General features: G+C 53.1%; 5 protein-coding genes, 2 long non-coding RNA genes and 1 pseudogene across 11 annotated transcripts; 4 read left to right on the forward strand and 4 right to left on the reverse strand.

The window, feature by feature from the left end:
- Positions 1–1,169: 1,169 nt before the first annotated feature.
- Positions 1,170–12,904, forward strand: TRIM40 (tripartite motif containing 40). 3 transcript variants are annotated; one of them, XM_004781863.3, is made up of 6 exons: positions 1,170–1,501; positions 3,182–3,403; positions 4,422–5,593; positions 11,188–11,340; positions 11,606–11,628; positions 11,796–12,904. In XM_004781863.3, exons 3-6 carry the CDS (start codon positions 4,862–4,864, stop codon positions 11,944–11,946), a joined length of 1,059 nt encoding a protein of 352 aa, XP_004781920.2. In that variant the 5' UTR covers positions 1,170–1,501; positions 3,182–3,403; positions 4,422–4,861; the 3' UTR covers positions 11,947–12,904. The 3 variants fall into 3 exon arrangements, with proteins under 3 accessions (XP_004781920.2, XP_044929871.1, XP_044929872.1); XM_045073936.1 differs by having other exon boundaries at positions 11,609–11,628; XM_045073937.1 differs by having other exon boundaries at positions 11,609–11,928.
- Positions 12,905–13,563: 659 nt separating this feature from the next.
- On the reverse strand, positions 13,564–21,347 carry LOC101689322 (tripartite motif-containing protein 10). 2 transcript variants are annotated; one of them, XR_001177641.2, is made up of 9 exons: positions 21,063–21,347; positions 20,352–20,857; positions 19,144–19,239; positions 18,429–18,659; positions 17,819–17,841; positions 17,446–17,561; positions 16,373–16,405; positions 14,791–15,422; positions 13,564–14,617 (listed from the first exon to the last, which is right to left on the reverse strand). XR_001177641.2 is itself a non-coding variant. In XM_013050664.2 (8 exons), exons 2-8 carry the CDS (start codon positions 20,793–20,795, stop codon positions 14,905–14,907), a joined length of 1,461 nt encoding a protein of 486 aa, XP_012906118.1. In that variant the 5' UTR covers positions 20,796–20,857; positions 21,063–21,347; the 3' UTR covers positions 13,564–14,904. The 2 variants fall into 2 exon arrangements, 1 of the variants encoding a protein (XP_012906118.1); XM_013050664.2 differs by having other exon boundaries at positions 13,564–15,422.
- LOC123390245 lies at positions 16,947–19,543 on the forward strand. Its single transcript, XR_006604893.1, has 4 exons — positions 16,947–17,335; positions 18,184–18,258; positions 18,471–18,611; positions 19,246–19,543. It is a non-coding gene; the product is annotated as an uncharacterized LOC123390245 (long non-coding RNA).
- A 1,270-nt stretch (positions 21,348–22,617) lies between the features above and the next one.
- Positions 22,618–33,035, forward strand: TRIM15 (tripartite motif containing 15). The gene is given in 9 exon segments (XM_045073929.1): positions 22,618–22,981; positions 22,983–23,255; positions 24,207–24,302; positions 25,422–25,646; positions 26,376–26,398; positions 27,975–28,090; positions 28,451–28,483; positions 29,519–29,691; positions 32,519–33,035. Coding segments are annotated over 9 exon segments (1,050 nt in total). The 5' UTR covers positions 22,618–22,885; the 3' UTR covers positions 32,534–33,035.
- LOC101690108 lies at positions 32,891–36,941 on the reverse strand. The gene is made up of 3 exons (XR_201431.3): positions 35,363–36,941; positions 33,794–34,000; positions 32,891–32,986 (listed from the first exon to the last, which is right to left on the reverse strand). It is a non-coding gene; the product is annotated as an uncharacterized LOC101690108 (long non-coding RNA).
- Positions 36,942–40,972: 4,031 nt separating this feature from the next.
- Positions 40,973–58,642, reverse strand: LOC101690278 (tripartite motif-containing protein 26). Of its 2 annotated transcripts, none has more exons than XM_004781867.3 (8): positions 58,424–58,642; positions 46,836–47,322; positions 46,625–46,720; positions 45,775–46,005; positions 44,471–44,493; positions 43,977–44,092; positions 43,139–43,171; positions 40,973–42,761 (listed from the first exon to the last, which is right to left on the reverse strand). In XM_004781867.3, the coding sequence occupies exons 2-8, from the start codon at positions 47,271–47,273 to the stop codon at positions 42,079–42,081; spliced, it is 1,620 nt and encodes a 539-aa protein (XP_004781924.1). In that variant the 5' UTR covers positions 47,274–47,322; positions 58,424–58,642; the 3' UTR covers positions 40,973–42,078. The 2 variants fall into 2 exon arrangements, with proteins under 2 accessions (XP_004781924.1, XP_004781925.1); XM_004781868.3 differs by lacking the exon at positions 58,424–58,642 and adding an exon at positions 57,573–57,859.
- Positions 58,643–92,350: 33,708 nt separating this feature from the next.
- UBD (ubiquitin D) lies at positions 92,351–120,949 on the forward strand. The gene is made up of 3 exons (XM_045073930.1): positions 92,351–92,454; positions 106,303–106,454; positions 119,988–120,949. The coding sequence occupies exon 3, from the start codon at positions 120,018–120,020 to the stop codon at positions 120,456–120,458; it is 441 nt and encodes a 146-aa protein (XP_044929865.1). The 5' UTR covers positions 92,351–92,454; positions 106,303–106,454; positions 119,988–120,017; the 3' UTR covers positions 120,459–120,949.
- On the reverse strand, positions 120,943–135,155 carry LOC123390252 (annotated as a pseudogene).
- Positions 135,156–138,806: the final 3,651 nt, after the last annotated feature.

Raw genomic sequence — 138,806 nt, forward strand, 5'->3', positions numbered from 1 at the left:
ATCGTCCCGTGTGCTCCCCCGCTGTGCACCCTGGCCGCCACACTGCCCGCCCTCACCCGCCTCACCTCCCAACACTGCATGCCTCCCTCCATGAAGTCTGGAACTGGAGGTTCACAAGGTCCCCAGTTCCAGAGAAGGGGCTAATTGCGTAGTTCTATCCTTTGTTTGAAACAGGTGTTTCCAACCCAAGGCTGACAGTCAGCACCCCTACCCCCTGCACACAGGTGCCCCTGGGGCGTTCAGCTCTTCCTACAACCGTGACTGTCAAAGTATCCACGAAGGCTGGTCTGTCTGGGATTCTCGGGAGCAGCTACTCCGCATGTTCTTTTATTCCACCAGCTTCAGCTAATTTTATTTATTTTTAACTTAAATTCAGTTAAATTAACACGCAGTGTATTATGGGTCTCACAGGTAGAGGTCAGTCTTTCATCAGTTGCGTGTATCTTCAAGGGCCTGTCACCACTCATGCTCTGCTTCGTGCCCATCCCCCGGTCACCCCACCCCGCCCCTCTGTGACCCTCGGTTTGGTTCCCAGAGTCCAGCGTCTCTCATGGTCCGTCTCCCTCTCTGAGTTCCCCCTTCAGTTTTCCCTCCTCCCCCTGTGGTCCTCCCGCTGTGCATGTGCTCCACACGAGTGGGTCCTCCCGCTGTGCATGTGCTCCACACGAGTGGGATCACACGGAGTTTAGGACTCCAGGACCCTTTAACCACCTGGAGGAGGACCCTCGCCTTCCCTTCAGGCCGTGGCCTCCGTGCCGTCGGGTAGAATCCCGGGGCCTCCAGGAGACCAGCTTTCGCCACGGTCCTGAGGTATCCCCTGAGTCGCGCGGCTGCAGTTCCTGCGCCCCTGACCTTCCGTTTCCTAATTCCAGAGCAGAACACTTGAGGCTCCGTTCTCACTTCTTTGACATTTTACCCGCGAGCCTCCTGCCTTGGCCCCCGGCTCTGGCCGCCCTGCCGGCTGTCTCTCCCGGGCCGGACCCTTCTTCTGCTTGGCTTGCACGGCTGTGTGCCCCTCCTCCTCCCCAAACCTACACACTGAGTTAACGTGCCTCAGCCGGGAATCTCTTGCCCTGAGGAATTACAATGCCAGCTTTAAAGCTATCCTTTTTATTTTCTTTATTTTTTAGTTAAGTTTTTAATTTTATTTATTTTTAAAGTAGGCTGCGCACCCAGCATGGAGCCCACGTGGGGCTCGAACTCAGGATCCTGAGATCATGACCTGAGCCGAGATCAAGAGTTGGATGCTCCAAGGACTGAGCCGCCCAGGCGCCCCATCACCTATTTTCAACCATCCCCACCTCTGGAAACCATCCTTCTTGAAAGGAACGTCACAGCGCCCCTGGGTCTGGGCAGCGTGGAGCGTGGTCCCCTCCAGAGAGGTGCGCAGATCTGCGTCCTGTGTTGGGACAGCACCAATTGCCTCTCACAGAGAGACGGGGCCCCGCACGGCTGAAGGACCCCTCCTTCATCTGTGCCAGACTAGGGGGCAGGGAACCAGGTAAGAATAATTCAGAAGCTACCTTGAATTTGGGGTGCTGATGATGTCTCCAAGGGGCAGGAGGAAGGATCTGGCTGGCTCTGGGGCTCAGGGAGGCCACGGCCCCGTGTCAGCGCCACTGCCAAGGGACAGAGGGGACGGCTGGCTGTGGCCTTTACCCCAACGTCCCGGCAAGGGGAGCTGTCCTTCCAGGGGCGGCCACAGCGGGGGAAAGGGAACCTAGGGGCCAGCAGAGAAGGCAGTTTCCAGTGTGGGACTCCCAATGAGGGAACGTTTCTGAGTGGTCAGTTTGGAGGCAGGCTGAGGACACGTCCCGAGGATTCCCGGTTAGGATTTAATTGGAGACTTTCAGAAGGAGCATTTGAGATGCCCACCCCTGTGTTAGCTAGAGGAGAGCGTGCAAAGAAGGGGAGACTTAATCCCATCGCTCAGGGAGCGAGGCAGGAGCTGAAGTCGTGGGTTGGCGGTGGCAAAGGTCCCAGGGTGGTAAGTGAGGTGGTGGGGCAGCAAGGGGGGGCGCCCCCCCCGCACCCCTGAGTGCAGATCAGAGGGGATCTGGGCTCGGAGCTGCTCCTGGACGGGCCTGGGGCCGGGTCTCCGCCGGCCGTCCTCCGGGGAGGCAGCGGTCACGCGGTGGACAGCCTGCCCTGCTGTCGGCGGGGCCCCCGAGGGTGAGCAGGAAACCGGCCAGCGGGGCTCACACTAACGTGAGGAGTTCAGAGCGGCCGCAAGGCGGACGCGGGCCTTCCCTCCCAGCGAGGCGGCAACCGGGGGTCCAAGCAGGCGGAAACGGGGCAAATCACCCAAGGCGACTCCTGACTGCAATATGTTACAGCAGCTCAACTCGCTCAAGACCTCCCGGAGCACGCGCTCTGTGCGAGGCTACGCTGCGGCCGTGGGGCGGGGGATAATCGCACCCTCCACTTCCAGCTGTGACGCGTGGTCGCCTGTCAGGGGACATGGGCCCGGAACAGGAGCTCTCCAGCTCTGGAGTGAGGATCTGAGTCACACTCTTCCTTTTTTTTTAAGATTTTGTTTATTTGAGAAAAAAGAAAGATTTTGTTTATTTGAGAGAGAGGGAGAGAGAGAGCGCACCCAAGCAGGGCAAGGGACAGAGGGAGAAGCAGACTCCAGACGGAGGAGGGAGCCGGACGCAGGACTTGGTCCCAGGACCCTGGGGTCATGACCTGAGCCGGATGCTTCACCTACTGGGCCACCAGGAGTCCTGACACCCAGACGTTTTGCTGAGTCTAGAATCTGATCATTCTAGCCCCTGATGGTCCCTCTTCTAAAATACTAAAATACTTAAGTAATGGTTTAAACTTTGTCCCAGGTTAAAATGTGCAGATGGGGGTCCCCGGGAAAAGTCCCCACCCTGTCTTCTCATCGTCCGGACGTTTGATTTCAGTGTCACTTTAATGGGGTTTTCTTCGTGTGAGCGAGATTGAGCATCGTTTATGAGGTAGAGATATTCTGTGGTTCTTCTATGAAGCGTCCACGTACACTGCCCAGTTTTCCCACCGACAGCTAATACTGCTTGTGTATTCGGAGGCTCCCTGTGTCTCCCTGTGTTGGCAAAGCAGCCGTCTGAATTTGACGAGCGTTGTAAACATGTTTGTTTTTACAGCTTGATTTGATCATTTGTCTCTTGATGTTGTGATGGTGGCTTTTTTTCCACAGAGAGATTGAAGATGTTTCTTACTGACACAGACTGGACAAGAATGTTATTTAGTCTCTGGTGTGTGACATGCGCCGTCTGGAGGACAGTCACCGTCTGCCACCATGCAGTGCCATCGAGGTGTCACTGGCCGAGCTCCCTCCATGCACGTCTTTCTGAATGGGGTCGACTCTGTCTTTCCCTGCATGATGTCCATGCCGACATGTTCTTGAGCTGGTGTGAAGGTGGGTAGGGCGGACGCCTGCCTTGTAGTCTTTCAGTTAGCCAGTGGGAAACCCAAGAATAGGACCGAGTGACTCTACACACGGCCGGACGGTGTCAGGTGCTGTTCTGCCCCCGTCTGTCCAGAATCCAGCTACTGATGTCCGGTCCACTTACCAAGCGTCTGCTGAGCTCTGAGATGGGACGTCCTGGGCGAGGAAGCATGTGGTCAGCGCGACACATGTTGGGATCTGGGTCCCGGCTCTCCGTGTTCCCTGTGTGGCCGTGGGCAGGCTCCCCACCTGGCATCATGAAACAGGACAGGAACGTGGCAGGGTCAAGGGCTAGAGACAGGAACAGATGCGGGCAGAGGAGCTCGGGTCCGGGCCGGGGTTGCTGATTTCAGGAGGCAAAATCCCAGGTCTACCACGGTTCAGAGGGAGGTGCTGGACCGAGCAAGTCACGGAGCTGAAGGGGCTCCGTACTGGGTGTTCCGGGGGGATGGGGAGAAGCGGGGTGCACACAGCCCCCAAGCGGATGAGTTTGGGGAGGCAGCTCTGCGGGGACTGGCATGGAGGTGGAGAGGGGGAAGCCGCACGACGAGGTGGTGCGGACACTGAGAAGGACGCCAACTCACTCATGCGACGAGGGGAAGTCAGGGACCTGGGCTTGGGGACAGTGACTGGCTGCGGCCGGGGAGGGGGGGACAGGGAGGGGCCGTGGAGTGAGGCCCTCCCAAGTACCTCACGTTTCCAGCCTCTTCCTGTTATTGAAAGATTTTATTATTTAGTCACTTCTCCACTCCATGTGGGGTTTGGACTCAGGGCCCAGAGTCACAGCCAGCAACAGAGCCATCACGGCGGGTGTCAGGGACGCCTGGGGTCAGGGCGGGGGTCAGCCCCAGGACAGTGGGCGGGGCCGTCCCGGGTCGCATGGAGAGGCAGCTTCCGTGTGACACCCGACAGGGGCTGCGCAGGTGGGGCTTTGGGGACTTGGCTCTCGCTTGCGTCCTGTTTACACCGAGACCTTCTCCCTCCCCAGGTGCAAACCAGCCACACCTTCCCCAGCCAACGTTCACCTCACTCAGTGCCCTAGACCCCACCCCGGTGGCGGTTGGGGCTTCACCTTTCCCCGGCAGTCCCGAGTTTCCAGGAAGGAGGGGCCCCTCCCCTCTGCCCCAGGGCGCCGGACTCGCGCCGGGGAGAGCCTTCACGGAAGGCCTTCTGCCTGGACAGCCCAGAGGACGGCCTGGAGGGGCAGCACGAGGGGAGGCGAGTGGTCTGGAGAAGTGGCAGTGAGAATGTTTAAGGCAAGGGCGGCCGTCTTGGGCTCCTCTTTGGAGACGCTCTGAAAGGAAGGAAGAGGCGCTCGGACTTTGCCCGGCCGGGGTTGGCTCTACACGCCCTGTCCTCTTTCTCTTTCGTGCTTTGATCGTGGAATCCGTGTTGCCCAGGAAAGGACACTGACCGAGAGGGAGAGACATGGATGCCGATGGCCGCAGCCACACGCTGCCACCGTGGCCCCCAGGCTCCTGCAGTCCCGGGTGGGCGAGGATGCCTGAAAATATCCCCTACTCTCCGCTGCCCACCCGTCGGAGACAGTCAGCTTTGAGGCTGAGGATGTCTTGCCTTCCGGGCACTCTGAGCTCTGCAAATACAGAAGGCTCTGGAGAGGACAACAGAAGTGGCTGCGAACCGTCTGCTGGCGCCCCACGCGGGACAGATCAAGAGAGGTTTTCAGAGGCTGGAGGGTGTGCGTCGGGGCCCAGCAGAGACCTCCGCCAGGTGCAGACCCATGGGGTGCATGACTGGGCCGCGGCCCTGGTCGCAGACAATGGGCAGTTGTCGGACCCCGGGGGGCCGAGCCATGCCTCCTCTGCTGCCCATGGACTGTCCCCCTCCATCAGGGCCTTCTTGTCCCGGTGGTCTGTGCACAGGCCCCTCCAGAACCACACAGGAGAAGGGGGGGCTGTGGACAGGACCGCCTGGGCCATGGTGCCTCCGTGGAAGGACCTCGAGGGAGAGCGCGTCTGCCCCACCTGCCAGCAGCCCCTGCGGGGGGCCCTGAGCTCGGAGGGCACACCCCTCTTCTATCCCGACCCCCTGCTTCTGCCCACTGCCGAGGCCTCGGCCTCCGGAGTCCTCTGCCGCCCCCTGCACCGGCAGCCCTGTTCCGAGGAGGTTCTGGGAGACGGCGTGGTCGGCCTCTGCGAGGTAAGGCCCCCTCCTGCCCCACGGGGTAATGCCCCCTCCTGCCCCGCCCCCGCACACGCTTGGAAACTCAGCGCTTCTCCGACCTTCCGCTTCCCCTGCTTCGAACCCTCATCAGACTCTGCCCCACAGCGGGTGCCCCAGTGTCCGTCTGCTGACGGGATCTAGGAGTGGCAGTGCGTGAGGCGCTGCGTCCCAGGCTGCGTGAGAGGCCCTCAGTTTGCTCATCAGGGGGATGGGCGTGGGCCTGAGGACAGGCAGCTCTTCCAGGACCAGACCCTAGGGTCCCCTGCTTGATACAACTAGACGTTCGGTGAGAAGTGGGATCAGCTTTTGCATATGCTGGTGAGGACCCGGCTGTCTACGTGTATTTCATGAGACTTTGGAACTATGGTCTTTAAGTTGAATTCCGGCGTAGTGAGCTCGCAGTGCAACATAGCTCAGGTATACATCACCTCCCTGCGGGACCCCTGTCCCCCAGCAGCCGCCTGCCCTCCCCCTCCCCGCCCCTCTGGTGGCCGTCAGGGTGTGCTCTGGAGTTAGAGGCTGTTCTGTGGTTCTCTCTCTCTCTCTCTCTCCTTTGCTGGTTCGTTTTGTTTCTTCAATATCACACATGAGTGAAACCAGATGGTATTTGTCGATCCCGCCAATGTACTGAAGCCTGGAAATGGGTACACGATTCTCTCTTTCCCTCTTCCTTTGCCTGCCTGCCTGCCTTCCTGCTTACAGTGGTTATTTTTATCTTAATTTTTATCATAAAAGTTACACGCTCTTGGTAATACATTCAGTCAACACTGTAAGGAACGAGCTCGAAATGAGAATCTTGCTGCTTCCCGGAGGTAAGCATGGGTAGGTTTCTGCATCTCCCTCTTTCAGAACACTGTGAACGCCCTCTGGAAACGCCCCACACCCACCTAGCCCAAGGATTCTCCATTTGTTGGGTAGCTCCTTCTTGTCATCTAAAAGTACACCGTGGACATTTACCCATTTTCCCATCAGTGTGTCTAGATGGATTCTTACGAATTCTTCAGCCACCGCATGGCCCTCTGTGAGGGCGCCACGAGCAGCAGACGTGGGGTTATTTCAAGGTTATTGTTTTGTTTTGAGATCGCATAGACTGTCTGGGTGACGATCCTTCAACACATGTTCTAGAGGACTTGGGGTCTCCCAGAGAATACTTTGGGGGCAGTGTGAGGTACCTTCCAAGTTCAGATTGGTTTTTCCCGACCTTTTTATTGAATAATCCAGAGTGGCCCCGCGGATTTGGATCCCAGCCTTGTAATCTGCTGTGTCGGCACATACGCTTGTCTACTTTCTTGACTCCTGTTCTTCTGTTTCTTTCTTTCTTTCTTTCTTTTAAGATTTTATTTATTTATTTCACAGACAGAGATCCCAAGTAGGCCCAGAGAGAGGGGGAAGCAGGCTCCCTGCTAAGCTGAGAGCCCTATTCGGGGCTCGATCCCAGGACCCTGAGATCATGACCTGAGCCGAAGGCAGAGGCTTTAACCCACTGAGCCACCCAGGTGGCCCATCCTTCTGTTTATTTCTGCCTGTGTGCCTGGCCAGTCGGAACGCACACCTTTGCACCGTGTGTTAATGTTGGCTGAGTCTCAGGACCCTCCCAGTCCTCTTACGTGTTAGATTTTTTGTGGATATCCACTATGTTTATTTTGCCCCTTGGCTTTAAGATTGTCGTTACAGACCTGCCCACCCTTCAGCCCCAATCCAGTTAGTATTCGATTGGGTGGAAAATGGACATATTTTCACCAGGGTTTCATTCTGTTCAGTATGAAAGGTGAGTATTCAAAATCTTCATTTAGATATTGACTCTTTGAGGATGTGTTATGGTATAGGATGAGGAGGGGGAGTCCGGATCGGAGGGGACGATGGGCAGGTGGAGATATGATCTAGAAAGCCAGGGAGGCCGGCTCTCTCCGTGCAGGGCCCGGGGACAGGTGTCCCACAGCCGAAGAGGCCGGCACAATCACGGCGAGGCTTCTCCAGCTCTGCTCTGTGTGGGACGCTGCGCAGTCTCGAAGGAAGCCCAGAGGTGATTCAGAATCCTCGTCCTCAGGTCCGCTTTAAATAGGACAGGAAGACTAAAATAAGTAACAATGTTCGTTCCCTTGCAAAAGACCCCAGTAAGCTCCTGGAGTGTGTTAGGAAAGACCGTGTTTGCTGGCAAAGGACGGACAGGCAGGCGCTGTCCCTGCTGCCGGGCTTCTGCCGCAGAGGGAGGGAGACCAGCCAGGCTCTGAGATGGGAGTCACAGTGGCCCGTGGGGGGGTGGCGGGGGGGCCTCGGGGAGCCAGTGGCGCCCGGCGGGGACCTAGCAGAGAAGCTGGCCAGTTGGGGACCGAGGAAGAGCGAGGGTGCACACAGACCCAGTCCCGAGAAGCCTGTCACATCCGAGGAGTTTGTGATGACAGCCGTCGGCAGGATACACCGCCTGGGAATGGAGGGACCCGAGGGGCCTCCCGAGTTTCCGGGGCAAGAACCTGGGTGGAAATGGAAGGCAGAGCAGGTCTGAAGGGGGCGTCACTTCATTTAGGACACGTTGAGTCCACGTTGGGGCACATTTAGGGTCCTAGACATGCGGCAGGATGAGACGTGTGGATCTCCACAGAGAGCCTGGGGTAGGATCCCTAGAATCCAGCCACGGGATCCCCTGCATAAAGGTGTCTCCATCCAAGGAGATAGATGTAATGTCCTCCGGACTGAGTCTAGAGAGGACCAGGACAAGGAAGGGTGGGCGGGGGTGGGGATGGGGAGGGACATGGGGACAGTCCCCTCAGAGAAGAGGAGGCCCGAAAAGAGGCCGTCCAGATGGATTTCATTCCCAGAGCTCTCCGGACCTGGAGGGAGCAGCTTCCGAAGAGAAGCCAGCCCGTGGCTGGGCTGTGCCGGGGCCCTGAGGACGCGGGGCCTGGAAGGTGGCCGGGAGGGCGGACAAAGAGCCGGCCGGGGACCCAGGTGAGGCCTCTGGCTGCTGGGCGTCTCTGCCGGCCTCCGGCCTCTGACCTCCGGTCCTCCGCAGACCCCTGCGGTGAGGAAGAGCTTCCCAAGTGGTGTCCTCCGAGCGCCACGTCTCCCTGTGCACTTCTCCCTGAGCGAAGCAGTAAGTTCTGAGAGTCTGCCAGGGAAAATGAGGCCAAAAGATGACAAAAATTAGAAAACACTCCTAATAAACAGCCAGCAGCTGCGACAAAATCTCCGGAAAATATTTTCCTGACCCTGCGGGAGGGACCTAATGCATGAAACCGCCGCTCTCCAGCGAGCCTCCCGTGCTTCTCTTCGGCCCACACCTGCCCTCCTGGGCTTGCTGGGTTTTCCACGTAATCACCGTCCGTCTCCCCCCAGGGCAACCTTTGCGCGTCTGTGTTGGGTTCTTATTTGTAGAGGGTTTGGTAGAACATATGCTGCCTCGCGTGCTTACGGGCTGAGTGAACACGACACGACCGTAGGCCTCTCCTGTTTCCTGCTCTTCCTGCCTGCCGCGCTGCGCTTGCACGTTCCCAGGAGCAGATGGACGGGACCCCCGCTCTCTGTGGCACGGCGGTGCTGCCGCGAGCCTCTTAGCCCCAACTGAGGAAGGGCCCCCCCGGGGCACCGACCCAGAGACAGGATCCGAGGCTCCCTGAGGCGGGCACACCCTGGGGGCCCAGCCCGGGCGCCCGTGGCCAGCCTGCGGGTCAGACGGACCTTCCCGTCACCCAGCGTTACGGGGTGTGAGATCTGTGTTAGTCTGACGGGCATCAAACAAGGTTTCGATGCCGTGTAACCGTCCGTTTCCGAGGTCCCTGGTGAGCTGGGCGTCTGTTCACGCGCACGAGAGCCCTTCGCGCGCCCTCTTCTGTGAATCAACGACTGATGTTCTTCGCAAACCTTCTCTCGGGTTCCTGTCCTCGTCCTGATGCGCCAGCTTCCCTTTCTACATCCCACAGCTGAGTCTCCTGTTGGTTTCGGACCCTGGGCGGTCCTCTCTCAACCTGGCATTTCGCTATTAATTTTGTGCACGGTGTCGTCACCAAGCCGCAATAGTGAATGTTGATGAGGGTTTGTTTTCAGACGCCACAGGTCACGACTGATTCTCTAACGATATTTTCTGCTGACGTTGCCAGGTTACCTTCACGCTGGGGTCTTCCTTCCGTCGAGAGCCGTCTTCCCGTTTGGACGCAGGAAGGTCTTCTCTGCGTCGGGAGTCAGTTTTCACGACGTGGTCTTCTCCAGACCCTGTCCGTTCTCTCACCAATGATGTCCTACTTTCCTTTCTGACCTCCTTGTGACCTGGGTCTGTCCCCGAGCTCTCACTTCTCCCACGTTCTGTGGGATCTTGTCCGCAGGACTGTGCCGTGTCCCCAGTGCGGCTTCGTGGGCCTGTCACCCCGCAGGGGAGCCAGCACCTGTAGCTGATCCCACCTGGGGCTGCCCTTGGGGACACCCCCTTACCGTGCACGTAAACCATGAAATCCTGTGTCTGTGGCAGCACCAGCTTCGTTTAGCTTTGCTTCCCTGAAAGCAGACTGTTCAGGGCACTGAAACCCTTTACTGTATCCACAGCTTCAGAGGGTACCCAGGGACCCAGGGAGACACTGATCTGAGACTGAGAGAAGCTGTCCTTCCTGGGGCTGTGGGGCTGCGAGCCACGAGGCTTGTGTCCAGGAAGGGGAAGGGGTGCCCGGGACTGTGCGGCTCCGCGGGGTCAGTCCGCTGAGCTGGCGTACTGTGCCAGTGGTCACGGCGGTCCACACGCAGCGTTTGGGTGTTGGGAGGAAACACCCCGGAGTCCAGGGAGAAAGTCCTGCGACTCTGTCATTTTCCGTAGTTACGCCTCTGCCTTTGCTTTCCCGTCGTCCTCCATCTGGTGAGCTCCGTGCCCCTGACCCCAAGCACCATGCATTCAGTTTTTGGCAGAACTGTCCCATACCAGGTCGCGTGATCAGGCCCTCCCACCACCCAGGCCCCAGGCGGATAGACCACTGTGTGTCTCTCTAGGAATTGCTCACCAACAGATTGGGGAGGTTGCTGAGACACAGGAGAGAGCTCTGCCGGCTCAGGGCACAGGAGGGCAGAAACCTCCAGCCGGGCTGGGGGGAGGCGCAGGGTCCCGGGAGGGGCCGCCTGCGAGGGTCCTGGCGGCCGGTTGCTGGGCTCTGACCCCTGTGTGTCTGGAACAGCCTGATGGGTGTGTCGGGAGGGGTCCTGGGGGCCAGGAGCTGGGTGCTGGGTTCGGCCCCGGGGTCCACTGGCCCAGGGACTCGGCTCCAGTCCAGCCATGTGCTCCTAGTGGGGTTTAGACACGCGGCGGAGGCCAGTCCCACTCACCGGCTCCCAGGCACCGTCAGGGCCCGCAAGCTGCTCATCCCCGGAAAACACAAACCGCAGGCCTTTGTCCCTGTGGGGGGACCAGTCTGTCCCTCTTGGCTATGTGCACCGGACAGGTGGGCAGCGCCAGGCCGGTGATGGACGACACGCCTGTACGGTGGGCTCTGCTGATGGCGTGAGGGGGGGGGGCGCTGGTGTTGCCTCGGGAGGGCCCAAAGGCCCAGGGGTGAGGGGCCCCCACGAAACTGAGTCTCTGGGGATCCATCCCACAGGTTCCGGTGGAGGCTGAGCGGGAGAGCCTGCAGCAGGAAGCCCCCCTCGGGCCGCGGCCAGACCAGCCCGAGAACAGGCCGCTCCTGCTGGACGACATGCTGGTCCTGGTGGCCCTGTGCCTGCAGGACTTGAAGCTCAGAGAGTTCATGAAGGTGAGCAGAACTCTGGAGAAGGCCTGGGCGCCCACCTGCTGCAGGTGTGGACGGCGAGGATGGAGACCGTGCTCCTCCTCCGTGGCGGGGGTCCCTGCTGGCCATGGTGACAGAGCCCTGCTTCCTGGTGACACGTGGGGCAGAGCAGGGGGCCAGGAGGGGCCCCTGGGATCTGCGAGGCCTGGGACGGGCCGGAGGGGTTGGAGGTGGCAGAAGCGGGGTGCCCAGCCCACACTGACTGACTCTCTCTCGCTCTCTATGCTAGCAGGTCGGCGACTTCCTGGACAGGTAGGGACCGTCCCGTCCCCCTTGTGCGCCCACACATCCACACCACAGACATGTGCCTGCGCTTGGCCTCCCCGGGGTCTGGCGGGGTCCCTGCCCCGCCGCCTCGGGCCGCCCTGCAGCACGCCGGGGCCGAGGCAGCAGGACGGCTGAGGTTTCCTGGTTTCTAGGAACACTCCGCAGAACGGAGAGGGCCTGCAGCAGAAGAGGATGCTGAGCCCCCTGCTGCCCTCCTGCGTGGCTGCCACCAGCTGTTTCCTGGACCGCCCAGGCTCACCCCAACCCCCACCCCCGCCTCCCAACTCCCCCTCCTTCTGCTAGGCCAGTCCCCCAGGAGGCTGGCCCAGGAGGTTCTGGGCCCCCGCATCTCCCGAGCAGGACCCCCTGGGCTCGTCCCCGCCAGTCGGACCAGATGCCTGAGCCTCCTTCCTGAGACTTGCTCACGCTCGCAGCTGACCCCGCACATGTCAGGCCTGAGGCCGCCATGCTGCCCGCGAGCAGACGGCAGGGCCTGCGTCTCCCCATGTCGTGCTAGGGCAGGAGCGCCCAGTCCCCCACATGCGCTCCAGGGCTCCATGACCCCTTCCCATGAGCAGGACTGTGGCTGGACTGCGCGACTACAAAGGGCATGGAGTGTCCCTCTGGTTGCTGCGCTACCCTGTGTGGTCATGGCAGGCAGGACTCCTCGGACACCGTCCACGCTGGGCCGATGAAGCACGAGGGCCGGGCCAGGGACCCGCAGGCGGCCACTCGACTGGCCACAGCCTCTGGCCCTCGGCCCACAGGGAGCAGGGCCCTCAGGCCGGGCTGCAAAAGCATGAGTTCTGCCTACGGTGTGAGCCCATCCCAGGCACTCGGACCCCGACACCGGGACGGCGGTCCCCGCTCCTGCCCGCAGCAGCATCCTGCTGGCCCAGACACTCGGACGCCGGACGCCGACGGTGGTCCCCGGCCGGACTTGGACCCGAACCCCCACGTCCGCATGTGCGACGAGTCTTGTGCGCCCTTGCCCTTGGCTCTGCGGGAACCTGGCCGGGGGCTCAGCCGCACGGGCCTCGTTCTGTCACGTGCATGGTGGGGCTGCTCCCGCGGGCACCAGCGCACGGGTGTCGGGAGGATTAAATGAGGGAACACCTAGAACACTCCGCGTGCTGCGAGCTCTCCCTCTGAGCCTGGCCCCTCCCCACCGGCCATGGCTTCCCCGTGAGGCCTGGCTGTGGCGGAAAACCCCTTTTCCTCCTTCACCCGTCAGTTCTAACAAAGCTCTTCTTTGGAACGATCTCTGTCTTGGTGAATGAAGGTGCTGCTACTGGGGCGGGGGGTGGGGACAAGAGCCTCAGGGGAACCCACGGCTGACAAGACAGGCTGCAGCCCTCCCACGGGGCCTGGAGAGGGTGACAGCCAGGAAGGCGGCTCAGACCCGAGCTCTTGTGGGGCAGGCGGGGACCCTGAGGGCCGGTCCAGGACAAGCAGGCTCCCACAGCTGCCCCGAGTCACCGAGTCACCAGCAGTTGCGTTTCTCAGCGAGGGGAACAGATGCAGGCTCTTTGTGGGGAGTGTGGCCGTGTGAGCTAGCTCCCCGGGACCTGCCCACCCCACAGTGGTTCAGGCCCGTGGGCCAGATGGGTGCTCCGGCCCTCACTGCGTGACCTTGGTTGCACACACCTCACCCCGCCCGTGAGACGGGACTCCTCAGGGGCAGCTTCAGGGACATACTGCACACCATCCTCTCGCAGCTGCGGACCGGCCACTCGTGTCTTACCAGGCCTGCCAACACCAACAGAAACACAGGCCAGTTTTCAGTGGACCCCAGGTGTGGGGCTTCGGGCATGTATTACCATCACTGAGAGACTTACACGCATCTACAGATTTGAATATAACGTTTTCTGGGAATATATATATATATTTTAATATTTATCTATTTGACAGAGAGACAGCAAGAGAGGGAACACAGCAGGGGCCGTGGGAAGGGGAGAAGCAGGCTTCCCGCCGGTCGAAGGCAGACGCTTAACTCACCAAGCCACCCAGGTGCCCCTTCCCCAAATATATTTTATAGACATTGTGAACGTGCCCAGAGGATGCGCTCAGCCCCGTGCAGCCGCCGCTCCTGGGCCCACGTGTCCTCTGCCTGCGCCCCATGAAGGACAAGCAGACCCCCAGGCACGGGCCTTGGCCTGCACGGGCTCCCAGGTGGGGAGGTGACCCCACTTCAGTTTGTGTTTAAGGAGAGCCAACAGTGCTGACGAGGTTGGCAGGGAGCGACAGGTTTGCACAGAGTGGAAGACGAGCCCCAGACCACAGAGGGCGTGAGAACCATGCTCTGCACACAGCCTCTCACGTCCCCCTGACCCCGGCCCCGGGGCGGCTGACGTCCCTCCCTTTCCATGCTCCCGACCCTGGCTCTCTCCCTTCCCCACGCTGACCCCTGGACACCAGTGAGTCCAGGCCTGGAGCCTCGTCGGCGCTGCTGCCGGTGCCCCCTGCGGGGAATCCGCAGCCTTGTGCGCGGGCGCGTCTCTGCCCCACAGCGCAGCTCTCTGGGCCTCATCCTGCCCACCAGCCCGTTCTCGAGCCCAGACTGTGACGGCCGCCGTAAGGGACAGTGTGGGCCGCCGGTTACCACGTCCAGCCTTGCACCTCAGCTGACGTGTGTCGGGGCCAGGAGGCCGCGGGCAGGGGCAGGGTCCGGTCACCCAGCGTCCGAGGGCTGCGGGGCCAGCCAGTCCGGCCTCTGCCGACCTTCTCCCTCCCCGGGCGCAGCGTCTACAGCACTCCTTCCCAGGAAGCCTTCCGGCCAGGCCGGGCCCCCTGCCCCGCACTCTCCCCCTGCCCCCGCTGTGACGTCCTCTTGCCGCCTCTGTCTGGTCTGTGAGCTCCTGCAGATGCCAGACTTTTGTCATTTTCACAGCAGCAGTGGCCCCATCCTGCCTGGCTCACCGGGAGCACCCAAGAGATGCTTCCCGCAGGCGCACATATACGAACCCTCGTTTCTCTGGAAGAAGACAGATGAGGAGAGGCGCCTTGTCCCGGATCACACAGAGTAGCCACAGGCTGGTCTCCAGCCCCGTCTCTGGGCCCCAGCCCAGGACTCCTGTGTCCCTGGAGCCCCAGGCCGGCCACGGGTGTCAAGGAACAGGCCTGAACAGCACATGGGGGGCCACCCACCTTGTCCTCCAAGTCCTCGCCCTGCCGGACTTCCACCCCATCCCCCGGGAGCTGTCGTGGGTGGCGTTGGCACCGTCCTCCAGGGAGCTGGTCCCGGCAGAGGGTGACCGCCTCTCAGGAGCTCACGGAGAAGCTGGACCCTCGGCCCCAGAGCCCAAAGAAGGGAAAGACCTTGTGGGTGAAGGAGGCTGTGAAGGTGTAGATGGGCTCCTGGCTGACCGCGTTGGCGAAGGTCACCCAGCCCACCTCGTAGTCCAGGGACACGCGCACCTGCCGGGGCTGCTCCTGCAGCGCCAGCCGCGTGGGGAAGGAGCCCAGCGCCGACACGAAGCCCCAGGCCAGCCTCACGGCCCACACGCCCTCCTCCGGCCGCAGCCGCAGCTCCCCCTTCCGCCTCACGGCCTCGCTCACCACGCCCACCGTGCAGCTGCCCCCGTGCGCCAGGTCCACCTTCACCAGCCACGTGTGTCTCCCCGCCGTGAAGCCGCCGAGGGCCAGGACACAGGTGGCCCGGTCAAAGCGCTGGGGGCTGTCTGGCGAGCTCTGCCACTTGTAGGAGAACTGCGCGCGCCGCCGGTCCTCAGATACGAGGAGCTTGGGGTGGGCGGTCTGGGGGTCCAGGCAGATGTCCGCTGCAGAGGACAGAGACGGCAGCGCCTGTGTAGCACCTGCAGGAGCGGTTAACGCCCCGCCCCCGCCTGCTGGTGTCATTCTCCGTGTCCCCGGGTCTGCGGCACGCGTGTCTCCCAGAACCATGCAGGAGTCCCGCTGCTCCGACTTCCCCGCAGACCCCCCGGGACAGAGGCCGGGCTTTGAGCAGCCCGGCCGGTGACGGGGCGTGCTCCGCCTGCTCACAGACGCCCGGGCTCCACCCCCGCCGTCCTCGGCTTGTGCCAGCCTCGGAGGGCAGCCCTGTCCCTGCCAACGCGTGGCCTCCCGAGGCGGTGCCTGCCCTGCTGCCGCCGGCCCCCACCCCTCCTGCCTCCGAGACCTCCAGGGCCGAGAGGACCTCGGCTCCGTCCCGAGGGCAGGCCCACTCCTGGTCTGCCCCCCGCAAGCGCTCGGGCTCGCCTGAAGCTTATTCCCGCTGCCTCCGTGATTTTAGATCCGTCCGAGTCAGAGGGCGCTTCCCAGCATGAAACACAGCACGGACCCTGCACAGTGTGGCCCGCAGGTGGGACGGTTCTAGATGCAGGTGTGGCCGTGGGCCCAGCAGCACGAGGCGCCGGGTCTCTGGCCGACAGGTGCCTTGGGTGGCTCCTGCGGGGGCTGCCTTCCCGCTAACCGTGCTGTTAAATTCCACGGAGACCGAGTGCGCTCTCCAGTGACTCCAAACCCAGATCAGAGTCCCCTCGCCCAGGAAGCCCTTCTTGATGACCCTGGTCCGGCTGGTGTGACCTTTGTCCCCGCCCGGCAGGTGCAGAGGAGAACACGCGCTTCTTGATGGTGTGTGTGTGTGTGTGCACGTGTGTGTGTGTGTGCACACGTGTGTGCGTGCGGGCGGGGGACTCCGGGGCGCCTGGCAGGGGCCCGATGACCCACGGCTTCCCCGCCCCCGCCCATCCTGGCGCAGGCCGCCTACCTGGCTCAGAATCCAGCTCACAGCACAGCTTCTCTGTGAAGAGGAACAAACCAGGATGAGCTCTCGTTGGTCTCGTGAAACCACACCCCGCTCAGTGGTGAGGAGACTGGCCCCAGCGCGGGGGGCACGGGACAGGGACAGCAGACGGACCCCCAGACCCGTGCTTCTGAACATCAGCGTCTGGAGAAGCAGCGACAGCGTGCGTCTGACTCTGGGGTCTGGGGGCGGCCGCCTGGCCCTGGGGCGCTGTGTCTGCCTTGAGCAGCCTCTCACGTGGGGCAGAGCACGTGCCCCAGAGACATCGATCAGAAGAACGGGTAAAGGGGCGAACTGAGTTCTCACTCTCCTGGGAAATTTTTGGAACGAAGGTCAGATCTGATTAGAGGACGACGTCCCTCACGGCCTGGCCGCGGGCGTGCTGGCTGCCGGGTTCCAGTGTGGGCCCATCCAGCGGGCGTTGCTGTGGGCAGGCCACATGGAAAAGGGCAGCATCATCCCCTGACGTCAGGGACAGGGCGCTGCCAGAGCCGCACACCTGAGTCACGCCCGGCATCACACCCGTTCCCACCAGCACGGCCTGTTCCAGGAACACGGGCCCAGTCCCCACGGGGGCCTCGAGCGCCGGCCAGACCGGGGGGAGGGGGGACGCGAGAGAGTCAGCAGCCCCACGGCACGAAGAAACACTCTGCCTGGTTATTAATTAGCCGTGTTCATCATCAGAAACTTACCATGTATGACAAGTGCCTCTGCAGACTTTTTAAATTATCAAAAATGACGGGTTTGTTAATCATTATTTTTTATATTGTTCAAGGTCAGCAGATCAGATTTACTTGTGTAATTGTTTTTCAGACCAGTTAATTTTTTTCCAGAGATCCTCATCTCTATTACTGCTCTCCAGTGTTACGTTATCCCGACCGGCAGATTTTACCAACACGTGCAAGGAAGCCAGGAAAGCCCCGGAAGGTACGGGCCAAAGGGCGCTCAAGCCTTGGGCAGTGGTGGAGTGTGGGGGGCGTTCCCAGTCCCTGGCTTCATGGACCCCCGTGCCCGGGGGAACCCTGGGGTCCTCTTACCCAGAAACATCTCCATCTCCCTCCTCAGTGGGACAGCCTGCTGGGGGAAGTCCCGAATCCTCTGGCCCAGCTCAGGGGACACAGCCTCTGGTTTCCGGCACTTTCTGGTTTCACATCTAGGGGCACGGAAAGAGTGGGGTGTCTCCAGACTCGGCTGGCCACCTGCGAACCGGGCACAGGGGAAGCAGGTCCCACAGGCAGGCACACTTCCTCGGGGACGCACTCCACTGCCCACCGCTGGGCAGCTGCACGTGCAAAGGCCCGTGTGTGTGTGAAGTTGTGCCATTGACGGGACAAGGCTGTGGGCATGCAAGAGTCAGGCGTGTGACGCCGTGTATGCACGCCCGCGGGAGACGAGGGAACGGCAGCTTACCTTATCAGAGTACTTCTGATGTCCTAGGAGAAAGAGGGGAGGGCAGGAGTTCAGACAAACTCCATGTTGCCACAGAGGAAAAGCACCCAAGATCCTGCAGCCGCTGAGTTCTGGGGCTAGTGAGGCGTCCGGGGTCACAGAGCAGCCCTCTGATCCCACGCAACCACACAGCAGAGGGACCTGGCAGCCTGCTGGAGGCCAAGGCCCCTGCTCTCAGTCCCGTAAACCAGGAGTGTGGCCCCCAATCACGCTGCCCATCTGATGCCTCGCTGGGCCCCCCCGCTATCTCGGGAAGAGCTTCCTGAGTGCTGGGTGGCCCCACAGCACCCCCGGCCTCGGAAACAGCACGGGACATGTCTTTGCAGAGCATGAGATGCTTTTCAAACTGCTCGTTTCCACTGCATCTTCCTGTTGGAATCTCACAGTACCCCGAGAGGCAGGTAAGGAAAGGGCCCCCCAGTTCGATGGACATGGGACAGTGAGAAGCCAGGATGCAGAGTGACCAGGGTCTGTGTGGGCAGCCGGCGCTGGAATTCAGGACCTCTCTTGCCCTCAGGGTGAAGGGGAGGGCGCGGGAAGTCAGAGGCGGCTGCGGGTGGGGGGGTCTCACCGTCAGCAGCTCCCGGGCAGGCCTCCCGTTCTTCTCCTCCAGCTCCGAGATCAGGCTGCTGAACCGGCAGATCTCCTCGCTGACCAGGACGTCGAACGCGTCCCGTTGCCTCAGGATGTCCCCATCCAGCTTCTCCAGCTGGGCCAGGAGGACGCTCTGCTGCTCCTCCAGGAACTGGCTCAGGTGTGCAAACTCGAAGACCACTTTCTGTCTCCTGGTGGCGACCTGACACTGACGGGGCAGGGGGGAGGCTGGGAGGGTGATGCCTCCTCCTCTCCCTCCCTTTCCTTCTCTTTCCTCCGGCCCAGATCCACGGCTTCCTCCTTGGGTGGAGAATGGGAACCCCTGCCCCAGGTCCCTCCTGCTGGGCGGTTTCTGGGACCTGCCCCTTCCGTTGGGGCTTCTAGAAGCCTAGCCGGGGAGGGGGTGGGACAGCCTGCCTCCTGCCTCTCACAGGGCACGCTCTCCCCTCAGCACAAGGCTGTGTCCTGTGCCGAATCGCCTTTGGTCCTTACAGCCTCAAAGCAGGTCTGGGAGGTCCTGCCGACTCCTACTCCCACCTCACGCCGAGCAGAGATGCGCTCGTTCCAGTGGGCGTCCGCTAGAGTGGCCACTAGAGTGACCTCCCAGCCCCCGTGCTACGTGGCCTTGGCTTCAGGGGGCCACTGGATCCCGGTGGGGGGGGGACAAGATCCAGGAGCAGACGGAGACCTACCAGGAGGACTTGGATCCTTTCGTTTTCTCTCGACTGGATTCTTTGAATCTCCTCTCTCTCTTTTCTTAGACACTCAAGACACTTCTGTATTTGTTCCTGCAGAGAGAAAGTATGTAGCACGTTACACAGAAGCAATGACTGGTGAAGAGGACATGACCCGACGGAGGGGGCACCCCCTGGCTGACGACACCTGTGTCCCAACTGTCCGCAGCATCTGGCTCTCTCCAGGCCCTTTCCTTCTCGCTGTGTTCTCCAGGAACCTCTCCCCGTGCCAACACAGCCCATGACTCAGTTTCCCCATCTGAGGCTGGCAGTCTTCAGCTTAAAAACCCTAATTTGTTGGGGTGCCTGGGTGGCTCAGTGGGTTAAGCCTCTGCCTTCGGCTCAGGTCATGATCTCAGGGTCCTGGGATCGAGCCCCGCATCGGGCTCTCTGCTCAGCGGGGAGCCTGCTTCCTCCTCTCTCTCTGCCTGCCCCTCTGCCTGCTTGTGATCTCTGTCTGTCAAATAAATAAATAAAGTCTTTAAAAAGCAACAACCCTAATTTGTTTTGTGTCTGGTAAGCGAGGCCTGGGATCTGTCCCAAGCCTGATATGCCCTTCTTGAACGTGTTCCGACTTGCTCGCATCTCTGTCCGAGGGAACGCGTACACACAGTCGCTTGTTGTGAATAGAACCCGTTTTCTGTGTCTGATTCCAGACGGGAGAAGACACTTGGATAATATAAAAATAGCCGACACACGGCTGTAAAAACGGCTTGGTCTGGAGTAGAGTAGGAACAGGTTCACACACACAAACATCCACGTAGGGACGCTGAGGAAGACAGATGATGCTCTCCCGTCACGCCGGTGAGCTCGTGGACACAGACACGCCGTGGGTGACGGGGAGGACCGCGCACCCGAGTGCGCCCCTGCACGCAAACACTGGTTTATTCACCACACGAGCACACAGGCCTCCCTGCCCACAGCACATGCATGTCCGTGCACATCACACTGTCGGCACAATCGTCCCCCAAGCGCAGACACCCTCAGACGTGCGGGGCGGACCCCCGTGGCCACCCAAACAGTCCACGCGCCCTTGTTGCGTCCCGGAAACTGTGGCCGCAGGTGAGCAACACGGAACGTGCTGCAGCACGCCGGGGGCTCCTGCCCGAGGGAGGCCAGGGAGAGGGAGGCAGGCTGTGCCCCGGACCCCCGCGTGCCCTTCCTACCCTGTAGGGCCCTGCTGCCTCGTCCAGGAAGCGCACGGTGTGGGCCCGGTGCTCCCAGGCCTCCCGGCACACCACGCACAGCTGCGTCTCATCGTCCTCACAGAAGAAGTAGATCTTCTCCCCGTGCTCCCTGCAGAGGTCCTCTGCCTCCGAGTCCGGCGAAGACACCAGCTTGAGGTGTTCGATGCTCTCCACCACGCTGGCCAACTGCCAGTTGGGCCGGAAGCTCCCCGGGCGGAAGGGCTCCTTGCAGAGGGGGCAGGGGAGGGCCTCCCCGTGGAGGGCCTCCCCGGGGTCTGTGCCTGGGATCTCGCAGTAGCGTGTGAGGCAGCCCCGGCAGAAGTTGTGGCCACAGTCGATGGTGACCGGCTCCCTCAGGGTGCCCTGGCAGATGGGGCAGTTGACCTCGTCCGCCAGGCTGGTCACGGAGGCGGCTGCGGCCATGGACCCGCTGTGCCTGCTGGCACCTCAAGGTCACTCTCTGTGCGGGGCTGAGCTGGAAGGATCTGGGAAAACAGCAAGATCACACACTCGTCCTCACACGGCCAGACACGGCCACGTCGTAGATACGCACAGACGCCCCGGTGGTTGTGGACGCGCAGGCACACACACAGACATGCGCGCACACACAGACACACACTCACCTGTGCACACGGACGCGCGCACGCACAGACATGCACACACACGCGCCCCCAAGGACAAGGCACCCACCTGATGCCGAGGTCCTCTTGTCCTCCTCCCAAAGGAGCAGACGCCCCCACTCCAGGAGAGGGAGGAAGGAGGGGCCTGCATTCCAGAGCCGTCCTCAGGCACTGTCTGGGCTGCAGCCCACAGCCCAGGGCGTGGCGTCTGACCTGTCCCTGCACCCGCGCTGGCCGTATCTTCGTCGTCCACAGCTGGCAGAGATAGTCCTTGTTTGGGGTGGGAGGCGGACCGGGTTGGGGACCGGAGAGGCCACACCAGCCTCCTGCGGTAGGACCAGCTGCCCCCAGGGAGATACGGTATCGGCCGGCCCAGCGAGTGGGAGGGCACAGATAAGCTGGCTGCGCTCAGAGACACGCCCCCGGCCTGCGGCGGCTTCCACAGAGGCGAGAGTCAGCCCTGAGTGGGGAGCAGGAAGGAAACTGGCAACCACCGGCACTCGTTCAGGACCCACCGCTCACGCCGGTGTCTGTCCGCGGGGCGCCTGGAGCCCCCCGCCGCTCTGGAGTGAGCCTGGCACTGCGACCGCAGGGGCCCCGCGTATGCGTGGGGAGGTGTGGGCCTCCATCTGTGCTCAGATCTGAGCGTCCCAGAGCTGTGCCCCCACACAAACACCACGGGAGCCACCGGTGCAATTCAAGTTTCCACCTGGCCGTATTTTATTTTATTTTATTTTATTTTCTGGAAAGAGAGAAGAAGGGGCCTGGCCGTATTTTAAAAAGGGCAGTTAATTTTAGTATTTTATTTAGCCCCCAATACAATCATTTCCACGTGTGACCAGTCTAAGAATGAGGAAAGAGGTATTTTCCGTCCCTTCTAACAGGTGTATCATTTGGCGAGCTGCGCATCTTCGCTGGGACCCGCTGCATTCTCGTGCTCCGTGGCGGCGCGGAGCTGCGGGCTCTGGGAGGGCGGGGGCGGGTGGCTGCCCCACCCCCCGGGAGGGCCAGGGCGGTTGGGATGGAAATGGGGTACACACAGCAGCTCAGGGGAGAGCGAGGGAAACAGCGCAGGGCGGATGGCTAGCGTCAGAATGGGGTTCCCCTGGGTTTCATGCACTGATGCAAGGAGTGGATGGACCGTGGCCTGGACCATCAGGTGGGGGCAGCACAGGGGCTGGGGGCACGTGCCCTGAGCCAGGAGACTCGGACTGACCCCCGCATCGTAGCTCTCCAACTCTATGACCGCAGGGAAGTCGGTTCACATGCTGTCAACTGAAGGTAATCACACCTGTCCCGAAGGGCTGTTAACAACGGAAGTGGACGGTCTGGGGACACTGGCTCCCCGGCTGGCGGCGGCAGAGGAGGCCTGCCTGGGTGGGTAAGGTGAGCGGGGAAGGGAGACAGAGGAGGGGCCGGAGAACCCCTCCCTCCGCAGTCTGGACTTTGACGCTGAGCGCACACCTGAGAGTGGAAGCTGGTGGCTCCCACCTGCTCAGGGGACAGGAAGCAATGTCACCTCCCTGTGTTTCCTCCTGGAACTCTCCACCCCACCGCGGTCAAGGGTGGGGCTCCAGGAAACCCATCTCCCTGTGAGCTCATACATGCTGGGCTCCCCACCCCAGGGACAGAAGGACTCGGCAGGAGTGCAGGACGGGCTGGCCAGGCCCCTGCTGGGAAATGCTGGGTCACTTCCAGTGCCCTGGAGTTTGAACCCCCTCAGCTGATGGGTGGTGGCCGGTGGCGTCCCAGGCCGAACCGTCCTGCTTTCTTGCAGCCTCCTATTGTGTTCCCTCCATGACTCACGCAGGAGTGACAAATATCAGGGACAGAATTTGTGTGGCCTGAGGCAGAGGCCTCTGCGGACAGGCTGCGGACGGCAGCGGCAGCGGGATGCCCTCTGGGCCTTCCCGTGAGGAGCACCCCCATCCAGCCCGCAAGGGAACCCTGGGGGACGCAGTAACCCGCGCCCGGGGACGCACCTGCTGCCAGGCTGCCCCTCCCCCCACCTTCCCAGATGGGGGCCCAGCTCTCCTGCCAGGCGCTGCCTTGTGTACCCTGCAAGGAGAGGGAGCCCATCCGGCCTCTCATGGTCCCGGTGCCCCTGGGCCCTCTGGGGGAGACGCGCTGTGAGGAGCACGGTGAGAAGATTTACTTCTTCTGCGAGACCGATGCTGAGTTGCTCTGTGTGGTCTGTCGGCAGGGTCCCTCCCACCGCACCCACCCTGTGGCCGTCCTCGACGGGACCATTCAGCCCTACCGGGTAAGATGGACGGCTTTTGGGGGGCCTGTGTGGGCTGGGACAGCGTCCCGTCGCCCGCCGTGGAGGGCACGGGGAGGGATCTGGATGAGACCGTGGTTCCCCGTGGACGTGTGGCTGTTCACAGGCTCAGGGGGACCCCAGCCTCATGGGGCCCTGCGGCCACCGGGCACAGAGGTTGCATCCGTGAACGAGTGCATGGCCCGGTCTTCTGCCCACTGTGGGCGGGTGACCTTGGCCTCCCAGGACCCACACAGGGTACGGGACTTGCCGAGGCCGAGACTGCTGGGCTGAGCGGGATGCGAGGGGAGAGCACGGGCGGCCGGCAGGCGCCCCTCGTCCTTGTGGGGGGGGCACGACACGGCCCACCTGGCCCCCCGCTCGCTCTGTCCATCCGGCGTCTGGGTCTACAAGTGATCTTCTCTGAAGCAGCTCTTGAGCCTCGGCCTCGGCCTTACCCCCGCGACCACTCCAAATGCTGGCTCTGCGGTCCGCGCCCAGACTCGCTCCAGCTCGAACGCCCTCCCTGTGTCCTTTCTCTCCAAGCATCCTCCAATCTGCCAAAACACGCAGCAGACCGTGTTGTTCCCCTGCGCCAAACCCTCCTGTGGGTCCCCGGCGCCAGGAAAGCTCGGGCATGGTCACTGGGCCCCAGGGCCACCTGAGGGACAGTCCAGGCGCGTGCAGCACGCACAGCCCGTCTCTGGGCCCGCTGTAAGCGCTTCCTGTCTCTGCAGCCTCCCTTGCCCCGCCGCCGTGTTCCCACCAGCTGCTGCCACCCGGGACTCCGCCTTCCCTGTACTGCAGGCGGGAGGTGATCTCCAGGTGATCTCTGCAGGACGAGGCCCGCCCTGTTCACCTTTGAGTCTCTCTCCCCATCGGCGGCACACCAGGGACGCAGCAGTTGCTCTCTGTGAACGAAGCCGCCGCTCCCTGCCCGTTCTTCTCCCGCAGGACCGTCTCCGGAGCCAGTCGAGAGCTCCGCGCCTGGAGAAGAGCGAGATGGAGGCCACATGGCAGCGGGAAGACAGGAAGCTCCAAAAGCTTCTGGTAAGAGCTTCTGACACCTGGTCTTCAGGGGCTTGGGGGAAGCCTCCGGCAGGTACTCTTGGGCGGTTCTCATTCATGTCCTAGCCTCTCTGCGCGGGCATTCGGGATCAAGGCTGTGGGATCCCAGAACTTCACGGCTGGAGATGGTCTGAGACCTGGCCCAGGACCCATCTTCTCAGCCGCTTTACAGAGAGAACAGGTCCGGGAGCGGGATGTCCTGCAGGGCCTAGCCCACGGTCATGATGACGTGGCTACAGTCCGGATCTCTCTCTCTCAGCACTTACTTATTTGAGAGAGAGAAACAGGAAGGGCAGAGGGAGAGAAACTGCAGCGCACTCCCGGCTGAGCTCAGAGCCCGCCCACGGAGCGGGCTCTCAGGACCCTGAGATCACGACCTGAGCTGAAATCGAGTCAGACGCTTCCGCGACTAAGCCAGCAGGTGTCCCTAGAAGCCAGGTGTCTTGGCCCAGAGCCACTCTTCCCATCCCGTTCGGTGTGCCCTAAGGCACTGCCTTCAGATAGGAAGGGGTGGGTAGGTGTGTGCGGTGTCAGTGTCGCTGACCTGGGGGCTGGCCTGAGCACGTCGGGTGAGCCGTAGGGCCACCTCTCTGAGCTACACAGTCATCCAGGAGGAAAGCCGCAGTCTGAGAATTTCGGGTGCCCTGACCAAGGGAACAGAGTTGTGGGGCAGGGGGAGACCCGCAGCTCTCCTCGGCTCCCTTCCAAGCATGCCGTGCGGAGGGCGATGTCAGGGGACAAGAGCGAGGCCACACACTCGAACCACACTGGTTCCTTCAGTGGCTCTCGGACGGACGACTCCCACCGGCTCCTCCTGACTCTAGGGAAGGCATGGTGAGGTGAGAGCCGTGTGGCAGATGGGGAAGGGTGTTTGAGAAGCTCAATACAGCGTTGAGGGCATTCTGGGGCATTGTTCTTAGACTCTCTGGTAAGACAGGGGCACAGCCCTCACCGCTGGCAAGTCTTATGAGACCCGTTCCGCCACAGTACTAAGAGAGCTCGGGACTCCCTGTGCCTCTGAGTCGTGACATACAGGTGACCCTCCTAGAGACCAGCCTCTCCATCTCCCTCCTGGCCTGTTTCTCTGTTTACCCCGCGCAGACTCACATTGAAAGCAAGAGGCAGCAGGTGGATGCGGCGTTTGGGAAACTTCAGCGGGAGTTGGCAGACCAGCACAGTCTCCTGCAGGCCAGGCTGCGGGAGCTGGAGCTGCAGACCTGCATGGAGAGGGACCAGTACAACTCCAAGTTCTCCGAGGAGATCACCAGGCTCGGAGCCCAGGAGCTGGAGGAGCAGAGTCAGCAGCCAGCCAGCGTCCTGCTGCAAGTGAGGCCGTGCCCACCCCGTGGGCTAGGAGAGGGGCTAACCAGGAGGGGACACAGGCGGAGAGCCAGGGATGCTGGGACAGGCGGGAAGGGCAAGTGGCCGTTGGTTCGACTAGAAGGGACTGCCAGGTCTCGGGTCGCACCGAGGGTCTGCAGACCCAGAGAGCTTACAGACTGCAGACCCAGGGAGGCTGGATGACTTGTCCACCCACTGTGGTCGCGTCAGGGACCTTGCAGTCGGGGGGCCTTGGGTTTGAGGACAGGCTCTTCCAGCCATGCGACCGGGGCGAGCCTCATGAGCCCCCTTAAATGTGGGGATAATAATAGCACCTCCCTCATAGGGCTCCTGCGAAGATGGTAGGAAACAGTCCATACGAAATGCTTAGCATGGTCCCTGGCTCACCCAGATTATCATTCTTTTATCCCGTTTCACATCGGGTCCAGCGGGTAACTGGAGCCTGGACCCTGTTCCCCAGCAGCCCTCAAGCCCTGGAGGCAGAACACGGTCCCCAGGGAAGGCTAAGTCAAAGAAGCCAGCTCTCATGACCTGAGCAGGGTCCCAGATGAGGCGGGAGGCGGGATGTGACAGCCGTGTGATGAGTAGGGAACGGAGCAGACACAGGGCTCGGGAAGAGAGCTCTGAGGCCGGACGATAAGGAGGACAGGCCGTGCGGAGTCTCCGGTGGGAAGGACGTGTGGACGCTGAGTGCATGTTCCTTCTCTTTTGTAGGATGTCAAGGCCGACCAGAGCAGGTAGGGCCTTCTCCCCAGTCCTGCCTCCTGACACCCGGCTGTTGACTTTGTTCCTCTCACCTCTGTTCCCCTGGACACAGACCGAGGGGGGCCCTCTCTACCCTGCCCCCCACAGAAATGCAAATTCACTCTGACAGACAGACAGACACGCAGTCTCCACCTAAAGGGCTGTGCTCCAGGAGTCTGTTCTTATTTATTTATTTATTTATTTTTAAAAAAGATTTTATTTATTTGACAGACGGCGATCGGAGAAGCAGGTAGAGAGAGAGAGGAGGAAGCAGGCTTCCTGCTGAGCAGAGAGCCCAATGCGGGACTCGATCCCAGGACCCTGAGATCATGACCTGAGCCGAAGGCAGCGGCTTAACCCACTGAGCCACCCAGGCGCCCCCAAGAGTCCATTTTTAAACTAGTTGTTTGGTATCAGGGATACGGCTTTCCCTTGGAGGTGAAATTATAAGCCATAATTGTGTTTTTAGGCTGATGTAGGAACATTTGTTTAGTTCTCAAAACTACTGGTCGAGTCAGCATTGAAGAGCACGTAAACTGTAACTCCGAGGAGAGAGATTGTCTCTGGACGGCGGTGGCACGGACGTGGGAGACTGGCATGTGCTTCCAGTCCTTTCCTGGCTCCCCCATGTCCTTCAGGGTCTGCAGACCCACCACAAAGGGCAGCCCCTGGCCCCGTGCTGTCCTCTGCTGTTTGCACTTGTGCCTTCTCCGTGCTCTGCGAGGGGCACCTGTTATTCAGCCACAGGGTCTGGACCTGGGGTCCGAGGCTTGGGAAGGGTCTCCCAAACTTTCTTTTTTTTTTTTTTTAAGATTTTATTTATTTATTTGTTAGAGAGAGAGAGAGCAAGTGAATACAGGCAGGCAGAGTGGCAGCAGAGGCAGAGGGAGAAGCAGGTTCCCCGCTGAGCAAGCAAGGAGCCCGATGTGGGACTCGATCCCAGGACGCTGGGACCATGACCCGAGCTGAAGGCAGCCGCTTAACCCACTGAGCCACCCAGGCCTCCCGTGTCTTCCAAACTTTCAAAGAGTGTTTGGGGTATAGAGCTAAAGGGCTGTGCAGTCCTTTAGCTGGTCTGATGAGGGCGCCGAGCCTGCTCGTGGTCCTGCGGTCGGGGACAGGCAAGGACGGAGGTGTCACCTGTTTTCTCTCATCTCCCCTCCCCCCCTTCCCCTAGTAAGGAACAGCACCAGATTAGGAAGAGGAGTTTAAGGTCGTTTCTCCACCGACATTGTACTGTCCTCTAGAGGCAAACAGGGTAATGACCTCTGTCCCTTCTAGCCTCCATAGACCCCAAACATTCTTTTAGAGGACCTACCTCTAATTCTTTTTTTTTTTTTTTAATTTTTAAAAGGATTCTATTTATTTGCCAGAGATCACAAGTAGACAGAGAGGCAGGCAGAGAGAGAGGAGGAAGCAGGCTCCCCGCTGAGCAGAGAGCCCTATGCAGGGATGTGGGGCTCCATCCCAGGACCCTGAGGTCATGACCTGAGCCGGAGGCAGAAGCTTTAACCCCCTGAACCCTCCAGGCGCCCCTACCTCCAATTCCTAAGGGCTGGTTGTCTGTAGGTATGAGACAAGGACTTTTGTGAGTCCAGAGACCATTTCTCCAGACCTTATCAAGAAGATCCGAGATCTCCACCAGAAAACACTCTTCCTCCCAGAGATGATGAGGACCTTCTCAGGTAAAGGGGAGGGGTGGCAGCTTTCCCCATACCCCGCTGGTGGGACAGCCGTGTCCTCCTCCCACCACCACCTTCCCCCTGCCTGCCAAGCCTGGCTCTCGGTGTCTTCCCTCCCTTAAGCCTTCCCTTGGTGGTCTGCTCCGTGGGACCGGTCCCGAGAGCATCTTCTCTCCGCAGGGACCCGCACTGGGCCGAGTGTCCAGGCAGGTGACGGTAGCTTGTGTCTCAGTAGACCACAGCAGAGGGCACAGAGCAGACGGCCATTCCCCGTCCCTGGGCTCACACGGTTCCCAGCTCTGTTCTTGGGAATGCTTGTGGGAAATCACAAGTCACACAGCTTTCTGTTTCTGTTTCTCTCAGAAAACCTGGCGCACCATCTGGAAACAGACTCAGGTAAACAGCTGGGGGGTGGGGATTCCTTCTGTCCTCCGTCCAGTCAGTCCAGAGCCGTTACACCTGCGAAATCTGGAGCCTGACCACTGGGTGCTCTGCTCTCGCTTGTGCTGGTTATGAGACATGGCAAGCCAGTGTGCCTGCTGGTTCTGGTTCGTTCTCCTTAAAATGGAGCACGCACTGGTTCAGGCCCCATGGGCGGCCAGGACCTAGGGGAACGCACACACGGAAGGGCTTAGTGCGGTTCGTGCTTGTCCTTGTACGGATGTTATCGCCTCAAAAACAGTCACGAAACTCTTGTTTGCGAGTGTGTGTTCCGCCCAGCATTGCGCCAGACTCTGTCGACTTGAACAAATGTATGGGTTTTATTTTTATTTTATTTATTTTTATTTTTATTTTTTTAAAAGATTTTATTTATTTTTTTGACAGACAGAAATCACAAGTAGGCAGAGAGGCAGAGAGAGAGAGGGGGAAGCAGGCTCCCCGCTGAGCAGAGAGCCTGATGCGGGGCTCGATCCCAGGACCCTGGGATCATGACCTGAGCCGAAGGCAGAGGCTTTAACCCACTGAGCCACCCAGGCGCCCCTTATTTTTATTTTTTTAAAGATTTTATTTATTTATCTGAGAGACAGAGATCACAAGCAGGCAGAGAGAGGGGAGGGGAGCAGGCTCCCCGCCGAGCAGAGAGCCCAGGACCCTGGGATCATGACCCGAGCCGAAGGCAGCGGCTTAACCCACGGAGCCACCCAGGCGCCCCAAATGTACGGTTTTTAAAAAACAGCGTCTGCTTTACTTGACGACTTGACTTGACTTAACGTGCCGGAGGACCACCGGGGCATCTCGTTCCACGGCAGACTGCGATCCCCGGCCCCCTGGCCTGCCGGGCCGGCCGCGCTCCGAGACGCGAACCCTCAGGGCGCCGCACTGGCCCGCCCCGCGCGAGGCCGCGGTCCTGCGTCCGGGAACGGACCGCTGCCTCCCCCGCGCCGCGTGCGCCCCGGGGCGCGTCCCCCGAGCCCCGCTCTCTCCCCGCAGGGCCCGCCCCGCCGGACCCGCGCGCCCTCAGCCGGAGCCGGGCCCTCACCGAGGACAGGAAGCCGGCGACCTTCATCCGGGACAAGCAGGACCTGCCGCACGGCCCCCCGCGCTCCGAGGCTGTCCCGGCGGCGCTGGGCACCCCCCGGCTGCTTCTCAAGGCGCCACCGCAGGTAGGTGCGGCCCCGAGCCCCTGGGGAGGCGGTGGGCGGGGCGGGCCGGGGGCGGGGCGGGCCGTGGGCGGGGCCTGAGCGCAGACCCGCGGCCCCCGCACCCGCGGCTCCCCGCGCGCCCCCGCCCGGCTGCGCCCCGCCGCAGAGGGCACCCCGCCTCCGTCGCGCGCTCGCCGGCTCACTGCCCGGCTTCGGCCGTCTGGGAACAGGCTCCTGTCTGCCTGCGCGGCGGAGGGCGGCGTCCGAGGGGCGCTGCCGCGGAGACCGGGGGGCTGCCTGCGCGCACGGGCAAAGCTGGGGAGCCCGCGCGCTTTTGAAAAAGAGAACAAAACACCACTGGGCCCCCAACTGCCGGAGCTTCAGAAATACTCACCGCGGGGAAAGCAGAGCGGAGCCGGGCTTGCTCGAGTTGACGGAGCTGACTGTTGGGTTCTGTTCCGCCGCGCGCTTGGAGACGCCGCAGGCGCAGGGCCTCTTCCTCCTGCCCCGGGACGCCCACGTCCCCTCCTTTCTGACATTAGGTCACGTTTCTTTCTGGTAGAGGGTGTCTAATAAAGTGTAGGAACCGCCACACTTCTGCACGGCATGGGTCTCGTCTGCGCAGGTCAGTGGCATCTCTGCGACCAGGCCGCAGTCCTGTCCCTGATGGCACTCTTCCCTAAGATGACATGCTGCTCAGGTCTAAGGCACCTCTCGGATGGTCACTGTTATTACCGTGATTATTACTGGATGATGGGGCTTGGGTTCACTTCTTGCGCACTGACCTAGTGTTTTGGACAAGCAAGCCTTTTTTTTTTTTGGAAAAAGCGAATGAGCCACCTACCCTGTATTTCCAAGTGTGACTAAATTTAAGGTGAGTGGCTCAGGTAATTTAGGGGTGTGGATAGGCACAGATGGAGGCTCCGGGCCAAAATTAAACTACTCTGCATAAGAAAGAAAATGGAATTTGAAAGCTTAAGGAGTAGGAGGATGGGGACCTGCTTGGGGGCGGAAATCACCCACTGGTGATCCCACAGAGCAATGTGAAACTCAGGGTTTGTGATGTAAACCACCCTTTATCTCCGGCGGGGTAGCCTCAGCGGGTGAACCCTGGGCTCGGTGCTTCTGTAAGCATTGCTGGTCTTGGGACTGTGAGAGCGCTGAGCTCTGTCCGCTTCTGGCCAGAGCACTGGGCTGCTGGCTTATGTGAGGGGCCGCCATGCACTTGGGGTGCCTCAGAGAACCAGAGCAGTGGTTGTGAGGACCCAGGTGGGGTGTGTAGGAGGACTCGGTCCACAGCCCAAGAACCGTGATTACAGCAGCCTGCGAGCCCCAGCCGGGTCTCCCGCTCCCTGCTTTGCTCTGCACGCGGGGTGGCCTTCCTGTCTGTGGGCGTCTTGCTGGCTTCACTTGTGCCCTTTATTTCCCACTCCTGCCAGTTCCCCCCTTTTCCTCGGACTTCAGGGCAGAGAGCTGTCTCGGTCATAATTCCACGGGTCCTGGTGAGCAATCTGCAGCAGCCCAGGCCAGGTCCCCTCGTGTTCTCTACTGGATTCTCTCCCATTCTCCTCACCCCCACGGGCGCGACTCTCATGTTTTCACACGTCCTCGGCTACAGGGGGAGCTCTGAACAGATACCTAGTACAGGACTGTTTCTACCTCTTTTTGAGCTACGATCTCGGGTTTAAGATCCAGGCATGTTGCTATACATACATCTAGTTTATGGCTTCTAATTGCCAGAGTGTTCTACAGAACACGTCAACTACGTCTCATTATACTTCCTTTCAGCAAAGAACATGTAGTTACTGTCTTCTGCCCCATTGAGCGGGGAGCCTGATGTGGGGTACGATCCCAAGACCCCGAGATCATGACCTGAGCCGAAGGCTGACGTTTCACTGCCTGAGGCCCCCAGGCGTCCCGACTTTTCTGATGACTTTACCTGATAACAACACAGTTCACTGTTGACTTATTTCACAATCACATACAGATTCTTTAACCTGCCCAGGATCCTCTTGGCTGAGCCACCATCTACCTCAATGCTTTACAAACCGTAGCATTTAACACCGTCTGAGAGTTTTATTTAAATCAAGTTCTGACTACAAAGGTGTAGGGAGGGACTTGAGATTTTCTGAAAGTGCCCAGGTGATGCTAGGGCTGCAACCAGACCCCTCCAAGCAGGGATCTACATCACTGCCCCCACCCCGCACACCCGATTGTGGACCTTCAATCCCAGACTCCTGAGAAAGGCTTTTGATAGGTTTGGTACTGACTTGTGTGCCAGACTGCAAGACTGCCAGACTGCCCATGTGTGTCTGGGGACCCTTGATAACCTCCACGGGGCCGATCACTGTGGCGGATCACTGTGGCCGACGGTTCCTGCTACAGCTCGTAGCCCTTTGGCTTGGTCATTATGGGGTCAAACCCTATGCTCTGCCAGATGGAAGTTACTTAATTTCTCGGAGTCTTAGTCTTCTGTGAAAAAGCAATCAAAATGCCTGCTCTATAGGATTATATGTGGCTTAAATGGATTAATAGGTGTAATGCAGTTCTGGAACCCAACCTCAATGTGGGGTAGATGGGTTTTCCTGACCCTGAGGCCAATGATGTGGACACCAGCTAGGTGTCTGGCAGATTCCACTCCATTCTGGCACCATCTACACAGGGACGGCGTCGGATTTCCCGGGTTATGGGCTCAGGCCCCCCAGACTGCCATCCACGTCAGATGCCTCACCCACTGGCTATAAATCAGAAGTTCCCATGTCCCTCTCCTTGGGTTCCACTAATATTCTGGAGTGACTCACAGAACTCAGGAAACTTGTTTACTAACTGTATTATTGACCTATTGCAGATATTAAGGATCTGAATCAACAGCCAGATGAAGAAATGCATAAGGGAGGTGGTGAGCGAAGGGACTTCTGTCTTCGTGAAGCTTGAAGACCAGCACGGCAGCGCGGGGGAAGCATCCTGGTCGCTGGCTGGGAGTCCTCTGTACGCCGTCCTCTCGAGTTTTCATGGAGGCTTCATTACGTAGGATAACTGATTAAATCAGTGGTCATGGTGACGGATCCAACTTCAAGCCCCTTTCCCCTCCCCAGAAATCAGGGTGTGGGACTGAAAGTTTTAACCTTCTAATCATGAATGGAAGTTGCCTTGTTAACATAAACCCACTTGGGGTAAAGGGAGCCTGTTTTCAATAACAAAACACCCATCGCCCTCAGGGATCGGAAGAGATTTCAGAAACCGAGGACAAGAGACTGAAAATTGTAACAAGAGATGGTTTGGGAAATTCCAAGGTTTTAGAAGCTGTGAGCCGGAACTGTGGACAAAGACAAAAATACACGAGAAATATATTTTGGTCAAACGCATAGTTCCTATACATCACAGTGTCACAGCGTGCAACGGGCTTGGTGCAGAGTGTGGTGTTGGCTCCGCAGGTGATGCTGTTTGGCTGTGCCCAAGACTGGGGCAGACGCTCAGGAGACCCTCGCAGGAGGCCCAGTGCGTGGTCTGCAGAGCGGGAATCAAACTGCTCTGGACCCTTGAAATGTGCACCAAAGAGGACCTATTTATTATTATTTTTAAATTCTTATTTTTAACTTAAATTCAATTAATTAACATAAGATAATTAATATAATGTATCACTGGTTTCAGAGGGAGAGGTCAGTGACTCACCAGTCGCTTACAACACCCAGGGCTCCTCACATGACCTGCCCTCCTTATGCCCATCCCCCAGCGACCTCATCCCCCCGCCCCCCCCTCCAGCAGCCCTCAGCTTGTTTCCGGTGATTAAGAGTCTCCTAGGGTTTGTCTCCCTCTCTAGTTTTGTCTTAGTTTATTTTTCCTTCCCTTCCTCTGTGTTCATCTGTTTTGTTTGTGAAATTCCACATATGAGTGAGATCATATGATAATTGTTTTTCTCGGACTTAGTTCACTTGCATCATACCCTCTAGTTCCATTCACATCGTTGCAAAGGGCAAGATTTCATTCTTTTTGATGGTTGAGTCATATTGCATTGTGTGTGTGTGTGTGTGTGTGTTTATATACCACTTCTTCATTATCCATTCATCTTCCAGAAAAGGGAAAAAAAAAAGCCCTATTTAGGAGCCGGGTCACCTCCACTTACCCATTCTTTCTCTCACATACAACTGAAAAGCCCGTGATCTGGTGAGAAATCTGGGCTAAGTCCAGTACCACACTCGGGGACGGAGGTGACCGAGGCCCAGAGCTCACACACAGCCCCCTGGTGAAGCAAGGTTCTGGTCAGGACTGGCTTTCCTGCATGTCCAGTGCTGGGGGCGTCCTGAATTCAAAGAACACTGCAGCTTCCTTGCTGGAGGGTCACAATAGGGAGTTAAAAAAAAAAAAAGTATTCAAATCCACAGAAGAGTGAAAAAAAAAAAAAACTAAACAGAGAAGCGCTGTGTATACTACCTTTAGTTTGGGACTAGGTGGCTATCAGCAGTGAATGTTATCTTTGTACTGTCCCACCCCCTTCTGAAAGAGGACACAGAGCTAATTATCTTCATGGTGACAATGAGGCCATTGCCACCAGGATCATTGGCTCACAGGCGTCTCTTTGTAGAGGGCTCCAGAGACTGGCTGGGTGGGGCCCGAGAGCCCTGCAGAAGGGTGTGGGAGACGGGTGTGCTGGGTGTTGGAGAAGTCGGGTGAATGCCCCAGGGAACCGGGGCTCCCGCTGGGCGCCTGGCTCAGCCTTGGGAAACCCTCCCCTCTGCCCAGGACCCAAGGGCACGGAGGATCCCTCCCACCTTCCAGACCTTGCGACTTCACACCTGTCCTCACAGAGCCGTCCACTCCCGGCCCCAAGTATGGGCTTCTACCCGCTGGCGCGCCACCTTGTTTCCCACAGGGCTGGGCGCCAAGGTCGTGCGTGGCCTCCCCAGCCCCTTGCGCTCAGCGGAAAGCACGGGCTCATGTTCTGTGAGCTTCCAGAGGCTTACTGAACCCCCCTGATGAGGGAGCAGGAGGCTGGCTGAGGACAAAGCAAGAGCTGGCGCCTTGCACCCCCCCTTCATCCGCTCCCCTCCATAGGTGTAGCATTCCTCAGGCACCCCTGACTGCCATAAAATGATAAATAGTTAACTTGCTGAGATCATAATCCTGCAAGACAGGAGTCTCCCTTGGTTTGCAAATATCCTTGAGATTTACAAACAAAGAAGTTACCTTATCAATAGCCCAAATTCCAAAGACACAGAACTCAGTTTCTCAAGCCCTAATGTCACCCTCCCCTCCATAAAAACCGAAGGAGGCGGAGGTAGAAGGAAAAGCAAATAAAGTTAAATTTCTTCTAAACCTAAATCTCATTAACAAGGATGCTTGATGGCAGGAATGTAACATTCCACCAGGAGACCCTCAATTGTCTTTACTTAATAGTAACTAAGCCTTCAATATCCTGATAGTATTCTTTGCCCCAATAACCCTTTGTCCTCACCTACCCAACTCCTGCGTATATAACCAACCACCCCTCACAACCCGGGGCGGCCGCATCTCTGCCTGCCCACGGGCCCTGTCCCCGAGCTTTAATAAACCACCATTTTGCACCAAAGATGTCTCAAGAATTCTTTCTTGGTCATCGGCTCCGGACCTCAGCCCACCAAACCTCACCTAGGTTCTAGAACTTCATCACCCCTAACCGTCTAGTCCGGTCTGAAAACCGAGAACCAGCACCTACCTTGGGATTGTTGTACGGAGGGAAGGAGACACCACCCATGTAAGGAGAAGCACGGATTTCCACCTCTTGTGGGGAGCCACGCAGCTCCTCCTGCCGTGTGCTGCTGCCGAGCCTCCTGTCCTGTGTGCGGGCGGCACCTCCCTCTGGTCACCGGGTGCACGGTTTTCCCTGCATCAAGCCGTTCTCGGCGACACCAGGAGGACGTTCTGTTCTTCCTGTCCCTTCTGATCCTGTCCCCCTGGAGACAGCGTCTGATCACACAGGTGAAGGGCTCGGTCCCGAGAGAGTGCCCGCTGCCTCGCAGATGCCGGTCGCCAGCCCACAGCATCCTCTGTGCTTCTGATGATCAACGGTGGACCAAAGGTTCCCGTGGGGGCTCCCCGGGCTCCACGGACCTGTCAGGAGCGCTGACTAGTCTCTGGTTGACTGAAGGACTGATAAAGGGTGCAGATGACAGCCAGATGAAGGTGCACCCAGGGATCCTACAGGAGGGTCCCAGGCGCATTGGCTTCTGTCCCCTGGAGTTGGGGTGTTGCCCCTGGGTGTGGGGGTGCTCAGCCGTCTGGAAGCCCCCCAACTACGTGTGATTGGGATCTCGTGGGGGCGCCCTCACAAGGGCACGTGCGTCCTTAGCTCCATTCCCTGCCCCTCTCCCAAACGGCTCGGCTTGCGGTGGCTGGGTCTCTGGCGACCAGCCCCCTGTCCAGGAGCCTGCCCAGAGGCACCGCACTGAACGGGGGACGCTCCTGGCACCATTATCATGGACGACAGTACGAGGGTTTGGGAGCTCGGTGCCAGGAACCAGGGCCAAGACCCACGGATGCACGTTGTGCTATCTCATGACGGGGACAAGCAGACATGGCCTGGCACGGTGGGAGGCTCCCGGCCTCTGCTGATAACAGCGGCAAACAGGGGTGCAGACATCAAATCCCACAGACCAACAGTAGCAGGGCCCACAGGCAGGCACACGAAAACAAAGCGGGCACATGGCGGATTTGGATAAGGTGAACATCAAAACACGAGGGAAACACTGGACATGGAAGGTCCTGTGGGGGGTTACCCCATGACCGTGCAGTAAGGCAGGACCACTTCAGTAAGACCAGTGGGTAAGTTAAGGAATAAACACAGCACCCACCACAAGTTCCCCAGCATTAAAGTTAAGGACTTCTGATTACCAAGACACCAGAACAGAGTGAAGAGGTAATTACCAACTGGGGAAAGACACTGACAATACGTAGAACTGACAAAAGACTAGAATCCAGACACTACAAAAACTGCAGATCCAGACGCAAGAAAACCTCGAAGAAAAATTCAGAGGACCAGAGCAGGCCCTACCCAGGGAGGAATCCCAAAGCCACTGTCCTCAGCAACCACGGGCCGGCGAGTGACAGCGGCCGTGAGACGGATCGCCCGTCAGCCAGACCGGGAGGAGCTCCTCGGCCGCACCGTCTAGGAGGACAGAGGGACACCGTGACACTCTGCGTCCTGTTGATCCAAGCATGCATGTAAGACTTCATGGGTGGAGAGAAGGAAAACCAGGAGCAGAGAATCACAGGGATTAAGAAAACCCAACAAAGAAAAAAAAAAAAAGCACAGAAAAGAATGACAAATAGAAATCATAAAATAGGATCATAAAATTTTATTGGTTTCTCAATAATCACAATAAATGTAAACAGAGTAACTCCTATTTGCTGAAAGACCAGTTTCTAGACTGGAAAAAAAAATCCAGCTTTGCTGTTTACAAAACAAGCGATAAAACAATGACCCTGATGTTATTAAAAATAACATACTGGGCAGTGATAGTGAAGGGAAAGTCGATGTAACTGTATCAGTGTCAGAGAAGACCTATTTCAATGCAAGAAGTATTATTAGTATTATTAGGTGGAAAAACAGAGATAGTACATTTTGGTAAAAGGAACAATTTATCTGGAAACCATAACAATTCTAAGCTCTCATACATCTAACAATTTATGATCAGTTCCAAAAAGAACAGAACAGCAGATTTTAAAAGATTTTTCTTTCAGTCACTGATACTCAAAGACATAGAAAATGATTAGGATCTAGAATAATGGAGCCACAAAATAAGATTCTTCTAATAAAGATAGAGCATATTTGAATAACAAAATATAATTCATCCAACGATTATACAAAGAACCCCGAACTTAAGGGTAAACATAGTCTTTTTAAAAAAGATTTTATCTAATTATTTGAGACAGAGAGTGAGCACAAGTGGGGAGAAGGGTCAGCGGGAGAAGCAGGTGCTCCGCTGAGCAGGGAGCCCGGTGTGGGGCTCCATCCCAGGACCCTGGGGATCAGGATCTGAGCCCCTGGGGGCCCCTGATTTTTCTCTGTCACACCCCTTGGGAGACTACCTGAGTCATCCCCAGCTTATCCCCCCGTACTACAGTCAAGGGCCTGGAATTTCACGCCAACAGCTCAAGCCAGGTGTTGAGGGCCTCCTGCGGCCATTCCTGGAAACGCGCGGGTCCCAGGCCCGCCCCAGCTTGCAGCGGCAGCCTCACCCCTTCCTCGCCTTCTCTCCGCACCACCCCCACCCCAGCCCAGAGCTGTTTTTCTACCAGCAGGGGTGACTGAGCCCAGCTTAGCGGAGGGACTGTTTACAAAGATGCCTGCGGGGTTCAGCAAACCGCCCGGGGACGGTGAAGCACCCCTGGGGGCGAGGTGGGGAGTCCCAGGTCAGCACAGCTCCATGACCACTCGGGCGGCCCCCACCCCCACCAGCTCTAGAGGGTCATCTGGGCCGCGCCGGGCCTCTTCCCGACTGGCTGCCGCTCGCGTCTCTGCCAGCTCCTCCTTGGCCCGTGGACAGACGCCGGAGCGCCCAGGGGTCAGCACGGCGCCCTTAGTGTCGATCTCCACACCTGCCCCAGGGCCTTAGCTGGCCCCTGTGTACTTCTGACTGCCAAGTCTCTGGCGTGGCCCCGACTCTGACAGCCCTTCACCCGGGAGAGCTCTCCATCCGGCTGCCGACAGACCTCTCAGAAGCAACGCCAGTGAGACCCAAGCCGGACTCCCCAAGCAGGCCCAGCTGTCGTGTGGCTGCCCTCGCCTGAATCCCAGACCTGAGGCCGTTGGCCTAATGGCATATCGCGTGTGCGCAGCCTCACATGCGCCCCTTCAAAAAGCAACCATAGTGTTTTAGGTCCATGATGCTTATTTTCCAACATATGGTATGTTTGTATTTGCTGTGCTCAGTTTATTTATTTTTAAAGATTTGTTACTTTATTTGAGAGAGAGCGTGAGCGTGGGGAGGGGCAGAGGGAGAAGCAGATGCCCGCTGAGCGCGGAGCCCCCGTAGGGATGGGTCCCACGACTCCGGGGTCACCACCTGAGCCGAGACCAAGAGTTCACTGCTCAGCCGCTGGGGCCCCCAGGCGCCCCTCACTGCTTAATACTTGTCTGTGCCTCTCGTGGGACGAGCTCCCTGAAGGAAGGGAGCACCCCACGAAGAACGGTGTCGGGGGTGTAGGAGGGGCAGCACGCGTGCCGTCTGAGCAGCTCCCTAGCCCCAGACCCGGCGGTGTGGTGCCCGCGGCCAGCATGGTCCGCCTGTGCCAACCCCTCCCCTGCTGCAGACATGCAGTGACCCCTCCCAGCCTGTCCCTGCCTGTCCCCCTGCCCGTGCGATCCTAGACAGCGGACACCGGCTCAGCACCCATCACCGTCCTCTTCCAGGTCTCTGCCCGCCGCCCTCCAGGTCCCGGCCTGGAAACGTCCTCGCCTACCCCGGCCTCTCGGAAAACCAGTGCAGGAGCCACACGAAGGCCAGAGACGGCAGAGAAAATGAAGGAGGCGCCAACTGTCAAGAAATAACTCGGCAAACAATGAATTTTGGAACACACACACACCAACAAAAATAAAATTAAATTAAATTAAAAAAAAAAAAAAAGGAAAAAACTTAGCAATGTTTCCCTGAACCGAAAGGCCCTGAACTTGCAGATACTTAACACCTCGAAACAGCAACTTACGCGCCCCATCAGGAAGCCACCGGCTTAGGAGAAGGAAGTCCGCGAAGAAGAGGAAAACACAGGATGAGAAACAGGAAAGCCCAGCCCACGGGGCTGTGCGCAGACGGAGGGTGGCGGGAGGCGGGAGACGGGACCGAACACCGACCCCAGCAGCCGACGACCGGGCGAGATGGGACAGAACACCGACCCCAGCAGCCGACGACCGGGCGAGATGGGACAGAACACCGACCCCAGCAGCCGACGACCGGGCGAGACGGGACAGAACACCGACCCCAGCAGCCGACGACCGGGCGCTGACGGAGGCGGACAGCCAGTGAACACGCCGGGCTCCGGTTAGTAATGCGGACGTAGGGAATGAAGCCATAGGGGAGAGAAAGGCCGTTGCTCCGTCCAGGAAGAGCAGGCTGTCCCCGCAGACCCATGTGCACAGGACTTGGTAAACTGCGCTCAGGCGTGGCCACCGGGCAGGACAGGTGTGCACCCCATGAGTAAGCCAGGTCCAGAGCTAGAGCCCCCGCTGCCGGGGGATGGAGGACAGTCCCACACCAATGCTGCATCGAGGAAATCGCCCAGCACGGAGCGCCCTGGGGAGAGCAGGGGGCTGCTCTTTTCTCCCCCGTGATAAATGCTACGTGGATCTGACCACACGTGCCGGTGAAGGTCCCATAAAAAATACTTAAAAATATGATTATAAAAAATAAAAATGTCCAAAAGAATCTAGATAAGTTCCATGTGGCACCTTTCTGTCCTCACGTGGTGGCATCATGTGCGTGTTCTCAGGGTTTTGCTGTTGCATGCGGATACCTCGTCGTCTACGCTTTATTCTGGAAGTTTCACGCTCAGGAAACTCGTCAAACCAGGATCTGCAAGCATTCCTGTATTGTTCAAATGCAAATGTCCCCTATTTAATAACCAGGAGCTTTTAATTATACAGCGATCACCTTAAAGTTTTTCAGAAATTTCATTATGTAAAAATTCTTTCCAAGAAAGGATAAGCGGCATTTTGAGAATTCTGAAATCTTCCCATAAATAAAAGATTAGGGAGCATAATTTCAGGAAACGATTCACATCGATCAACAAAATAAATGTAAATTTTCAAGAATATGCTAGTGATTATTGTCTGGCAGGATTCGAATGCAGATTAACTGACCTCATTATATTAATATCGTGTCTTATTTCTAAATAGGGACACATTTTGCGTATCTGTATTTAGAAAGAAAAGCAAAAAGAACAAACGAAAAATATAAAGGGGGAAGAGTCATAAACGAGATCTTCCATTTCTGTGTTGAAGACGACAAGTAGAAAACCAGCAGAGAGCAGACAGGAGACGGCCGGGGGGCTGCGTGGGTCAGAGGGCACTGGGGGCGCCTCCTTCGGGTAGGGCACCGTGCATTTTCCTCGGAAAGATTCTGGGTGTGCCACAGAATGTCGCCGTGTCATGGGCCGTCCTGGGCTGTGCGGATGCTGGGTGAAGAGCACAGGGCTGGTGCGGCGGGACAGGGAGACGTGGGGGCTGCTGTCTGGGGCAGCGGCGGGTCCCAGGAGGGACCCCAGGCCACTGCCGTTCATGCAACCACTCTGGAGCCACACAAAGTTTATAATAAAGTAAATGAACCCAGTCTGCTCATTGCACAAGTCTTTATTGAGCACCTGCTGTGTGCCCAGCCCTGCGGGAGGTGCATGGGGGTACAAAACTAGAGGCAGAAATAGCAGGGACCTTGCCAGGTGATGTGGGGGCCGAGGTGCCGGGGCCTGGGACGCTGCTGCCAGGCCTGGGACGGGTGCACACACAGGCTGTGCGTGTCCGGCTGGAGCAGGAGCGTGCGAGCGCCATGAGGCCGCGGTCCAGCCCTCACCCTACACGAAGGCGAGCTCCGGGAGCCCTGCTGGCGTCCTCTCCTCTCCCCACTGCCCCGTCGCAGGACAGAGGGGCCTGCAGAGTCATCCGGACTAAGTTTCCACTGTGCAGGGGGCACGGGCCGGGGCTTCCAAGGGAGGGCTGGCCTGGACGGGCGTCTGCCTGGTGACCTCAGATGACCCACCAAGAGCAGTGTTCCGGACTCCCGTCACCATCTCCCAAAGCCTCACCCTCAGGTCATTTACTGATCGCTGACCACACACAAGGCCTCAGAGCCACGTGCATCCAGATCCCTCCCCCAAGCAGCTCCGGGGGTCCTAGGTCAGACGCTCGACCCTGGTCTCAGAGCATCGAGGCGCCGGCTCCAGGCTGGGCGACTCCGCGGCACCTCGGAAGCTTGTTCAAACCGCCTGGAAACCGTGGTGGGCTTCTGCTCTGCTCGCGTGGGGGACGCTGCGTTGGGGGCAGGGAAGGCTGGCAGCGGAGAGGATGTGGGCAAGGGGGACGCCGGGCACAGCAGGCGGCCTCGGTGCGGTCACCTGTGCTCCCCCAGGGGACGCCAGCACGGCACGCCAGACTGGGCGACGGAAGGCTGTCTCCTCTCTGGTTCAACAGAGTGTGTGCAGAGCTGGGCCGAGGCCGCAGAGGGCTCTCACGGACTCTGGGGTCAGACGTCCGCACAGGGACCCCCAGGGGCTGGGGGACGAGTCCGAAGGCGGCTGTGTGGACGGAGCGGCGGCGCTGAGTGAGCCTCGAGGGGCCAGAGCCACGGGGCGGTGGCTGGGAGTGCACCTGCTCCGGGTGCCGCGGCCAGACACCCCCTCCCCGTCACGGTCCTGGAATCCCCGAGAAGGGAAGCAGCGGTGGGCTCAGGGTCGCAGCAGGAGGCGAGTCCCAGGCCACTTGAGCCACAGGAACGGGACCAGGCGCCGTGTGAAGGTAGCGGTGAAGGTGTAGATGAGTTCTTGTGACTCTGCGTTGGTAAATGTCACAGTGCCGCCTTCATAATCCAGGGCGATGCCCACCCGCCGGGGCCGCAGGGCTGGGAAGAGCTCAGCCTCGGGGTCCGTGTTGGCCCAGATGCCCGCGGAGGAGAGGCGCAGCGCCCACACCCCGTCCTCCGGCCGCAGGGACAGGTCCCCCTTCCTCTTCACAGAGTCTCTGGCCACCCCCACCATGCAGCTTTCGAGGACCTCCTCCTCCTCTTCCTCCTCCTCCTCTTCCTCCCCTAACGACTCCTCGTCCTCATCTGTCTCCCAGTCCTCGTACCCGTCCCCGTAGCCGGCCTCCTCTTCCTCCTCCTCCTCCTCCTCGCCCTCCTCCTCCTCCTCGCCCTCCTCCTCCTCCTCGGACCAGCCCTCCCGGTCCACCTCCACTTCCCAGTACACCTTGCCCCAGGTGAAGCCCTTCCTGCCCAGCACCCCCGGCTCACAGTCGAACTGCTGGGGGTGCAGGTAAGCGCTCTGGTAGAGGCTGCTGTAGGTCACACACTTCCAGTCCTCCGACAGCTGCAGGTACCCGCTCGCCGACTGCGGGTCCAGCGTGACACTGACTGTGGGGACAACGGAACAGAAGTGCGGTCACTGGGGGCCCCGCAGGGCTGCCACAGCCTACAAGCAAGGGCTGTGCAGTGCACAACCTGACAGCACGGCACAGAGGGAGCGCAATGCGGGGTCGGCAGCAGAGACGGCCTCGGAACAGAAGCCACGCGGTCAGGCGGAGGAGAACATTGTGCAGACGAGGGTCAGGCAGTCAAGCACGGACTTCTGTTGCAGACCAGAGGCCCGGCGCGGGGTACAGACTTGCTGCTGGGAAATCTCAGCCGCGTAAGAGAAAGGACTCCCTGGGGCAGCAGGGGACAGTCAAGAGTCTCTGTGGGGACGGAGATCCTCACGGGAGGGGAACTGGGAATGGCCCTTGGACACTCACCTGTCTTATATTCCAAGTCTCTTAGCAGCTTCCCTGGGGAGGAGAAAAGGACAGGAATGACCCCCTCGCCCAGAAAAACTATGGGCCCGTTTTCTGCTCAGACAGGACTGATTTCCAGATGGGGCCTCCCTGCCTGACCCCAAGAAGAAAACAGAAAACAACCAGGAGACGCAAGAGTGAGGCCAAAGATGACAGTAAGGACGCGGCCCCTCCTCTGATGCAGAGCCCCAGCTCCAACGCCCACCCCAGCGCACCCCGGCCCCCAGCCAGGCCCGACACCCACCCCAGCGCACCCCGGCCCCCAGTGCACCCCGACTCCCACCCCAGCGCACCCCGGCCCCCAGCCAGGCCCGACCCCCACCCCAGCGCACCCCGGCCCCCACCCCAGCGCACCCCAGCCCCAGCACACCCCGACCCCCACCCCAGCGCACCCTGACCCACACCCCCGACCCCACCCCAGCGCACCCCGGCCCCACCCCGCGGCCCCCAGCGCACCCTGACACCCCCACCCCAGCGCACCCCGTCCCCCAGCGCACCCTGACCCCCACCCCAGCGACCCCGGCCCCCACCCCAGCGCACCCCCCCCCCCACCCCAGCCACCCCAGCCCCAGCACACCCCGACCCCCCACCCCAGCGCACCGCAGCCCCCGGCCCCCACCCCCAGTCCCCAGCACACCCCGACCCCCACCCCAGCGCACCCGGCCCCCACCCCAGCGCAGCCCGGCCCCCACCCCAGCGCACCCCGGCCCCCACCCCAGCGCCCAGCCCCCACCCCAGCGCACCCCGGCCCCCACCCCAGCGCACCCCGGCCCCCACCCCAGCGCACCCTGACGCCCACCTTGGAACTCTCTCAGGCCTCGCTGCAGGGACTGCAGTTTCTCGGAGAACTCTCCCGTCTTCTTCTTAACCGCCCGAGCAATGGGCTTCCCGATCCAGAACTTCTTCCGCGGGTACCTGGGAAGGCGACAGGCGGACGCGCCACTCAGCTCTCCTTGCGCTTCTCCCGTTCCCGTTCCCCCATGAAGCGGGAAGGACAGGTACGACCGTCCCCCATCAGCGGAGAAACACGGGCACAGAAACACGGAGTGAACAGCCGCCGGCTGGGCCGGGACGCGAGCATCCGGAACACTCTGTCTGCGAGCATGTCTCTGCCCTCATGTCCGTCTCCTCTCAGACCCCGGCGGAGCCCTGGCTGCTTCAGAGAGCAAGTCTCCAGGTCCCAGCCCTGTTCCAGCTAACCCTAACCCTAACCGAGGTGGGACCCGTTTGTTCCAAGAGTCCCATGGAGGGGGCGTGGGGGGGCGGTGCCTCATGGAAAGGAAGCTCTATTACCTGTTCACGAAGTCCCTGGTGTCCTGGAGGGGAAGAAAGCACAAGCATCAGCCCAGTGGCCTCAGACCCCACTCACAGAGGTGCCACAGCGCTGGGAGCCAGGGGTGCACAGTGAACAGAAGGCTGTGGGCCCTTCCTCCCGCCCTGTGCCCTCGCCCCATCCCGGCACCTGTGCCCCGGGTGCGCCTTCCATCTGAGCGGCGTCGGAGGCTCCCCTGGCCCCTGCGGCTCCCTCGGGTGGAGCGGGAGGGGCTCCCGTCGGGATGTCAGCCCCCAGCAGCACCGCAGCCAGTCTCTCTCTGCCCCCCACACAACCGCACGTGATGGGGAACGGGGGGCTGCCCCTCCCCGGGGGCAGAGAACGGGGCAGGAAGAGACCTAATCCCCGTCTGATGGAGGAATTTGTGGAAAATGCCAGAGACGCATTTTAGACCAAATGAGGGACAAGAACAAGGGGCCCAGGAGTGGAGCTGGGGCTGGGCTCCTGACCTGCCTGGCCGCTGGGCCCGCGCGAGTTCTTCTCATACTGGGCACTGGGCCCGTGCGAGTTCTTCTCATACTGGGCCCTCACCCCCCGCCAGTCCCAATCCGCGAGCCAGAATGCTCAGGGAGGGGCAGCAGGCGGCTCCCCTGAGGGTCCTGGAGAGCCTGCCACGCTGTGTCTCCTGAGGCCAGGCTGCTGGCCAGGACAGCATCTTCCTGGAGGAGGTGGGGGGCTCCACTGCTGACCTGCCCGGCCACCACAGCCTCCTCCTGGCCCGCAGGGGGAAGGTCCAGGGAGGCTCCAGGAGGAAGGCGGCACGGTGCTGTTTCCACTCTAGTTCAAGGCGCTCCCCCTTGGCATCAAAGCTGCCTCCTTCAGGAAGTGTGCCAGGGCACCCGGCCTGCTCTCCATCCCAAAGAAAACCTTGCTCATCTCCTCCAGACCTCCCTGGGAGAAGCCGCCCTCCCTCGGCCACCCCGGCAGCACGGGCTGCCCGTAGCTTCCCCTGCAGGGTGGATGCCAGGGAGCCGTGGTGGTCGTGACGAGGATGGACGGTGTGACGTGAGCACTCCAGCTCTCCCTTCCTCTCCCACGGCACTTTCCAATCCCCTCCAACTGGTTTTTGGTACTTTGCCCTCTGAAGGGACACCATGCAGGTCACATCCTCTTGGGCTCGTGTGACCACGGGAGGAGGCGGGGCAGGTGGGGGTGACTCTCCTGACATTTCAGTAGAGAAAGTCACAGCCTGAGAGGTGGCGGCTCTCCCAGGGTCCCATGTGGGTACAGGGGACAGAGACCGGCCGCCCCGGAGGCATCTCACCTGCAGGAGCTCTGCGGCCGGCTGCTGCGCCTTGGTCTCCAGCTCGGAGATGACCAGCGCCAGCCGGGCCAGCTCCGTGACACCCCTGCTCTTGTACTTCTCGCGGCCCTCCGTCAGCTCCTGCTGCAGCGCCTCCAGCTTCTCCAGCAGGTGCTGCTCCCGCTCCCGCAGGAACTCATGCGCCTGCTTAAACTCGGCCATGACGTTCTGCCGCTGGTCCTGGATCTTCTTCTGCAGGGGTGTGGAGGGGAGACGGGTGACTGCCCTGCCCCAGGTTGGAGAGCCCCGGCGGCATCTCCGGGGGGGCCGCATGAGGCTGGCTCGCACCCCTATCCGTGCACTGTGGGACTTCAGAGCATGGTTGGGCCAGCCTCCCGCTGACACAGACTCCCCTGCAGGAGATGCGGGGCCAGCCCTCGCACCCCATCTCTAATCAAACACGAAGTGCTGTCTCTGCTTCCCAAGTGCGGTAGCCCTGGCTGCAGGACTCAGCACACAGGGTCCCCAGGATGCCCCAGGCCTCCCCACTGTGCTCATCCTACAGCCAGCACCCCCCTCCCAAAGCCCCTGGCTCCCCACCACCTCGGGAGTCCGGTCCCCCCATCTGTAACAGGAAGGGCTTTGCCGGGACCTCCTTGGTCCCCTGCGTACTCTGGCAGTCCCGACAGCTGCTGCCGGATGTGGCCCACGGCTGCAGCGAGTGTCACGTGTGCAGGAGCGCCCGCGCACACCAGACGAGGAAGCCAGCCCGAAGCCCCCCAGCTCAGACCGTCAGGGCTCAGCCTCCACCACGCGGCCCCCCAGCTCCCTCCCACGTGGCCGCGGCCTCAGGCTCTCGCAGCCCACGCACCAGTGCAGTCAGGATATCAGCTTCTCCCTTGGCCTGGGAGCCCTGAATTTTGTCCCGGTCTCTCCTCAGGGTACTCAGGTGGTTCAGGATTTTCTCCTGCGGAAAGACAAGCCATGGGGATGGGCGCGCTGCGGCGGAGCCCCACTGCGGGCCACAAGCGTTGGGGGGGCAGTGCCCGGCCTCGCCCCTGGGTGGGGTGGAGCCGGCTTACCCTGTGGGGCTGGGCGGCCTTCTCCACCAGGACAGCCGTGTGTGGCCTGTGTTCCCGGGACTCGCGGCACATGACGCACAGCAGCTTGCCGTCGTCCTCACAGTAGTAATGCAGCTTCTCCCGGTGCCGCTCGCACAGCCTGGCGTCCGGCGGCTCCCGGGCCGCGTCCCCCGGCTGCCTGTCCTTGTCCACCTTCAGCCGCTCGATGTTCTCCACCAGGCTGGCCAGCTGCCACACCGGCCGGATGTTCTCCTTCTTGAACGGCTTCTTGCAGAGCGGGCAGACGGGGCGGCCCCCCGACGCCGGCCGCACGTCCGTGGTGCAGCTGCGGCAGAACACGTGGCCGCAGTCGATGGTCACGGGGTCCCGCAGGTAGTCGAGGCAGATGGAGCAGGTGACCTCCTCCTCCAGGCTGCGCAGCGGTGCCGACGTGGCCATGGTGCCCTTGGCTGGGAGGGGCCGCGCTGCGCCCACGAAGCTTCTCGTCCTGGGAGACAGACGCAGAGTCAGGAGCAGGCCCAGGGAGGGGCAGGGGCGGCGCGGCACAGAGCGGGTGCAGGGGTGCGGGGAGAGAGCACAGCGTGGCTGGCCCGACCACGCCCCGGGGACCTGCTCTGAGGCACAGCTTATGACAGAGCGAGATCTGGGTTAGCAGGAGACGCGTCACCCACACACCTCCCGCGTCTACACTGCGTGGGGCAGAGCGCAAGCAGCCCCGGGGCTTGTGGGGGCGGGCACCGGAGCCCAGGAGATGCGGAGGCTCTTAGCCCAGACTCCAGAAGCTTGGAGAGTCAGGGACGTGCCCTGGGCTGCGCCGTGGCTTCGGTCTCGTGCCCTTTCCCTGCAGACGCCGTGTGCCGCCGTACACGGCCTGGCCACCCCGCTGTAGGCAGGTGTGGCCCGTGGGGCCGCGCTCCCGGGAAACCAGCGTGGAGGGGACTCCCAGCGGGCAGTCACTGTGGCCTGCGGCTGGGGATCTGACCCTCGGAGGGAGCAGGGCAGCGGCGCAGACCGGACCTCAGCCCTGTGCACCCCCACGGACCTCCGTGCCCGCCGACTCCAGCCCACGTCCTGTCCGAGGAGCTTCCACAGGGCTGGGCGGCCTCCTGCCCCGTCCTGTGTGACCACAGGAACCGCTCTTACGTGCTCTGAGCCTCTCAGTCTGCCCATCATAAAATGCAGACTTGGGGCTTGCCGAGTAGGCTGAGTCCGAGAATCTGCAGGGGAACCAGGGAAGGGGAGCCTCCCACATCTAGCGAGAGCAGGCAGGGACAGAGCAGGGTGGACATGCACCGTGGCAGCAAGAGGGGACCTGCGTTCGAAGCCGCCACAGGGACGGATGTTGCAGTCCCTGGTGGCAGGCGGCACTGGGACCCAAGGAGGGTAGCCAGCGGCTGTGGCGTGAGGGGAGTGCCTGGGGCCACGGGCGAGTCAGTGCTGCCGTGGATTCTGGACACGGTCAGCCCATCACCGAGAGCCCAGGGGCCCTGCACTCCCTTCCCGGCTGCAACACGAGGGAGCTGCAGAGGAACCCCAGCCAGAAATAAAACAGGAGACAGGGTCTGCTTCTGCACGGCAGACGCAGTCCGACAGCTGAGCCGTACAAAGTGCAGGACGGTCCAGCCACGTGGGGTCACCACGCCTCGGACTGGACGCCCTGGCACAGATCTGGAGAGCTCCTGTGCGTGCAGAGCCCATGTGCAGAAACAAAGACCAGGCGGCGTCCAGGATGCTGGCTGGGTGGTAACCAACCCTGGGGACTGCCTGGTGTCTCCCTGTGCTGGGGACGTCATCTGACCCGAGCCGTCAGGCCCGACACAAACAGGGCAGCGGCCGGCGCTGGGGATCCGTGGGCTGGGAACCCTTCACCCAGTGACTGCCGAGCGGCTTGCAGCTGAAAAGCAGAGGCCGTGGGTCTCTGTCCCGGCTGCGGGGCCGGCAGGGTAACTGCTGCGGACACTCGGCCCCAGCTCACTGTCCGCACGAGACCTGCCCTGTCCCATACAGCAGGTGCTCGCAGCCAGGCTCTGTGCCAACCCCGCATCACCGCAATCCCAGGGGCACGACGTACCAACCGGTCAGGCTACAGAAGCACGCGGCGCATCGGTGTAGCAGGCATGATGGCGCTCGCAGCACACCGCCCTGCAGCCCTCTTCATTATCAGAGGCTGGCCCGACCACGAGGGAGATCAGGGGACATGTCCCTGCTGCCGATGGCCCCCGTGGATGGCCTGCCATGGAACCTTGGTAACGCAGAAGTCCGGCGATCACCAAAGCCCTGCCCAAGCCCACAGCGCTCACAGGTGCACAACCCGGCATCTGCTTCCCCAAAGGGCATCACGGGGAGACAGGATATCCCCTTTGAAGTCATCCTGCCCAAACTGGCCTGATGGGACCTCACCGAGCCTTTGGGCATGCCTTCTGATTTACAGAAAACAGAAGGGACAGGGAGCTGAGCCCCAGCACATCCCGAGGAAACAGACACATCCAGAATACGGGACATTCCAGAGGACCCTGGCCCAGCCATGTCGGGGGCGCTGGGGTGCTGTTGGCCACGTGTTGGATCTCGGTTTGGTCTCAGGTCGTGACCTCAGGGTGGTGAGATGGGGCGCGCGTCGGGCTCTACGCGGAGTGCAGAGTCTGCTGGTCTCCCTCTCGCTCTGGCCCTCCCCACTCAGTGCACTCTCGCCAATAAATAAATATATAAATCTTAAGAAAAAGTGAATGTCACAAAAAAGAAAAAAAAAAAAAGAATTGTTCTTGACTTAAAAAGACCAAAAGAGGAAAAACAGCCAAAGGCAAACACCTTGACTAGATCCTGTTTTGTTTCGTGTTAAGAAGCCATAAAGATAGTTTTGGGACAACGAGAAAGAGGCGGACAGAAGGCCGGGCACTACGGGGCTGCTCCTAACTTCTGCTGCGGTTTACGGAAGGCGTGAGGGGGACATCCCAGGTGGGTGACACATGCTGCCACCTCCGGAGCTGGGGACAGCGGCTTTGCGCGGCTCAGCAGAACGACACACGGGAACCTTGTGAGCACAGGGCTACGGTTTTCTGTCGTCCTGAAAGGAAGGTGTATGAGGCTGCGCAGGCAGTTAAGACGTTAAAGGTCGCCGGTGGCGATCAGGGTGCTGCCGCGGGCAGAGGCCCAGTGCTCCGTCTGCACAGGGCAGTGGCTTCCGGGGAGCTGAACAGGCGCTTGTGCAGAGCGGCCGGCGGCCAGCACTTCCCGCGTGGTCCGCCGCTGCAGTCCACGGACGGAGCCCACGGACGGAGCCCGCGGACGGAGCCCGCAGACGGAGCCCACGGACGGAGCCCACGGACGGAGCCCACGGACGGAGCCCACGGACGGAGCCCGCGGCAGCTTCTGCTCGCACACAAGGCTGAGGTCCCGCAAGGCAGGGCCGCGTGACCTGCACGCACTCAGACCGCCTCGGCTGCCATGCGCACGTCTCCCGTTACTCAGCGCTCACGAAGCTCTCCTGAGAACACAGAGGCTCGGTGAGGGCTGGCGGTGGCCCAGGGGCACAGCTTGGGGTGGGGGGCCTCATGGCAAGGCTGACCCAGCCCGTGGGACACCAGGAAGCTCAGATGGGGCCGTGTGTGTGGACGCATTTCTCAAGCTGGGCAGTGTGGGCTGGCCAGTGCAGACGCTGGACACAGGGGTTCCAGGGAGTCTGCTCCTCACCCCACATTCAGAGCCAGCAAAACACCGACCCCCAGTACCTCCCCTACATTCTGCCCTCTCTACCACTTCACGCTTCTGGAACATTCTATCTCTCAGGCTTCCAGAGCTGGGGGCGGCCGTCACGCCAAGCTCCATGCCTGGAGCTGGGGCAGACAGGAACCACAGAAAGCCAGAGCTGGAAAAAGCCTCCACAACGGCCACGCCTACCCAGACCCCTGTCCCCAGATGAGAATTCAGAAGGCTGGGGTCATCCATGGGGGCGCTCGTGGCAGAGGCCACGCATCCCCACTCCGGCGTGGCCAGCTCTTCCGTCCCTTCTAGAAGCCAGAGGCTGGGTGCGAACTGGAGGCAGGCAGAGCTGGAAACACCCCTCCCTGTCTGGGTGGGCGGTCCCTCCCCCCCTCCCCTCCTCACTGTTCTCTGACCTCAGAAAGGCCCCTCAGTCCACGGCGACAGGTGGGCCAGGCGGGCCAGGTGCAGGCAGCACACTGGAGGCTGCGGGACCCGGCACGACTCCTGCCGAAGAGAATGGCGGGGAGCCGCTGGATGGGAAGGAGGCTGCAGTCGGAGTCGCGCCTCACACGCCTCGCCCCACCCCTGCGCCGGCCCTGCAGCCGCAGAACTGGTCAGAGCTCCCGCCCTTGTTTCTTCACAGCTGCCAACTTCTGCTCTGGACCCGAACTCTCCTTCCGTCTTCCGTGGCTCCTGCTGCCCCGCACCAGTCCCCCCAGGATGCCCTGGGAAGCGCCCAGGAGACACCCAGCCCAGATGCAGTCTTCGCCGCTCGGAGGAGAGAGCGGATGGGCCGTGGTTTGCACCCTGGCCTCCAGGGCTGCTCCTCGTGCCCTCCCTCGGGGGTCTGACAGGAGCCCCGCCTTTCCCATCATCAGAGCACGTAGCTGAGGGCTCCATCCCTGTGGGAAACCCACCCGGGGCTCCTGGGGCCCCAGGTGAAGCCCCATTGCTTTTTTTTTTTCCTTTTAGATTTTATTTATTTGACAGAGAGACAGCGAGAGAGGGAACCCAAGCAGGGGGAGCAGGAGAGGGAGGCGCAGGCTCCCCGCTGAGCAGGGAGCCCGATGCGGTGAAGCCCCATTTCAACGAGCAAACTCCCCTCGAAGTCAATGCCTGTGACACCTCTTCCAAACCTCGAGAGGATAGAATTCGGATTCCGGATGAGCGGCCACAGTGCGGCGGATGACGTCACAGGGCCCCTCAGAGTCTACAGCCGTGGCTATGGGCCTGGCGCTGGGTGGCCTCAGGGGACACAGGCCCCTGGACAGTGCCTTCCTGAGGTCATGGGTGGGTGACGGTTCTCCCCAGGGCCGGGGTCAGCGTGCTCTTGATCCCCGGGGCCAGGATGAGATGCGCTCTGAACGGCGGGAACCGCTCCAGGGCTCAGCGGGGCATGGGACGGGCCTCAGGGTGCCAAGGAGGAGCTCTCGGGGGCAGAGCTCCTCCAAGAGTTCACAGATTTGTGCTGGAGACCTACTATGTGCTGGGCACTGGGGACACCACACAGGGCAAAATCCCTGCCCTCCCAGAGCCCCCAGCACACTGTCCTACGGCCAGGTGAGACTGGGGGTTGGGACTGGGGCTGATGGTGGGGGCCACAAACCCCGAGGATTTCCCAACAAACGTATGGCTCCCAAGGATTACTTATGGCTCTGGCCTCCACTGCTCAGCGTGCCAGCCCCCAAGGCCGGCCTTCAGCAGAGCCCCCAGCACACTGTCCTACGGCCGGGTGAGACTCTGGGGGTTGGGACTGGGGCTGATGGTGGGGGCCACAAACCCCGAGGATTTCCCAACAAACGTATGGCTCCCAAGGATTACTTATGGCTCCGGCCTCCGCTGCTCAGCGTGCCAGCCCCCAAGGCCGGCCTTCAGCTCTCCAAACACACCCCTCCCTGTGCTCAAACATCCCTGTGTCCTGCATGGCCACCCCAGGGAAACCCCTCCGAGGCTCTCTGCGGCTCCAGGGGCAAAGTCACATCTCCCTCCAGCCTCTGCGACGCCCAGCCCTGGTCTGCAGGCTCATTTCCCGCTATTCCCCCCCAGACCTGACCCCACGGCCAAACCAAACCCCTCTCCAGGCCCCGGAAGGTGCCACGCTCCCCTGCCCAAGCCTCCCTGCCACATGAGCCATCCGAAAGGGCTGCCCCCTCACCCCCAGGGAGCCCCACTCCTGGCCCAGCCCGCAGTATCTGCTGAAAGCCACCCCCCTCATCGGATCCTTCCTGAGGGACAAGCAGAGGCCACATGCTCTGCCCCCACACTGCCCTTGTGCACGTCTCAGCAGGGGCGAGGCCAGGCTCATCAGGACCCTCCGGTTTCTCGGCAGCTCTCCCTATCCCGTGTGGACGCGGACGTGTCTGCCTTACCCGCAGGAGGCAGCCGTCCTCCCCACCTGCCCCTCCCGTCTGACCGGAAGCTCCACGACGCGGCACAGACAGCCGCACTGCCCGGTGCCCCGAGCGGCAAGAACAGCAGGCCTGGGAGATGCGGGGCAGGGGCGTGCGGGACCATGCCCGTCACTCCCTCCCGTCTACACCGCACCGTGCGTTCGTCAAGCACACTTTAGGCTCCCTGGTACAGACGTGATCGCAGTGCATTTGTCTGCAGGGGTGCGCAGAAACACCACGTTGTGCGGCTCACTCACGGGGACGGAGCTCCCTCTGTTCATTTTCACTGCTTTCCGACGTGACTCTACCTTGGAGATACTGGCGGCTCGGTCCCAGACCAGCACAACGGAGTGAATACTGCCACAGGGCCAGCCAGGAGCACACACAAAAGCTGTGTTTACGCTCTGTGGCAGTGCACAAAGTGCACAGTCGTGTCAGAGCTAAAGACAGACCTTGATTACGAAATGACTCATTCCAAGAACTGCTGTCACCTAAGCGTTAGTCACAGGAGCCCACGAGATCACAGTAACAACTACGTTAACTATACTAGCGACGCACAGTCTGAGAAATCGGAGATATCCTGAGACACACAGACACAGAGCCAGAAACGGCAGCTGCAAACTGGGTTCGACAGACGTGCCCGCTGCAGGGTCGCCACGAACCCCTGTCCGTACCATACACGGCGTCTGTGGCACGCACGAAGATGAAGTGTGCCCGCGGGCCCCTTCTCCCGGCCCCCTGACCGTTTCCTGTTTGGGACAATGGCAAACACCGTTCTGTGAAGGTCCGTACACGTGTCCTGGGACACACAAGCAAGCAGATGCATCCTTGACCCAGTCGGGCCACCCTGTTCCCACACTGACTGTAGCAGTGTGCGTTCCAAGTGGCAGGCCACGGGCGCTCATGCTGCCTCACGGCCTTGCCAGCGCCTGCTGCTGTGGGCGTCGACGCGGGTGCGTCTCCAGGAGGGAAAGGGAATCCGCGGTGTGTGCATGTACGTGTTGAATGCTGAGGGAAGGGAGGGGGACACAGTGGGAAGGACAGGGCAGCTGGGGCAGAGCCCTGCAGCAGACGACAGCAGGCCAGCAGGACGGCACCGTGCTCCCCGCTCCCAGCAGTCGCCCTGCAGGCGCTTTACCTTCAGGGAGGGGTCTGCCCGGCTTCCACACGCCCTTCCCTTGCTAACATTGCTCCCTTGGAGCAGGTTCTTCCCCCACAGCTCCCCCTCGGCTCACGGTGGAGCAAGGGAATGGGTCTACACCTGCCTGACCTCGGGGCTTGCTTCAGAGGCGAGGCTACGACTCGAGTCTGCCAGTCACAAGGAGTCCTTGCTGAGACGAGAAAGATTTCGAGAGGCAACATCAGCACGGTTTGAAGCTACAAGAGCAGTTCTGCAAAGCAGAGGGCCAGCCCGTTGGAGAAGGAAGCCAACCCGGAGAGGAAGCAGAAGAAACCGGATCCTCAGGGCACCTCTTAAAACCCTCCTCGGGCTGCGTGCGCCTGGAGCTGGATCGACCCTTGACCTGTGCCACTGCTCGAGGCAGTAAATGGCCTTTCTGTTCAGCCGCGTGCACCCGGGAGTCACCTGACCCAAAAAGGGAATCCTGCCTGATACAGCACAGGACGTTATTGAAGGTGACTGGGCTGAAATACACAAAGAATTTGTGCCCCCCCCCCCAAAAATATCTGCCCCTTTCTCTACACAAAGATAGACACCCGGTGGCGGCTCCCCCTCCCGCCCCACAGGTGGAATGCAACCAGCCAGGGCTTGCCAGATGCCCCAGCCGCTCTTGGCGCTCGGGCCCCATCCGCAGCTCCGGGGACACGATCAGAATCTTCTTCCGTCCCTGGCTGTTACTCTAACCAAAGCTGACAAGGAGGACTCCCCACTGAAACCCCGTTTTCACCCAGCGGCCACGACTCAGCTGTGCAGCCTGGGGCCCTGTTCTTGACCTTTGCACAGCTCCACAGGACCGGAAGAGGTGGGGGTGGGGGGGCACCTAGGCCATGTGCAGGCAGACCAAAGTCAGTGCGCGGCGAGCACACGAGCGTTGTGTGCAGCCTAACGTCACGGCCGACATCACTACACACAGATGGAATCTGTGGGTCAGGCACCCTCTGTGCTGGTTTCCACAATCTGGCCATCAGGCAGGACAGGGCCAGCTTATCAGACGAGTTCTTTCAAGATCATCAGTGGAGCCTGGAACTCACCATCTGCAGGTTAGTGAGACGGAGATGCTCGACCACTCACTCACTTCCTGCAGCGAGGAGGGATCTGAGAACTGGCAAGGGGGTACACTTCTCATCGAACGTAAGATACCCACACACTGCACTGCAGCCTCTCCGAAACGTGATCCGTAGCATATCCTAACTGAACTGGGGGGACGCGTTTTCCACGTGGAGCATGTATAACCCGACCGCCTCTTAGATCTGGTGCAGTGCAGCCTGTCTCCTACCAGGCGCCGTGAACACACCGCTCTCCTCTTGGCCCTCTCCCCCTTCCGTCCTAGCCGTGGCCAGCAATGCACCACAGGGCCCACACAGCCCCCACGATCTAACACAGCTCCTTCTCTAGGGCCTCCACTCCCCACGCCCTGTGCCTGCACATGGTCTCTGTCCCAGCACATCGTGGACGGCTGGAATCAGACACCACCCGTGTGAGGCCCCCATGCCCATCCCACCTTCCAGCTGAACGGCTCCCCCCACCCTGGGAGGCTCCCGCAGCTCTGCAAGTGCCACGGGTCATTACAGTACTACCAGCAGCTGACGCGGCTACCCACCTCCCCCGGCCAGAGGGTGAACTCAGGCACCATTCCTCGCCGGTCCCTATCCCCAGGACCTGGCACAGACGTGCTCCATGCCTCCAGAACCCCCACCCCCACCAGGCTTCCCTTGGCCCCTTCAGAATCTTGCTTCTGCAGAAGGCCCACTCTGATTAGACGTTCTTGACCACAAACATTTCCCGGATCTCCCCCTGCCTCCCTCCACACACACTGTTTTGGGGAGAAGGTCAACGTTTCATGTGTACCGATCTGGTGAGCTGTACTTCCTCCTGGCTAACAGTCCAGTTAAGCCTTTGTTTTCCAAAGCCACTGTCTTTCCATTCTGATCCCGAGGCCCAAGTCTGGAGTCACCTCAAGAAACCTCAGTTCGGACCATGGACTTCCTCTGCGGCTCGCGATGCGTTCTGGGGTGGTCTGACACCAGCCTGTCCCTCCCTTGCAGGAAAGAGACGGCTAAGATATCACCTTCTCCTGGGCCTCCGCTTCCTGACTTACCTCTCAAGGAGGGGAAGAACAGTCTTGTCAAGTTCATCACACTGACGTTCATGGGACGCCCCCCAGTCAAAGTGCTTTCAACAGTAAAAAGCTCTATAAAACTACACGCTGGGAAGGCCACAGGAGCCAACTTGGAAGAGCCCCCGGGAACCAAAGCCACAACAACTGGAGCAACAAAATTAAGGATTGGATTATACCCGAAAGTACAAAATAAACACCCACGAGTCCGTGCTGGTGCTAATGGGTTGAAGAAGTTAATAAGGACAAGAGAGATGATTTGCCGTGCAAACAGTTCCAAACCCTGGGTGTAGCTACTTGTCCTCGAGGAGGAGGAGCGCACCGGCCCCTCCTCGGGTGTGGGCTGCACAGTCACTTCTTTGCAAAGAGTACAGTGTGAAATGGCGGGGGGGGGGGGGGGGGGGGCGCGAGATAGAGTAACTTGACAGCCGAGAAACCTGCTAAACACTTTCTCAGGTGATCACAACCAACATCAAGTCTTAAATCGTGTGGACAGTATGTACCCTTGACGCCAGGTCATCAACAGGGCAACCCACCTCAGTAGCCTTCCAATAAGCGAGAGCCGGGTCTCAGGAGAAAAACATCCAATTCCAGTAACGGGCACCCTACACTCCACCAGCATTTCTCAAAACTGTCAAGATCACCCCACAGCCAAGCAGAGCCTCACCAGACATGACAACCAAGTGCAACCTGGTAACATGGCGGGATCACCCCACAGAACAGGTGCTTAGGTGGACACGTGGTCAGTCGGGAGAAGGACAGACTTGGGCCAATAACTGATCAATACCGGTTCATTAACTGTAACAAATGCATCATGAGAACGTAAGATGTTAATCAAGGGGGGAAAGGTCTGGGATATGTGGGAACCCTACTATCTTTGCAATTTCTTTTATGAGCTTAGAGTTGTTCTAAACAAATCTATTCAGAAAAAAAAATGCACTTTGGGGAAGAAAACCCATAAAGCCTGTTTGTTCAAAGAGCTGCTGCTTCTAAACTTGGGGGAGGCTGGGGCAGTGTCCCCGCACGATCTGCAGCAGGCATGACCGGATGCCATTCCCCCATCCTCGCGGTGGGGTCAGGATCCAGGGTGCAGAGGGAAGCCGGACCTTCCTCGAGAGCCAAGTGGGGACAGATAGTGAGGGGGGGCGCTCGCGGCCGGCGGAGGGAGCTGGTGCACGGCTCCGAGCACAGGGGCCCACCTGCCTTACTGCACAACCTCCACCCCCCGCCCCGCCCGGGGCCCCGGGCACCTGCTGGCGCTCGGGGCGGAGGCCGGCCCGGGCCCAGCGCGCGCGCCGCGGCAGATCGCCCCCCACCTCGCCCCCGACCCCGCGTCGGCTTCCCCGACTCACCGCACCGCCGCGCTCCCGGCCGCGAACACCGACCTGGGGGGCCTCCCGGCTCTCCCGCCGCGGCCGGTTCCGGGTCGCGTCCCCACCGCGCGGCCTCCGGGATCCGCCGAGCGCGGCTCCGAGATTTCTCCCCGGATCAGCGCCCGGATTGGCTCCTGCCTAACACCGCCTCCCAATGGGAGCGCGAGTCTCCTCTACGTCACCATCACCGGGCAAATCCGGGGGCCTCTGAAGGGGGCGGGGCGACGAGGGCCGGAGCGCACGGACCTGCGAGCGGGCGGAGCCGGGGTGCGCGGGAGCCGCAGCGGGGGTGGGGCGGGCAGGGCGCGCTCCCGGGGCGCGGGAGAGGGGCGCCGTGCCGAGGCCCAGCTGAGCCGGAACCCCAGCCCTCCCCCTGCGCGCGCTCCGGGCCGCAGCGGGGCTCCGCGGCCGAGCGGGTCTCGCCGCAGGCCGGGCATTAACTGGGACTCCCTGCCCCCAACCTGGCCTAATTTTGCTTCCTGAACCCGGAAGGCCTTTACCAAGCACGTCCTTAAAGGGGGTTTTTTACAAAAATCAGCTCCCCTTTTCGAGGCGTCCGCGATGCGCGAGGAGCTGTACCCAAAACACCTTTCCGCAGGGCAGCACGACTGTCCCCACTGCACAGAAGGGACAAGCGAGGCTCCAGGCGCTGGCGGCCCGGACCCGCTCGGTGCAGCTGTCTCCCTCCCGGTGGCTGGGGCCGGGGTGCCCCGAGCCCTCGCGGCGGCGGGGGGGCTTTCCTGGGGCTCCGGCGCATCCCCCGCACCCCGCACCCCCGGGCTGCGCGGGGTCGGGGCGGCGGGGAAAGGGTCACCGCGCCAGCCACCTACCTGCTCCCGCCCGGAAGGCTGGTCGCGAGGTCCCGGAGTGGGCGCGGGTCGGCCGTCTCGCGGGGGGAAAGAGGGTGGCTCTCAGGGTCCCAAACCCTAGAACCTGCCCGGGACCCGCCCCTCGCGCGGGGTGGGGCAGGAGTTTGAGGCGAAAGCACCGGCTTTCTAGGGTGGCGGTGTGGCGGGTGCCTGTTCCGACCTACGCGCCCTCGGTCTCCGCCCCCGCGCCGGGCCGTCCTCTCGCTCTCGGTCTCCTCCCGGGCGAGGGGTGTGGCCCTCCCCTCCCGGGCGGGACCGGGGCGCGCGGCCTCCCGGGCGGGACCGGGGCGCGCGGGCGCTGGCTGCGGTCAGAGCGCCGGCTCCGCTGGGCGCCGCCGGGACGACGGCGGCTGGGTTCGGCCACGGATCTGCCCCCGCGCGTCCCTGGGACCCGCAGCCCCACTCAGAGGCCGTTCGGGGATCGCCCCGCCGGAGAGGCCCGGTGCCCTGCTTGCGACAGTCGGTCTCTTCCCCGCACACTTGCAGCCAGGAGGCCCCGCGCATCGCTCGCGGGGTCCCAGCTCCGGACGCGGCTGCCCGCTTCTTGCGGGTCGGCTCAACCCGCATCTCGGAGGGCCTTCCATCGCCGCGCCAGGCCCCGTCGGGCAGCGTCTCTTTCACTGGCTGTGTGCGCGGGCTGTCCTTCATTCACCCATTTCACTTTTATTTATTTAAATCTGATTAATTAATATATAATTAGTCTCAGAGGTAGAGATCAGTGATTCGTCAGTTGCGGACAACACCCAGCGCTCATCACACCACGTGCCCTCCTTCGTACCCGCCCCTCCTGCAACCCTCAGTTTGCTTCCAGTGATAGACTCCCTCTCTGGTTTCTCTTATGTTATTGTCCCCTCGCTTCCCCTGTGATCCTTTGTTTTGTTTCTTAAATTCCACTTATCGCTGAGATCATATGATATCTCTCTCGGATGGACATTTTGCTTAGCATAATGCCCTCTAGTTCCATCTGTGTCAATGCAAATGGTGAGTATTCATCCCTTCTGGTGCCTGAATAATATTCCATTGTGTATATGAACCACATCTTTTAAAAAAATTAACATAAAATGTATTATGTGTTTCAGGGGTACAGGTCTGTGAATCATCAGTTGACACATTTCACAGCACTCAGCATAGCACATACCCTCCCCAGTGTCCATCACCCAACCACCCTCTCCCTACTCCATAACCCCCAGCAACCCTCACTTTGTTTCCTGAGATTAAGAGTCTCCTATGATTTGTCTCCTTTCCCAGTCCCATCCTGTTTCATTTTTTCCCTCCCTACCCCCCCCCCAGGACATCCCGGGTCTGCCTCTCAAATTCCTCATTTCAGAGAGATCATGTGATAGTTGTCTTTCTCTGATTGGCTTATTTTGCTTAGCATAATAATTTCTAGTTCCATCCATGGCATTGCAAATGGCAGGACTTTGTTTTTTTTTTTTTTTTTTTTTTTTAAAGATTTACTTATTTATTTGACAGAGAGAGAGCACAAGTAGGCAGAGAGGCAGGCAGAGAGAGAGGGGAAGCAGGTTCTCTGCTGAGCAGAGTCCAATGTGGGACTTGATCCCAGGACCCTGAGACCGTGACCTGAGCCGAAGGCAGAGGCTTAACCCACTAAGCCACCCAGGTGCCCCAGGACTTTGTTTTTTTGATGACTGCATAGTATTCCATTATCTATTTATACCACCTCTTCTTTATCCATTCATCTGTTGATGGGCATCTAGGTTCTTTCCAAAGTTTGACTATTGTGGACATTGCTGCTATAAACATTTGGGTGCACATGCCCCTTCGGATCACTACGTTTGTATCTTTAGGGTAAATACCCAGTAGTGTGATTGCTGGGTCATAGGGTAGCTCTATTTTCAACTTCTTGAGGAACCTCCATGCTGTTTTCCAGAGTGGCTGCACCAGCTTGCATTCCCACCAACAGTGTAGGAGGGTTCCCCTTTCTCCGCATCCTCGCCAGCATCTGTCATTTCCTGACTTGTTGATTTTAGCCATTCTGACTGGGGTGAAGTAGTATCACATTGTGGTTTTGATTTGTATTTCCCTGATGCCGAGTGATATGGAGCACTTTCTCATGTGTCTGTTGGCCATCTGGATGTCTTCTTTGCAGAAATGTCTGTTTGTGTCCTCTGCCCATTTCTTGATTGGATTACTTGTTCTTTCTGTGTTGAGTTTGCTAAGCTCTTTCTAGATTTTGGATACTAGCCCTCTATCTGATATGTCATTTGCAAATATCTTCTCCCATTCTGTCAGTTGTCTTTTGGTTTTGTTGACTGTTTCCTTTGCTGTGCAGAAGCTTTTGATCTTGACGAAGTCCCAATAGTTCATTTTTGCCCTTGCTTCCCTTGCCTATGGCGGTGTTTCTAAGAAGAAGTTGTTGCAGCTGAGGTCGAAAAGGTTGCTGTGTGTGTTCTTCTCAAGAAATTTGATGGATTTCTGTCTCACATGGAGGTTCTTCATTTACTTTGAGTCTATTTTTGTGTGTGGTGTAAGGAAATGGTCCAGTTTCATTCTTCTGCATGTGGCTGTCCAATTTTCCCCACACCATTTGTTGAAGAGACTTGTTTTTATTTTTTCCATTGGATATTCTTTCCTGCTTTGTTGCAGATTAGTTGACCATAGAGTTGAGGGTATATTTCTGGGCTCTCTGTTCTGTTCCATTGATCTATGGGTCTGTTTTTGTTCCAGTACCATACAGTCTTGATGATTACAACTTTGTAATAGAGCTTGAAGTCTGGAATTGTGAAGCCACCAATTTTGGTTTTCTTTTTCAACATTCCCTGGCTATTTGGGGTCTTTTCTGGTTCCATATAAATTTTAGGATTATTTGTTCCATTTGTTTGAAAAAAATGGATGGGATTTTGATAGGCATTGCATTAAATGTGTAGAGTGCTTTAGGTAGCATAGACATTTTCACAATATTTGTTCTTCCAATCCATGAGCATGGAACATTTTTCCATTTCTTTGTGTCTTCCTCAACTTCTTTAATGACTACTTTATAGTTTTCTGAGTACAGATTCTTTGCCTCTTTGGTTAGGTTTATTCCTAGGTATCTTATGGTTTTGGGTGCAATTGTAAATGGGATCAACTCCTTAATTTCTCTTTTGCTGTTGTTATATAGAAATGCAACTGATTTTGGTGCATTGATTTACTTCCTGACACTTTACTGAATTCCTGTACAAGTTCTACCAGTTTGGAGTGGAGTCTTTTGGGTTTTCCACATATAGTATTGTAGCATCTGCAAAGAGTGAGAGTTTGACTTTTTTGCTGATTTGGATGCCTTTAATTTCTTTTTGTTGTCTGATTGCTGAGGCTAGGACCTCTAGTACTATGTTGAATAGCAGTGGTGATAGTGGACATCCCTGCCATGTTCCTGACCTTCGGGGAAAGGCTCTCAGTTTTTCCCCACTGAGAACAATATTCGCTTTGGGGTTTTCATAGATGGCTTTTATGATCTTGGGGTATGTATCCCTACACTGTGAAGAGTTTTGGTCAAGAAAGTATGCTGTACTTTGTCAAATGCCTTTTCAGCATCTATTGAGAGTATCATATGGTTCTTGTTCTTTCTTTTATTAATGTATTGTATCACATTGATTGATTTGCACATGTTGAACCAACCTTGCAGCCTAGGCATAAATCCTGCTTGGTCGTGGTGAATAATCCTTTTAATGTACCGTGGGATCCTATTGGCTAGTATTTTGGTGAGAATTTTTGCATCCACATTCATCAAGGATATTGGTCTGTAATTCTCCTTTTTGAGGGGGTCTTTGTCTGGTTTTGGGATCAAGGTAATGCTGGCCTCATAAAATGAGTTTGGAAGTTTTCCTTCCAACTATTTTTTGGAACAGTTTCAGAAGAATAGGTAGTAATTCATCTTTAAATGTTTGGTAGAATTCCCCTGGGAATCCATCTGTCCATGAGCTCTTGTTTCTGGGAGATTTTTGATGACTGCTTCAATCTCCTTACTGGTTATGGGTCTGTTCAGGTTTTCTGTTTCTTCCTGGTTCAGTTTTGGTAGTTTATACATCTCTAGTTGTGCATCTATTTCTTCCAGATTGTCAAACTTGCTGGTGTATAGTTGCTCATAATATGTTTTTATAATTGTTTGTAGTCCTTTGGTGTTGGTTGTGATCTCTCCTCTTTCATTCATGATTTTATTAATTTGGGTCCTTTCTCTTTTCTTTTAGATAAGTCTGGCCATGGGTTTATCAATCTCATTAATTCTTTCAAAGAACCAGGTCCTAGTTTCATTGTTCTTTGCTTTCTACTTCATTGATTTCCACTCTGATCTTTATTATTTCTCTTCTCCTGCTGGGTTTAGGCTTCCTTTGCTGTTCTTTCTCCAGCTTCTCTAGGTGTAGGGTTAGGTTGTGTACTTGAGAACTTTGTTTCTTGAGCAAGGTTCGTAGTGCTATATACTTCCCTCTTAGGACAGCCTTTGCTGTGTCCCATAGATTTTGAACAGCTGTATTTTCATTTTTATTTATTTCCATGATTTTAAAAATTCTTTAATTTCCTGGTTGACCTATTCATTCTTTAGTAGGATGTTCTCTAGTCTCCATGTATTTGAGTTCTTTCCAACTTTCCTCTTGAGTTCTAGTTTCAAAGCTTTGTGGTCTGAAAATATGCAGGGAATGATCCCAATCTTCTGATACCAGTTGAGACCTGATCTGTGACCCAGGATGTGATCTATTCTGGAGAATGTTCAATGTGCACTAGAGAAGACTGTATATACTGTTGCTTTGGGGTGGAATGTTCTGAATATATCTGTGATGTCCATCTGTGTGTCATTTAAAGCCTTTATATCCAGGGCACCTGGGTGGCTCAGTCATTAAGCAGCTGCCTTCAGCTCAGGTCATGATCCTGGGGTCCTGGGATCAAGCCTTGCATCTGGCTCACTGCTCAGCAGGAAGCCTGCTTCTCCCTCTCCCACTCCCCCTGCTTGTGTTCCCTGTCTTGCTGTGTTTCTCTCTGTCAAATAAATAAACAAAGTCTTTTAAAAAATAAAGCCTTTATTTCCTTGTTGATCTTTTGCTTAGATGATCTGTCCATTTCAGTGAGGGGGCGGTTAATTAATGTCAATGTGTTTCTTTGATTTTGTTATTAATTGGTTTATATAGTTGGCTGCTCCCATGTTAGGGGCATAGATATTTAAAATTGTTAGATCTTCTTGTTGGATGGACCCTTTAAGTATGATATAGTATCCTTTCTCATCTCTTATTATAGTTTTTGGCTTAAAATCTAATATACCTGATATAGGATTGCCACCCCAGCTTTCTTTTGATGTGCATTAGCATGATAAATTGTTTTCCACCCGCTCATTTTAAATCTGGGGGTGTCATTAGGTCTAAAATGAGTTTCTTACAGATAGCATATCAATGGGTCTTGTTTTTTTATCCATTCTGATATCCTTTGATTGGGGCATTTAGCCCATTTACATTCAGGGTAACTACTGAAAGATATGAATTTTGTGCCACTGTATTGCCTGTAAGGTGACCCTTACTGTATATTGTCTCTGTTCCTTTCTGGTCTCCTACTTTTAGGCTCTCATTGCTTAGAGGACCGCTTTCAATATTTCCTGTAGGGCTGGTTTGGTGTTTGCAAGTTATCTTAATTTTTGTTTGTCCTGGAAGCTTTTTATCTCTCCTTCTATTTCCAGTGACAGCCGAGCTGGGTATAATATTCCTGGCTCCATGTTTTTCTCATTTAGTGCTCTGAATATATCATGCCAGTTCTTTCTGGCCTGCCAGGTCTCTTTGGGTAAATCTGCTGCCAATCTATCATTTCTACCATTGTATGTTACAGATTTCTTGCCCTGGGCTGCTCTCAGGATTTTCTCTTTGTCGTTAAGACTTGTAAGTTTTACTAGTAGACAATGGGGTGTGGACCTATTTTTATTGATTTTGAGGGGGATCTCTGTGCCTCCTGGATTTTGATGCTTTTCCCCTTTGCCATGTTAGGGAAATTCTCTACAATAATTCACTCCAATATACCTTCGGCTCCCCTTTCTTCTTCTTCTGGAATCCAGATTATTCTAATACTGTTTCATCTTATGGTATCACTTATCTCTTCAATTCTCCCCTCGTGGTCCAGTAGTTGTTTGTCTCTATTTAGCTCACCTTCTTTATTCTCCGTCATTTGGTCTTCTGTATCACTAATTCTGTCTTCTGCCTCATTTATCCTAGCAGTAAGAGCCTCCATATTTTATTGCACCTCGTTAATAGTTTTTTTTTTTTAATTTCAGCTTGGTTAGATTTTAGTTTTTTTTTTTTATTTCTCCCAAAAGGTTTTCTCTAATATTGCCCATGCCTTTTTCGAGCCCAGCTAGCACCTTGAGAATCGTCATCTGAACTCTAGATCTGACATATTACCAATGTCCATATTTATTAGGTTCTTAGCCTTCAGTACTGCCTCTTGTTCTTTTTGTGTGTGTGTGTGTGTGTTGAGTTTTTCCACCTTGTCATTTTATCCAGATAAGAATATATGAATGAGAGAGTAAAATACTAATAGGATGGCAAAGACTCCAGAAAAATATATGCTAACCAATCAGAAAAGACCCAAAACCAGGGGGAAGAAGAAAGGGGGAAGAAAAAAATATATATATATTAGACTGGTGACTAGAACAGAGCCATACCCTTGATTTTGGGTGTATTTTGATCTGTTAGAAGAAACTGCCTTGCAAAATTTGAAAGAAAGAAAAACTTATATACATTACCAAAATAAGGGTAAACACAATGAAGGGATGGAATATGACTGTGAAGATGAAAGCCAAAAAATATTCTTTAAAAGGGAATTGATAAAATAAGAAATTGGTTGAAAAGAGAAAAAAAAAGAGAGAAAAGAATGTGATCAGGCTGGAAACTAGAATAAACTAACAAACTAACTAGAATAAACTAACATTTGCTCGATTTAGGGTATATTTTGATCTATTAGAAGAAATTGTATCCCCACATTTTAAAGAAAAAAATACTATTTGTGTACAAAAAATAAGGTTAAATACAATGAAGGGAGAGAATATAACTATAACAATGAAATAAAAAAAATTTTTCTTTATTTATTTGACAAAGATCACAAGTAGGCAGAGAGAGAGAGAGAGAGAGAGAGAGAGACAGAGGAGGAAGCAGGCTGCCTGCTCAGCAGAGAGCCTGATGCAGGGCCCGATCCCAGTACCCTGGGATCATGACCTGAGCCGAAGGTAGAGGCTTTAACCCACTGAGCCACCCAGGCGCTTCAACAATGAAAATTTAAAGATTTTTAAAAAGGCATTAATAAGATAAAATAGTTAAAATAGGTTAATATAGGAAAGAGGAAAAATTTTTTAAAAAATTGAATAAGAAAAAAATAAAACTAAAAAAAATGAACTTTTGCAAGACTACAGACTCATGGGGAAAAAGCCATGAGTTCTACGTGTTGCATTCCCCCGGTTCCCCAGTTCTCGTGGATCAGAACTCGGCGGGATCTCCTCGCTGATCTCCCGGGAGCCGGGCCTGTTGCTGTGATTCTCAAACGTCTTTGCCCGGCCGAATTGCCCTGCCCTTGCCAGGGGCCAGTCTAGGTATCCGCGCAGTTCGGGTCTCCGGAGCTTTTGTTCCCTGGAGGCTCTCCGGAGCGCTCTGGAGGGCCGGAATTAAGACGGCGGCCCCCAGTCTGCGCGGGGAGAGGCCGAGCGCCCTGGGGCTCGTCAGTGCGCCTTCGGGGAGGGACAGTCAGTCCCTCCTGTGTCCCCGGTCTCCCGCCGCACTTCCAGCTCCCCCGGCCGCGCCCAGTGCTTCTCTGTGTGGCGCACGTCCGTTGGGGTCTCCCAAGCCCGCAGATCCTTCCCGAGAAGGGCGGGGAGTCTCCCGCGTCTGCCGCCCGCGCCGCGGCCCACTGGGCCCTGGATCCCAGTTGGCGGTAAGGCCGAGCCGAGAAGTGACGGCTGGACTCCACGTCTGCGGCCGGCTTCCCCGCTCCGATGCCTGGGGCTCTGCCACCCCGACGGCGCGGGTGTCCCTGTGACCCCGCGGGTCCGCAGGCCGCGCGTCCGCAGGAGCGCTCCGCCCCGCCCGGCCTCGGGAGCGTCCGTGCGCGGAGCCGGCTTCTGCGGGTGCGGTTTCGCGCTCCGCGGCTCGACCTCGGCCGCGCGGTCTCTCTTCCTCGACGTCGCCTGGGAGTCACGGCTCCGCGCGACCCGCCTTCCTGCCCCGAGAACCGCTGCTCCTCTCCCGGGCCTCCGTGCCGTCTGCCGGTGTGTGCGCGGTTTGCGAGCCGTCGGGCTGGCTGCGCAGCACTCGGCGCCCCCAGGTGCCTGCCTCGCTGCCCTCCGGCTGCGGCCCCCGGGCGCAGGTTCGCTCTCCGTTCCTCTGCCCACCGGCCTCTCGGCTGTCTTCCAGTTCGCTTATTGCGGGCTTTGCTGCTGGAAGCACTGGGGTGCAGGGGCCCCTTCGGACCACAAGCACAGAACGGGGAGCCGAACCCAGCCATAACTGGCATCTTCATTTTGTGCAAAACCTCAGCCGCTCATCGCGGGCCTTCAGGGCCTCTCCCCCGCCCGTCTGCGTGCACCACCAGCCTCCAGCCTTCCTCACAGTCTCAAGGTCTCTGTATGTTTTCCTCTTCGATGCGTGGAATCCTTTATTTCATGTTATAATCTTTATCTAGTTGGCATTTAATATGTCTTTTCCAAACTATACTGGTTATGGCAATTATCGTCTTGGTGGTGTGACCACAGAGGTGAGGATTTTGAGTTGGCTGTGAGAACACTGCTTCCCTGTAATCCTATTATTTTTGTGGACATTTTGCTGTTTGTGATTTTTTTCCTTCAGGAATGCACACATACCATTAGGGCAAAAATACCTGTGAAACTTCTTACTGTTTGACTATACAATCATGTAAATGCCTTGATATTAAGTTTTTAAAACAGAAAATTACCAAAGCATATGGAGATTAAAAATAAAAGAGAAGAGTTACCTATAAGGGTGCCCGGGTGGCTCAGTCAGTTAGGCGCCTGCCTTTGGCTCTGGTCGTGATCTCAGGATCCTGGGATGGAGTCCTACATTGGGCTCCTTGCTTGGTGGGGAGCCTCTTTCTCCCTCTGCCTGCTGCTCCCCCCTGCGTGTGCTCTTTCTCTCTGACAAATAAATAAAATATTAAAAAAAAAAAAAAAAGAAAGTGGCCATAGCTGCCCCACAATAGAACCACAGCTGATGAGGATGCTGATTGGAGACTGGCAGCCTTCCTGTGGGAGAGATGGTCCTCTGGCTCTCAAGCTCACTGACAGCTGCTGTCCAGGGGGCCATTCTCATCTGTAGGAGGTAGCTCTCGGGTTCACAAGACCGGGGCTGGTGGATGCTGAGAAAATGTCCTCGCCAGAGATTACAGGGAGAGTGGTCACAGACCTATTGCAAAGGGACACAGGAACCCCAATGGCACGGCTCGTGTGAGAGCAGCTTTGGTGCCTCCCAAGCTTCTCATGATCAGGGTCCTGTGTAAGTTTTGTTGCTTGTCTGGGAATTTGCTACAAAGTCATAGGATGTTTTACCTCCCATACCTAAAAAGGTCGATCAGATGTTGGCGGGAGGGTGGCGGCACTTTCTCTTTGTAATTGGAGGATGTAAGACTAACCATCTATCCATTCTAGCTTGTGCAATGTCTAGGTCGTTCCTGAGAAAGACCGAGGGCTCTGGATTTTACCTTCCCCGAAGGACCACCCAGCCTTAAGCAGGGATGCAATGTGATCTAAGTGGTTTCCGGGGGCTCTCAGTGCAGTACCAGGAAATGTGCTGAGGTTTATTTAATCCGTGCCTGGCATATTACAGAATGCTTTGAAACCTCTGTGAAGTATGGCGAGAGTACATGGCATGACTCGTAACTAAGGAAGACTTAGCCCTCTTCGGTAGCCTGCAGGAAACCAGTATTAGCAATTCCCAAGCTGCAGCCCAAGTGCCGGTGAGGCGGTAGATTTTCTACCCACAGCAGTGATACTAGGGTCTGCAGGAATAAAACTGCCCTCAGCTTGCATGAGCTCCAGAGTGCATGGTTCACTGGCTGGGCAGGGTGGGAGCTGGGTTCTGCAGTCTCTCCTGATGCTAACTGAATGGAAAAGATAATTCCCTTTTCATCTTCAGCCTCACAAATCCATCTCTTTCTTTGTTTTAAGTTTTTATTTACATTCTAGTTAGTGAACAGATACTATAATACTGGTTTCAGGAGTAGAATCTAGTGCACACAACACCCAGTACTCATCCCAGCACACGCCCACTTAACGCCCGTCACCCGTTTAGCCCCTTTTCTCACCCACCTGCCTCCGTCCACCCTCAGTCTGTTCTCTATCACTAAGAGTTGCTAAGGCTTGTTTCCCTCTCTCTCCGACTTTTTCTCTTCCCTCTTCCCATGTCTTTATCTGTTTTCTTTCTTAAGTTCCAGATAGAAGTGAAACCATACGATAATTGTCTTTCTATGACTGACTTATCTCACATAGCATAATACACTAGCTGCGTCCATGCACGGTTTCATTCCTCTTTATGGCTGAATAATATTCCATTGTGTATGTTTAACAGAAGTCGCGCAGACCCTGCACTAGGGCGGTAAGTGCAGGCTCTGGGCAACTTCCCTTTATCTTCTTTATCTCCTTCACCCATGCATCTGCTGATGGACACCCGCGCTCTCTCCATGTTTGGCTGTTGTGGACATGGCTGCTATGAATATTGGGGTGCAGGTGCCCCTTCAGATCACTACATCTGTATTTGGGGGGTAAATACCCAGTAGTGCAATTGCTGGGTCATAGGGCAGTTCTATTTTCAACATTTTGAGGAACCTCCATGCTGTTTTCCAGAGTGGTTGCACCAGCTTACATTCCCACCAACAGTGCAGGAGGGTTCCCCTTTCTCCGCATCCTCGCCAGCATCTGTCATTTCCTGACTTGTTGATTTTAGCCATTCTGACTGGTGCGAGGTGATATCGCATTGAGTTTTGATTTGCATTTCCCTAATGTCTAGTGATGCTGACCACTTTTTCATGTGTCTTTTGGTCATTTGGATGTCTTTGGAGAAATGTCTGTTCATGTCCTCTGTCCATTTCTTGACTGGGTTATTTGTTCTGATCTTTTATGGTTCCATACAAATTTTAGGATTGTTTTAACTCAGGGTGTTGAGTATTTTGATAAGTTTATAGATTTTGGATACCAGCCTTAGAAATGCAACACATTTCTGCATGTGGATTTTGTATCTTGGATACTTTATTGAATTTGTGTATCAGTTCCAGCAATTTTTTTGGTGGAGTCTTTCAGGTTTTCTTTTCTTTCTTTTTTTTTTTTAAGATTTATTTATTTATTTATTTGATTTAGAGATCACAAGCAGGCAGAGACAGAGAGAGAGGCAGACAGAAGGGGTAAGCAGGTTCCCTGCCTGAGCAGGAGAGTTCCCTGAGTCGTTTGCAAATATCTTCTCCCATCCTGTAAGTTGTCTTTTGTTTTTTTGACTGTTTCCTTTTTCTGTGCAAAAGCTTTTGAGCTTGATGAAGTCCCAATAGTTCATTTTTGCCCTTGCTCTCACTCACCCTCCAAGGCTTGGCCAGTGCGGGGTCAGCTGACTGTTACAGCGCCAGGCTCAAGTACCACTGGTGTTTAAAATGTCGGGGAACTCAGCCCCTCTGGTTTTTAAAGCCCAATTCCCAAATATGGACTAAGTCTTTGCCCTACGAGCTCCCTCCTGCGGGGCTCGTGTGTCCTCCCCATGGGCACAGGTGCCTGCCTCTGCCTGTCCCACCTTCCCAACCATTCAGATGCAGCTTCTTCTCTGTATTGAGTTGTGAGTTTGTCCTGCCGGTCTTCGGATGGCTCCCTGGGTTATTGACTCGGGTGGGGTTGCTACCTAGTGGTGCATGTGGGACGGGGTGTGCTCAGGGTCCTCCGGCCCCGCCATCTTCCCAAGCTCCCCAGAGTGGAATTTTGACCCAGGGAGGATCACGCCCAGAGAGCACGCAGACCTGGTTTCATGATTTAGATTACGAGGTTTGGGTCTTCGGAGCTGGTGATAGACCGATAGACTTTGGACTTGCCTTGGTGCTATCATGGGTGGAGACTTTTAGGAATGTTGGGGTGCACATATTTTGCATATGGGATGAACATGAATTTTGGTGCGCCAGAGGGTAGAGTGTGTAGTAGGTTGAAGAATAGGCTTCAAAGAGATCAGTGCCCAATTCCCAGAACATGTTCCTTCCACGACAGAAGGGGACCTGGCAGATGGGAGTTAAGCGAAGGGTCTCGAGATGAGGAGCACATCCTCGATTGTCCAGGTGGGCGCAGACGCAGTCACAAGTGTCCGCATACGAAGAATGACATTCGACGGCAGCAGAGAAGAAAACACCAGAGTGGTGCAGACGTCGGAGAAGGAACCTCAGACCCAGGAATATCGGTGGCCCCTGGAATCAGAAACAGGTGAAGAAAGGGGTGCTCCCTTCCGAACCTCCAGAAGCAATCAGATGTACTGACGCCTTGAGGTTAGTCCTGTAAGACTCATCATCACGACTTTTTAAAATTAATTTTTGTTAAGTGAAGCATGGAGTCCCGCATGGTGAGCTGTGGTTTGTCCACAGAGCACGAGGGAAATGGAAATAGAGACGCTTCTTACTGAGAAGTCCCGGACGAGGTGCACAGGATCCTCAGGGGGAGGGCGAGTGAGAGTGGAGACGGAGAGGGAGGCAGGACCTGGGAACCTGCCTTCATTAGGGTCTGTGAATGGAGTGCTTGGGCGCTTCAGGGCTAAGCCTGGATTAGACATTCCGGACCACAAGAGGGGTTTGGGGGGGGGATCCACGGGGGTAATCTAAGGACAGCACCAGGTCATGGTCCTGGGAGGCAGGGGGGACTGCTGATCACAGGTGGGTTGGGGAAGTCCTCACAGGAGGTGACATTTGCTGGGGACTTTGTGGGCTGCTCTGCATGGCCCTTATAGGAGGTCCGAGGGTCCCTGATGGTCCCTGCAGGCCACAGAAAGTGGATGCCACGGCAGCCACACCTGGAGTAGCTTAGCTAGCCTCTCGACTTGCACTTGGACTTGTGGCCTTGGGAAGATAATGAGTCTTGTGTTGTTTTAAGCCACAGAGTGTGTGGTGGTGCCGGGAGGGACTTTACAGCTGGCCGCTGGTTGAACTGGCACTTTGTTTCCTGTGGGATGTCCTGACTGGTAGCATGCTTTTCACCCTGTGGCAGAAGGCCCAAACTTGTGTGTTTACTTTCATGAAGTTATCGTGTGCCGCCTTGACGTCTGGGAAATTCGGGAGAGCTCCCGGGGGGCCTCACTCTGTGGTCACCTCCCCACTCGGCTCCTGTGGGTGCACATTCCTGTCCGAGGCACCGGCCCGCCCCATGTACCCCGAGCACTGATTTTCAGCTTTCCGACGGCTACAGAATCATTCCACCAAGCCAAGCACATGCCCTTTTGGAACCAGGGGCCGCCGCGGCCTCATGGCACCGCACAGTTGCCCCCACAGTCCCCGGTTTCTCACCGTGTCACCAGAGCAAAGCCCGTGTGCCCCGCACGCCGCACCGTGGGGGACTCTGCCATCGCACAGCCTTTGCAGGGAGACCTTACTTGACTGCCCAGGAGCACACTGACAAATGACCTTACGTCGAAGGCCTGTACGTCCTCTGAGGAGGGTCGCTCGACACTCACTGGGGACCTAGAAATGCCCACACAGGAGCTCACAAGAAAGGGCTGGGCCAGTGCCGTCCATCATGTATTTGATCATCTCGGGTGTGTGGTGTCCTGGGAGCTGTGAGGACGCGTGGCTGACACCTGCCATTGAACTCACCCGTCCAGTGTCGGGGTATCCTCTGTCTGGCCACCCCGGTAGCCCTGAAGCGGGAATCTGAAGAGGAGATGATGAAAGCGCTTGTGGGGGTTTTGCGTCACGCTGTACCAGTTCGTCTGGACAGTTTATACGGACACGTACGTATTTTATGGTGAATGCCTGCTTCCCCTCTGGATGAGTCACTGTGTGTCTGTGTGAGTGACTCCCAGGGAAACCTGGACTCCTCAGCTTGGGCGAGCCTCCTCGATGGGCAGCACGTCCCCCATGCTGTCACACGGTGTTGCCGGAGGAATTCGGTATGTGCGGTGTGACTGCTCGGGTGTCCTGGACTTCTGACGTCCTCTGGACGTTACCCCGTGTGCCTGATTCCTCTGCGGATTTTACTTGGCATAGTTTTGTTTGTTACGTGCTATGGTGCATGTTATGTAATAAGCCGTAACTGCGAATACGAGTTTCCCAGCTGGCCATCCAGGCTGGGCTGTGATGGCTTTGTCCCCATCTATCAGGGCGTCTATCCCTGGGACGTCCCTGGAGGAAAGGGCCCAGTAAAACGAGCCTGTCCCTGGGCAGCTAGCTGGGGTCTCTCAGGAGCGATGCTGTACTGGGAGCTAGGAACTGACCTTCAGGCTGAGCGCTGACCGAGAGCGGAGGTCTGTTTCTGTTGAGGCCACCAGCTTTGGCCACTTTGCATATGGGCCCATTGATGAAGCAGCAGTGGGTCGCGTAATGCATGCTCAGGGGTGCCTCCCAGATTTTCCCGCCGTCAGGACCAAGTACAATTCCCCCAGCGGCTGAGTCTTGGGGACGCTACCTCCAAAGACTGTCCTTTGCCTTAGACCGTTGTCTTGTTCAAGGTTATGCGCCCGTCCCCGTGGCTGCCCACATGCCCTCTAGTCAATAAGGGGTTATAAAGACCTGAGCTCTTTGCTCTTTGGGGAGATGCTGCAGGGACATCTCAGCTCCCAGCTCCTCACAGGACGGCCTGAGGCCTCTGCTGTGACTGTGTCACGTCAACTTCTGCTTCTGCCCCTCCTTCGGCCTCCCCTCCCTGCCGGAGTTGATGGGAGAGCACTCCCTACCACTCCCTTCACACTGCTCTCTGTTTCAGAGTCGGCTCTCAGGGAACCCGTCTGTGACAGAGGCTACCAGCCGCATTCACCCAGGCTGGCTGTGTTTATTACTAGTGTTGGGCGGGGCACTCGTGGCCCCTGGCATAGGTGGGAGCGTGGTGTTCCAACTTCCCCTAGTCGGTGAAAGGAAGTGCACTGTGCACACAGTGCGCGAGCTGACTGAGGGATACAGGAAAAAGAGAACTAGAAAAATGCAGTGGGATGGGCCGCCTCTGAGGGCAGCCGCTTCTGCGGGAGGAGGTCAGTGCTGACGGTAATCGGTAATCGTCAGTGCTAGAGGCTACGTGTGAAAGCCCCATGACCCAGCTCCTTGCAGTGTCCACGGAGCTCTCACCTCCTGCAGTCAGGGCTGCAGGAGGCTGAGGACCAGGCCCAGCAGTAATTCTCAGGCAAGCAGAGCCCCAGAGAAGGGGGAGTTCTCAGCACTAACGGGTCAGTTATGCCCACCTTGGGGACTTGTTTGGGAAAGAATAGAATTTTGATGCATGGGATGGGGAATATGTGGGTAAATGCAGTAAAAATTCTTGACAAGTTGGATTCCTTTGCATTCTCTAGGCCTGGGGAAGTGGCCCACTCTCCCTTGTGTGGACTTCCTCAGTAGCAGATTGAATGATGACCCCCCAAAGTCAGGCCCACATTCTAACACCCACTACTTGTCCTCGGCTTCCTCTTTGGTGTTGGGGGGCTTCCGATGTCCTCGGACTGACTGGTCAGCTATAGGGGACATTGAGCCTCGCCATCACGCACGCCCAGGCTGCGATGCGAAATAACGGGGTGCTTGGCTTCCCACGAAGCATTGCTAGGACCTTACACATTCTTCTAGGGAAAAGGTGGGGCAGGCATTCTGGGGAGCAATGGATGTAGCTGTCTTGGAGTCTCAGCACAGAAGGATGCCTTTGTCTTCAGTAGTGACCGGGCTCTCCCGATTCTTCCTTTCTGCGAAAAAGTAAGGTTTGGTCCAGATAAGCGCTCAGTGTGTCGTAGGACAGCCGACCCCGCGGCCCGGTGTCCCAGCAGCCCTCCCTGCGTTGGCTCTGCGCCCTCCCACCTCGGATGCCCATTAGAGCCGGCCGGTGCCACCGTCACGGGGCCGGGCGCCAAGGGTTCACAACCTCTTCAAAACGCGGGAGTGGCGCGGGGGTGCCAGAGGGCGGGAGCCACTGCATGACGAGCGCGGCCGCCCTGCCCGAGCCCGGAGAGGCCGTCCCGCTCCCGGGGGAAGTGCCCACCTTGGTCCAGCAGGTGCCCGTGGCCAGGCAGCCGGCGGCGGGACTGGTCGGAGCGAGGTCGGAGTCGCCTGCGTCCGCGAACCGGGGCTGCGGCACCCGCGCGCCTTCTCGCCGCGTGGACACGGGCGGGCAGACAGTATGGGCGAGCATCCTCCGGCCACGAGCGCCCCGGAGAGCCCGGGCCCAGGTGAGTGTGGGCCGGGCCTGAGGGTCGGAGGGCCGGTGGGTCAGGCTCCGCCACCGACCGGGCGCGGGGACCGCGCGGAGAAGAGGGCGGGCGGGCGCAGGGCGGCGGGTGAGGTTGGGGCTCGGGTCATCCGCGTCCTAGGCCGGACCCGCCGCGGGAAACCTGACCAGCGGTCTCTGTGCAAAGTGGTGCTTGTGCCCCCGATCTCACTGAGCCCCTGCCATGGCTTCGGGGTGTGTGATCATGGTCATCCCGCTTTACTGGGCATGGTGGTGCCAGTGGGGGCTTCGTGGCTCGGTTAAGGCCCTGACCCCTCCCCCCACGCGCCAGCAGCGCCCCTGGCCTTGCTTTGGGTGAATAGAAGAGCCCAGGGCTCTAGTGCCCAATCAGCAGGCGACAGAAAAGAATATGACATCTGATGACTTCTTCAAATCAAACTGGTTTTTTTTTTTTTTTTTTCAGACCAAACTCCTCAAGTTTAGTCATTCACCAAGTCGGATAAAATCAGCTTTAAATAATGCAGAGGGAAGTCCAACTTGACAATTACAATTTTTAAAAAACTGTTGAAGTTGCATGTGGTGGGAAAGCGTGGAGGCCTGAGAGCCCAGGGAACAACCTGGACCCTGACCGGGGCCTGTTTGCCGCGCGGTTCATCCAGGGCTGGAAGGTGGCTTGTGGACAAGGACGGCCCCAGGTCCAGTCCTGGCCTCTGCCTATCCTGACCTGTGACTTTTCACAGGTCTGCAGTCCGACTGGGTTTCCTCTTGTAATAAATGGAGATCACACGTGTCTCCCAGGGATGTTGGGAGGACAGCAGTAGACAAAGGTTGTCACTGGGCACAAAGAGAAAGACTTTTTAAATCCCCTTACAAATGAGGGCAGTTCTGCAAACAACTAGGGACTAGGGATACGAATAAATAAAGACAACACTGTCCTTTTTAAGAATCTGAACCGAGACATGTAGGCAAATAAATTAATGGGATAGGATTTTGAGCCGGTGCTCTGGGAGCACAGTGTAGTGCTGAGTTGTCTGTTGGCTTTCCCCCCTTTTCAGTGAACATGTATTCACATGCAGTACCGTGAGTTTTGATAGATGTATGGTCCTATAACGATTTATCATTCCCCTCAAATTCCCGCATGAGCCTGGCCCGGGGCAAGAGTTGTTCTGTTTTCGTTCCCACTGTTTTTGTCTCTGCGAGATTCTCATATAATTAGAATCATAAAATTTTGAGTTTGGCCTATTTTTCTTGGCATAATGCGTTTGAGATTCATTCGTGTTATTGAAGGTATCAGTCGTTTTTCTATTGCCGTGTGCTATTTCATTGTATGGCTAGAGCACGGTTTGTTCATGCTTTCCTCGGCCGAGGGGACAGACTTGCTGGAAACATTTGCAGGAATGTACTCCCCTCGCTGGACCAGTACTGGGACTGGGAGTGCTGGCTCCGGTGGTGTCTGTTTGACTTCACAAGAACCACCACACTGGGAATCCTGGGTGGCTCAGTTGGTTGAGCAGCTTCCTTCGGCTCAGGTCATGATCCCAGGGTTCTGCCTGCCTCTCACTCTGCTTGTGCTTGCTCGCTCTCTCTCCCTTTGTCTCTGAAAAATAAATAAATAAAATCTTAAAAAAAAAAAAAAAAAAGAACTGCCACACTGTTTTCCAGGTGGTGGTGCCATTCTGCCTTCTTTTATGTATTTATTTTTTAAGATTTTATTTATTTATTTGTCAGAGAGAAAGCACAAGCAGGGGGAGGAGCAGGCAGAGCGAGATGGAAAAGCAGGTTCCTCGCTAAACAGAGAGCCCAATGCGGGGCTCAGTCCCAGGACCCTGGGATCATGACCTGAGCTGAAGGCAGAGCCTTGACTGAGCCCCACAGGAGCCCCTCATTGACATACTGTGTGTAGTGTGTGAGAGTTCCACTAGCTCCAAATCCTCATCAGCTCTTGGTTTTGTAAGTTTTTTGTTTGTTAATGTTAGCCCTTTCAGTAGCTGTAGTGATACCTAATTGTATAGTATGTCTCATTCATATTTTCCTAGAGTCAGTGATGTTTAGCATCTTCTCATGGGGTATCTTGTCACCTGTTACATACATTTGTGTGTGTGTGTGTGTGTGTGTGTGTGCTCTTCGCTGATTTTTTTTTCTTAAACTGTTAATCATATTTCTATTGGGCTATTAAATATTCTGGATAAAATCCTTAATCAGGTGCTTGGGTGGCTCAGCCAGTTAAGTGTCTGCCTTTGGCTCAGTCATGATCTCAGGGTCCTGGTATCGAGTCCTGCATTGGGATCCCTGCTCAGTGGGGAGCCTGCTTCTCCCTCTGCCTCTGCTGCTCCCCTCTCTACTGCTCATGCTCTCTGTCACCCACTCTCTCTCAAATAAATAAATAAAATCTTTTAAAAAGTCCTGTATCAGATAAATGATTTGCAAATGTTTTCTTGCAATCTGTGCCTTGAATTTTTAATTTTTCAATCTTTAAAAGAGCAGAAGTTGTTAAACTTGATAAAGTCCAAATTATCAATTTTTTAGTGTGTGGATGGTGGTTTTGGCATCATATCTAAGTGTCTTTGCCCAGTCGAAAGACACAAAGACTCTAATCTGTTTTTTTCTAGGAGTTTAGTTATTTTAGGTTTTCCTTTAGGTCTGTGATCCCTCTTGTAATAATTTTTGTACATGATGTGAGAGATGAGTCGAGGTTTATTTTTTATATTTTGCATGTAATATCCAGTTGATCCTGCATCATTTTTAAAAAAAAGATTTTATTTATTTATTTGACAAAGAGATCACAAGCAGGCAGAGAGAGAGTGGGGGCGGGGGGAAGCAGGCTTCCCGATGAGCAGAGAGTCCGATGTGAGGCTCCATCCCAGGACCCTGAGATCACACCCTGAGCCGAAGGCAGAGGCTTTAACCCACTGAGTCACCCAGGTGCAACATTTGTTGAAAAAATTACCCTTTTTCTACTGAGTCCTTTGTCCAGCACTGATAGTTCATACCAATGTGGGGGCCTGCTTCTAGACTCTCTTCCGTTCTGTTGCTCTGTACGCACGTTCCTTCTCTAACAGCACACTGCCTTAAATTCTGTACCCTTCGAGGGAGTCTGGAAAGCAGATAGTGTGAGTCCTCTGAGTGTTTTTTTTCCAAATTGTTTTGGCAATTATACTGTCTTTTCCTTTCCACAAAAATTTCAGAATCAGCTGTTCAATTTTTACAAAAAATCCTGTTGGAATTTTGATAGGCATTTCGTTTAATCAGTAGGTCAGTTTGGGGAGAACTGACACCTTAAGAATATTGAGTCTTGGCTCCATAAATAACAGTATACTCCACCATTTATTGAGCTGTTCTTTGATTTCTTTTATCACCTTTTTAGTTTATAGGATAGAGGTCTTATGCATACCTTCTAAGATTTATACCTTAGTATTTCATGATTTATGTTATTACTTTAAATGGTACTATTTTTATTTTTAAATGTCAATTTCCAGTTGTTTATTTATTTGTATTTATTGAAATAAAATTGATTTTCCATATTGACTCTATATCCTGAAGCCTTTACTAAACTCTTTTATTACTCTGTCCACTTCTTGTGGGATCTCTGGCATTTCCTCCGTTCCCCAGCTTGAGCAAGGTACGGTGGGCACATAACACTGTCAGTTGAACTTGTGCAGCGTGTCGGTTTGATACATGTACGTATTGCCACATGATCGCCAGCTTTGCATTAGCTGATGCCTTAATCACATCATACTGCGCTAATCACATCATACACACCTTTACCACTTTTTTGTGGTGAGAACATCAATACCTACTTTTAGTAATTTTTAAGTCTAAAGTGGAGTACTATTTACTATAATCACAATGTGTGCATTAGGAGGGATCCCCTTTCTCCGCATCCTCGCCAGCATCTGTCCTTTCCTGACTGGTTAATTTTAGCCATTCTGACTGGTGTGAGGTGGGATCTCATTGTGGTTTTGATTTTGATTTGTGTTTCTCTGATGCCGAGTGATGTCAAGCAATTTTTCAGGTGTCTGTTGGCCATGTGGATGTCTTCTTTGCAGGAATGTCTGTTCATGTCCTCTGCCCATTTCTTGATTGGATTATTTGTTCTTCAGCTGTTTGGTTTGAGAAGTTCTTAATAGATTTTGGACACCAGTCCTTTATCTGATATGTCATTTTATATGCCTGTTTTTGTGCTAGCACCGCACTGCCTTGATGATGACTGGTTTGTAATACAGCTTGAAGTCAGACATTGTGATGCTGCCAGCTTTGGGTTTCTTTTTCAGGATTGCTTTGTTTTTTTGGGGTCTTCTATGGTTCCATACAAAATTTAAGATTGTTTTAGGATTTCAGTTTTTATCTGTATTTTCCCCTTTTACTTGCTTCGGGTTTTATTTGTTTTTCTTTTTTACCATTTCCTCAAGTGAAATCTTCGATAATTGACTAGAGGACATTCCTTGTCTAATATAAACATGCTTAAAAAAAAAAAGATTTCATTTATTTATTTGTCAGAGAGAGACCGCACAAGCAGGCAGAGTGGCAGGCAGAGGCAGAGAGAGAAGCAGACTCCCCATTGAGCTAGGAGCCCAGTGCAGGACTGACTCCCAGGACCCTGGATCATGATCTGAGCTGAAGGTAGCGGCTTAAATGACTGAGCTACCCAGGCATCCTGCATATAGACATGTTTTAATTGCATTTCACAAATGTTCATATGTTATATTTTTATTTACCTTCATTTCAAAATTCTTTCTAATACCCTCTTGCTTTTCTCCTTTTCCCCACCAGTAAGTACGCATGCACATATGTATTTATTCCCCCCCCTTTTTTCCCCTTTTTCTCTTGTTTTAAAATTATGTTCAGTCAGCCACTATATGGTACATCATTAGCTTTTTTTTTTCAAGATTCATCAGTTGTTGCTAACACCCAGTGCTCATCACAAGCTGTGCCCTCATGTTCTTCTTGTTAACTCATGGCTTATTTAAACGTGTTGTTTCGGGGCACCTGGTGGCACAGCTGGTTAAGTGTCCAACTCGGTTTTGGCTCAAGTCATGATGTCAGGGGCCTAAGACGGAGTCCCGTGTTGGCCTCCGTGCTCAGTGCGGGGTCTGCTTGAGATTCTCTCTCCCTTTCTGCCCCCTGCCTGTGCTCGCTCTCTCAAATACATAAATAAATCTTTTTAAAAAGTGTGTTGTTTAATTTCCAAATGTTTGGAGATTTTCCAAAATTTTTCAATTATCTATTTCTAGTTTAATTGTATTACATACTAAGAACATACTTTATACAATTTCAATTCTTTTATGTTTGTTAATGTTTGTTTTATGGTGAACAATATGGTCCCTTTGTGCAAATATTCTGTCTGCACTTGAAAAGAAGGTGCCTTCTGCTTTTGTTGGGAAGAATGTGTTGTAAATCTCACCAGGTCAAGTTTGCTGACAGGGTTTTTCAGGTCCTCTTCATCCTTACTGGCAGTCTGTCTAATTTTTCCCCCATTTTTTCAATATTTTATTTTTAAAGATTTTTATTTGTTTATTTGACAGAGAGACACGCGCGAGAGAGAACACAAGCAGGGGGAGTGGAAGAGGGAGAAGCAGATCCCGTTGAGCAGGGAGCCCGATGCGGGGCTCGATCCCAGGACCCTGGGATCATGACCTGAGCCAAAGGCAGATGCCTAACAACTGAGCCACCCAAGTGCCTCTTTTTTCAATTTGTGAGTGGTCGAAATGTCCAGCTTCTTTGTGGGTTTACCTGTTCTCATATCAATTCTGTGGAGTTTTTTGCTTTCTGTGCTTTGCAGCTCTGGGACACGTGTATTTGATAAGGGTCTTAGAAAATTGACTACTTTGGGACGCCTGGGTGGCTCAGTTGGTTAAGCAGCTGCCTTCGGCTCAGGTCATGATCCCGGCGTCCTGGGATCGAGTCCCACATCAGGCTCCTTGCTCGGCGGGGAGCCTGCTTCTCCCTCTGCCTCTGCCTGCCATTCTGTCTGCCTGTGCTCGCTCTCTCCCCCCCCCTCTCTCTGATAAATAAATAAAATCTTTAAAAAAAAAAAAAGAAAATTTGTTATAATGTGATAATTGTCTTTATTTCTTGTAGTGTGTCTTGTTCTGAAGTCTAGTTTGTCTGATACTAACGTAGCTACTCCAGCTGTCTTTCGGTTAGTGCTCATATGGTACATCTTCTTCAGCACATTCAAGTGGTCATAGAGGAGGTCTTTGTAGCTCCCTAGAGTTGCATTTCTGGGTAGAGTTCAGGGTTAGTGGTAAAGTTGTTATAGTTCAAATCAGTGTTTTTCCAAGCGTTTGTTGCAATACGTTGTATCATGACATCAATTTTGTGGGTTATAACCAGCATTTAAAAGTTGACAGTCATAAGGCAGCTTATGGCACATTGGCTGGGTCTTCGGTAGGCTCTGCAGGGCCAAAAATGGCCATGTCCAGTGGTTTCTACCTGTGCTACTACAAAGGGCAAAAAGACAAGTTTGGACATGAGTTTCTGGAGTTTGAGTTTCAGCTGGATGACACTGAAAACTTGAACGTACAGTAGTCAGAATCCTACAGTCAGGGCACTGGAAAAGTCTTTAAAAGCCATCTAGTTTACTTGACATTATACTTGAGGTTTTTTTTTTTTTAATTTTTATTTATTTATTTGACAGAGAGAGATCACAAGTAGGCAGAGAGGCAGGCAGAGAGAGAGAGAGAGGAGGAAGCAGGCTCCCTGCTGAGCAGAGAGCCCGACGCGGGACTCGATCCCAGGACCCCGAGATCATGACCTGAGCCGAAGGCAGAGGCTTAACCCTCTGAACCACCCAGGCGCCCCTATACTTGAGTTTTTATTTTATTTTATTTTATGTAGAGGGGCGAGGGACAAAGGGAAAGGAGAGAATCTCTAGCAGACTGTCTGCTGAGCATGGAGCCTGACTTGGGCTCAGTCTCACAACCCTGAGATCATGACCCGAGACAAAATCAAGAGTCAGATGCCCAACTGATTGAGCCACCCAGGCGGCCCATACTTGAACATTTTAAAGAATATCTCACCATGAAATGGATGTTTAAAATCTTCCAGGACCAGTAATTTTCAGAATCCCCTTTCAAACATTGTGTTCCTTCAGGCAGTGTGTATGAGACCACATGTCAAGGAACATGAACAAGACCTGCTCTGAAGAAGTGGCTCCAAGAGTGCGGTGGGGAGGGCTGTGTGCAGGAGTCGGGGAAAGCTTCCTCGAGACCGCAGCAGCGGAAGTCGTATGGGCTCCAGGAGCACCTGGCTGTGGGGTTCCCAGCTGCTCACCACGGATAAAAGGCAGAAAACTGAGTGGTGGTGAAACAAGAAAGGAATTTACTCCAGAGGCCGGCCCTGGAAAGAGAGTGGACGAGCATCTCAAAGCTTGTCTCCAAGGTACGGAAAATACTTCAAGGTTTAGCAGCTGCGAAGAGGGGTCACGGTCAGAAGGAGGCTGATGTACACAAGAGCTTGACGGAAGAGTGACAGGGTTGGCTGGCAGCAGCTTGGAGTTGGAACTGGAGATGAACACATTTCTTTTACCACAGCAAAAACAGGTTCTCTTATTGATGCAAATCAGTCAAAGCATCCTGAAGACCTTTGAATATTTTACTATTTCATGCAGGACCTGGAATGTTTAGTTTTTAGTCTTATTGGGTTACCTTTCAAGATTAAACCAGTCTAAATTGTGTGTTTTTTAAGCTGTTTTTGTAGTTAATTGAGGGATGGGTTTGTAATTTACAATATTTTTTTGTATGCTAGTAAAAATTAAATACGTAAAGAGGTTTAGTGGCTATTCTCACTTGGATCCAAGTGGTTTGGACTGTCCCTACATAAATTCTGTAAGTACAAAAAACCTTTTGTTGAGATTTTGCTCCAATAAAACATATCAAAACATGAAAAAATGATTATAATAAGAAATCAGAGTGTATTATATGTAATAAAGAATAAGTGTGGGCACCTGGGTAGCTCAGTGGGTTAAGTCTCTACCTTCGGCTCAGGTCATGATCCCAGGGTCTTGGGATCGAGCCCCACATCAGACTCTCTGCTCATCGGGGAGCCTGCTTCCCCTACCCCGCCTGCCTCTCTGCCTGCTTGTGATCTCTCTCTCTCAAATAAATAAAACCTTAAAAAAAAGAATAAATGTATTTACCAAAATTTACATTTGTGTGTGTGTGTGTGTGTCTGTGTGTGTGTTTATGTGCGCGTACATATGCAAGTATTTTAAATTGGGATGTGAATACATTTCTTATGTTTCTTTTTTTTTTAAGTTTTTTTTTTTTTTTTTTTTTTTATTTGACAGAGAGAGAGATGACAAGCAGGCAGAGAGGCAGGCAGAGAGAGAGGAGGAAGCAGGCTCCTTGCTGAGCAGAGAGCCCGATGTGGCCAGCCTAGTGGAAAACATCCGGAGGATGAAGACAGATGGCGAGAGACCCACCCGGAGAGGACAGACCACTTGAGAAAAATGCAGAGAAGATATGTGGGCTATGTTTGGAGAAGTTCCATTATTACTGCAAGGGTGACCAGCAAATACTGTGTGTGATGGGCCAGGAGGCCCGGGAGCACAGGCCTCATACTGCTGTCCTCTTGAAGAAGGCTGCGCAGCCTTATCGGGTAAGAAGTCTGCTGGGCCCTAACTTCATTCTCATGGCCAAAAAAATTCTACTATGGTGCCTTCAGGGCAAGGTCCAAATTCTTTTTTTTTTAGGAAAACATTATATTGAAGTATGATTGACACGTGAAAACCTGTGCATAGTTCATGTAGACATCTCACTGAGTCTGGAGATCAGTGTACACCTGTGAAACCGTCACTGTCTTCAGTGACACTTATCCCTGGCCTCGGGGAGTTTCTTCCCACCCTCTTTATTATTATCATTGTGTGTGTATGTGCATAGTAAGAATACTTAATATAAGGTAAGATTAATCCTCTTAGCAAATTTTTTTTTTTTAGATTTTATTTATTTATTTGACAGACAGAGATCATAGATAGGCAGAGAGGTAGGCAGAGAGAGAGGAGGAAGCAGGCTCCTGCTGAGCAGAGAGCCCGATGCAGGACTCGATCCCAGGACCCTGAGCTCATGACCTGAGCCGAAGGCAGCGGCTTAACCCACTGAGCCACCCAGATGCCCCCCTCTTAGCAAATTTTAAGTATACAATACTGTATTATTAGCTGTAAGTACTTTGCTGTAGAGATATCTCCAGACTGAAACTGAATCCGTTGACCGCTGTGTCCCTGTTCCCTCCCTCCAGCCCCTGGCAACCTCCGTTCCCATCTTGGCTTCTGAGTTTGACTATTTCCACTTACAAGTAAGATCACACAGTATTTGTCGTTTGGTGTCTGGCTATTTTCGCCTAGCATGATGTCCTCCAGCATTTCCTTCTTTTGTGAGGCTGAGGAATGTTCCATTGTTTGCAAATACCACATTTTCTTTATCTATTCATCGGTTGATGGACAGTTGGATAATGCTGCAACGAACACAGGAGTACAGGCGTCATTTAATTCCTTTGGATAAACATTTAGAAGCTGGATTGCTGGATCATTTGGTAATTCTGCTTTTAACTGTTTAAGGCGCGTCCACAGTGTTTTCCATGATGGCCACATTAGGCAACATGTCCACCAGGAATGCAGCAGGGCTCCCTTTTCTTCACATGGTCCTCAAGACTTGTTATCTTCTGTTTCTTTTTTAAGAAAGTAGCTGTCCTAACAAGTGTTAGGTGAAAGTTCTTGGTAAAGCACTGCCCTTTGAAGTTTGGTAGTAGAACTGGTTTGTTCCCATATCTTTCTATAATAGTCAGTCTGTCCTGTTGCCCTGACTGTCTGTCTTCTGAGGCATTTGGAACAGGCCTCCACTAGCCGTACAGGACACCAGCACTCTCGACAGCCCCTGACGTCAGCTTCAACTGGTGTGTGTTCTAGCACATGACTGTCGAAATAGTTCTGATGGTATTTTGTCCTGTATGGATTTCATTCGGAGCTTAATCTCAGGGAAGATATTATTTCCCCTGAGGTGCTAGTATGTTTCCTTCCGTCTGCTAACAAAGAATTAAGCAATTAATGGTTTCTCTTTTCTCCTTGACGGACAGGATTCTTAAAACCAACTTTGTCATTTCTTTCAATTTGGGGTTATTATATACGCTTTCCTTCACTTTCAGTTTTGAGCTTCTCTTTTATTTCTAGGTTATTAATTCATTAAAATGTAAATTGTCGATAATTTTGATGGAGACTGTAAGTAAGAACCACACGGTATGTTTCATTATTAATGATAATAAACTTGTATCTCAAGCCTAAGCAATCGTTCTAACTAGCATAGCATTCGCTTTGTTTCTTCTTTGTTAACTAGATCGGAAACTGTTACACATGACTGTTACTGTGCTACCGGTTTTACTCTGGAATCACTTTGAATCTCTCTTTTGTTAGGAGGGCATTTTCCTGTTCACCTTGACCATATCCGTGTTAATTCCACGGGGTAAAATTTTAAAGCATCTGAAGATTCTGAAGGGAGACAGGGATAGGGCTGAGGAATTTCAGTCTTCGGGAGAAGATGGGCTTGAGGCCCTGCTGGCGAGCAAAGTCTCTGGGACACCTGTGGGTGGCGGGCATCGGGGAGTGGGGAGGAGGGTGACCCAGGGATCACTGCCCCCCAGAAGATCTCCCACACGAGCCTCTCAGGAGAAGCCCCTTTCTCTTTCTGCTTTTTCTGCAGACGCAATTGCAGAGCCACAGCAGGACACTGCGTCAGTGTTTGAACCGGGGCAGCAGTTCTTGAGCCAGAGAGAGAGAGCGCGCAGGGCCTGCTGGAGCCGCTGGAAGGGATTGCGCAGGAGCGGGCGAAGGCCGGCGCGGCCCGGTCAGCAAGGACTCTGAGCAAGTGCTCCGACTTGGAGCCCTGATTTCTGAGTCGGAAGAAAAGCCTCAGCAGCCCGCAGTAGAGCTTCTGCAGGTGAGGAACCAACTCGACTTGGTGTGGCTCGTCTTGCCCTAAGCTGCAGTGCGGGCCCCCCATCGGCATGAGACTTGGACCAGGAGTCAAGAGAGAAAAGTTGTGGGGCGCCCGGGGGGCTCAGTCGGTTGAGTGTGTGCCTTCTGCTCAGGTCATGATTCTAGGGTCCTGGGACCGAGCTCCGAGTCAGGCTCCCTGCTCAGCGGGGAGCTTGCTTCTCCCTCTGCCTCCTTGATCAAGCTCTGCCTGCTTGATCTCTCTCTCTGACAAATATAATCTTTTTAAAAAAGAGAGAGAAAAAAGTTTTATTCTCATTTATTGAAGTCACTGATAAGCCTTAGTCAGCCAGCCAGTAGGATTTAGGTCCCAAATTGCAGTGGGCAGGGGGTAGGAATATGCAGTCTGTACAATGAGGTAGTGAAATGTATGCATTTGTAATGACAACAAATAATCAAATGTTAAGTCTTGTGATCCGACTGGAGGCCACGGGAATTCTGGAAAGGACCAGGATGTGGTGAGGGAAGGCTTCATGGAAGAAGAGGTCCTTAGCGTTGGCCTTGAAAAAGCAAAGACTTGGAGCTAACCACGGTGAGGGGCTTGCGCGAGCTGGTGATGACCGGTGGCGCAGGCTGTGCGGAGGACAGAAAGGGACAGGCACCCCGACCCCGGGGCGGACACGACGGGGAGGACGAGACCAGTGGGGTGGGGCCAGCCGAGCGTAGGACTTCTGGGCCAGGCTGAGCCCCCGGAGGGCCTGGGAATAGAGCAGGGAGGGTTGCCCGCGTGCAGTAGCCTGGGACTCGGATGGAGGAAGGAGAGGCGGCGTGCGCAGAGAGGCAGATGCCCTCTGTGGAGCAGCGCAGTCCGGGTCCGCCGCGCTGGGTCGCGGCCTGGTGTTGCTGCGCACCCAGCCCCGATGTCCGCAGCAGGGAATGGTGGCAGCTCCGGGGTCCTACTGTCCATGACCCTGTTTTCTCTTCTCCCCAGCACCCCAGTGACACAGTGAGCAGGGAAGTGCTGCCTGACTTTTTTTTTTTTTTTTTTTAACTACTTAAGTGGCTCTTTGTTTTCTTTTTCCAAAATTACTAAAATCTGATGAGGGCTGGAAAGAAGATTGTTCCAAGAGAGGTTCTTGGACTCGAGTAAGCCGAAAGGCCTTCCATGGAATGGCCGGGATTTCTATAAAGTTCACTGTCGTGTAACTTGTGTTAGGACGGTAGCTCTATCCTTTTAACTCTCAGTCTTTATGCGTTATTTTTATTTGCTTTATTATTATTTTTAGTATAATCATGAAAAAGATGTTATTTGAAAGATGCATCACACACAGTGTCGGTTCAAGCCATGAAGTGTACGCCCTTTCCCATATGCTTCTCTACTAACTACAAACACTTGAATCTTTTTCTGCCTGCCTGTTTTATAGTTTTTATCTGAATTTGAGTTAGTTAACTTACAGTGTAGTATTAGTTTCAGGAGTATAATATGGTGACTCAGTAACATTGCAGAATACAAAATCAAGCTAGAGAAATCTATTACATTTATATACACCAATAAGGAAGCAGCATAAAGAGAAATCAAGGACCCTATCCATTTATAATGGCACCAATAACCATAAGATACCTATTTTTTATATGTCTCTTTATAAGAAACATAAAGTTTCTATTTTCAAAAAAATTCACTCTTTTTTTTTTCCTTAAGAGAGAGAGAACAAGCTGGGGGAGGGGGAGAGGGCAGGAGAGGGTCTCAAGCAGACTTTCTGCTGAGCTCAGAGCTGATACCAGGATTGATCTCAACACCATGAGCTCAGGACCTGAGCCGAAACCAGTGTCGGATGCTTAACTAACTGAGCCACCCAGGCAATCCTTCCTTTTTTTTTTCTTCCCTCTCTATTTTTAATTGGAAAATTTAGTATTTATGTATTCTGGAAAGTCATCATTTTTTTATTACATTTTCAAAAGCATTTGCATAGTTGGTCAAAATAATGTTCTTAAATTTAATTTCCTTTTTATCTCTGAATATTTTTCATTTCTTATTTGGTGTATTTCTGCTTTTGTCTCCTCTACTTACCTGTCTTTTTCCCCCTAAATTTAATGTTTTTTTTTTTTTTTTTACTCAAAAGCAGGCTCATAGTCCTGCTTTTGATGAATACCATAATTTCCAGTGCACACTACTTTAGCGACTGTTGTTTTTGAGGTATTTTGAAATTCTGACTTTGGTTTGCTTTTTAGCATAAAATTTGTGTAGGAAAGAGAATATTTGTCAGTGGTGCTGGATTTGTTTTTCCCTAATAGTTTGTCATTCATAGTTTTAAATACTGTGATCAGACGGAGTGTTGGTCTTTCTACCTTTTGCCCTTTATCAAGGTATTCTGTGTTTACATGTTGTAAATTCTTGTGACTGTTCCAAACACTCAAATTTCCTTGGAATAGGATTTGATATATCTCCATGAGGTTTCCCTTAGTAATTTTGTTATTAAGGTGTTTTGTATTGATACATAATTTTTTGACTTCTTGAGATGTCATGAACTAAGATAGGTCAGCCCAAGATTCCTACTAGCAATCAGTTCTTACCCATTTTTTATTCTGATAGTTTAGCTTTTCTACACTTTGATGCTTTTTCTCCCTGTGGGATGTTTAATGGCAGTTGTATCTCAGTTGTGGATTATAATACTCTCAGTAACATAAATATTTTCTGTTGTCTTATTTAATAGCTTTCTGCCTTAAATTCAGTCCTTTCTGATAATAAGATTAAGAATTCAGATTTCTTTGATTTTGTATTTAGCTTAGGTATCTCTGCTCAGCTAAATTTAAAGCTCAGCTATACATATATATATTATACAAATGTATACATAAGTATATCTATATGATTTAAAGCTTTTAATTTTTATTTTTGATTTCTTTTTTTAACTTACTTTATTTAAATTCAATTAGTTAATATATAGTGTACCATTAGTTTTAGATGTAGAGTTCAGTAATTCATTAACTGCATAAAATACCCAGTGTTGGGGCACCTGGGTGGCTCAGTTGGTTAAGCATCTGCCTGCGGCTCAGGTCATGACCCTAGGATCCCCAGCCCCACGTCAGGATCCCTGCCCAGTGGGGAGCCTGCTACTCCCTCTCCGTCTGCCTGCTGCTCCCCTGCTTATGCTTTCTCTCTGTCAAATAAATAAATAAATAAATAAATAAATAAATAAATCCTAGAAAAAAATACCCTGTGCTCATCACATCCCATGCCATCTTTAATACCCATCACCCCGTTACCCCCGCCCCCAACCTCCCCTCCAGCAACCCTTAGTTTGTTTCCTGCAGTTCTTACGGTTTGTCTCCCTCTCTGATTTCATCTTACTTTATTTATCCCTCCCTTATCCTATGATTATCTGCTTTGTTTCTTAAATTCTACATATGAGTGAGTCCATATGATAATTATCTTTCTCTGATTGACTTATTTTGCTCAACACAATACCCTTCAGTTCTATCCATGTTGATGTAAATGGCAAGATTTCATCCTTTGATGGCTGAGTAATATTCCATTGTATGTATGGACCACATCTTTATCCATCATTTGTGGATGGACATCTCAGTTCTTTTCATAGTCTGGCTATTGTGGATACTGGGATAAACATTGGAGTGCCCCTTCAGATCACTACATTTGTATCTTTGGGATAAATACCTAGTAGCACAATCACTGGGTCATAGGGTAGCTCTATTTTTAATGTCTTGAAGAACCTCCGTACTGTTTTCCAGGGTGGCTGCACCAGCTTACATTCTGACCAGCAGTGTAAGAGGTTCCCCTTATCTGTATCCTCACCAACATTTGTTTTTCCTCTTGTCAGTTTTAGCCATTCTGACTGGTGTGAGGTGGTATTTCATGGCAGTTTTGATTTGTATTTCCCCCATGCCAAGTGATGTGGAAGGAACATTTTTCTCATGTGTCTGTTGGTCATTTATATGTCTTCTTTGGAGAAATGTCTGTTCATGTCTCTTGCCCCACCCCCCATTTAAAAAAAAGATTTTATCTATTTATTTGATAGACAGAGATCACAAGTAGGCAGAGAGGCAGGCAGAGAGAGAGGAAGGGAAGCAGGCTCCCCGCTGAGCAGATACCCCCCCCTGCCAATGTGGGGCTCGATCCTGGGATCAAACCCCACATCGGGCTGCCTGCTCAGCAGGATCATGACCTGAGCTGAAGCCAGGGGCTTAACCCATTGAGCCACCCAGGTGCCCCTTCTTGCCCCTTTCTTGACTGGATTCTTTGTTTTTGGGTGTTGAGTTTGAGAAGTTATTTACAGATCTTGGATACTAGCCCTTTATCTGATATGTCATTTGCAAATATCTTCTCCCATTCTATATGCTGCCTTTAGTTTTGTTGACTGTTTCTTTTGCTGTGTAGAAGCTTTTTATCTTGAGGAAGTCCCAATAGTTTATTTTTGTCTTTGTTTCTCTTGTTTTTAGAGACATGTCTAGCAAGAAGATGCTGTGACTGAGGTCAGAGAGGTTGCTGCCTGTGTTCTTCTCTAGGATTTTGATGGATTCCTGTCTCACATTGAGGTCTTTCATCCATTTTGAGATTATCTTTGTGTATGGTATAAGTGAATGGTCCACTTTCACTCCTCTATATAATTTTCCCAGCACCATTTGTTGAAGAAACGGTCTTTTTTTCCATTGGATATTCTTTCCTGGTTTGCCAAAGATTAGTTGACCATAGAGCTGAGTGTCCATTTCTGGGTTCTCTGGGTTCTGTCTGTTCCATTGATCTATGTGTTTGTTTTTGTGTCACTACCATATTGTCTTGATGATTACAGTTTTGTAATATAGTTTGAATTTTGGCATTGTGATGCCATCAGCTTTTTTTTTTTTCAACATTCCTTTGGCTATTTGGGTTTTTTTCTGGTTCCGTACAATTTTTAGGATTATTTTGTTCCAGCTTTGAGAAAAATGTTGATGGTATTGTGATAAGGATTGCATTGAATGTGTGGATTGCTCTAGGTAGCATAGACATTTTAACAATGTTTATTCTTCTAATCCATGAGCATGGAATCTTTTTCCATTTCTTTGTGTCTACTTCAATTTTTTTCATGAGTGTTCTGTAGTTTTCAGAATGCAGACCCTTTACCTCTTTGTTTAGATTTATTCCTAGTTATCTTGTGGTTTTTGGTGCAATTGTAAATGGGATCGATTCCTTAGTTTCTCTCTCTTCTGCCTCATTGTTAGTGCATAGAAATGCAAGTGGCTTCTGTGCATTCATTTTATTTATTGCCACACTGCTGAATTCCTGTTGGGGTGGAGTCTTTTGGATTTTCCACATAAAGTCTGATGTCATCTGTGAAGAGTGAAAGTTTGAAGATTTTATTTATTTATTTGACAGAGAGAGATCACAAGCAGGCAGAGAGGCAGGCAGAGAGAGAGGAGGAAGCAGGCTCCCCACTGAGCAGAGAGCCCGATGCGGGGCTCGATCCCAGGACCCTGAGATCATGACCTGAGCTGAAGGCAGTGCTTTAACCCACTGAGCCACCCAGGGGCTCCACTTTTTCTGTTTCTTGAAAAATGCTTGTATTGTTATATATTGCCTTTTAGGACCACCTCTGCTACATCCCAAAGGTTCTGAACAGTTGTGTTTTCATTTTCATGTGTTTGCATGAATTTTAAAAAATTCTTCTGTAATTTCCTGGTTGACCCAATCATTCTTTAGCAGGGTGCTCTAAAGTGTTTGAGGGAACAAGCAGGTGTTTGAGTTCCTTCCAAATTACCTTTTGTGATTGAGTTCAAGTTTGAACTCACTGTTGTCTGAGAATATGTGGGGAATAATTCCAATATTTTGGTACCAGTAGAGACCAGATTTGTTACCCAGTATGTGATCTATTCTGGAATATGTTCCATGTGCACTTGAGAGGAATGTATATTCCATTGCTATGGAATGGAATGGAATGTTCTGATTATATCTGTGATGTCCATCAGGTCCAGTGTGTCATTCAAAGTCCTTTCTTTCTTGTTGATCTTCGGCTTAGTCGATCTGTCCATTGTTGTGACTGGGATGTTAAAATCCCCTACTATAATTGTATTATTATCAATGTGTTTCTTTAATTTTGCTATTAAGTGGTTTATATAATTGGCTGCTCCCAAGCTAGGAGCATATTTACAATTGTCAACTCTTGTTGGATAGATAGATATAATCTATCTTGTTGGATAGATTATAGTTTCCCTCTTCATCTCTTATAGTCTTTGGTTTAAAATCTGACAAATTTAAAGGCTTCTTTAAAATTAAAATTTAAAGTTATATTTAAATTTTAATTTATTTGATGTATATCCTCAGGTAATTTCTTGAGAAGTTGAACTATTAGTAGCATGTTTCAGTGAACCTCCAAGGTGGAAAATGATTTTCTTCTTTTAACACCACATAAAATTGACATATTGTTGGGTAGAGAGCACTTGGATCACCACCCTTTCTTCAGAATTATGTGCATTTTACTCTTCAGTGCTTATGTGGAGCTGGATGCCTGGATGTGTGTCTTGCTCCCCACCCTGTGTGCCTTGTTGGTGTGTGTGTGTGTGTGTGTGTGTGTGTGTGTGCTGATGTGTTCAATCCTGCTCTTCTTTCAGGAGCTCCTTCTGTGCCTCTATTTTCTCCAGGTGCCCCCCGGAAGAAGTTCTGGCCTATCAGTGCTGCAATCAAAAAGCGGGCAGAAGAGTTTGCGGATAAACTTCGTTCTTTAGAGAAAGGAATCAGAGGATTCAATGGTAAAGGAATGGGTGAAGGGTGGGCTCTGGGCCCAGAAAACCCCCTTTCTTTCTCTGTAATGTTTCCTTAGGGTTTGGCTCTGGCCTTGGGTTCTCATGGCTGCCTGCTTCTATGGAGGACATTCACAGTGGGCAGGGACATTGGGGAAGGAGAGTCAGTCAGTCCAAATCAGGGAGTCTGTCCACACAGCAGTCTAAGGATGTTACCTGGACTAAGGTAGAGTCCAAGTAGGTCCCAGAGCTGATGAAAAGGTATTTTGTGTCTAGAAGTGAGGTAAAATATTGGGAAGCTCTGGGTAACACGGATACATGGTTAAACATTAGAGACATTGTGCTGAGTTAAAGAGGACTGTCACAAAATGCCAAATATGGTATGATTCTGCTTAGAGGAATGATCTAAAGCAACCAATTCCATCGGAAAAGAAAGTAGAAGGTCGGTGGCCAGTGGTTAGAAGGAGGGGGAACAGGGGTTGTGGTTTCATGATTACAGACTTTCGGTTTTGCAGGATAAAACCATTGTGAAAATTGGTTGTACAACAGTGTAGATATACATAGCCCTACTGAACCATGCGCCTAACATCTAAAGAGTAAATTTTATGTTATGTGTCTTTAATCATACTTAAAAATAAAAGAATAAAAAATACTGGGATAATTAAATAAGATTATTACTTTGAGAATTAATCTCAAAGAAGTGTCTGTGCAAGTGGAGAGAAGCGGTGTGACTTAGGACTAGAAGTTGAAGATGTGGTGAAAGCCCAGAGAATGTGCTCGAAGGCTCCATAAGGAAGCACTGGGTGTGAGCAGCAGATCGGTCCAGCAGTAGATTAGGCACCTCGGTGTGTCTCCTGCATTGACTTCTTGGTGTGGTTTGGGCTTTCATCATGCCCAGCCACCTTTTCAAATAGTGTTGACCGACAGTAAGAGCATCGGAGCTGGAAGACGTGTCAGGACTGCTTACTGCCCTTTACTTCTTCCTTTCTAGAAAACTGCAGAGGGATCTGGAGTATAAGACCAGTGAGTGTCTGGAGGGGACAGTGGCTGATGTTCACCTTAGAGTAAACTCTGCTACCCTGAATTACAGCTCGCCTGTGCGGCATCCCTCATGGATCAGCTCCTTCAACAGGAAGGTCTTTGCGGTGGCTAATGTAACCACATTCTTTATCCTGAGATCTCAGAGTTCAAAACCGCAAAACTTTCCCCAAAGTTTCTTGACCATAATGATAACAGCTCCTCTCTTCTTTCCTCCTGAGTCTTATTGTGATGCTCATGCTCTCGAATTCTCTCCCTGGCCTTTCTTCACCCTCTGCATAGTATGAGCACTGGGTCCAGTGCAATCTGTATCCTGGTCCCTGAAAGGAATCTCCCATCATGGTCAGAAGGCCCCAGAACCTAAGGGAACAATCTCCCTTGATATCTTACGATGCCATCTCTCTATCCCCTTGACCCCACAGTGGGGATCATCCTGAATTCGCAGACAGCTGATGGTTTCCTCTCAGTGTCCCCGAATGGGAAGAGGATGATACCCACTGGCTTGCGGATGAACAAATACCAGCATGGTCCGAGATTTGACCCTGAGCCTGGGGTGCTGGGCAGTAAGGCCTTCACATGGGGCAAAGCGTACCGGGAAGTGAAAGTGGACAGGATATGGTGGGACGCAGAGGAGAAGCAGCAGCAACGAAGTACTGGGGTGCAGCCAGGGGCGTGTTGGGCACTAGCAGTCTTGGTGGATTAACGGGCACTACCGATGGTTACGGTTCCACTGGATATAGAAACGAGAGTGAAGAGTTGGAGGAGGAGTGGCCACAAGAAAATGAAATATGGCCAACATTCTGCCTGGTGGAAGTGGCAAGAGAGTCAGTGGTGAGAAGAGGATTTCTCAGCGTCAGCCCCGAGGAATGATTCTGGACCCTGCAGCTGTCTTCAGCTGGCATGTATACAGACACTAGCCCCGAGCCCTTCCAGATTCTGTCCTACTGTCCAAGGCAGATTGGAGCTGCTCCGGATTATGATGGTGGGAAAGTAACCTTTTCCAGTGCTGGGACTTGGGAGTTTATCTATGAATTCTCCTCTTCCTTCTGTGGGAGAATTTTCCCTTTCCTATGGCTTAAGTGCATGAGATCTAGACTTACGGTGAGACCCTGAGAGAAGGCCTCATCTGTCCCTTAGGCCTTGGTTCATTTCCAACTTTCTGCCTCAGCTAGACTGTTTGTCTGGGTTTCCAAATACCCTCACATCACGGGAGCAACACAGTGGAGGCAGGAGTCTCTTATCCTCTACTTTGCCTCTAAGAGAGGAATAACACAGGATCTGCTTTTTCTGCATGGGAAGGGTTGAAATGTCTTTTTTTTTTTTTTTTAAAGATTTTATTTATTTATTTGAGAGAGAGACAGTGAGAGAGAGCATGAGCAAGGAGAAAGTCAGAGGGAGAAGCAGACTCCCTGTGGAGCTGGGAGCCCGATGCGGGACTCGATCCCGGGACTCCGGGATCATGACCTGAGCCGAAGGCAGTCGTCCAACCAACTGAGCCACCCAGGGGTCCCAGGGTTGAAATGTCTTTAAAGGACTTATTAAATATGTGCTATTGCTAATCTTTTTCTTCTGTTGCCTTTGATTTGATCCTTCATCTGCTCCTGAGATGAAGGTATGAGAAGGAGTGACTGTGTCACAGGTTTGCAGCCTTTGCCACTAATAATAGTTGGTTATAACATCCATATTAGTTCTAACAGTAAATATTTTTATGCGATTCATGCCTGATTAATAGTTTCCAAGGTTTGAAATATCCAGAGTGGCTACTGGCTTATCTATTTCTATGTTCTTACCTTTTTTTGCAGTAGAAAGTGGGGAGGGGGAAGCCATACGAGGTTCAGGCAGATAAAAGTCTTTGGAAGTGGGTCTTTTGAAGGAAGTCTTAGGTCAGCTGGATTTTGAGATGGTAGAAATAGATTATTAAAGTCAAATGATTAGTCTAAGCTATAAGCAGCAGAAAACAAATCTGGTTATTTTTAGAAGAAGGGTAACCTATGAACAATACTGGGGTGTGCAGAGTGCAAAGAGGGAAGGATATCTGTCTATCTACTTGCAATTTCTGGAGGTACTAAGCCAGAGTAGGGGCAAGTATGGGAGCTGCAGCCAGAGGGACGAGCGGGATAGAGGGGTCATTAGAGCTTGAGGGTTTTATCATGACTGTCCGTCTGTAAACAGAGCACACCATGCTTGACTACAGGTTAGTGTATAGTGGCAGGAAGCAGAGGAGGAAAATACAGCAACAAATACAGTTGCTGTTGCAAATGGCAGGATTTTTTTTTTAATGGTCGAGTAGTCTTCCATTGTGTGTGTGTATCTCACGTCTTCTTTGTCCATTCATCTATTGATGGACACTGGGGCTATCGTAAATAATCCTGCTATAAACATAGGGGTACATATATCTTTTCAAATTAGTGTTCTTTGGGTAAATACCCAGTAGTGGAATTACCGGATCATATGGTCATTCTATTTCTAATTTTCTGAGGAAACTCCATAGTGGCTGACTAGTTTGCATTCCCAACTGTGCATGAATATTCTGTTTTTCCCCACATCCTCACCAACTCATTACTTGTGTTTTTTATTTTAGCCATTCTGATAGATACATAGTGATATCTCATTGTGGTTTTAATTTGGATTCCCTGATGATCAATAATGTTGTGAAGCTTTTCATATGTCTGTCTTCTTTGGGAAAATGTGATTTAGACCCTCTGCCCATTTTTAATTGGATTATTTGGATTTTTGTGTGTTGAGTTATATGAATTCTTTGTGTTTTGGGTATTAATCCCTTAGTGGATATGTCCTTTGCAAATATCTTCTCCCATTCCCTAGGTTGCCTTTTTGTTTCGCTGATGGTTTCCTCTGCTGTGTGAAAGCTTTTTATTTTCATGTAAACCCAGTAGTTTAATTTTGCTTTTGTTTCCCTTGCCTCAGGAGACATATCTAGAAAGATGGTGTTATGGCTGATGTTGGAAACATTACTGCCTGTGCTCTCTTTTTGGAATTTTATGGTTTCAGGTCTCACATTTAGGTCTTTTTTTTTTTTAAGATTTTATTTATTTGACTGAGAGAGAGAGATCACAAGTAGGCAGAGAGGCAGGCAGAGAGAGAGGAGGAAGCAGGCTCCCCGCTGAGCAGAGAGCCTGATGAGGGGCTCAATCCCAGGACCCTGGGATCATGACCTGAGCTGAAGGCAGAGGCTTTAACCCACTGAGCCACCCAGGCGCCCCTCACATTTAGGTCTTTAACACAGTGTGTTTATGTTGTGTATGGTGCCATAACGTGGTCCACTTTCATTCTTTGGCATGTCCAGTTTTCCCAACACCATTTGTTGAAGAGAACTTTTTACACTGTATATTCTTGCCTCCTTTGTCACAGATCAATTGACCAGAAAAGTGTGGATTTAGTTCTGGAATCTCTGTTTTGTTCGACTGACTTGCGTGTAAATTTTTGTGCTCAAACTGCTTCTCTTTAGGATAATTTTCCCTTTCAAAGGTTAATGTTAATGACATATTTATTAGATAAACAGAAAAAACGCTAGCAAGAAAAAAAGGAGCCTAGAAAAGACATTGTGTCTGGTGCTATAACCTTAGTAGCAGATCCGGGCCAGAACACAGGGCCCAGCACTCCCCTAGGAGCATCATCTGTCCTTAGGGCTTGGAGAGCAGAGCGCCTCTCAGCACCGTCCAGCAGGGACTCACTGCAGCTCCACCAAACCCATGCACTAGGTGGAACTCAGGCTCCACTCGGGGACAGTTACCCGGCGGCCCGGCTGCTGGGGAAGCCTTTGGAGCTAGAGCCCAGCTTAGACTGGCCTCTTTGGGCTGGACGAAGGCTCCCTCCCGCTGTGGGGATAGCACTCCTAGCTGACCGCTGGTCTCCCGGCTCACTCCTAAACAGGCGTGGACACTGTCAAGCTGTTGGCCTGTACATGGCGAGGGGAGGGCAGTCTTTGGGCAGCGGTGCCCTTGGGGGTGACACTGGGGGTGACACAGAGCTATGGTGGGTGCCATGCAGATTGGAAGGAAACCAAGGAGCAGCTACAACAAAATGGGGAGAATGCGGAGAATCTGGCGCCTACCCGTGTGTGTCGATTAGATTTTCGTTCCAAACAACAGTTCCCGACTTCTTCCTTTGTTCCCATAAAACAAAGGTCCTCCCTTCGATGGCCGGATTTGTGGAGGGCTTCGTCGTCCCCCGCTAGTCCCGAATTGCGGTTCTGCTGTTTCCCAGCTCGTTGCTGGCAGGTGAGACCATCTTTCTTGTTAAGGTCCGCACCATTCCGTGGAAGCAGGCGTTTTGTTCGGATGTTTGGTTGAAAGAACCCGCAAGAGCTTCAGTGTTCCCGGGACACCCTCGCAGGCGTCCTCCGGGTCACGGCCCTCGCAGGCGTCCTCCGGGTCAGGGCCCTCGCAGGCGTCCTCCGGGTCAGGGCCCTCGCAGGCGTCCTCCGGGTCAGGGCCCTCGCAGGCGTCCTCCGGGTCAGGGCCCTCGCAGGCGTCCTCCGGGTCAGGGCCCTCGCAGGCGTCCTCCGGGTCACGGCCCTCGCAGGCGTCCTCCGGGTCAGGGCCCTCGCAGGCGTCCTCCGGGTCAGGGCCCTCGCAGGCGTCCGGCCGGGTCAGGGCCCTCGCAGGGCGTCCTCCGGGTCAGGGCCCTCGCAGGCGTCCTCCGGGTCAGGGCCCTCGCCGGCGTCCTCCCGGTCAGGGCCCCGGGGACTTCTCGGGTCAGGGCCCTCGGTCAGGGGGGGGCGTCCTCCGGGTCAGGGCCCTCGCAGCGCGTCCTCCGGGTCCCAGGGCCCTCGCAGGCGTCCCCGAGGTCAGGGCCCTCGCAGGCGGTCCTCCGCCCCCAGGGCCCTCGCAGGCGTCCTCCCAGAAGGGCCCTCGCAGGCGTCCTCCGGGTCAGGGCCCTCGCAGGCGTCCTCCGGGTCAGGGCCCTCGCAGGCGTCCTCCGGGTCAGGGCCCTCGCAGGCGTCCTCCGGGTCAGGGCCCTCGCAGGCGTCCTCCGGGTCAGGGCCCTCGCAGGCGTCCTCCGGGTCAGGGCGACGGCTCGGGACGCGGTTCAGCGCGGGTGTGTGCGGCCCCTCCGAGCCCTGGCGGGTGCCGCAGGTCGTCACGGCCACCCCGGCTCCGCCCCGGAGCCCCGGGGACTTCTCGGGGAAGGGTGGAGGCTGCGGTGCAGGGGGGCGTGTGGCCACCCTCTGAGCGCTAGACGGTCCCCGCGGGCGCTGGGCACCCGAGAGCGAGGGTCCCTGACCCCGGCCGCGCCCCCAGCCCCCCGAGGCTCACTCCCAGAAGCGCCCCACAACCAGCGCGCGCAGCCCACGGGCGGACCCCGAACACGGCCATCCCCCGGCTCGGGCCGCTGCGCCGCCAACCACGGAACCGCACACCGGCCGCCAGCGGGTCAGGTCCGGTCAGGCCCGGCTGGGCAAGAGGCCCGGCCTGGGGGTCCCGAGCCCCCCGCCCGCGCGCCGCCCGTCGTTCCTTGTCCGTTCTCCGCCCTCACGGCCCATCTGGAGCCCCATCGAGCGTCCTGGGCCTTCCGTGGCCCCTCGGCTGCTCCCCCCAGCACTCCCGGGTGCCCGTCCTTCAGCCCTCCCGGGCCTTCTCGGGAAACGCGCAGCGCGCCTGGCCGCCACCCCCGCCGCGTCGACCGTCCTCCCCTGGGCACTCGTCCTCCCTCGGCCCTCCCCGCCGCCACTCGGCCTGCTCCGCCAACCTTCGACGCTACACGAATCCTCCCTCGGCCCTCCCCGCCGCCACTCGGCCCCCTCCGTCAGTCCTCGACACTGCACATACCCTGTTTTCCGCCTCCCCGCCGCCGCTCGGCCCCCTCCGTCAGCGCTCGGCCCGCGCCGTCACTCTTCGGCACTGCCCGGTCCTCCCTCGGCTCTCCCCGTCACCACTCGGCCCGCGCCGTCAACCCTCAGCCTGCCCAAGTCCTCCCTCGGCTCTCTCCGCCAACTCTCGCCACTTTCCGACTGTCGGGGCTCTTGGCCTCGACCCAGGGCTCTGTGGCCCCACTACTTCGAGAGGGCGGGGTCCGCTGCTGGATGGCGACCTCAGGCAGCCCCAGCATAGTCTCTGCGTTCGGCTCCCGCCGTCGGGGTGGGGCTGGGAGCGGGTAGGGGTTCCTAGGGCGGTCGGGGTCCGGAGCGGGTTGGAGGCCTCCGGTGAGCCGAGTGTTAGAGGCTGAAGACTAGGACCGGCCTCAGGGTCAAGGGTCAGGTCCGGGTCGGGTGAAGCTGGGGGTAGGGGTTAAGGGCTGGGTCGGCGCGTACCCGCCCTCTTCCCCTTCCTGCACGTGCACGTTGTTCTTCGGGATGGAGGGGACTTGCCGGGGGCCACACATGACCGCTGCTCCACCCCCATCCCGGGTCCTGGGCTCTGAGAGCCGGAGCGAGACTGTCCTCGGGACCACTGCCCCTTCCCAGTCAAGTCAGCCCCGCCGAGAGCGGAGGGTGCGGGGCCCGGGGGAGGGGGGGCCGCGGAGGGTGCGGGGCCCGGGGGAGGGGGGCCGCGGAGGGTGCGGGGGGCCCGGGGGAGGGGGGGCCGCGGAGGGTGCGGGGCCCGGGGGAGGGGGGCCGCGGAGGGTGCGGGGCCCGGGGGGAGGGGGGGCCGCGGAGGGTGCGGGGCCCGGGGGGAGGGGGGCCGCGGAGGGTGCGGGGCCCCGGGGGAGGGGGGCCGCGGAGGGTGCGGGGCCCCGGGGGAGGGGGGGGCCGCGGAGGGTGCGGGGCCCCGGGGGGGAGGGGGGGCTGCGGAGGGTGCGGGGAGGGGGGCCCGGGGGGAGGGGGGCCGCGGAGGGTGCGGGGGGGCCCCGGGGGGGGGGAGGGGGCCGCGGAGGGTGCGGGGCCCGGGGGGAGGGGGGCTGCGGAGGGTGCGGGGCCCCGGGGGAGGGGGGCTGCGGAGGGTGCGGGGCCCCGGGGTAGGGGGCTGCCGGCCCCACTGCGCCTGCGCGGCCCGACCCGGGGGGCAGGCACCCCGCGGACACCCCTGGGTTTGCTCGGGCCTGGGCGCAGTGACCAGCCAGCCTGCGAGAGCTGTCTTCTCGGGGCAGCTGGGCTCCCCTGGCACCGGTTGAACCCTTTGTCCCGTCTCAGGGGCCAGCTGGGGATGGGTCAGCCGTCACGTCCAGGTGTTAGGACGAGCCCTTGGCCGCCCACCATCGCCGCAGGCATCTCGGATCCTTCCGCCCCGTCCAGCCTGGGCCGTGACACCCCCTCCGCCAGGTGCTGAGCGGACTGTGCTGCTGGGAACGGACAGGTCCGTGGGGGTTGCGATGCTCCGCGTCTGGGAGTTGCGGCGCCTCCTTGCCCACAGCCTCGTAGCCTGCCGAGACCGTGGTGGCCCACTAAGCCCTGAGTGTGGCACTGGCCGGAACAGCCACGGCGCAGACAGGTGCGGCAGTCCCCTTCCTTCCAGCTGTGACACGTACTTGACGGTCAGACTCGACAAGGACCAGAGATGCGGGAGCCACCGTGGCTCCCAGGGCAGTCTCTCCTGAGCCCTCACGGTCCTGGAGAGCCACAGGCACCGCCCGGGGCAGGTGGCCTCTGGACAGGCACACCAGATTCTGTGAATGTAGAATGTTCCGCAGGGGGAGTCGCTGGTATGTTCCTGATTAGACTGGGTTTGTGGGTTTTGAGGAAACAGATCACAGAAGCTTAACCTTGTGATCCTAACTGTTGTTCACCTGGTGGAGGAAGTGCTTTCGGATTTCGTAGGGGAAGTGACTTCCTGTCGTGTGTATACCTTTCGTCTTCTTTTTGTAATTTAAATTCAGTTAGCCAGCATATAGGACATTGGTTTTTGATGTAGCCTCCAGTGACTCATCGGTCGCGGGTAACACCCAGTGCTCATCAAATCCTTGTCCCCCAACTACCCCAGCCCCGCACCGCCCTTTGCTAAACCCTCAAGTTTGTTTCCCAGAGTCCACAGTCTCTCGTGGTTTGTCTCCCCCGCTAATTCCTTTCCGTTCAGGTTTCCTCCTTCTCTCGTGGTCCTCTGCACTATTCCTTATCTTCCACATGTGGGTGAAACCTGTGATAATTGTCTTTCTCTGCCTGACTTATTTCACTCAGCACAATCCCCTCCAGTCCCGTCCGTGTCCGATGCAAATGGTGGGTGTTCATCCTTTCTGATGGCGGAGTAGTGGTCCACTGTATAAATGGACCACATCTTCTTTAACCATTCGTCTCTTGAAGGGCATCTCGGCTCCTTCCACAGTTTGGCTATCATGGCCATTGCTGCTATGAACATTGGGGTACAAGTGCCCCTTCTTTTCACTACATCTGTATCTTTGGGGTAAGTACCCCATAGTGCAATTGCTGGGTCATAGAGTAGCTCTATTTTTTACAATTTTTTGAGGAAGCTCCACACTGTTCTCCAAAGTGGCTGCACCAACTTGCATTCCCACCAACAGGTAAGAGGGTTCCCCTTTCTCTGCAACTTCTCCAACATTTGTTGTTTCTTGCTTTGTTATTTTTTGCCCTTCTCACTGGTGTAAGGTGGTATCTCAGTGTGGTTTTGATTTGTATTTCCCTGATGACTAGTGAGGTTGAACATTTTTTTCTTGAGTTTATTAGCCATTTGTATGTTTTTTTTAGAGAAGTGTCTGTTCATGTCTTCTGTCCATTTTTAAAAAAGATTGTTTTCATTTATTTGATAGACACAGCAAGAGAGGGAACACAAGCAGGGGGAGTGACAGAGAGAGAGAAGGAGGCTTCCCACTGAGCAGGAAGCCCATTGCAGGGCTTGATCCTGGGACCCTGGGATCAGGACCTGAGCTGAAGGCAAACACTTAACAACTGAGCCTGCCAGTTGCCCCCTTCTGCCCATTTTTTGAGTGGATTATTTGTTTTTTTGGGTTTTGAGTTTCAGAAATTCTTTATATATCTTGGATACCAGCCCTTTGTCTGTAGTGTCATTTGCAAGTATCTTCTCCCATTCCATGGGCTGCCTCTTTGTTTTGTTGACTGCTTTGCTGTGGAGAAGATTTTTTATCTTGATGAAGTACCAAAAGTTTAGTTTTGCTTTTGTTTCCCTTGCCTTTGGAGACATGTTGTGAGAGAAGTTGCTGATTTATGATTTTATTGATTTGGGTCCTTCCCTTTTTCTTTGGATATGTCTGGCCGGAGGTTTATTGATCTTACCAATTCTTTCAAAGAACCGGCTTCTAGTTTCATTGATCTCTTTTACTTTTTTCTGGTTTCTGTTTCATTTATTTCTGTACTGATCTTTATTATTTCTCTTCTCCTTCTTGGTTTAGGTCTTATTTTCTGTTCTTTCTCCAGGATCTTTAAGTGTAAGCTTAGCTTGTGCATTTGGGATTATTCTAATTTTTTTGAGAGAGGCTTGGATGACTATGTATTTCCCTCTTTGGACTACCTTTGCAGTATCCCATAGGTTTTGGACCAGTGAGTTCTCATTGTCATTGGTTTCCATGAATTGTTTAAGTTCTTTAATTTCCTGGTTGACCTAATCATTCTTGAGCAGGGTGTTCTTTACTTCCAAGTGTTTGAGTTCCTTCCAAATTTCTTCCTGTGGTTGAGTTCCAGTTTCAAAGCATAGTAGTCTGAAAATATGCAGGGAATAGTCTCTGTCTTTTGATGTCAGTTGTGCCCTGATTTGTGACCCAGTATGTGTTCTATTCTGGAGAAAGTTCCATGTGTACTTGAGAAGAATGAGTATTCTGTTGTTTTAGGGTGGAATGTTCTGTACATATCTACTAAGTCCCTCTGGTCTAGTATTTCTTTGAAAGCTCTTGTTTGTTGTTCTGCATAAATGATCTGTCCATTGCTGAGAGTAGAGTGTTGAGGTCTCCTACTATTGTGTATTATTTTCAATATGATTCTTAATTTTGGTTAATAGTTGGCTGCTCCTATGTTGGAGACATAGATATTTACAATTGTTAGGTCTTCTACTTGGGTAGACCCTTTAAGTATGATATAGTATCCCTCTACATCTCTTACTACAGTCTTTGGATTAAAATCTAACTTGTTTGATTTGAGAATTGCTACCCGTACTTTCTTTTGAGGTCCATTGGCATGGCAAATGGTGCTCCATCCCCTCACTTTCAATCTGGAGGTGTCTTTAGTTTCAAAATGAGTCTCTTGTAGACAGTATATGAATGGATCCTGTCTTTGTGTCCAATTTCATGGGAGCATTTAGGCCATTCTTATTGAGGATAACTACTGAAAGATATGAGTTTAGTGCCATCATATTGCCTGTAAAGTCCCTGTATCTATAGATTGTCTCTAAATTTGTGGTCTGTGTTGCTATTGGGGTCTTTTTTCTTTTATAGAATTCCCCCTTAAAATTTCTTGCAGGGATGGCTTGGTGGTCACATATTCTTTCAGTTTCTGCTGGTCCTGGAAGCTCTTTGTCTCTCTCTCTCTGTTCTAAGTGACAGCCTTGTTGAGTAAGGTATCCTTGGCTGCATGTTCTTCTCATTCAGTATGCTGAATATGTCCTGCCAGCCCTTTCTGGCTTGCCAGGTCTCTGTGGACAGGTCTAACACTATTCTGATGTTCTTCCTTCTGTATGTAAGCAATCTTTTCCCCCTACCTGCTCTAGGGTAGCTTCCTTGGCTCTAAGATTTGCAAGTTTTATTATTCTGTGCTGGAGTGTTGGTCTGTTTTTATTGATTTTAGGAGGGGTCTTCTCTGTCTCTTGGACATGAATGCTTGTTTCCTTCTCCAGGTTAAGGAAGTTCTCAGCTATGATTTTCTCGGTATATCTTCTAGACCTCTCTCTCCACCCCTTCAGGGATCCTAATAATTCTGACATTAGAATGTTTCATAATATCTGATCCAAGTCTGATCTCATGGACTTCTAGCGGTTTATCCCTATCTTCCTTGGCCTCCTTCCTTTCTTCAGCTTATTTTCTAGATCACTCTGCATCTTTTTCCCTGTCTGTTAGAGTATTCAGTTAAGACTGAATCTTATTCATAGCATTTTTAAAAAATATTTCATTTATTCATTTGACAGAGATAGATCACAAGTAGGCAGAGAGGCAGGCAGAGAGAGAGAGAGGGAAGCAGGCTCCCCGCTGAGCAGAGAGCCCGATGCGGGACCCGATCCCAGGACCCTGAGACCACGACCCGAGCTGAAGGCAGCGGCTCAACCCACTGAGCCACCCAGGTGCCCTCATTCATAGCATTTTTTAGTTTGGCCTGATTAGATCTCATTTCTGCCCTCATAGATTCTATACTATATCATAATTCTGGCATCATAATGTGGCCCAAAGGGACGTGGACAGCATGTGCTGGAACTACAGGAAGAAAAGTGTGGTTTGTCCTGTTTGGTGATTTCTGTAGTGTTCCTTTTTCTACCACACCTGATTTTAAGCTTCCAATAAAAGTGTAACTTTATTGAAAATGCAGATTTGAAGAGCTGTATACAGTAACCCACCCCCATGCAGTGTATTATAGTATTTTTTAATCATACAGACATAATAGATGTCGATAAGCATAGTTTAGCATAAAATATAGCTCATCCCATAAGCAGTCTGATGTTATCTCTGAAAATAGTTCACTATTCACTTGACCCAGAAAACCCTACAAAATGATGCAAATGAAGAAGCTCGAATCTTTGTGTTCACTTTAAGATCACACCTGAAACTGCCCAGGCCATCAGAAATATGCGTATCAAGAAAGCCACCAAGTATCTGAAGGACGTCACTGCAGAAGCAGCGTGCACCGCTCCCTGGGTACAATGGTGGTGTTGGGAGGTGTCGCCAGGCCAAACAGTGGGGTGGACATAGGGCCAGTGGCCCAAAAAGAGTGCCAGATTTTACTGCACACGCTTAAAACTGCAGAGAGTAATCTTTTTTTTTTTTTAAGATTTTATTTATTTATTTGACAGAGAGAAATTACAAGTACACTGAGAGGCAGGCAGAGAGAGAGAGAAGGAAGCAGGCTCCCTGCTGAGCAGAGAGCCCGATGTGGGACTCGATCCCAGGACTCTGAGATCATGACCTGAGCCGAAGGCAGCGGCTTAACCCACTGAGCCACCCAGGCACCCAAAACTGCAGAGAGTAATGCTGAGCTTAAGAGTTTAGTAGATTCTCTGGCCCCTGAGCACATCCAGGTGAACAAAGCCCCAAGATGTGACACAGAAGTTACTGGGTTCATGATCAGATTCAACCACATGTGAGCTCTCCCTGCCACACTGAGATGATCCTTACTGAGAAAGAGCAGATTGCTCCTGAAGCAGAAGAGGAGGCTGCCCAGAAGAAAAAGCTGTCCCAGAAGAACTGAAGAAGCAACAGTGTATGGCCTGGGAGTAAATTCTGCATAAAATAAATACAAATAAAATAAAAAAAAAGGAAAAAACCAAAACAGAATATAGTAAAAATCAGGAAATGATCACTTTAAAATATTATCTTTGCTTTTAATACAACTTATAAGTTTATAATGACTTATTTTTAATAATGGCTGTTTTAACAAGTGGTTTGCAAAATGCCTGAAAATCTAACTGCTCTCATGAGAAAATATGAGGCAGCTCGGGCGGCCTCTGGGATGGGCTTACTGGACATGCCACAGAACCTCACTTGGTTCCACCAGATTGATGATATATAATTACACGAGCAGGATGAGCCAGAATTGGTGAATATGTTGGTGGTGTTGGTAAGGCAGTGTGCTCCTGAGATTGGGAGAGAAACCCTGTTATGTTTCAAGGCCCTCCACATCCCTGAAGTTTCTAGAGGGCCAGTGTTCTGGAGCACGCCAGGTCATTGCTCTAAGGTAAAGGACAGATTATTCCTTGTCATATTTAACCCAGTTGATGGTAACACCACTAATGCCTGGACACCCTCCTTCTATTCCAGAGGCAACATGTTTGCGTTCACGAGACCATTTCCAGGGACTGACTGGAGCCCAGAACAGAACGGGGCTCTGGAGGAGCTCCACCACCGCCAAGAGACGCCCAGGCTGTAGAGGTCGCCGAGGTGGGACAAGAGGCAGTGTGGTGTTCCTGCTGGTAAGGCCCCAACAGAGAGGCACGACACACACCCCAGGTTCCTGATCAAGCCGTGCTGTCTACTGCGAAGAGGCATGTCCTATTAGGGGAGAGCTCCTGGCCCACTACTGGGCTTTATTTTTTTTTTTTTTTTTTTTTTTTTTTTTTTTTTTTTTTTTTTTTTTTTTTTTTTTTTTTTTTAAAGATTTTATTTATTTATTTGACAGACTATGAGGGGAGAGGCTCCCTGCTGAGCAGAGAGCCCGATGCGGGACTGGGACCCTGAGATCAGAGAGCCGAAGGCAGTGGCTTAACCCACTGAGCCACCCAGGCACCCCACTACTGGGCTTTAGCAGAGACAGGGCTCCTGACACGGGACAGCGAGTATCCATGGGGGCGTTGGGAACTGCCCATGATGAGCCGGGTTCTAGCAGACCAATCAAGGGATAAGCTCAGGAGTTCCAGCTTGAATCACCGTTGGATAGAAATTCCATGTCCCAGATCAAAAACGAGCAGCTGAGAGCTGCACAAAGCCTGTGAGCAGGTGGGTCAGATCTCCTCGCCCTCCACATTCTTGCTTCTACCCCTCGCTTTACTCACACCGGTGGCTGCCCTGGGGGTGTTCCAAGTTGCCTACTGCTGCGTAACCAACGGCTCCCAAAACTGGTGACTTAGGCCAACAACTATTTAATGGTATCTCATAGTGAGAGCCAGACACGGGGAATGTTTGGCTGGTGTTTCTTTTGTTCATGTAGCATCAGTTGGGGTCACTTGGAGGGGTTCGGCCAGGAAATGGACTGTTCCAGAGCCAAAGACAGCTTTACTCCTATGATTAGTACCTTGGTGTGTTCAACCGTAAGTCTTGGTTCTTCTGGATTCCGTTCCACCCACCTGTTCTCGCAGGACCTCTCCACATAATCCCTCAGACATGGTAGTCAAACTTCTTTTTTTAAAACGTTTTTAAAATTTAAATTCAATTAATTAACATAAAATGTATTATAGGTTTCAGAGGTACATGCTTGTAACTCATCAGTCTTTTTTTTTTTTTTTTAAAGATTTTATTTATTTATTTATTTGACAGAGAAAGACACATTAAGAGGGGGAACATAAGCAGGGGGAGCGGGATAGGGAGAAGCAGGTTTCCCGCTGACCAGGACCCTGGGATCATGACCTGGGCTGAAGGCAGACACTTAACGACTGAGCCACCCAGGCGCCCCGCATCAGTCTTAGGTAATACCCAGTGCTCATTACCCCAGACGCCTCCTTCATGGCCATCACCCAGTGACTCCACCCTCCCCTCCCTGCCCTCCAGCAGCCCTCAGATTGTTTCCTACGATTAAGAGTCTCTTACGGTTTGTCTCTCACTAGTTTCATCTTGTTTTATTTTTCCTTCTCTTCCCTCTGATCTTCTGTTGTGTTTCTCAAGTTCCACATATCACTGAGATCATATGATAATGTCTTTCTCCTATTGACTTACTTTACTTGGCATCATACCCTCTAGTTCTGTCCATATCATTGCAAATGGCAAGATTTCATTTTTTGGATGACTGAATAGTCTTCCATAGCATGTATGTACCACATCTTCTTTATCCAATCATCTGTTGTAGACATCTGGAATCTTTCCATAGTTTGGCAATTGTGGACATTGCTGCTGTGAACATTGGGGTGCAGGTGCTCCTTTGGATCCTACATTTATATCTTTGGGGTAAATACCCAGTAGTGCAATTCCTGGGTCATAGAATAGCTCTATTTTCAACTTCTTGAGGAAACTCCATACCATTTTCCAGAGCGGCTGCACCAGCTTGCTTTCCCGCCAACAGTGTAGGAGGGTTCCCCTTTCTCCGCATCCTCGCTAGCATCTGTCATTTCCTGACTTCTTCATGTTAGCCATTCTGACTGGGGTGAAGTGGGATTGCACTGTGGTTTTGATTTGTTTTTCCCTGATGCTGGATGAAGTTCATGATTTTTTCATGTGTCTGTTGGCCATTTGGATGGTCTTTTTTGGAGAAAGTTTGTTCATGCCTTCTGCCCATTTCGTAACTGGATCATTTACTCTTTGGGTGTTGAGTTTGCATTCTTTTTAGATTTTGGATACCAGCCCTTTATCTGATATGTCATTTGCAAATATTTTCTCCCTTTCCTTAGGTTGCCTTTTGGTTTTGACAACTGTTTCCTTTGCTGTGCAGAAGCATTTTATCTTGAGGAAGTCCCAATAGTTCATTTTTTGCTTTTGTTTCCCTTGCCTTTGGAGACTATGTCCAGCAAGAAATTGCTGCGGCCAATGTTGAAAAGGTTGCTCCCTGAGTTCCCTCTAGGATTTTCATGGAGTTTTGTCTCACATTGAGGTCTTTCATCTATTTCGAGTCTATTTTTGTGTGTGGTGTAAGGAAATGGTCCAGTTTCATTCTTCTGCATGTGGCTATCCAATTTTTCCCAAAACCATATATTGAAGAGACTGTCTTCTCTCCATTGGATCTTCTTTCCTGTTTCATTGAAGATTACTTGACCATCCACTTCTAGGGTTTCTGTTCTGTTCCATTGATCTATATACCTGTTTTTGTGCCAGTACCACACTCTCTTGATGATTACAGCTTGGTAACAGAGCTTAAATTCCAGAACTGTGATGCCACCAGCTCTGATTTTCTTTTTCATATTTGACTATTTGGGGTCTTTTCTGGTTCCATACCAAGTTTTAGGATTGTTTGTTCCAGCCCTGTGAAAAATGCGATGGTATTTTGATGGGGATTATACTGAATGTGTACAGTACACTGAATGTGTACTGTACACTGAATGTGTACTGTACACACATGCTCTGGGTAGCATACACATTTTATCAGTATTTGTTCTTCCAATCCATGGGCATGGAATGTTTTTTCATTTCTCTGTGTCTACCTCAATTTATTTCATGAGTATTCTGTAGTTTTTTGAGTACAAATCCTTTGCCTCTTTGGTTAGGTATATTCCAAAGTATCTTATGGCTTGGGTGCAATTGTAAATGGGCTTGCCTCCTTAACTACTTTTCTTGTGTCTCATTGTTAGTGTATAGAAATGCAGTTGATTTCTGTGTATTGATTTTATATACACTTTGCTGAATTGCTGTATGAGTTCTAGTAACTTGGGGGTAGCATTTTGGGTTTTCCACATAGAGTATCATGTCTTTGCAAAGAGAGAGTTTGACTTCATCTTTGCTGATTTAGATGCCTTTTATTTCTTTTTGTTGTCTGATTGGTAAGGCTAGGACTTTTAGTACTTCGGTGAATAGCAGTGATGATAGGGGACCTCCCTGCCATGTTCCTGACCTTAAGGTAAAAGCTCTCTTTTTTTTCCCGTTGAGAATGATAGTCACTGTGGGCTTTTTGTAGGTGGCTTTTGTGATACTGAGGTATGTTCCCTCTATCCCTACACTGTGAAGGGTTTTAATCAAGAAAGAATGCTCTATTTGATCAAATGCTTTTTCTGCATCAATTGAAAGGGTCATATGGTTCTTGTCCTTTCTTTTATACATGTATTGTATCACCCTGATTAATTTGCAGATCTTGAGCCAGGCTTGGAGCCCAGGCAAGAATCCCGATTCGTCATGGTGAATGATACTTTTTATGTACAGCTGGATTCTTTTGACTAGTATTTTGGTGAGAATATTTGCATCCGTATTCATCAGGGATATTGGGCTGTAATTCTCCTTTGTGGTGGGGTCTTTGTCTGCTTTTGGGGACAAGGTAGTGCTGGCCTCATAGAATGAGTTTGGAAATTTTCCTTCCATTTCTATTTTTTGAAACAGCTTCAGAAGAGTAGGTATTATTTCCTCTTTAAATGTTTGGTAGAATCCCCCTGGGAACCCATCTGGCCCTGGACACATGTGTTGGGAGATCTTTGATGACTGTTTCAATTTCCTTGCTGGTTATGGGTCTGTTCAAGTTTTTTATTTCTTCCAGTTTCAGTCTCATTGTTTATATATGTCTAGGAATGCATTCATTTCTTCCAGATGCCCATATTTTTGTGGGTGGGGATGTATTAGCTCCTAATATGTTATTATATTTGTCTGTATTTCCTTGGTGTTGGTCATGATCTCTCCCCTTTCCTTTATGGTTTTATTAATTTGTGTCCTTTACTTTTGGATAAGCCTGGCCAGAGGTTTTTCAATCTTATCGATTCTTTCAAAGAACCACCTTCTAGTTTTGTTGATTTGTTCCCCTGTTCTTCTGGTCTCTATTTCATTGATTTCTGTTTTAATCATTATTATTTCTTGTTTCCTGTTGCGTTTAGGCTTCATTTGCTTTTTTTCCGCCAGATCATTTAGGTGTATGGTTGGCTTTTGTGTTTGGAATTTTTCTAGTTTTCTTCAGAGTCTTGTAATGCTACATACTTCCCTCTAAGGACCACCTTTGCTGTTTTGAACTAATGCATTTTCATTCTCATTGGTTTCAGTGAATTGTTTAAGTTCCTTAATTTCCTGGTTGACCCCTTCATTCTTTTGCAGGATGCTCTTTAACCTCCAAGTGTTTGTGTTCCTTTCAAATTTCCTCTTGTGATTGAGTTCCAAAGCACTGTGGTGTGAAAATATGCAGGGGACAATCTCAGTCTTTTGATACTTGTTGTGACCTGATTCGTGACCTGGTGTGGGATCTGTTTTGGAGAATGTCTCCTGTACACTCGAGAAGAATGAGTTTTCTGTTGTTTTAGGATGGAGTAGTCTGTATATATCTACAAAGTGTATCTGGTCCAATGTGTCATTCAAAGCTCTTGTTTCTTTTTGATCTTCTGTCTCATGATCTGTCCATTGCTGTGAGTGGAATGCTGAGGTCTCCTCATATTAATGTATTATTATCATCCTGTTACTTTATTTTGGGTATTCATTGTTTTATATAATCGGCTGCTCCCACTTTGGGGGCAGAGATATTTACAATTGTTAGATCTTCTCGTTGGGTAGACCCTTTAAGCATGATATAGTGTCTCTCTACATCTTTTACGATAGTATTTGGTTTAAAATCTCATTGATATGAGGTTCGCTACCCCAGCTTTTTTTTTTTTTTAAAGATTTTATTTATTATTTATTTATTTGTCAGAGAGAGAGAGCAAGCGCACAAGTAGGCAGAGGCAGAGGGAGAAACAGGCTCCCTGCCAAGCAAGGAGCCTGATGTGGTACTTGATCCCAGGATCCTGGGATCATGACCTGATCCGAAGGCAGTGTCTTAACCAACTGAGCCACCCAGGCATCCATACCCCAGCTTTCTTTTGAGGTCCATTGTGTGGTAAATGGTTCTCCATCCCCTCACTTTCCATCTGGAGGTGTCCTTAGTTTCAAAACGAGTCTGTTATAGACAGCACGTGGATGGTTCTTGCTCTTTTATCCAATCTGATACCCTGTGTTTTTTGATTGGAGTATTTAGCCCATTTACATTCATGCAACTATTGAAAGATACGAATTTACTGGCATTGTGTTTCCTGTAAAGTCCTTGTTTCTGTAGATAATATGTTTCTTTCTGGTCTCTGTGACTCTTGGGGTCTCTCTTCACTTACAGTATCCCCCTTAATATTTCTTGAAGGACTGGTTTGGTGTTCTGATATTTGTTCAGTTTCTGTCTGTTCTGGAAGCTCTTTATCTCTCCTCCATTCTGAATGGGAACCTTGCTGGCTAACGTATTCTTGGCTGCACGTTTTTTTCATCCATTACCCTGAATATGTCTTGCCAGCCCTTTCTGGCTTGCCTGGTTTCTGTGGACAGGCGTGATAGTATTCTGGTGTTCCTCTCTCCATATGTAAGAAACCTCCTCTCCCTATTTGTTCTCAGGATAACTTATTTTTCTCTAATATTTCCAAGCTTTACTATTACATGTCAGGGTGTTGATCTATTTTTATTGATTTTGGGAGGGGTCTTCTCTGCTACTTGGACATGAATGCTTGCTTCCTTCCCCAGATTATGGAAATTCTCATCCATGCTTTGCTCCAATGTACCTTCTAGCCCTCTCTATCTCTACACTTACTCTGGGATCCCAGTAATTCTGACATTGGTTCGTTACAAGGTATCGTTAAATCCTCAAAGCATTTCTTTATGGGCTATTGGCTGTCTTTCTCTCTTTTCCTCCTCTTTCTTCCTTCCAGTCATCCTGTCCTCTAGATCACTTGTTCTCTCTTCTGCCTCATTGACCCTAGCTGTTATAGCATTCGATTTAGACTGCATATCATTCATATTATTTTAAATTTCAACATGATTCAATCTCATTTCTACCCTTAGAGATTCTGTACTGTCATTTATGCATTTCTCAAGCCTGTCTATTACCTTTATAATTGTACCCTTAATTCCATCTCTGGTATCTTACCTATATTCACAACGATTAGCTCTGTTACAGGGAACATTGCCTCTAATTCTTTCTTTTGTTGTGAATTCCACCTTCTGGTCATTTTGCCCAGAGAAGGATGGGTGAGCGAATGAGCAGAGTCCAATTTATCAACCATGACCCTAGTAAAATATACCCTAGAAAAGTCTGAAGCTGCAACAGAAAAGCAAACAGTAGCAAAATGAAACAAAACCTAAAAAAAGGTGGGGGAGATTATAATCTCCCAGGGTGGACAAAGCAGGGTGACCCACTTGTTCCTGATTGAATTTTGGTCTCTGTGTTAGAAGACACCACCTCCTCAACGTGCAAATAACAAAGAATATATAATTGAATGGAGGGAACAAAGAACTGAAATGAAGCATATACCTTTAAAATGTAGATGTAAAAGTTAAACATGACTTAAAAACATAAGTTGGTAAAATAAGTACTTGAAAAAGCTACAAAAAAAAGAAATGGAAACCTTTAGACTGAAAGTTGAATGGGTTGTGAGAAAACACCTGGAGCTCAGTGTACTAGTTTCCCCCGGTGCTGGAGGTGTACAGTCTTGTGGATCCATGAAGTTCTAGTCCACCTGTTCTTCCAGCCTGTCTTCTGGGGGGGGATATGCTGTGCTGCTTCTCAGGGGTCTTTGCATCCATGGATTTGCCCCACCCCTTGTCAAGGGGCTGGGCTCAGTGTAAGCTGGTTGTCTGTGTGGTTTTTGTTCCCTGGAGGCTTTCTGTGCCACGTCAGAGGGTCAGAGCAACAAGGGCTGTGCCCGGTTTCTGGCCTAGAACTGAAAGATTGTCGCCCCCTCTCCAGTCAGCCCTCTGGGACAAAGAGTTCCTTTGTGGGTGCCAAACTTCATAGACTCTTGTGGCGCATGCCCACGACAGTCTCCTGGGGGGAGTCCCCGGGACCTGCGAGTGCCACTGCCCTTTGTGTACTTGGGTCTGCTAGCTATTGCCAGCTCACACATACACCCTGCTCTGCTGCGCCTGGGTCACAGCTGGGAGCGGTCCTACTGTCCTTTCCAGGGCCACTCCCACCCTGAGAGCTGTTGTCACTCATGGGCACAGCCCTTTGACCCCTCCCAGGGGATGGTAAATGGCCTGCAAGTTCTAGTCCTTTTCAGGATGCTCAGGGAAAGAGTGGTCACCTGACTGGTCCAGCTCACAGTTTATGGTGAGCCAAGCTGAGAGTCCCTCTTGGGCTTGGTGACCGTAACCAGTTTCCCTGCTCCACTGCTTGGCGACTCTACCGGCTCAGGCTCCCCTATTCCGTGTGTGTCTCCTGGGATCCTGAAACCACAATGCCTCACCTAGAATTCTGCCCTTTTCATCCCCCGAGCCCCTTTCAGAGAAGGATGTCTCTCATTGGAGCAGTTTCTAAGGGTTCTGATTTTGTGCTTCCGATGTTCTGTCACTTTCCAGGAGCCAGCTTACAGAGGCTCCCTCCCCGCTCCATTTATCTTCTGGTGACTCCTCGCAGATTCAGGACTCTGCACGTCCTACCTTGTAAAAAGCAGTCACTGTTCTAGTTGTGGAGATCCAGATATATTTTCTTATATCTTAGGCTGAATTCATGGGCATTCATAACCCTTTGATAGATATCCAGCTAGATTCAAGGAACCAGATTTAATTAGGTCCCCTACATTTTTGCCATCTTGCCTCGCCTTGAAAAGATAGTCTTTTAAAAAATTGTCCCGTTGCAATCGGATATCAACACATACCAACATCCAAAAGTATTTTCATCTGGATCTCCTTATCTCATATTATACACTCAAAAGGGATCTCAGACCTAACTGCTAAACTCTAAGAACTCTAGAAGAAAATTTAAAATTGGGTATTTTAAAAAAATGGGTATTCTCCTCCAATTTCTCTATAGGTAAAATACCTATTTAAAAAGTAGGATTTTTTTTTTTGTTTTTAGAAATTGTCAAGCTAATCTTAAAACTTATATGGGAATACAAGGGACTGAGAATAGTTAAAACAGATTTGTTTAAAAAAAAAGAAATTGTATACTCTGATTTCAAAACTTATTATGACCTTGAGAGACAAAAACAGTGTCGTAGTGATGTAAGGATAGACAAATAGAGTGATGGAACATAATGGAAATATCCACAAATAAAGACTTATATTTATAACTTTTTCCAAATTGACCTTTGAGAGTGGATGAATATTTTCTCCCAATCATCAATAAAGGAAAAGTCACAGTAGGTTTCTGAGCGAATTTGGTTTACATTTCTGAAGCAATATTCTAGATGTCAAAGCAGTTTAACAAGCACCTTCCTGGGGACCATTAAAGAGACAGGAGCAAAGAGCCTGTGAGTGCAGAAGGCAGAGCCTGCTTCCTTCTCCAGGAAGGATTCAGCAAGGCAATGAGCTTCCCAAGACTGCGCATCAGCGAGGGAGTCACACGGGGAGGTCTGAGATGTGTGTATCTGAGTGTGTATCTAAGATGTTTGTTTTGTGTCCTTGTGAGGTCTTCATGACCTTTTACCTTGGCTGGTTTCCTGAATTTGTCGAAGGGCAGATGGAAAGCGATCCTCCCACCTCTGAAAACATTTACTGTGACACAGAGGGAAAAACGCCGGACTGACAGTGTGCTAGGAAGCAGGGTGGAGGTCAGGTCCTGGGGAGAAGTCCTAGCTGTGACTCAGCGGGGGACAGCCCTTGCCGCGCCCCTTGGCGTGGAAAGGAACTGCACAGGGAAGGGAGGAGGGAAAGAGAGAGGTCAATGTCTAGGCTTGTTATTCTGATTCCTTGAAGGGACAGTGTTTCTCAGAATCCAGATCTGGCTGGGTAGGGAAGCCCCTGAATCACTGACTCCTGGGAGCATCTGAGGCTGGCCCTTGAGGTAGCTCCCTGCTGGAGATCCCTGTGGCTGAGGCGAGTGACACAGTGGCACCGTTAACCCTCCCAGTCCTGGGCGGGCTGCCATCCTCCCCCAGCCTCTGCCTGCTGCACTCACAGGCTCTTTGCCCGTGGCTGCCCTGTGGTCTAGGCAGTTCCCCCCACCAGGGAGGCTCCTACCCGCATATGGGCCCAGACTCTCCTTGCTCATTCCTCACAAGGCTCCTCGAAGGCTCTGCTTTCCTTGGTCTGTCTGTACCCCTTCCCTGATGTGTGCCCTCCCTGTAATGCAAAGCTGCGCATGTCAAGCCCCCCTTCCTTTCCACTGGGAGGAGATGAGCAGAAGGACAGCCGTCGAGATATGCGCCTGAAGACTTGCTCACCTGCTCCTCCCGATGTGATTGTGGGTGAGCTCACTGCGTGCTGCGCAGTGGGGAAACGGACACTTACCTCATTAGAAAGCTAGAACAGTGCATCAGGGGCCATTTATGAACACCCTGTGCAGCTCCTGAAGTCTAGCAAGTACTCGTTAAATGTTATTTTCCAATTTTTTAATTTACTTACTTACTCTTTTTTTTTTTAGTTCATTCATGCATTCGGTAAATGCTAAGTATTTCATGTACCAGACAGTATGCCTGGGAAGTGCTAGAGATCCAAGTTAGTCAAGACACAATCATGGACCCCCTGCCCCAGGTCTCCAGTGTTTCATGGGGGCAAGTAGACAAATAAGCAGATGATCTTCCTGCTGGAGACACTTGCTCTGAGGGGCTTGGGGAGGGTGAACAATTGCACAGAGGATGGCACATGACCCAGACTGGGACAGGAGCTAGGGAAGGCTTCCTGGAGGAGGCACAGCTTACATCTTGTATCTGTGTAATCCCTGACCCTGGGTAGAGCTGGAAGGAGATGCATGCTTTGTGACCTGGTGGCAGGAAACCTGGAACCGTGCACAGAAGCTGCTAGACTTGCAGATCTGCCGCTCGGATCAGGGCTGCGGGTACAGCTCTGACAGACACCATCCTGAGAAACGTGGCTCCTGGGCTCTCCGGGCAGGAGCTTCTCTCGAGGTTCCCTGCTTGCCCAGAAAAGAGATCATTGCCCCAAGATGGTGTAGGCTGCCCAGGCAGGAAGACTAGAAGGGGGAGGAGGAGCAGAATGACTTCATGCTAAGCAGCTCTAGATGCCTCCTCTCGGCTTCCCTTTCCAGGAAGGAGGCAAAGGCCCAAGAAAGTAACGGGCGCAGATGAAATGTGGAGTGAGGAGCCTGGGCTCGTGAGCTTCCCCCCTCTTCCTGCTGTGGACCTGCTCCCTGCCGCCGTCCACCCGCTCTGACCTTTTCTGCTCGGTTACTGGTGATGTTTCAGAATCCGCAGATCCCATTGGGCGCTGCATGCGTGGTGGGGGGCACCAGCTGCAGATCCAAGATCACAGTCTTGGTTTCTGCACAGAGCGGATGGTAGGAGCCTGGAGAGGCCTTGAAGGGAGACTGGCAGGGGCCGCGGTTTCCTGTCTGTTGCATCAGACACTCTTCTCCCTCCCTACTCATCCTATGTGTTTGAAGGAGCGTTTATCCCAAGGTACACTCAAATACAAATTTTCCAAGTTTATGGGCATCTGATAAGAGCTTCATATAGGAGAACCTGATTTATGTTGAGTTTTTTGAAAGCCTGGTCTGGTTCTTGGATCCCATTACTCTACATAGGCACTTCTAGAAACCCACGTTCTCCAGGATGGAAAGTCCTGCAGTAAAATGGGATCATTTGACATCTACCGGTGCTGAAGATACAGAAAATGGCCGCTAAGGACACAGCAAAGAAGATGACAGTGTCATTTTTATGGGATTTTTTTACTTTGAAAAAATTGGGAGTTCCTTTCATAAAGGCTTTCTTGGAGAATGTGATTTGTGGCGCTGTCCTGGGAGTTTGGGGGAGGACAGGGATTCCTCTGGAATGTTAGGAGGATCAGAGTAGTAAATAAATTCTCTGAGGGCACACGGCCTGTGCCCTCCCTCTTGTCTGATCCAAACCTCCAGAGCCAGGGAGGAAGGAGCAGCATGGGTGTGTGTGAGATCACAGAGCACAGGGAGTAGGGAGTGTCCAGCAGTAAAGGCGGGGAAACAGAGTCACCGCAGTGTGAGAGCCGATGCGTATTCTGCTTCATGGGAGGTGGGCTTGGCCCTTGATTGTTGGGCCAGGATTGTTCTAAGTACTAGATCTGGGCTGCCAGTTCTGGGACAGGAATGGAAGTGTGCTAGAGAGCTCAAGACCCAGGGATGTAAGGGCCGTTTTACAAGCTGTGTTCTGAATTCTCATCAGTCATTTCATGTTCACTGGAAAACAAACATCTCAGGTGGTGAACGGACTTGCCCAAGTTAAGGGAGCAAGTGGCACCCCGGGAATGAGATTCCCGTCTCCTCTCAGAGTAGGCTGTGTATCCTGTGTGATCTGGAGGCATGCCTCCCACTCTGCCCAGCTGGTGTGAACAGTCTGGTCACGGTGTCATCACTCCTCATGTACTCCCACCTCCTCTCCTGAGCCTCACACTCTGCCCGGCTGGTGTGAACGGGCTAGTCATCTCATGACTCCTCACAGACTGTACATCCTCTCCTGGGCCTCCCACTCTGCCTGGCTGGTGTGAACGGGCTGCTCATGGTCACGTCATTTCTCCTGGACTCTACATCTTCCCCTGGGCACCCTTGCTCTCAGGAAAGCCCCTGAGTGATGCATGGGGCAGGTTCTCAAAAGCAGCAGGAGAGGACCATCAAGTAGTAAAGGTCTTGAAGTGGGTGAGGGCCCAAGGCTGTAGGCTGGGCAGTCATAAGTCATGACTGGGAGTGCTGAGTTGTTAAGTGGGGACGTTCTCCAGAGAGAAGGACCATCCTATGTTTGGAAGAGGAGGGCGGGTAGAATGGATGAGAGGAATGTTTTGATCAGAGAGTATTTTCTGTGTGTATGACTCTGTCCAAGCGAAAGTGAAAGAAAATACATGACATCATGGCAGAGCAAAGGGTGTGGGCACAGTGGCTCAGGCAGGGGATTTCCAGCTCAGCTCGTACATAAGCTGGGCGCCAGTCCTACTCCTCAGCCTCCTGTGTCTGCTCTGTTGGCTGTAGACCTGGCGTCTGGTACTTCCTGCCTCCATGTAAGCTGGGGTTGAAAAGTGGGGATGCGGAGAGGGGAAGCACCGCCAAGGGTTGGGGAGTGATTTCAGGAGTCCACGAGGGACAGAGCTCGGGGAGGTGGGGGCAGAGTGGTTGGGAAGGCGTCCTGCAGGGGCTGAGACAGGCTCTGATCGCTATAGAAGCTGAAGGAAGGTTCTGGGAATAGAAGCGCCTCGTTTGGCTCCTCAGGGCTCTTCTGTGTCAGGCCCGACTGGGCCCTGTTAGGGGAGGATGGTGGGAAGTGGGAGTGGGCTTTGGGCCCACAGGGCTGGATTTGAACCTATGGAAATATTTTCTGGAGCCTTTTCTCCTCCTTTTGATTAGGGTCCCTGGGCTCTTCAACACCTTCTCCTCCCAAAAGAGAGGTACACAAAACTCCTTCACTCTAAGGTGTTAATGACCAGATCCGTGAGCCTTTGAGGAGCGCGTGCAGTACATGTGGGCTGGCATCGGGGGGCTGCTTAGCACAGAGGGGCGTCGGTCCTGTGAGGAAATGTCTGTGACGTCCAGACTGCAAAGATGGTTTTGAATAGAGCAGGACGGAGGCCCTGCCAGGCTTGCTAGCGACAACACAGGGTGCACTGCCAGCTTCAGACTATGGAAGGAAGACCTCGATCTGGCCGTACCTTCTGTGGGTGAGGCCCTGGTCTAGCTGCAGGAGATCATATTCTGCAATAGGTAGATAGAAACACGCAGGAAGTCCAGGGGAACAAGTCACACTGAACGCAGTGTCACCATAACGTGTGAGTCATTACACGGTCGTAGGACAGTAAGAAAGAAACCCGGAGTCCGGAGAGTATGTGTCCCGTCCAGGGTAGTCTTGGAGGGCAGTGATGAGCGTCCCATGAGCTGACGAGTCGATAATTCTCTCCGGGGGCTGTTTTTAGTGTCCAGTATGTAACTGTGCGTGCTCTGTGATCGGATTTAGTTTTGGACATTCGACGACCTCTGTCTGGGTCGGAGGCGTGTGAAATGTGGGAAGTCACTGATGACGCTGGCATGAACGAGAGGCGTGGCTGCAAAGGAAAACAATGATTTTCCTGCGTTAAAAGCTTGAGATTCCCCAAGAGAAGTTCCACAAAAGGGAGGGACAGAGCCTGTTGTATAGGAGCTGGAGGACCAGGCAGGCAGGGAGGGCGGGGCCGGGCACGGAGGGGACAGTGGTGTCAAGGTGGCAGGCGTTCCAGGCACCTTGATTTGCGGTCTCTTGGCCTTCGTTGTCCAGGTGACGGTCTCTTCTGAGGGAAGGACATCCATGACCTTCGCTGCTAACTCGGATGACACAGTGAGGAAGATCAAAGAACACGTCCGGGCGAAGACCAAGATTCCTGTGCAGGACCAGGTCCTGTTGCTGGGCTCCAAGATGCTGAAGCCCCAGAGGAGGCTGTCGTCTTACGGCATTGACAAGGAGACGACCATCCACCTCACTCTGAAGGTGGTGACGCCCAGTGATGAGGAGCTGCCCGTGACTCTGGTGCAGTCCTGTGATGGGGGGCAGAGGCACCTCCTCCAGGTGCGAAGGTCCAGCTCAGTGGCCCAGGTGAAACAGATGGTCGAGACCAAGACCGCGATCGCGCCTGAGCAACAGATTGTGACTTGCAATGGCAAGAGGCTGGAAGACGGGAAGAGCATGGCGGATTACGGCGTCAGACGGGGCGCTTCACTCTGGCTGGCAGACTACTGCATTGGGGGGTGAGCCCGCTGATAGCTCTCACTCCCCCCACATCCTTTGATGATTTCCCCAAATTAACAAGAAAGAGAAAGATGGAAAGTTAGGGGTGAAGTGGGAAGGAAGACTGCAGAAAAGTTTCTAACTCCATGATTTTTTGATCGAACACAGTTGATTAGGTGTCTGCATTGTATATATTACTGAAAATAGAAAACAATATTTTAAGGCACAGTAGAGACAGCATCAAAGCCAGCTTGGAATTCAATCCTTTCCCTCGTCCCTCTGATTTTTAGAAAAATTCCTATTTCTTCCGTCCAACAGGATAGTAAGTTCCACATTGGGATCCAGGTTCCCCTAACTCCTGTGTTCCCACCGGCATATTTCATCTGTAATATCACTCAGTATGTTGAATTAAATTGAATTTCTGATTGTAGAGAACAGTGAAAGGATTTATATTGAAGTGTGTTAATTCCTCTGGTATGATTACAGTCTAAGTAATAAAGAATTTAGAAATTCAACTAAACTGTCTTCTCTGTCCTCATTTAACGTTGTTCGGCAGGAAATGACCCCGCCGCGGTGCGCCATCTCACGCTCTACGCCCCACGCTGAGTCCAGCTGTTCTTACTTCTGGAGATGATGGTGCGCGTGGACGACACCTCCCCTGGGGACTCAGATTTTGTTCTCCAGTGTGCGGGGGTCCCTGGGGAAGGTGTGGTCGTGGAGCCGTCTCTGTCCTGCCTGCGTTCGGGTCTGGCAGGTCTTCTCTGGGGTGGGGGCATCTTTCAGGTGGGGGCTCTCAGTTGGTCTCTGGGTTGACTCTGGAGGCTGTGCCCGGGGTTCTGGCTGACAGAGCCTTTTCCTGGCTCCCTCCTGCACCCCCCACCTCTGTGTCTGCTCCTCCCTCGGGAATGTGGATCTTCCTGTATCTTCCTCACTCACTCCTTTGTCACTGTCCCTCTTGTGTCTCATGACTGGTCAAGAACACATTTTTCGCACCATCTTAGACATGCCTTGTCCCTTCTGCTCTTTAAACTTGCTCAAGAACCACCTCGTGCAGAAGAGAATCCAGCTGAATCCCAGTGGCACCACCCCTACTTAGGGGAATTCCTTGTTCTGCTTTGGGCTCCAGTGCTCTTGGTGGCACTAGTGACCTGGTTAGGTGGGCATTAGGTTGGACTGATTTCCCTGGACGAGCAACTGCGGCTCCTTGTTTTGGATGGGTCTCCCGCAGGGCAGAGTCTGGGATTGCTCTGTCAACTTGGGGGACTCCTGAGGCCAGACACTGTGGGGTCTTCACGGTGTGCGCCATCAGACTGGGGGAGAGGGAACGTTAGTTGTCCTGCCGTACAGGGTGTTACCAGCGTGTGGACTCTCCGGGCATTGTCACTGGACCCCTGAGGACGGGAAAGGTCCTCTCGAAATCATGCCTTCTCTCTTCATCAGCTTAAGAGAGAGCCGGCAGGCCACTTCCCCTCCCTGAACCTGTATATGCAGCATAGCGGGATTTGCCCTGAAGCAGAGGAACATTGGGGAGGGGAGCGGAGAATGGGGCCTCCCCACGGACCTCCGACTCCCTGAGGACACATGTTGCCCATTCTCACAGGGAAACGGACAGGCCGAGGGCTCGCTGCCTTCCCAATGCACATTCCCATCCGTGGCCCGCGGCTCACCCCTTCCTCCCGCCCCCGCCCCGCACTCACCGCCCAGCCTGCCCTCCCCCCACACTGCGCAGGAGCTTCCTGGCGGCCCCCTTCGCGTGCTTGTTCCTGAGGGTGTAGATGAGCGGGTTGAGCGCCGGGGTGACCACGGTGTAGAAGAGCGAAACGAACTTGCCCCGGCCCTGGTCGTAGCGGCGCGTGGGCTGTAGGTAGGTGTAGATGGCCGAGCCGTAGAAGAGGCAGACGGCGGTCAGGTGGGACCCGCACGTGCCCAGCGCTTTGCTGCGGCCGCCCCGGGAGCGCATGCCGCAGATGGCGCGGGCCACGGCGCCGTACGAGGCCAGGATGACGGCGGACGGCAGCAGCAGGATGACCACGCGCGCAGCGAACATCCGGCGCTCGGTGGCGTCGCGGTCACCGCCACAGGCCAGCTGCAGCAGCGCGGGGAGCTCGCAGATGAAGTGGTCCAGCCGGCGGGGCGCGCACAGCGGCCGTGCGGCCAGGAGCGCGCTCTGCGCGGCGGAGTTGGCCAGGCCGCCCAGCCAGGAGGCGCAGGCCAGCGCGCGGCACCGGCGCGGGGAGGCGAGCTCGGCGTGGCGCAGCGGGTGCACGACGGCGGCCGCGCGGTCCAGCGCCATCACCGCCAGCAGCAGGCACTCCACGGAGCCCAGCGCCAGCGACGCGCACAGCTGGGCCAGGCAGCCCGCGCGGGGCAGCCACAGCTCCGCGCCGCACAGGCTGGCCAGCAGCGCGGGCGCCACGCTCGTCGTGAAGCCCGCGTCCACCAGCGCCAGGTGGCCCAGGAAGTAGTACATGGGTGTGTGCAGGCGCGGGTCGCGCACGGCCAGCAGCACGAGGGTCGAGTTGCCCGCCAGGGTCAGGAGGTAGCAGAGCAGGCGAAGAGGCCGGGCTGCAGCGCGGGCCAGTCGGAGAAACCCAGCAGGAGGAAGCGCTCCCCGGTGCTGTGGTTGGCCTGCGGGAGGAAACTCCCAGAGGGTTTGGAAGGAGGCTGAGCCAGGGTGAGTTTACCCTCAGGGAGCTAAAGAGATCCCGGCTGCCCGGGGGCGGGGCGGGGATCGGTTGGGAGGGAGCGGAGTCGCTCTCAATACAGACGGGAGTCCTAGCCCTACCTCAGCACAGCTTGGCTGATGAATTATTTAGCAGATTCTTTGGGGGAGAAGGAATTTCCACTTGTTGGAAGAGCAGACTTAGACCGGGAGAGGGAAGACTGGCCAAGGTCACAGCTAGTGAGTGGCCCCGTGGGGCTTGTAGTCGGGCTTGTCTCCTTTCCAAATCTGTGCGTTTTCTGCTCCTGGCTGGCTTCTCACTGCACTCCTCCGGTCCAAGCAGGAATCTGATCTCCCTCCCATAGACTAGTCCTTCAGATACTGGAAGACAGAGTCCCCCCCCCCCCCAGCCTCCCTCCCTCCTTCCAAAGTGTGTAGTGCTTGTGAGTAAGTGCAGTGCCCTAGTCTGGGTAGAGCTGTTACTTAAGAGATGAGAACCGTCTATGGCCTTCTTTGTTTCAGGGATTCTACTTCGGAGAATACAACCATTAGCGCTGACTACTGAGTGCTGCTCTGTGGGGAGTCTGTGTTCTAGGCTGTCACCATCATCCATGCCTCTCTGGCTTCTCCCCGCGTGGTGGTCATGATCTGGGGGCCTTGAAGCCCAGAGTCCTCTGGCAGAACAGGAAGCTAGAAGCCCTGGGTCCCACCAGCGTAATTGCCCTGGGGCAGCTGGATTATTTGATATGGGGAAGTCACTGCATCTCCCTTGCCTTCCTGTTCCACGTGTAAGAGGAGGAGTCTGACCTAGATGGTCTCCAGGGCTCCTGTCTTATAGCCTGGCTCTCACTGGCAAAAAAAAAAAACAAAAAAAAAAAACATTGTCCTTGAGTGAAAAGGGGACCCAACACAGAAGGCTTTAACCCTGCAGAGTGACACTGAGTCGCATTTCCTAATGGTACAGAAACCATACGGTAGATCCATACGGTAGATGCGAGGACTCAATGTTACAGCGAAATCTCGCTCCTGCACACTTCCTGGCAGGGGTGTGGAGATAGATAAACTCTGTAGTCACTATTCTGAGTTTAAAAATCATGAGGCCCTAATTTTCTTTAAAATGTTTCAGGGAAATCTCTTTCCCCCAGAGCACGTCATGCTTATTGGGTTCCATTTATGCTCGGGAGACGGAACCGGTGTTCGTGGTGTGAGTCAGAGCAAGGGCGGGGGCGTCAGACCGCCGAGCTCCAGTCTCGGCTCTGCCATCGCCCAGCGGAACGACCCTGGGCACGCGGCTTCACCTGCCCGTGGCTCCGTGTCCTACTTGAAAGTGGACTGGGTGGGGGGGTGAAGCACGGAGAGCTCTCAGAACAGGCCCGGGACCGAGTGGGCGTCTCGTAAGTGCTCGCTCTTCCCATCTGCACCTGCGAGTCAGGAGAGGTCTGTGGGCGCTCCCACTCCGGTCAGGGCCAGAGCCGGCTGTGAGTTCAGGTCTTTTTATTGACGAACTCTGGTCTTGACTCACCTGCAAGTGAGGCAATACTCCTGTCCTAAGAGGAAGGTAGGCGGGCGGCTGAGGTTAAACAGCTTGCCCGGGCCACACTGTTTGTAAATGCTTGTCAGGATTTCACCCAAAGCTCCCTAATTCCAAGAGCCTTGCTTTACATCTGTGCACATATGTTTAAGCCGGGCTCTACCCTGCCAGAGGCTGCGGAGGATGGAGGACCTGCGAACCCCGAGCTTGCTGCAGAGCACGGGGGCCTCGGGGAGAGGAATACAGGCGAGAGCTGGCATTCAGGCTTGGGGCCCAAAGGTGCTAGAGACGTTGTTCTAGAGAGTCCAGTTTTCTAAGTCTGGGATCACGTAGACACACACCCGTTCAGCCAGCCAGGCCCTTAACAGTTCCCCTCCAGACACACCAAACCCCAAAACCAGGTGCAGAACAGTAAAATCACACAACCAACACCAGTACCCCAGGGACACACACATTCCCGAATACTCAGACACATATGTGCACATATGTGTCCCCTCATCGAACCCTGAGGCTTCCAGAAGGCAAATCTGTCATCAGAATATTCCAGGATATGTCCCCAAACCTCATTCGGTATTCTAGAACGTGCACGTCACCTACAAGACCATCTTCCTACCTTCATGTCCGGGTCTCGGGCACTGATGTTCCGCCGCTTCTTTCCAGATGATCAGTCGGTCTGTTGCGTCCGCTCCGGATCCTTAGAGTTGGAGATGGCCGTGGTGGGGGATGAACGAGCGAATGGCATGACTGTTGATCTCGAGACTGGGTGCCTGCGGTCAGAGCCAGGTCCTTCCTTCAGGAACAGGTACACGGGGTGGCAAGCCCTTGCTTGTCAGCTGAGGAGTGAACACAAGGTCTTCAGCAGAGAAGCCAGCCCGGTCTGGAGAAGCACCGAGATTCCGGCAGAGTGGTGGTGTCTGTTCCCAGAGAGCCAGCACCAGGGTGAGACCAGGCAAGGACCGGCGTCTTGGGCCGGTCACAGGTCGCCGGTGGCTGCAGCTGGCCGCGGAAACCGCCTTCCGGATTCTGAAGGCTCCGGAGCCGTGCAGCGGGGATGTTGGTGAGCCGCTCACTGGAGAGGAGGCAGGGGAAGCGATTCTCCCTGCTGTTGAGCAGAGAGAATGAGGCCCTGGGGAACCCCTGTCCCACTCCCATAATGAGCACCTGTGTGGATTTGTCCAGAGGAGTCCCCCAGGGCAAGGAGAGGAACATTCTGGAGGGAAAGGCCCTGGAGGGTGGTGTGTCCCTGGCTGCGTGGAGGCCAGAGGCAGCCCCGGCTTCCTCCCCAGCCCCTGTTCTCCTAGCATAGTGCTGTAGGGTATTGTTCTGGGGACGAGGGACCTTGAGCAGCTGCATGACCTCAGTGACTCTCAGGGTCAGTATGAAAATGGGGGAGACAGTTCTCGTCTGTGGGAGGGGCTTGAGGTCTGGCAAGGTCCTCCACACTATTCCTCACGTTCCACATATGACTGAAACCATGTGCTTGACTTATTTCACTCAGCATAATCCCCTCCAGTTCCATCCATGTTGATGCAGATGGTGGGGGTTCATCCTTTCTGATGGCTGAGTGATATTCCATCATGTGTATGGACCACATCTTCTTTATCCATTCATCCGTTGAGGAGATCTCGGCTCCTTCCGCAGTTTGGCTATTGTGTACATTGTTGCTATGAACATTGGGGTGCATGTGCCCCTTCTTTTCGCCCCTGTCTGTATCTTTGGGGTAAATACTCAGGAGTGTGATTGTTGGGTTATAGGGTAGCTCTATTTTTAATGTCTTGAGGAAACTCCATACTGTTTTCCAGAGTGGAGGGACCAGCTTGCATTCCCACCAACAGTGGAAGAGGATTCTTTCCCTTTTATCCACATCCTCTCCAATATTTGTTGTTTTCTGTCTTGTCAGTTTTGGCCATTCTAACTGGTGTAAGGTGGCATCTTAATGTGGTTTTGATATGTGTTTCCCTGACAAGTGTTTCCCTGATTGCAAGTGATGTGGAGCATTTTTCATGTGTCTGTTGGCCGGCCATGTGTATGTTTTCTTTGGAGAAGTGTCTGTTCATGTCTTCTGCCCCTTTCTTGAGCGGATTATTTGTTTTCTGGGTGTTGTGTTTGAGAAGTTCTTTATAGATCTTGGATACCAACCCTTTATCTGTAATGTCATTTGCAAATATCTTCTCTGATTCTGTGAGTTGCCTCTTGGTGTGGTTGACTGTTTGCTTGGTTGTGCAGAAGCTTTTGATCCTGTTAAAGACCCCAAAGTTCATTTTTGCTTTTGTTTCCCTTGCCAGAGACGTGTCTTGCAAGAATTTGCTGTGGCCAAGGTGGAAGAGGTTGCTTCCTGTGCTCTCCTCTAGGATTTTGATGGATTCCTGTCTCACATTGAGGTCTTTCATACATTATTTTATTTTTTCAGTGTTCCAAGATTCACGGTTTATGCATCACGCCCAGTGCTCCATGCAATATAGGCTGTCTTAATACCCACCACCAGATTCACCCAACCCACACACCCTCCCCTCCAAAACCCTCACTTTATTTCTCAGAGCCCACAGTCTGTCATGGTTTATCTCTCCCTCCAATTTCCCCCAACTCCCTTCTCCTCTCTTTCTCCTAATGTCCTCCATGTTATTCCTTATGCTCCACAGGTATGTGAAACCATATGATAATTGACTCTCTGCTTGGCTTATTTCACTCAGCATAATCTCTTCCAGTCCCATCCATGTTGACACAAAAGTTGGGTATTCATCTTTTCTGATGGAGGCATAATACTCCTTTGTACATATGGATCACATCTTCTTATCCATTCATCTGTTGAAGGACATTTTGGCTCTTTCCACAGTTTTGTGACTGTGGCCATTGCTGCTAAGTACATTGGGGTACAGATGGCCCTTCTTTTCACTATCTATATCTTGGGGGTAAATACCCAGCAGTGAAATTACAGGGTCTTTCATCCATTTTGAGTTATCTTTGTGTATGGAGTCAGTGAACGGTCCAGTTTCATTCTTCTGCATGTGGCTGTCCAATGTTCCCAGTACCATTTATTGAAGACATTGTCTTTTTTCCATTGATGATTCTTTCCTGCCTTGCTGAAGATTAGCTGACCATAGAGTTGAGGATCCATTTCTGGGTTCTCTATTCTGTTCCATTGGTCTATGTATCTGTTTTTGTGCCAGTACCATGCTGTCTTGATGATCACACCTTTGTAATGGAGTTTGAGGGTGGGAATGTGTTGCCCCCAGCTTTGGTTTTCTTTTTCAACATTCTCCCAGCGATTTGGGGTCTTTTCTGGTTGCATATCAATTTTAGGATTGTTTGTTCCAGGTCCTTGAAAAAGTCAATGGTATTTTGATAGGGATGGCATTGCAAATGTAGATTGCTCTGGGCATCATAGACGTTTTCACAATGTTTATTCTTCCAATCCATGAGCATGGAATGCTTTTCCATCTCGTGTATCTTCCCCTCCATTTCTGTCTTAAGTGTTCTGTAGTTTCTAGAGTATAGATCCTTTCCCTCTTTGGTGAGGTTTATTCCAAGGTATCTTACAGGTTTTGGTGCTATGATAAATGGAATTAATTCCTTCATTTCTCTTTCTGCAGTCTTATTGTTAGTATGTAGAAATGCAAGTGATTTCTGTGCCTTGATTTTGTATCCTGCCATGTTGTTGAATTGCTGTATGAGTTCTAGTCATTTGGAGGTGGAGTCTGTTGGGTAAAATATCATGTTTTCTGTGAGGAGAGAACTTCTTTGCCAAGTTAAATGCCTTTTATTTCTTTTTGTTGTCTGATTACTGAGGCTAGGACTTCTAGTACTGTGTTGAACAATAGTGGTGAGAGTGGCATCCCTGTTGTGTTCCTGACCTTAAGGGAAAAGCTCTCATTTTATCCCCATTGAGAATGATATTTTCCACGGAGTTTTCATAATGACTTTTATGATATTGAGGTATGTTTCCTCTATCCCTACACATGGAAGAGTTTTCATCAAGAAACCATGCTGCATTTTGCCAAATGTTTTCTCTGCATCAGTAGAGAAGGTCATGTGGTTCTTGTTCCCTCTCTTGTCACTGTGCTCTATCACACTGATAGATTTGCAGATTCTGAACCACCCTTGCCGCCCAGACATAACTCTCACTGGTCCTGGTGAATCATCCTTTTAACGGACTGTTGGGTCCTATTGGCTAGGATCTTGTCAAGTATTTTGGCATCCGTGTTCATCGGGGATCTTGGTCTGAAATTCTTCTTTTGGATGGGTTGCCTGGTTTTGGGATCAGGTAATTCTGGTCTCATAGGATGAGTTTGGAATTTTTCCTTCTATTTCTATTTTTTGAAAGAGCTTCAGTAGAATAGATATTATTTTGTCTTTAAATGTTTGGTAGAATTCCCCTGGGAAGTCATCTGGCCCTAACCTCTTGTTTTTGGGGAGGCTTTTGATTACTGTTTCAATTTCCATGCTCGTTATTTGTCTAGTCAGATGATCTATATCTTCCTGTTTCAGTCTTGGTAGCTTGTACGTTTCTAGGAATGCATCCATTTCTTCCCGATTGCTTAATTTGTTGTCACATAGTTGCTGGTGATAATTCCGTGTAATTGTTTCTATTTCCTTGGTGTTAGTCATGATCTCTTCCATTTCATTTATGATTTTATTGATTTGCATCCTTCCCTTTTTCTTTTGAATAAGTCTGGCCAGAGGTTTATTGATCTTAACCAATTCTTTCAAAGAACCGGCTTCTAGTTTCGTTGATCTCTTTTACTGTTTTTCAGGTTTCTGTTTCATTGATTTCTGTGCTGATCTTTATTATTTCTCTTCTCCTCTTTGGTTTAGGTCTTATTTTCTGTTCTTTTGCTAGGATCTTTAGGTGTAAGCTTAGCTTGTGCGTTTGGGATTTTTCTAATTTTTTGAGAGAGTCTTAGATGGCTATGTATTTCCCTTTTAGTACTGCCTTTGTTGTATCCCATAGGTTTTGAATGGATGTTCTTTTATTTTCATTGGTGTCTATGAGCTGTTTAAGTTATTCTTCAATTTCTTGGTTGACCCAATCATTCTTGAGCAGAATGTTCTTTAACTTCTAAGTGTTTGAGTTCCTTCCTAAGTTCTTCCTGTGTTTGAGTTCCAGTTTCACACAATTGTGGTCTGAAAATAGGCAGGCAATCATCTCAATCTTTTGGTATCAGTTGAGGCCTGATTTGTGACCCAGTATGTGGTCTGTTCTGGAGAAAGCTCCATGTGAATTTGAGAAGAATGAGTATTCTGTTTTTTTTTTTTTTAAGGTGGAATGGTCTGTATGTGTCTGGGAAATCTATCTGGTCCAATGTGTCATTCAAAGCTCTTGGTTTTTTGTTGATCTTCTGCTTAGATGATCTGTCTATTGCTGAGAGTAGAATGTTGAGGTCTCCTAATATTTATATATTACTATCAATATGATTCTTTATTTTGGTTAAAGATGGTTTATGTAGTTTGTCTGCTCCCATGTTGCGGGCACCGATATTTACAATTGTTAGGTCTTCTTTTTAGATAGACCTTTTAATTATGATATAGTGTCCTTCTGCATCTCTTACTACAGAGTTTAGTTTGAAATTTAATTTGTCTGATATAAGAATTGCTACCCAAGCTTTCTTTTGAGGTCTGTTGGCATGAGAAATGGTTTTCCATCCCCTCACTTTCAGTCTGGTTGTATCTTCATGTTCAAAATGAGTCTCTTGTAGACAGCATATGGATGAGTCCTGTCTTTTTTTTTTTTTTTTTTTTTTAAATTTGATGGACAGAGATCACAAGCAGGCAGAGAAGCATGAGAGAGAGAGAGAGGAGGAAGCAGGCTCCCTGCTGAGAAGAGAGCCCGATGCGGGGCTCGATCCCAGGACCCTGGGATCATGAACTGAGCCCACTGTGCCACCCAGGCGCCCCTATAAACTAATTTGATTTTCTATGTACACCCTCATATTATCTGTGAATAGTCAGAATTATCCCCTCAATTCTTATTCTTTTTGTTTCTCTAGCTTTATAGCACTTGGTAGATTCTCCAATGCAATGTTGATTAGAGTAGCATCCTTTGAAGTTTTTTTTTTTAAAGATTTTTTATGTGATAGACAGAGATTACAGGTAGGCAGAGAGGCAGGCAGAGAGGGAGAGGGGGGAAGCAGGCCCCCTTCTGTGCAGAGAACCCAATTCGGGGCTTGATCCCAGGACCCTGAGATCATGACCTGAGCTGAAGGCAGAGGCTTAACCCACTGAGCCACCCAGGTGCCCCTCACTTGAAGATTTAAAAAGAAAAGATATTATTTATTTATTTGACAGACAGATCACAAGTAGGCAGAGAGGCAGGCAGAGAGAGAGGAGGAAGCAGGCTCCCTGCCAAGCAGAGAGCCCGATGTGGGGTTTGATCCCGGGACCCTGAGACCACAACCTGAACCAAAGGCAGAAGCTTTAACCCACTGAGCCACGCAGGTGCCCCTCACTTGAAGATTTTAATATACCTTTCTCCATATCTGACAGAAAAGTAGACAAAACATTGGTAACTAATATGATGTAATTGGCATATATGGAACATTACGTAGTTAGTGCAGAATACATTATTTTCAAGTGGTCCTAGGATATGTCCCCAAGTAGATGAAATGTTGGGCCATGAAGCAAGTCTACGCAGTTTAAAGCCTGAAATTAACTAGGTTATATTCTTAGACCACAGGGGAATTGAGCCATAGTCGTAATGAAAAGAAACCAGGAAGTCCCTCAATGTCTGAAAATTAAATGTAACTTTGCTGCATATCCTACGGGAGAGAGAGGGAATCACAGGGGAAATCCTCCACCTTTCCTGCCTCCGAGCTCGCAGACAATCCCACTCTGTCTGTGAAGAGCAGTGCGATTAGCTAGACAGGGGTTAAGCCTTAGGTCAGAGTTCTGCCTGCCCCAGCCACACCTGGCAGCCTTGGCCTGTGGTCTCCCCAGAGCCGCCCTTTCTGGTGGCCCTGAGCCAAGTGGGACAACATGGCCATGTGGAAATGGGAAGTTGTACAGCCCTAGTGATGACGGCGCTACTGTATCGTCCTCACCAGTGCAACAGCACGCTTTCTGAGTGAGATACGGTACAATAGCAGGTTCCTTCCTTAGGGGTTGAAAATCATCTTGGGATTCATCCATTAGAAATACGGGTTCAACATGGGTTCTTTCTTCTGGAAAAGCAATAGACTGAAATAGCCATCATGGCTTCCTGAGCACCTGTCTGGAGAGCCAGCGCACCGGCTCTTTGTGGGATTCTCCCTCGTAAACATCCAAACTATGATGTAAATATTATCAATCGCATTTTCTAGATGGTTAGACAGGGGCTCAGAGATGATTCGAGTCACAGAGGATTTGAGTGTCAGAAACCTACGTGGGATCCCCAGACTGACTCCAGATTCCTTGTTATTCCATATGTGATAGTATTTCCCTCTTATCTCTGGTATTCTGGGTCAGGAAACATGTCAGGTCTCAGGATTTTATTGTTGTGTGGCCAAGTGGAGCAGATTTTTTTGGCCTTTTAACCTCTGCCTTTCATGATCATTAAGATAATTATCTCAGTGGAGGACCTCTGAGTAAGATACCCAATGATTCCTAGGATTAGAGAGATTGTATTTTTCTGCTATTAAAATTACTGAAAGAACTATCTTTCTAAAATTGATTTAGTCTCTGGTATTTTCAGAGTCTGCTGTAAGACAGGTCGGAAATAGGGGCACCTTGGTGGCTCAGTCATTAAACGTCTGCCTTCAGCTCAGGTCCTGGAATTGAGCCCCTTGTCAGGCTCCCTGCTTGGTGGGGGCCCTGTTTCTCTCTGTCTTTCTATCCCTGCTTGTGCTCCCTCTCTCACTGTCTCTCGCTCTCTCTGTCAAATAAATAAATAAATCTTTAAAAAACGGTCTGAAATAATATTTTAAAACACTCAGCTCAACCTTCTTCTACAAAGTGAGACAATGTTTATAAACATTGCTAAAATACTCCCGTACCAACGATTACTTACTTGCCAACCATCGTAGTGTTTACATGGTATGACTATGACTTCCATTAGTCAAAATCTGCAGGGAAAGAACTAAGACGGTGTATCCAAGCTTTAGGGGGGCTTCATGTTTAAATTAGTGTTGAGACAATGAGCTACTCTGTTTTATTCTGTAGTCCAAGGGAATGGTGCCAGACATCTCTAAGATACTGGGAGGTTCTAAAATTCGGACTTGAAATTATCTGTGTGCTTCAGAGATGTGGTCAGGAGCAGGGAAGGAGCCCAGTGTCTGTGGCCTGTGTTGACCATGGAACAGGTACACTTCTGTAGGCATCATTTTTATTTCTTGGTACTGTTGTTAAAGGTGCTTTTGTCTCAAGTTCCTCTCTTTAGTAGTAATTAGAATGAGAGTGGAAATTTCTGTCTTTTACCATCCATGGACCTAGATCCTGGGCTGACAGGGAAGCTATCCTTTACCATTTCACCAAACTCACAATGACTGGGCAAAACCTCAGAGCATGGGCCCTATTTCTGCCCCAAGCCCATGTTGTATATCTGCTTCCAGAAGAAAAAGATAATCCAAAAATGCCATTGCAAACATAAAGAGAAGAAAAAAAAAATGAAAGAACCTCTCCCGCTCCCATACGATTAATGTCATACGGTCATGTACATACTGGAAACACAAGAAAAAGTCTGTAACTTTCTAGAATGTGCTTCCTCCTGATGATGTGTAAGTCTGTATGTAAAACAAAACAGAGCGAATATAGAAACCTGCCCTAATGTTCCTCCCCTGGAGCACTCCCTTCCTTGTGAAGATTGTGTCTCCCAGGCAGCTGTCTTGCCTTGGTTCTGAATAAATCTCTCTTTTTCTCTAAAATGTTTAAGAAAGCTTGTCCCTTTAGAGTCGATGATATGTTTTCTTTTTAAGTGAAAAACCAGTGTTCCTGGGCCACACCTCCAACAGCGCAGAAGGGCGGCTGTTCTCGTTCATCCTGGAGCTTCCCTGCAGAACCGAGCGTGTGTGTATTTTCCAGCACAAATGGGCTCATCCTAGAAGGATGCTCGGAAGGGCTGAGAAGCACTCTCCACTCCATGGGTGAGACCACAAGGTGAAGCTCCTCCCGCTTAGAGCATTACTTTTTGGGTCTTAAAACTGCGTTGGAAATGGGGGAAACCGTCGCATTTCCCAAAGCCCCAGCCTGGGAGGGTGTAAGAGCAGCTGAACTTGCTGGGAGCCAGGAACTGCTCCGCAGACAGGGCCGCGGCGGGAAGGGAAGGGGCCGGGCTCTGGGGTGGTCTGCCGTCCTGGGGGTCCGTGGATGGGGCCGGCTGTCTGAGGGCCCTGCCCGCGACCCGCCAGTGCCTGCCGCGCAGAGCCAGGGGTGGGGGCGAGGAGGCGCAGTGGGGACCACCTGCCGTCGTGAGGAGGCGGGTGTAAGGGCAGCCGGGTACAGCCGCCATCCAATGGGCTCGGGGCACAACCCTCCTCGGCCAATTACCGTGTGGGGGGTGGAGCTCCCTCTCTGCGGGCGCCTCCGGAGCTGCGCTGGGCTGCAGAAGGGGGACCAGCCAAGGCGGGCTCTGAGGGACCCTGGCCCGGTGAGTGCGTGCGGTGTGGTGGGGTGGGGTCTGGGGCTAGTGTGCGCCCTGGGTGGGAGGCAGGGTCCTCGAAGGGCACATCAAGGGAGTTCACTGTGGGGACATCTGAGTTTTCTTTTTCCCTTGAAAATTTCTTCTGCCTGATACGCATCAACTGGCCGCATCCCCCGGATCCCTGAACTCCAGGGCGCCCCCTCACCCAAGCTTTTGTGGGATGGGTTGCGGACATTTCAGGGTTTTCCGTGTTCCCCAGGAAGAGTGCATGCAGAGACAGCTCACGGTCCCCAACTTCAGGGGGTGCCCCGTTCCCTGGCACAGTGCAGGTAATGGGCCCTGAGCAGCACCGGAGTTCAGCAGGGTGTCACTTTTCCCTCAGGCACAGGTGTGGCGCTAACAAGCCCCAGAGCCACCCCCGACTTCAGCATTGTTTCCTGTGTCCCCTGGGAAGGTGGTAATGGGCTGTCAGGGTCTGTCAGGAAGGTCCTCCAGGTTCCTGCCCCCCAGGCACAGGCGTGACGGTAACAAGCCCCAGAGCCACCCCCCAGCTTCAGCACTGTGCTCCCTGTCCGTGGGGGATGGTGGGCACTGGAGGAATGCTCTGCTCTGGGAGGCACCCCTGGGCGCGCCAGTGTGGACAAGCCCAGGGGGTTCCAGAGCTCACGACGAACACGTTTCCGAGGCTGGAGGCGGCTTCTCTGCGAGCAGCACTGCGCCGGGGAGGAGAGCCGTCTCCGGGTGTCGGGAGTCCCCGAGTCCGCAGGCGTGGGCCTGGCCGGGGGTCAGATCAGAGCGGGAAGGTCGGGAGCCATGGTGGTGGCCTTCGCTCTGGACGCGCAGGCCAGGTTGCTCCAGGGACGGGACTCTGCTCCCTGCCAGCCCTCCTGCGGCAGACGGGATAGGAAACTGGCTTCCTGCGGGCTTCTCAGGCGCTGGTGTCAGCACGGGGCTTGGTGGGAAGCAGCCCACAGGCCGCATTCTGGATTCTTGCCCAGCGTGCCCCTTGCTTGCTCAGATGAGGCACCCCGGGTGTGCCTCTCTGGCCTGCAGAAGCTCTTCTCTTTCTCAGAGACACACCCCTGAGAAATCCTCCGCTCTCCTGTGCTGTCTGGAGGAGGTCAGTGTTCATGTGGAACTGACATCTCAGCTCCTGCTGTTAGGTTCCAATGGCCACACGGCACAGCAGTCTCCTTGGAGCTCTCGGTCCACATGGGGCCCTCACGTGTGAGATGGAGACCGAACCTGGGCGGTGGTGGCTGCTGCAGGTTCCTTCCTGAAAACTGGGCAGCAGAGCTGGTGTGTGATGACGTCCCAGGAAAGAGGGCAGGTGCACCATTCTGCCCCAGCACAGGGGGACGCGGGACGTCTGTCACAGGCAGCTGGTGCAGAGAGGAGGGCTGTCTGTTTCCCAGGACCTTGGCCGGAGGGAGGTGTGGACCCTGGGATGCTTCTCTGCTCAGCTTTCTCAGGTGAGCACATCAGGCAAGGGGAGGATGTGTGTGTGTGCCCCTGGAATCGAGGAAGGTGTCTGGTCCCAGGTTTCATGTGCAAGTGGATTCCTCTTCTGGCTCGTTTTCCTGATGGTTTTCAGGATGCGGTAGGGAGACCCATTGCCCCAGGCATTTTGGCTGTGCAAGAGCTCGGTCGGTCACCTTTTCCCCCAGGGCTCCGGACTAGAATCGGAGGGAGTCTGTGGTGACACCATCCAGGTAGGGCTCCATATCCCTCTTGCTGAGATGGCCTGATGACTGTGATAACTGCTCTGGAGACAGAAAGCAGCAGACAGGGCTGAGGTGGTGAAGGGGAGGTGGCGGTGGTGGTGGGACTTCAGTAGGAAGCTGATGCTTGAGTCAAGTTTGAAAGAAAGTGAGTGATATCACACCAAGAGTCTTCTAAACAGAAGGAAAAGCATATGCAAAGGCCTTGGGGCAGGAGCATACCAGGTATGTCCAGGAGTAGCAACAAGACCCTGTGGTCACAGGAGACAGTTGAGGACATGACCTCAGGGAGGTGACGGTAGAGTGACAGGAAGCCCTTGCAGGGCCATGACCCCATGGGAACCTGTTTCACTGGGCCATCCTGGCTACAGTGTTGAGAACAGATGGACACAGTGTTGAGGATGGCAAGGGAGGTCAATGATGAAGCTTTTCCAGGAACTCAAGCAGAGATGGGCTCCAGCCTGGACCAGACACGTGGCTTTGGAAAGAGCGGTTAGTGCTATTCTGGATTCCTATTGAAGATGGAGCTCAGAGGATTTGCTGATGGGTTCGATATTGGGAATGGTTGAAAGGAGGAACTGAAGTCACTCCCAGCTCTTGTGGTTTGTCCCGAGTGAGGCGAAGGAGGATGTTTCTGGGGGAAGGAGGGAGTCTGTGTTCCATCTCCTGAGGAAGGTGCCCCTCACAGTGGACCTTCACAGTGAAGTTTGTGTCTGGGAGAACTCTGAACTTCTATCCCCTTAACAAATTTTTCTTTCTTTCCTTTTTTAAATTGAATTTTATTTTTTCAGTGTTCCAAGATTCATTGTTTATGCACCACACCCAGTGCTCCAGGCAATCCATGCCCTCCTTAAAACCCACCACCAGGCTCATCAAGCCCCCCACCTGCCTCCCTTCCAAACCTTCAGTTTGTTTCTCAGAGTCCACAGCCTCTCATAGTTCACCTTCCCCCTCTGATTTCCCCCAGTTCACTTTCCTTTCCTTCTCCTAATGTCCTCCGTGTTATTCCTTATGCTCCACGAGTAAGTGAAACCATATGATGATTGACTCTCTCTGCTTGACTTATATCACTCAGTATAGTCTCCCCCAGTCCTGTCCATGTTGATGCAAAAGTTGGGTATTCATCCTTTCTGATGGAGGCATAATACTCCATTGTATATATGGACCATGTCTCCTACATCCATTTGTCCACTGAAGGGCATCTTGACTCTTTCCACAGTTTGGCGACTGTGGCCATTGATGCTATGAATATTGGGGTACAGATGACCCTTCTTTTCACTACATCTGTATCTTTGGGGTAAATACCCAGTAGTGCAATTGCAGGGTCATAGGGTAGCTCTATTTTTAATATCTTAAGGAATCTCCACACTGTTTTCCAAAGTGGTTGCACCAATGTGCATTCCCACCATCAGTGTAAGAGGGTTCCCCTTTCTCCACATCCTCTCTAACACTTGTTGTTTCTTGTCTTGTTGATTTTAGCCATTCCAACTGGTGTAAGGTGGTATCTCAGTGTGATTTTGATTTGTATTTCCCTGATGGCTAGTGATGATGAAAATTTTTTCATGTGTCTAGTAGCCATTTGTATGTCTTCTTTGGAGAAGTGTCTGTTCATGTCTTCTGCTGTTTTTTGATGTGATTATCTGTTTTTTGTGTGTTCAGTTTGAGAAGTTCTATATTGATCTTGGATACCAGCCCTTTATCTGTAATGTCATTTGCAAATATCTTCTCCTCTTCTGTGGGTTGCCTTTGTTTTGTTGACTGTTTCCTTGGCTGTGCAGAAGCTTGTGATCTTGGTGAAGTCCCAAAAGTTCATATTTGTTTTTGTTTCCTTTGCCTTTGGAGACATGTTTTGCAAGAAGTTGTTCTGGCCAAGGTGGAAGAGATTGTTGCCTATGTTTTCCATTAGGATTTTGATGGATTCCTGTCTCACATTGAGGCCTTTCCTCCATTTTGAGTTTATCTTTGTGTATGGACTCAGAGAATGGTCCAGTTTCATTCTTCTGCATGTGGCTGTCCAGTTTTCCCAGCACCACTTGTTTAAGAGACTGTCTTTTTTCCATTGACTATTCTTTCCTGCCTTGCTGAAGCTTAGTTGACCATAGAGTTGAGGGTCCATTTCTGGGCTCTCTATTCTCTTCCATTGGTCTATGTGTCTGTTTTTGTGCCAGTACCATACTGTCTTGATGATCACAGTTTGGTAATAGAGCTTGAGGTTGGCAACATGTTGCCCCCAGCTTTGGTTTTCTTTTTCAACATCCCTCCAGCGATTTGGGGTCTTTTCTGGTTCCATATCAATTTTAGGATTGTTAGTTCCAGCTCCATGAAAAATGTCAGTGGTATTTTGATAGGGATGGCCTTGACAGTGTAGATTGCTCTGGGCAGCATAGAGATTTTTACAGTGTTTATTCCGATCCATGAGCATGGAATGCTTTTCCATCTTTTTGTGTCTTCTTCACTCTTTCTTGAGTGTTCTGTAGTTCTTTGAGTACAGACCCCTTACCTCCTTGGTTAGGTTTATTCCCAGGTATGTTATGGTTCTTGGTGCTATAGTAAATGGAATTTGTTCTCTAATTTCCCTTTCTATATTTTCATTGTTAGTGTATAGGAAATTAATAATAATTTCTGTGCATTGATTTTGTATCCTGCCACATTACTGAATTGTTGTATGAGTTCTCGTAGCTTGGGGGTGGAGTCTTTTGGGTTTTTCAAATGAAGTATCAGAGTCAAACTTCTTTTTTGCCAATTTGATACATTTTATATCTTTTTGTTGTCTGATTGCTGTTGCTAGGACTTCTAGTACCATGTTGAACAATCGTGGTGAGAATGGGCATCCTTGTCGTGTTCCTGATATCAAAGGGAAAGCTGTGGGTTTTTCATAGATAGATTTTATGAAGTTGAGGAATGTTCCCTC

This window comes from Mustela putorius, unplaced genomic scaffold, assembly GCF_011764305.1.
Source record: "Mustela putorius furo isolate JIRA1106 unplaced genomic scaffold, ASM1176430v1.1 tig00537295_pilon_pilon_pilon, whole genome shotgun sequence".
Classification (NCBI taxonomy): Eukaryota; Metazoa; Chordata; class Mammalia; order Carnivora; family Mustelidae; genus Mustela; species Mustela putorius.

What these genes read in the sequence shown, in the direction of transcription:
- TRIM40 (XM_004781863.3), top strand. Translation starts at nt 4,862, where the DNA reads ATGGATGCCGATGGCCGCAGCCACACGCTGCCACCGTGGCCCCCAGGC. An exon ending in GCGTGGTCGGCCTCTGCGAG is followed by an intron (nt 5,594 to 11,187) that starts GTAAGGCCCCCT and finishes TCCATCCCACAG; the next exon opens with GTTCCGGTGGAGGCTGAGCG. An exon ending in AGCTCAGAGAGTTCATGAAG is followed by an intron (nt 11,341 to 11,605) that starts GTGAGCAGAACT and finishes TCTCTATGCTAG; the next exon opens with CAGGTCGGCGACTTCCTGGA.
- UBD (XM_045073930.1), top strand. Translation starts at nt 120,018, where the DNA reads ATGACCTTCGCTGCTAACTCGGATGACACAGTGAGGAAGATCAAAGAA.
- LOC101690278 (XM_004781867.3), bottom strand. Translation starts at nt 47,273, where the DNA reads ATGGCCACGTCGGCACCGCTGCGCAGCCTGGAGGAGGAGGTCACCTGC. An exon ending in AGGCCGCCCAGCCCCACAGG is followed by an intron (nt 46,721 to 46,835) that starts GTAAGCCGGCTC and finishes GTCTTTCCGCAG; the next exon opens with GAGAAAATCCTGAACCACCT. An exon ending in CTGATATCCTGACTGCACTG is followed by an intron (nt 46,006 to 46,624) that starts GTGCGTGGGCTG and finishes ACACCCCTGCAG; the next exon opens with AAGAAGATCCAGGACCAGCG.
- LOC101689322 (XM_013050664.2), bottom strand. Translation starts at nt 20,795, where the DNA reads ATGGCCGCAGCCGCCTCCGTGACCAGCCTGGCGGACGAGGTCAACTGC. An exon ending in ATCAGAAGTACTCTGATAAG is followed by an intron (nt 17,562 to 17,818) that starts GTAAGCTGCCGT and finishes CCGTGCCCCTAG; the next exon opens with ATGTGAAACCAGAAAGTGCC. An exon ending in GGAGATGGAGATGTTTCTGG is followed by an intron (nt 16,406 to 17,445) that starts GTAAGAGGACCC and finishes TCCTCTTCACAG; the next exon opens with AGAAGCTGTGCTGTGAGCTG.